Raw genomic sequence first — 124,940 nt, 5'->3', positions numbered from 1 at the left:
AGCACCACATATATGGAAAACGGCCAGAAGGGGCGCTATGGCTCAAGTGGCAGAGTGCTAGCCTTGAGCGGGAAGAAGCCAGGGACAGTGCTCAGGCCCTGAGTCCAAGGCCCAGGACTGGCCAAAAAAAAAAAAAAAAAAAAAAAAAAAAAATGCAAGTCAAAATGACAAGGAGAACCAGGCCAAAAGTGGTTCTTGTTCATAACCCTAGCTCCTGAGGAGGCTGAGATCTGGGGGATCGTAATTCAAAGAAAGCCCAGACAGAAAAGTTTGTGACACTCTTATCTCCAATTAACCAGCAAAATGCCAGACAGGAGGTGTTACTCAAGGTATAGAACACAAGGCCCTGAGTTTAAGCTTCAGTACACACACACACACACACACACACACACACACACACACACACACACACACACACGGCTTGTTTCATTTAGCATAATGATATCCTTCAGGTTTGCCCTCATAGTGGTATATTTTACTCCTTTATCTTTTTGTACTGTGGTACACTCTTTTATCCAGTGGGAACTTTTATTAATTCATTCATCTCTAGATGGACACTTGGGTTGTCTTTTCCCTTTTGGCTATGGTGAATAATGCTGCTTTTGATAGAGGTATATAAATATCTGAGTCCCTGCTTTCAAATTTGAGGATATTCCATCAGAATATCTGGAGTCATGTGTGGCCACTAGTCTCTAAAAACTTCCCGAGAGGGCTTGTCACCCCAGGATTGAGCATATAAGGTAGATTACTGAACACAATAGGCCCGGGGAATAATCTAGAGGGTGAGAGACATTTGCTTTCCCTCTTTGACTTGTAACATTTGCTTCTGTTGATTTGCTTGAGTTCAGGACCCCCGGAAAGACCACCAGAGACCAAGATTGATGTAAGCAGCAAGGAGGTGTTTATTGTGAGCTACCTCAGTCCTCTGCGTACACAGCAGCAAGTGGGTGACGTGAGAGGCCCCGAGTCAAAGTCTAGCAGTCTTTTTATATCATGAAACAAACAACTCTTAAGCAATTTGGGGGAACTTCCATACAAGCAGGCATATGATTGATTAACGGTTATTTCATACTAAGCAAGCAAAGAGGAATTGGCTAATTTTATCTATAGTTAACATTGTTAGCTGAGGGCTAAACCACAGTCCTTCCTCATGTCCCTTGACTTTTTCAACCACTGTCCACATCTAGCACAAACACCCTCTGTTTTGGAACATTCAGCAGTTTTTCTAAAAAAAAAAAAAAAAAAAGTTTATGCAGGCTTTCTGTGTGACTTCCCGGTGTAGGGTAGAGCAAGTTTAAGGTTAGGTTTAAAGATGGAGTCACTTGGGGCTTTTGTGTCTCTTCATTCCCCTATTTATTTTATGAACCTTGGAAACCAATCATGGGTTCCTCTGAGTTAGTTTATAAGATTTACCTCGCCATAGCATACAGGTTGGTACTGGGCTCGTAACACCATTAATTGAACAGCATTAACTCTATCCGGTGAGTATGGCTGTGTGGGCACAAGGGGTGAGGCCAGTATTATATGCCCACCAACTGACAGAGATCAAATTTAAATTCAAGGAACCATATCTGAGGTCCTATCTGGCTTGTTATGTTTATGCTATGGCCAGTTTCAGAGTTCTGAATTACCCAAGTCCATTGGTATGGGAGGTGAGGGTTACTGCAGGAAACAATATTGGAATGGGCAAGAGCACTTAATAGATAAAGCAATAACATCTTATAAGCATCTAACTTTAAGTTTAAAAAGATTGTCCTTATGGCGAGTAACTTGCCACTTGGGGTTAGGGTCTGAAATGAAGTTGCTCCCCTCGGTGAATGGGGGTCCGCTGGCTTTGCATGGGAGTAGTGGATCCAGGTGGCAATCCCGTTGACTTGAAGAGTGGTGGGCATCGTGAGGATCACCACGTATGGTCCCTTCCAGCAAGGTTGCAGTGACTCTTGTTGATGTCTCGTTACATAGACCCAGTCACCAGGACAGAGGTTGCGTGGCTGAGGTGGAGGTCTAGTCTCCTACAGAGAGCTTTGAGGCGGGGCCACACAGTCCTGGTGGGCTTGCTGTAGGGCTTTCAGGGAACACAAGAGGTCAAATTCATTAAATTCGACAAGCAGGTGCTCAGGCAAGCAGGGAATTATGGGAAGGGGTGTACCAAACATAATTTCAAAGGGGGTGGCTCCTAGTTTATAAGGGGTGTTGCACACTCTTTTCCTAAGGCTACACATGATGAGCAAATCCAGGCTTTACCTAATTTGCAAAACCATCTCTCTTTTTTTTGGCCAGTCCTAGGCCGTGAACTCAGGGCCTGAGCACTGTCCCTGGCTTCTTTTTTGCTCAAGGCTAGCACTCTGCCACTTGAGCCACAGCGCCCCTTCTGGCCATTTTCTGTATATGTGGTGCTGAGGAATCGAACCCAGGGCCTCGTGTATACGAGGCAAGCACTCTTGCCACTAGGCCATATTCCCAGCCCCTCTTTTTTTTTTTGGCCAGTCCTGGGGCTTGGACTCAGAGCCTGAGCACTGTCCCTGGCTTTTTTTTTTTTTTTTTTTATTCAAGCCCAGCACTCTGCCACTTGAGCCACAGCGCCACTTCTGGCCATTTTCTGTATATGTGGTACTGGGGAATTGAACCCAGGGCTTCATGTATACGAGGCAAGCACTCTTGCCACTAGGCTATATCCCCAGCCCTGCAAAACCATCTCAGTGAATCACGCAGTTAAAGATATTTACATGAGATCTTTATGGTTTACATTTAGATGACATCATACAAGTCCCTTAACCCTGCAGATGCAGGTACAGATAGACATAATTTCAGACCCAAGTCCCAATTCTTATCCTATTTATATTATAGCTAAGTTAATTACATATCAACTTTACTCATAAGCTCTAATTTTAAGACATATTCATACCATTTGCTACATACTCAAACTTAGGAATTATCTTCCTTTTCTAAAGGGAATCATTTGTTTTCCCCAATTCTCTTTTTAAAGTCTTTATCATCAGACTTGAACATTCTGTGACAATTGGCAGTCCTTATTTTTCAAATCCCTCTCTTATCTAATGGAAACTATTTTGTTTCCTCTATCCCTTTCTTTTTTTTTTTTTTTTTTGGCCAGTCCTGGGGTTTGGACTCTGGGCCTGAGCACTGTCCCTGGCTTCTTTTTGCTCAAGGCTAGCACTCTGCCACTTGAGCCACAGCGCCACTTCTGGCCATTTTCTGTATATGTGGTGCTGGGGAATTGAACCCAGGGCCTCATGGCAGGCACTCTTGCCACTAGGCCATATCCCCAGCCCCTCCTCTATCCCTTTCTTAAGGCTTTCTTTACTGACTTCCCTCTTTCCTGGCACCTCTTTGCTGCTAGAGTTAAAACTGTTTACATTATAACTACATCTAGGTAATTTACTGTGACTCCACCCACAGGCTGTGGGGCTGCTGCTCTTAAGCTAGCACCCAGAAAGGAACAGGTTATCTGTGAAGTCTACCCCCAGGAGGGCTGCAGGTGTTTTCACCTGTTTAAATTTCCTTTTAGTTACCTAGGTAACTTGCACACCTGGAGGCAGTTCCTTCTCTCCTTTTTCTGAGGTCACACCCTAATTTATCTAGACACATTTTTTTAATACACTTGGACACACCTCCCACCCCAGGCATTGCCTGGGAGTCTAGCCTGTCTTGCCTGCTGTACAATTTTAGCCAGTAATCTCCAATAAGCTTGGGGAAGTGGGAAGGTTACCTCAGACAGAATGTCCCTCTAAATTCTTCCAGCAGGAATCAGCTGTGTGTGATGGAGTCCCATCTGTTTTTACCAAGATAGGGCTGCACAGGGTGAAGATGTAGATTCTTTTAGATGGCTGTCAGGCAGGGGGTGTGGCAGCAGCCGGCAGCAGTGTTTCCCAGCCGCTCCAACAGAATGTCACACCTCCTGCTGGGCTGCCTGCAATTCTGCATAGACTGTATGAGTAATCAGATATTTTTAATAAGGCTAGACATTTTTTTTTAGGCCAACATAGAAGATTTGGCCTGCAATCATCTCTCACAAGTACAGTTTTTACACTGTTTATCATACACCTACTCTATCCTGCCTCATCTCCTAGACTGACTCTGATCCCTTGATCTCAAAGGGGAGCTGATGGGCGAAGATCATCCATTTTCTGTAATTTCTTTTTAAAAAATTTTTATTGTCAAACTGATATACAGAGCGGTTACAGTTTCAAATGTTAGGCATTGGATACATTTCTTGTACTGTTTGTTACCTCCTCCCTCATTCCCCTCTCCCCTCTCCCCCTTTCCCTTTCCCCCAGTATATTTACCCTAAACAGTTTTGCAAGTATTGCTCTTGTAATTGTTTGTCCTTTTTACCTTGTGTCTCTTGATTTTGGTATTCCCTTTCAGTTTCCTAGTTGTAATATCTGTATATACAGTTTCCAATGAACTCAGATAAGATACAGGGATAGTGCAGGTACAACCACAGGAAGGGGATACAAGAGGATCATCAATAATAGAAGCTACTGTTTCATATTGCTTCAAGCTGACTCATGGGCATTGCTTCCCTAGTTAGGATCCTATTACCTTAAACTACTTTACCAAGGGGCAGCAGGATCAGAAGTCCTTTAGGAGCTTTACTCCATACTGGAAATTATTAATCATGTAACTTTTAACACTTACACAAACCCTCTTTTGGGCTACAGCACTGTAGCCTCTTACCATTCTAATTTGTTTTTTTTTTTAATTTTTATTATCAAACTGATGTACAGAAAGGTTACAGTTTCATATGTTAGGCATTGGATACATTTCTTGTACTGTTTGTTACCTCGTATCATTCTAATTTGTATAAGCATTTTTCTTTTGACTGGCTGAGGAAACCTAACAATGCCTAAATTACCTTTGTAGGCCTAGATGTCAATAAAGACAATTTTAGGTCCACAAGCTTTCTTTCCTGAACAAATATGCCAGCTCAAAATTCTCACTGCCAGTTAGAGCTTTGAGCAGATGCAGGGGTTTGGGATTTTAAACTATCCCCCCATGTGACGATCTTATCATTATTACTCACTATTACAGATGGCTGGCAAGTGCCAGTCCAGTAGACAGACATTGGCATTAGAAAGGCATGCTTACAAACTATTCTTCTAGGACCTCCCGGCTCTGATTAACTTTTGAAGGGCCAAGCACACATGACTCTAGGATCTGACACCACCTCTGCCATTTAAGCAGTGGCTTACTGCATCCAGATGCTTCATCCTTTTTGTCCCAGGAGTGACCTTCCCATTCTGAGGTAAACGCACCTTTGGCATTTTGCTTGGTCTGTCGCTGGACTTGAGCTCGAGGCCTGAGTGCGGGCCCTCAGCTCTCCAGCTCAAGGCTAACACTCTGCCACTTTTAAGCTCTAACATAACTCATAACTCTGTTCCCAGCACTCTGCTGGCTGATTAGAGATGAGACTCTCACAGCGACCTTTCTCTGCCCGGGCTGGCTTCGAACCACAGGTCATGAGTCTGTAAGGCCACTTTGTACTCCAGTTAAAGCAACAAGGTGATCCACACAGAAATAGTTTCTAAGCATGATCTTACCTGGACCTTATTAAGGACCAAAATTACATTTGACAATCTGACAAACTTGTAGGAATCGTCTGTCCTCCGTGAACCTGTCTGCATTTTTTACAGAAAACTTGCAAAGTAAACTGGAGTAGCAATTAAATAATCATTTGATAGCCCTAACTTTCCTTTATCCAACTTAAAACAAACATTTAGGACAAGTTTTATTTCCAAATCTCATATCTAGAAATCCATTCTTTTTTTTTTAAATTAGAGACTTTAACATTTACTCTTTAGTGCTCTGGCTGCTCAAATTCTTTATCTAGAAATGCATTTTAAAGCCTTTAAAAGTAGAGGCTTTTACACATTTGCCTCAGCCTTATTTGCATCCAAAAAACTCTGAAACCCAGGGGGCATTTAGCCTCTTGGCTGCCTGTTTTAAAAGAGTCATTCTTTTTTTTTTTTTCAGTCCCAACTACTGCACGAAGACCTTTGAACTCAAAAGACAATTTTTCTTAATGCAGGAATTACAAAATTAGAAATCCCCATTAGTTTAATATATACTTTAAAATACTTACCTGATTATATGTAACTTAAGATAGTCTCACTATTATATCACAGTATACACATAAAATTCAGTACTTAACTCATTAAACTGATACCCAAAACAATTGTAACAAATGTACATTTATCAGTGTGCACCAGAATTACCAACAGGAGAATCCGGACTTAGCATCTTTGCTTTTCCAATACATCCAAATTGCCATATACAAGTAAATGTTTTAATCCTCCTTTAAGGTTTTCTGATATTAATAATTTATTCTAAGGGGCAGTTTTAGGAATACCAGTCAAATCATTTATTTTTACCACAAGGTTTCCAATGTTCACCTGAAAACAAAGAGACAAAAGAAAGCCCTCTATTGGCTCTATCCTGACTCCTTAGGGCTTGATGAATTCACACCAGTTGTCCTCTTCCACCATAAATGGCCGCCCCCTGGCTGTCCCACCACGTGGAGTGACTACACAAGAAGTTTTTATTAACAGTGACAAACAAACCGCTATATCCAAATTTCTGATATTTAACAGTGAAGGAAAATAAATTTCAAGTTCCCAATGCCCTTTGCTAAATTGGGTAACTTGATGACAGTGCAAACATCTATTTTTTAAAAATTTATTTACTTATTAAACAAAATTTTTTTGACAAGGTGTTGTGCAAAAGGGGTACAGTTACATAGTAGGGCAGTATGTACATTTCTTGTGTTATCTTATGCCGTGTTTTTCTTTCCCTTCCCTAGGTCAGGTAGACATATATACAATACACAATGTACCAAGAACATATACAGTAGCCACATGGCATACGCCAAAGAAAATTCGCCTAGGTCTTTAAATGTAATGTCTACAATTGACAGTATGTCGACAATAGTCTTATATGAACGTACATACATAGCTTTTGAGCTATTGTGATCCATTGAGAGGTCAATTTTTGACCTTTATATGTTGAGTAGTTGTTTGGTTTTAGTTACATAATGTAGGGTCGCTGACCCAAACCTGTGGGAAATACCATTTGACAAACAGTTTTTGGTTTCACAGACCTGGTCTCTACTGTCTCCCTGTCACCCATCTTAATAGTCATATATCAGGGAGATCATGCCCCTTTGTTTTCTGTGTTCTAGGCTTTTCTCGCTCAACATTATTTGTTCAAGTTCTGACCATTTCCCTGTGAATAACAATATTTCACCATTCCTAATCATTATGTAGTATTCCATTGTGTATTGGTACCATATTTTTTTGGATCCATTCATCTGTGGAGGGGCATCTGGGTTGTTTCCATATTTTGGCTATTGTGAATTGTGCAGTGATAAACATGGAAGTACAAATGTCTTTTTGATATCTTGGGACCTGCTGTTCAGGATAGATGCCTAGGAGTGGTATGGCTGGGTCATAGGGTAGGTCTATATTGAGCTTTTTGAGAAACCTCCATACTGTTCTCCAAAGTGGTTGTACTAATTTGCACTCCCACCAACAATGGAGAAGGGTTCCTCTTTCCCCACACCCCCTCCAGCATTTGTTTGCCTGTCATTGTTGCCTGAGTTCAGAGTATAGGCCATTCTAACTGGAGTGAGGTGGTATTTTATTTGCATTCTATTTGCATTTCCTTTACTACCAGGGATGTTGAGCATTTCCTCATATGTTTCTTTGCCATTATTATCTCATCTCTTGTGAAGTCTCTCTTTAGCTCCTTTGCCCATTTCTTTTTTGGTTTACTGGGCTTGGAGGAGCTTAGTTTTTTGAGTTCTCGGTAGATGACAGATATTAGGCCTTTGTCTGTTGCTGTGATGGTAAAGATACTTTCCCATATGGTTGGCTGTCTTTCTATTTTGGTGGCTATGTCCTTAGCTGTGCAGAAACTTTTTATGCAAACATCTTAATTCATTAAGATACCCACTTTTTTTTTTTAGTGCAAATTAAAGAATCCTTACAAATTCTTTTTTTTAAACTCTAGTTCCTGATTTTTTTTTGTTTTTAACAATGCACTAATTTTTAAAAACATTTGGTAATGCCCGAACTTGATGGCTTCCTGAAGATTAAGCTTAAGCTCACCCATTTTTGCATCACTCAATCTCAGTCTTAAACACATTCATACACATTCATACACGTGTGTGCACACACACATACATACATAGTCATACACAAATATTTGTTTAAAAACTTAAAAGCACGCAAAATAAATACCGCTGTACACTTTTTCAGGGGCAAGAGGTATTTTTGCCAATCTTACTCTTGCAAAGACCAAAATTTAAGATAAAACCTTTAATAAATGATTTTAGCATTTTTTTCTAGTCTCATTTACAAGGGCTTGCTAGTTTTAACAAGATATTTGAGGACACCAAATACTTTTCTTGCTGGAGATAGCTGGAAGGGGGGTGCTCTGAGTGTGTCTCATTATGCTTATTTTCTCAGTAATACAAACTGACAGCATTTATCTTCTTTGCTTAACAACCAAAATCAGTTTTTACAGTATCCACTCAATCCTTTTCCACTTTCTGCTTCCAACCCTAACTCCTCACCTTTCTCTTCACTTCCCCCTCACATTCAAGCAAACATTCAATAATCCTTTTTATCACTCTAGAGAATGTTTACCAGGTCAGATTGGTTTAGAATATGCAACACACAGTACTTGTGCTAAAATAAAAGCAATACAATAAAATAAACAACAAACACCTAGGTCTTTCACTGCCAGGCTCCCCTGGTGGCTGGCAACCTGCTTGAGTTTTGAGGGGATCAGTTCCCCTTCAGTCAGAGATGGGCAGAACAACAGAACAACAGAAACAGACACAGATATTACAGAAAATACGCTGCGTGGTGTGGATTGCTAAACAGAAACCAAAAGCAGTTGCAGACAGAAAATCTGTCAATCATAAATTACAGGTGCCTTCAGTAAGGGGTAATCAACTCAGAAAGAGAAGGGACTGGGGATGTCTCCCACAGAACCTGTTGGTAGCCCTATGGTGTGTCCACAAGGACCCTCTGCCGACCAGAACACAAAACCAGAACCTGCAGGCAACCAGAGTACAGAAATTTATGGATTGGCAATGCCTTAACTTACCGGCGGGATTTTCACCGCCTCTTGATCAGGTATCTGAGTGGGCTTGGTGGGGCATCCCAGACGAGCCCCCAGTGATTTGCTCAAGTTCAGGACTCCCGGAAAGACCACCAGAGACCAAGATTGATGTACGCAGCAAGGAGGTGTTTATTGCGAGCTACCTCAGTCCTCTGCATACACAGCAGCAACTGGTGACGTGAGAGGCCCCGAGTCAAAGTCTAGCAGTCTTTTTATATCATGAAACAAACAACTCTTAAGCAATTTGGGGGAACTTCCATACAAGCAGGCATATGATTGATTAACGGTTACTTCATATACTAAGCAAGCAAAGAAGAATTGGCTAATTTTATCTAAAGTTAACATTGTTAGCTGAGGGCTAAACCACAATCTTTCCTCATGTCCCTTGTCTGTCTCAACCACTGTCCACAGCTAGCACAAACACCCTCTGTTTTGGAACATTCAGCAGTTTTTCTAAAAAAAAAATGTTTATGCAGGCTTTCTGTGTGACTTCCCGGTGTAGGGTAGAGCAAGTTTAAGGTTAGGTTTAAAGATGGATTCACTTGGGTCTTTTGTGTTTCTTCACTGTACCCCACCCCCCCCCCCCCCCCCCCGCCAACTCTAGTGCTTAAGCCAATGGACCATAGTGTTGACAGATGACTGCCACAGCCCTTTCTCTCCATGTCACATAGGTTATGCTCATGAGAAACCAAATGGGAAAGAATGGACAATGTGGAAATTAGCTTAAATAAAATTTTAATCACTAAGAGGGCAAAGAGCGAGCTGTGTGGATGGACTAACCTATTTGTGGAGCGAAGGGTAGAGATCATATTTACAAATGCTTTGGATTTTTAAAAATTTCATTGTCAAGGTGATATAATAGAGAGGTTACAGTTACATATGTAAGGTAATGAGTACATTTCTTGTTGAACATTGTTACTTCCTCCCTTGTTTCTCTCCCACTTTTCTTCCTTCCAAATCGTCCCCACCCCCAGTTGTAAAGTTTATTTATAACATATTGTGTTGTGACTACTGCTGCTGCATTGGTTTGTCCTTTGTCCTTTGACTCAGCATTTTGTTGTTCTACTTCCCTTTCCTAATTCAGATAAACAAATGCTTTAGAGAAAATTTTTCCCCCATTAGTAGCAGCATCCAATGTTCTCCAGGGACTTTGTAGTCCTGTCTCATTCAATCAGTGTGTCTAGACACATACCCCAAGCTAGCCCTGTTCTGGGAATTTGCTAGGAAAATAAAATGTCTCAGGCTTTTTACCACCCCCTCCCCCAATTATCACTCTTTTTCTTCGTGTGTGTGTGTGTGTGTGTGTGCTGGTACTAGGTCTTGAACTCTGGGCATTTCATTCTTCCTTGGCTTTTTTACTCAGGGCTGGAGCTCTACAATTTCAGCCATACCTCTACTTCTGGTATTTTGGTCATTAGTGGAAATAAGAGTCTCATGGATTTTCCTGCCTGGTCTGGCTTCCAATCGTGGTCCTTGGACCTCAGCCTCCTGAGTAGCTAGTATGACAGACATGAGCCACTGGCACCTGACTGGGTCCAGTTCTCTAGCTGTTGACTGGTTACTAAACCAAGACATGAACATTTGCAGAAAGCGGAAAACTAGAAGGATATTTATTTTAGTGATTGAACTCTGGATAACCTAGACACTAAAAAAATAAATTAAAAAAAAATCACTCCTTACTTCATTATGCACTTGCCTTTTTGTGCTCATCCTATAAACCAGAGGCGTGGATAGTATAAAATCTGAGAGGGCACTAAAAGTTTACAGAGTGAAGAGAAAGAAGACAATCATTTAAAAACAAAAATGAGTGTTAAAACTAATGCACAAAATACTAAAATTTTAGGTCAGAGTAGGGTCAGAACCTGGGGCTTCCTTCACTTGCTATTAACTCATCTCAGCCCTGAGGCCAATAAAACTTTATTTTTATAAGTGGTCCATGGGCTGTAGTTTATGGATTTGAATTTCAAATATTTCATTTCAGAATGACTAACTTTAGTCAGTGAGCTTTTCAGAAATGATTGATTCATTGTCCTGGTCCTGCTGCAATGGACCCTGAAAAAGAGAATTGCCAGGTAAAAGACAGAATGCTTAACTGAAATTCAAACTCCAGGTATATCCTTATTCAAAAAGACTCCCTATTTTTCTGAAATTCATATGTAATCGAGGACCATGTATTTATATTTGCTAAATCTGGCAACCCTACTTAAGAATGGTAACATAATTCCAAGGTAAGAGTTCCACAGCCTCATACCCCCTCCCCCATACATATATGCTTGACACACTACAAAAGCAACACTGCTATCCTGAGTGCAGTGTTTCCCTGGGCTGTTACTCCCTCCACCTTCTTGCAGACTCCTCTGTAGTATCAGTCACAGAGCTTGTTCCCATGCACAGTTCAGAATTTCCTATGGACATGGCTGATGGGGATGCCTAGGTCTCTTGGGGCCACCCTCAGCATGTCCAGCTTCAACCTACTGCTTTTCTGTGCCCATCAAAGATTATAGGGAGCAGAATTATTATCATTGAGGATTGGGGATATGAGGGTTGTATATGCTTTCCAGAGCGGGAGACTTAGCCCTCAAAGGGTTAATAGAAAAGTGAGCATGTAGGGTTATTACCAGTAAGAGAGACGTAGAGAAAATCAGGTTAGTAGAAACCAAGCTCAGAAAGGTAAGTAGATCCAGAAAGAGGAAGAAGGAAACAGTAAGTGTCGGTGTCTGGCTATACCTAAGAGACAGGCCTCTTCTCCCACCCTGGGGCTGCTTGGCTACTAGTCCTTCCTACCCCCTTCCGGGTTCTACCGGAAGAGATGCCAAACCAGCCCCACCTCTCCTCTGTGAGCGTGTGTGCCACCATGGCGCCGGCTGAACCAAGAGGTTGTGCCTCTGCGGGAAGTTCCGTGACATCACCATGATGGACAGTTCATTAGCCAATTGTTAATACCCAGTTAGTCCCTCCTCTTTCTGCCGCCATTACTGTTATATAAACCCCTCCCTTGAATAAAACCTTTGGAAGCCCGTAGATCAACGGATGGCTCCCCCAAAATCTCTGTGTCCAGTGTCTGCTTGGATGTGGGGGGTTTCGGCAGCTCTATCCCAGCTCAGCTTAGCCTGACTGGGACACGCTCTGCCCTCCTGCCAGTGGGAGTAGTGCACAGAGCTGAGTGTCCCCAACAATTTAAGGCTTGGTGTCTCCCAGGGGAGACGTGGAAATTTAGCCCAACAAGTAAGGAGAAGGAGGAGAAGATCCCTGGAAGCTGGAGCCAACTTTCTAAGAAAGATGGCATTATTACAGTTCAAACTTCTGCTGACCATATAGAAAGAACTGAGATGGAGAAAGTGAGGGGAGACTTACCAGAGGAGGGGGGAAGGGGCAGGAAAGTGGGTCTTCTGGGTGACATGGGGATCATACTCTGTCTAGGAAGGGCAGATAGGTCACAGATCTTCCTTAATCCTGCTGGGTGCCACACCAGGGGACTGGTGGCTCTTTGATTCCCTGCCCAGTGTTCTCCAAGGGAGGGCTTGGCATCAGACTTCCTTGCTTGATAACATTTTCAATCCCTGGCCATCAACCCAGAGGCAGGGTCTTAGAATCCCAGAACTGACCTTACGATTGGGCAGTTTTTAAGCTTCTTAAGGGATTCTTACCTTAAACTGAACCTGTGTACCATGATGGGAGAAGGAGGAGATATGGATGGACTGTACTTAATAACAGGCCTTTTTTCCTGATGGGACTCCATCCACTTGAATTTTGGGCCCCAGATGACTAACTGGTGATTATCTGGGAAAGGTATCAATGGGGGTAGGGGTGGAGGGCGGATAGCCAGGGCAGGTCGAAGCTGTGGGCATCACACCTAGCCTCACTTTTCCAGAGCTAGAAGAGTTCTGGTGACGGATTTCATGTAGAAATGGGCCTGGTGAATGGAAGGAGCCCATCCTCCCTTAGCAACAACACATTGTTGTTTCTCAGGCATTCCCTGGCTGCAGAGCCAGTGATGGGTCGCCTGCTCTAGATCTCACTCTCTTCCAGAATCTCTTCCATCGTGTTGGCCAGGGTGAAGTCCCCCTCGCTGCTTTCAGAAAGGCTGCTGCCACGGGGCCAGGCTGCATGGCCCCTGTGAGAACCGGAGCGCAGCTCCCCCAGGCCCTGTGCAGCCAGACAGGAGCTATCTGGTGAGGACTGCAGCTTCCTGAGGGTTTCCATGCCATCTTCCTCTGACAGCTTTTTGGGATATTTCCCTAGAAACTGGAAGTTCTTCCCCAGGATCCAGACTCTGCAGCCTGAGTGGCGGGCTAACCAGAAGCGGCCCCAGGACTTCTTCAGCTCAGCCTTCACCTGCCAAGTGAGACAACGACAGGGTTAACATCTTTATAGATGTGTCTATACCATGAGCATTTAATGAGAAGCTACTCCATGCTGCCCTACGTGATGGGATCAAAGAATGAGATATATTTGGCCTTCCAGGGAGAGAGAATGGTTAAATTTCCCAACAAGCCAGTTTCATTGGCACAATAATGACATTTTTTTGCTGTCTTAACCCTCACATAGTAAGGTCACCTAAAGGTAACCTGATGTTAATACATCAGTTTTCTATCTATCTATTTTCTTGTCATTTTTTTAAGGAAAGTAACAATGTTTTTAGTCATTTATTTCTATTTTTTAGGTCTCTTTCTATAAAATCAAACCCTTTGGAACAAAAATCTCTTAAGCCCATTGGAACAAAATGTCTGATTCTAGAATTGTAAATGAAACCAATATATTTAAGCTTGTTATTGCATTTTTATTTGTGGTGCTGGAAATTGACCTCAGGACTTTGTACTTGCTAGGCAGGTGCTCTACCATTTGAGCCATACCCTCAGCCATTTTTAATTGAAGTAAGGTCTTACTTTTTGTCAGAACTTGGCTGTGATGGGCTACAATCTTCCCACTTGTACTTTCCTACATTTCTGAGAACCCCAGAAAATGCCTCTACACCTAGCCATTTGTTTTGACAGAGTCTTTATGCTTGGGGCTGGCCTTGAATAATGATCCCATGATCTCTACTTCTTAAGTAGCTAGGAATATAGGCTTAAGTCATCGTGTCTGGCATAACTTTTGTCTTTGATAGGAAATTAAAAACTTGAGATAGAGCATTCAGGAAAGGATTGCATGGTGGCGTTTGAGCTAAAAATCTGCCTTTGGGATGGGGAGCCAGTGTGCAAAGGCAGAAGCAGCAGTGAACAAAATGAAGGGATCTTTGTTGACAAGAAGCTTACATGTCCATGAGAGGAGGTAATAATAAACATTAAAACCTACAGTGGCCGGGCACTGGCGGCTCACTCCTGTAATGCTAGCTACTCAGTAGGCTGAGATCTGAGGATCAAGGTTCAAAGCCAGCCCAGTCTGGAAAGTCTGTGAGACTCTTATCTCCAATTAACCACCAGAAAATAGGAAGTGGTACTGTGTCTCAAAGTTGTAGAGCACTAGCCTTGAGCCAAAGCAGCATAGGGATAGCACCCAGGCCCCATGACTAAAATAAAATAAAAAATTCTAGAGTGGAGGAAGGGGAGGATGAAAGAGAGCTAGATACTGACTTCTAAAATACAAGAAAACAGTTTTTGTGATCTTTGCCCCTCTACTCCAATTCTTTTCCCAGGTACTAGAGTTTGGATATTGAAGGCTGTCTCCAGCCTACTGCACTATTGGGAAGTGGTGGAACCTTGTGGGGGTGGAGCCTATGGGAAGGAAGTTAGATCATTCTTAGAGGATATATTAGAACCCTGACACAACCCCTCCTCTCTGCTTCCTGCTCATGATGTGAACAGCTCTTTGATCCAGTCAAATACCAGCCATCATGTACTGACTCACCGCAGATCCAAAGGCAACTGGATCAATCAGCTATGAAAAAAAACCCATGATCCAAGATAAAGCTTTCCTTCTTTTTAAGTTGATAATCTCAGGTATTTGTTGTGACATCAGAAAGCTGATGAATACATAGGAAAGCAGAGAACTGGTTGGAGCCAGTTCTATTGTTGGGTACCAGTGGCTCAGGAGACTGAGCTCCTTATCGTAGTTCTAAACCAGCCCAAGCGGGAAACTCCACTGAGACTCTTATCTCCAATTAACCACCAAAAACGCCATAGTAGAGTTGTGGCTCAAATAGTAGAACCTTAGACTTGAGTCAAAAAACTCAAGGACAGCAACAAGGATCTGAGTTCTAACTCCAGGAACGGTTTGGATGCAACTTTGCAAACTTCAAAAATCCCACTTGTTTCTTCCATCGAACTTTAATCCAGCATGTGTCCAGCAGTTCTAGAGCTGAGTTTAAGCTTCCTCACAGCTATCCTGACTCATTTTCTCATTTCCCTGGTTATATCCTAACCTCTCTTCCCCTGGATGCTCACTGTCCAATTTTTCCAATATATGCTAGCTACTGTTGTACCATTACATAAGCAGAAACCTCCAGAGACAGACAGATTCCAGCCCTGACCGCACCAGAAGCTGGGGGAGCAGCATGAAAAACATACCTCTCCATTGGCAAAGCCATACTGCAAGGCCACAAGGAATCCCTGAAAGGAAAGGAAGATGTACATGAACTTTGACTCAGAAGGTGTTTGAGAGTCATCAGCAGCCAAGCTCAAGGAGCACCCCAGAAGACACATGAAAAGCATTGCTTAAACTGCCTAGAGTTAGTGAAACTGGTTGTGTGATCATGGATTTCCATGGGATCTCTTCTTCTTTGGATATCTACCACCATGTCAGCCTAGGTGTTTTCTTAGTGGGCATGGGTCAATGATGATTAAATATATCGATCATTCAATGAGGCACCTACTGGGTAAGGTCATTTTCACATTTCTACTGTGCATAGTAGCCATTAGCTGATTTATTTTACCCAACTTGCATTCATTCCTTTTAGAAATTGACCCTCCCCTGCTTCTGAGCTTATGGACTAGAACTTTTTAATGTGATCTCATGGTTTTGGATGGTGATGATCACAATTGACCCAAATGGGCCCATGCTCCCCCTAAATAAGGCCAGAGTTCTCATCCCTGGGGAAGGAGAAAGAATATAGTTATAACTATATACAATGTAGAGAATATATATATATAGAATATATAGAGAATATGTAGTATATAATGTATATATAATAATATATAATGTATAGTTACAACTACATATAGAATATATATTCTCAATATATTTCTCTACATATTTTCTCTATATATTCTACACATATGTATTCTCTATATATTCTATATATCATTTTAGCAATATATATATACATTCCATCTATTCTATATAGAAAATAGAGAGAGAATATGTAGTATATAGAGAGAATATATAATATATAGAATAGAGAGAATATAAGCACATAGAATATATAATAATATGCATAATATAGAAAGAATACAGAGAATATAAAGAATTATATGTATAGTTACAACCACATATATTATGTAGTATATATATATATATATACATATATATATATATTAAAAGCCCCTTAAGCCTTCCATCTTCCTAGCCATATAGAGACAGCTCACTTGAGCATGAAGCCCATACAGAGAAAAGCAGAGACTGGAGGTGACAAGAGATAGATTTCTCATGATTTTTGAGGACTTGGCTCCAGCTATACTGTTCCTGAAGTTTTCATTCATTCAATGTAATAAATACTTTCTTCACTTTGAAGATATTTTTTTGAAAAGATAATTTCCCACTAGTGGTTTCACATTACACATAGCATAAACTCTCCTAAGCATGGAAGGACTCCAGTGACTGGATTGCTCTCTTTCTGACTTTGTCTTATGATGTATTTCTGTTCAACCAATCATCATGCCTCTCTCTCCCCTCCAGGATGGTCTTGCTCTTCTCCAAGTGAGGCTTCATTGGCATATCCCTTTTGGAACCAGGGTAGAGAGATCCAGGATGACCATTACAACATTGACCCAATGCTAAGTATCTTCCCACAAGTGTGAAATTCTACTTTTCTCTCTCACTTAAATATTCTATGCGCAGAGTGTACAATCAGTGGTGTGATATAACAGCTAATCATTTCTATTTGAGCAAGCTCATCAGAGGTGCACAGCTGTCCTATATGGCTGGGTGAAAGAAGAGCTGGCTGCTGAGCACCGGTGGCTTACAAATGTAATCCTAGCTACTCAGCAGGCTGAGATCTGGAGGATCAAGGTTGAACAGAAAAGTCTGTAAGACTCTGATCTCAAAAATAACCAGCAAAAATGTCCAGCTGGAGATATGGTTCAAGTGGTAGAGCATCAGCAGAGCAAGCAAGTTGAGTGAGTGTTAGGCCTAGAGTTTAAACCATTGTAGTAGCAAAAAAAATTTAAAATAAACAAATAAATAACCTGTGCACCAAAGACTCACACCTGTAATCCTAGCTACTCAGTAGCTGAGATCTGAGAATTATGATTGGAAGCCAGTCAGGGCAAGAAAGTCAATGAAACTCTTATCTCTAATTAACTACTCAAAAAGGCCAGATTGTGGCTCAGGTGGGAGAGTATTAGCTGTGAGGGAGAAAGAAAAAGCTCATGGACAGTGCCCAGGCCCCCCCCTGAGTTCAAGCCTTAGGATAGGCACCAAAAATTGATAGAGATAGACAGACAGACAGCTAGCTAGATAGATAGATGATAGAAAGAAAGATAAGCATACAGCTGGAGAGACAGATACTAGAAGAGCTGGCTTTCAACTTGCCAGAATTCTTCCAAACAGGTTAAGTACTCCACATGACATATATGTTTTTTCTCTTCCTTGAGTGTCTGCCACAGTGTTTGTCTGGCTCTCATTGGTTAAGCAAGTATGGAGGGTATGGGTCCCAGAGAACACACTGCTCTCTCTTCACACAGCACCATCTCATGACAGGCTCTCCAAAGGCTAGCGAAGCTTACCTGGAAATAGAATAAGGGGCCTTCCAAAGCAGCAAGAAAAGGCAACTGTTAGGGCTGATGTCTGCACTTACTGGTTCCTGTGGGGGCATCACTAAGGTATGATTCACACCCATGTAGCCCACCCCATCTGCTCAACCACACACTCACCTCTGCCTGGGGGTGGAGTGGGGGTGGGGGGGAAGTAGAGCATGCAGTTGAGGGGGGTACTGAGAAGGTAGAGGTCTTTGTTCACACAAGTTTTCTGGCTGTGTTCTGGTCATTTCCCTTCGTCCCATTCCTTAACAATTCTAGGTGCTAAGAAGATCTCCAGCTGAGTGCAGGATTGTGATCCATTGTGACTGCTGATCACCATAGAGTGCCAGGTCAACAGCTAGAATAAATGTCTAGCTCTCTGAATGAATGTGGTCGACTGAGCCTTCAGATATTTGAAGCTCCAGCAAAAACTTACACATACCAGAAAAACTAGACTTTTCCAGGCACTAGTAGCTCACATCTCTAATCCTAGCTATTCAGGAAGCTGAGATTTGAAGATGAAGGTTGGAAGGCAACCCAGGCAGGAAAGTCTGAGAGACTCTTACCTCCAATAAACTACCAAAAAGTCAGAAGTGGAGATGTGGCTCCAGTGATAGAGTGCTAGCTTTGAGCAAAAAATAGTTCAGGGACAGTGCCCAGGTCCTGAGTTCAAGAAACAGGACACACACACACACACACACACACACACACACACACACACACACACACACACGATATGGTGGAAGGTATCTATAAATCCAGTCCTCAAAAGACAAAAGCTTGAAGCTAGCCCAGTTTATGTAATGAAATTGTATCTCAAAAGGAAAAGTTAAAACAGTCAACTACATTGGAATCCAGACATTCCAGCCCAAAGAATCATTTAAAAAATAAAAAAAATTATTGCATTAAGCCATGGAACTTTAAGATGGTTTGTTATGCAGCAATGGACAACCAAAACATACTCTCATGTCCAATGACTCTGAGAGATGAGGTTTCTTTCTTAGAAATCCATAGGAATGGCTCCATAGGTATGTCTAGCCCTCAGCTGGTCCTGGATGTGTGAGAACAGGTAGTCAAGGATTCACACTACTTGATCATGCCGTGTGTGTGTGTATGTGTGTGTGTGTGTGTGTTGTGGTGAGAGAGGTCACTAAATAGTACTGATATAACAGCTGTAGGATTTTGCTTTTGTTTTTGTATTTTAGGGTTAGCTTTAAAGGGTTAGCTTCAAAGAAGAATAAGGCTAAGCAACATAGGAAACTCAAATTACTAACTCTTGGCACTTGAAATCATCCCAGATAAAAACAAATTCAGCCATGCTTTCATATTGGAAAATAAAAGTTATCAATAGACCTTTTGTGCCGGTTCAAAGCTACAAAGAATTCAGCTCCAACAGAAGAGAAAAAAATTGTCTGACTGCCAGACCATGTGTAATGTCAAAGGCTCAAAGACATAACTAGATGTCTACTAGTTATGATATTTTTCAGAGCATCCAACAGTCCCTACTGAGAGCAGAAAAAGAGCCCAGCTAGGCAACCAGGGCAAAGGCCCTCTCCCATAGAAGTTCTGCATCTGACACCGTGAGCAGTCTGTGTGCAGACCCCTAGCTACCAAATCAACATGGCCTGATACGTCTCACATGCAGGCCCCTGGACTTCACATCATCATGACCTTGATTTGTTGCACACGCGTCCTGGACTTTAAGTCACATTCCACTGTCCCTGGAAGACTTGCATATAAACAGCAGATTGATTAAATCCCAGAGGTATGCACCTGAATGAGCACCCAATGACAGGGTCTAAAGGATGCATGGTGAGCTTCTACAGGCTGCTTAGAGCCTCTGATTGGGTCTGGAGTTGAAAATGGCCCACAGACTGTCCAATGATCTTAAGAGTTATGAGCTCTCTCCTAGAGACACCCTATACAATGTACCCCAAGTAGTACCCTCTCTTGAAACCCCTCCTGTGTATCAGGAGCTCTGCTTAACTTTTTCTTCAGTAAATCTTTGCCATTTTACTTTTTCCTTTGTGTGTATAGACACATTCTTTAAGACAAAGGACCTGATCCAGGTGCTGCAGCTTTTTTATTATTACTATGTAGTGTCACGGTCACAAGCTCAACTTCTGCACCAAAGGCACCATCTCAGCTCATCTTTGCCCTGTCACATGTGTGAGTTTCTGAGCCTCGCTTCTTGATAGTAGTTGTGATTGTCGACCCTCCACAGGATGTTGGAAAGATCCAAGAGACTGAAGGAATTCCCTATTAACCCAACTTCACTGTGCTATTTTAATTCATTTGATGGTACTCTGATTTCATTGCCTAGTAATTTTCTTACACATTCCAGAGATGAAATATAAATCTTGGCATAACTGATTTCAAAGTAATACTAACTTAATTCTAGTAAGAAGGTTTCCATTTATTCATTCTTCTCTTGTACAGAGGGGTTACCATTTTTTTTTTTTTTGGCCAGTCCTGGGCCTTGGACTCAGGGCCTGAGCACCATCCCTGGCTTCTTCCCGCTCAAGGCTAGCACTCTGCCACCTGAGCCACAGCGCCCCTTCTGGCCGTTTTCCATATATGTGGTGCTGGGGAATCGAACTGAGAGCTTCATGTGTAGGAGGCAAGTACTCTTGCCACTAGGCCATATTCCCAGCCCCCATACATAGCTTTTGAGCTATTATATTCAACTGAGAGGTCAATTTTTGACCTTTATATGTTGAGTAGTTGTTTGGTTTTAGTTACATAATGTTGGGTCGCTGACCCAATCCTGTGGGAAATACCATTTGACAAGCAGTTTTTGGTTTCACAGACCTGGTCTCTACTGTCTCCCCGTCACCCCATCTTAATAGTCATATATCAGGGAGATCATGCCCCTTTGTTTTCTGTGTTCTAGGCTTGTCTCGCTCAACATTATTTGTTCAAGTTCTGACCATTTCCCTGCGAATAACAATATTTCACCCTTCCTAATCATTATGTAGTATTCCATTGTGTATTGGTACCATATTTTTTGGATCCATTCATCTATGGAGGGGCATCTGGGTTGTTTCCATATTTTGGCTATTGTGAATTGTGCAGCGATAAACATGGAAGTACAAATGTCTTTTTGATATCTTGGGACCTGCTGTTCAGGATAGATGCCTAGGAGTGGTATGGCTGGGTCATAGGGTAGGCCTATATTGAGCTTTTTGAGAAACCTCCATACTGTTCTCCAAAGTGGTTGTACTAATTTGCACTCCCACCAACAATGGAGAAGGGTTCCTCTTTCCCTGCACCCCCTCCAGCATTTGTTGTTGCCTGAGTTTCGAGTATAGGCCATTTGAAACTTCATTTTTTTAAGGATACAATTACAAATTACATGCATTCCCTTTATTTTCTATGGTGGAACATAAAGAAACAAATATAATGATAATTGCATCTTAAGTAACAATATTTTCTGTCTTTTTGCTCTAGATACTACATTAAGCCATCAAATTCATTTTTTATCTCCTCACTGTGATGGATTTCTTATCACTGAAGTGTGTAGCCAGGGTTTGGTGGTGGAAGACAGAATAATGACTGCAGAGACAAACAAAGCACTCCAGGACCCCATCTATAGTTAACCTGCTGGTCTCAGGATGTACCTCATGTCTGTGTTGCTGAGTCCTGTAGTGACGCCTAACATAGTAGTGGCCTTTGGTCCTGGATCCAATGGAGTTATTGATTTCAACTCTTGACCTAACGAGTGACATGTGACCCTTGTCTCCATCCACAGGAGGCCCCTAGGCTTCCTGAATCACTTCTGGATATTGATTTTATACTTTTTTTTTTTGCATTCCCAAATATCTTTAGTGAAGATTGATTCTGGCCAATCCCCCTTTATCTTCCATTTTGCTTCTCAAACTTTCAGTTATTAGTCTGAGCTATCTGAGGCAACCATTCTGCCTCCCAACACCCCCCCCCCCCAATAAAATTCCTTGTTGAGCAGTGAGCACTATATTTCAGAAGACAGCCTTTGCAACTTCTTGCGGGAGAAAATTCTCCCTGTCCATTTTTATTTCAGAATGCATTTTACTTTCTCTTTAAATTTTCATTCGTTCTTTTAAAATTTTTTCTTGCCAGTATTGGAGCCTGAATTTAGGGGTTCCCAGTTGATCAGATTGTTCACAGCTGGTGCTCTACCACCTGACTCACATTCCCAGCTCTGCCTTTTGCTGTTTAAATGGAAATGAAGTTTTTCTTTTTTTTTTTTTTCGTCCAGCTGGCTAGTGGTAACCTGTTGTATTAGTGGTCTTTGCTAAATGAGCCATACATCTCTGTATTCCCCTCCCCTTCATTCTAGGCTGGGCCTCTGACCTGCTTGAGCACAGACCACAACAGAAAGCATTAAGACAAGTTCTAACATCTGCTTTGATGATCATGGGAGCCCTGCACTGCCACATGAGAAGTTTAGTGACCATGTGAAGAAAGCACAGGAGAGGACACATGGCAAGTGAGAGACCCTAAGCAACATAACTGACAGTAAGAAATGAGGCCCTAGAAATTGGACCCAAATGAAAACAGCCCCAGCTCAGTCCCTACATGTAAGGAAAGAAGCCCTGGAGCCCTCAAACCAAGGCCTAGAATCTCAAGAAATAGTAAAAATTGATGGTTGCCTTAAGCTTGTAAGTCACAGTTTAAGCAATGGACAATCAGAATAACCAAATAATCTAACCTCAGCTGGCCTCTTGTTCCTAGTTTCAGCCCCCACACCTGTCAAATTCAAGGGACTCCTGCTCTGGACTCCCCAGTCCCTAACCAAGTTGTGTTGTGTCTTGTAGCCATATCCCTCGAAATACAAAGTTCTTGTTTTACAATGCTTTGCAGAGAACCCAGCAAGAATAGGCCCTTAATAAATGGCTTCATGCTAACACTCATGTTTGATGGAATCATGAGTTACCACCACCTATTACAGCCCAGGAACGAGAGCATTTTCCTTTCTGACTCATCAAATCACACTGACAAGGTCAAAGCAGCACTTCCCCCTCTCCATGCCCTTCTAATGTCAAGGGTCCTTGCCAAGAAAGCCTGCTGATGCTAGAAATCTATTTTCAGCCATGGACCCTCTTAATTCCAAGCCTGTTTTCACCACATGCATTTCATTTCCTCCACAGCCACAAGGCATTTCGGTCAGTCTCTTACTTACATGGGAGGAGCTCAATGTCAACTGAATGAAGAGTCGTATGTGTTTTGAATGTCCTTCAACTTGGTCATCAGTAATGAAAGAGAAGAGGATCTCATGGACACCCAATAAAGGAATGAGGACCAGGGTTGATTTTGCCAATCTGTAAATGATAAGAGACAACCATGAGGGCAATAGTGGGACTAAGCAATATTTTCTGCTCTTTTGGACACCACCAAAGCACTTGTCATACTGATAAACAGTTTGTTTTCCAGTTGGTCCCTTTGAGTTCATATTTGATGCTTACGGAACATTGGGGTCTTTTTCTTGTGTGTGCGTATGTATGCTGGTATTAGGGCTTGAACTTAGGACCTGGGCACTGCCCCTGAGCTTTGTAGCTCACAGCTATCACTCTACCACTTGAGCCACGGCTCCACTTCAGGATTTTTTGCTGGTTAAATAGAGATAAGAGTCTCATAGATTCAGCCTGTCTGGGCTGGCTTTGAAACATGATATCAGATCTCAGTCTCCTGAGTAGCTAGGATCACAGGTATGAGACCCCTGTATCCAGCAACATTTGAGTCTTATCACTAATGAATCACTCTACACAGTAGATGGTCAAGAGACAGGAAGTAGATTGAATGAATGAATGAATTCTCTCATGTAGGTTACCATAAGCCTACAGATATTAACGTCTTGCCAGGTGGATAGATTTCCATGCAATGCCTACCATGCTGAAATGCTCCACCCCACCCAGGTCTGACAAGCTCTGCATCCTCTGCTAGCAGGTGTCTCTATTGCTTTCCTATTCAACAATTCCAACCTCATAGAAGGGAGAGAAAATGTGTTTCCCCAGGCCACACAGACACTAATTGGCAAGTCTCATCCTGGCCTGGAAGTGGAGTCTGTGGCTGGGCTTTGTCCTCAGTCCTCAGACTATGGTTTGGCCCTGTGACAGCCAGGGCTGCAGGAAATGCAAAGTGGACTCTCCTCATAAAAGTCCTGTGGGGAGATTGATTTTGTACACAATCTACATAAGAAGACAAACATTCCTTTTTTTTTTTTTTTCCTGAGCTGGGAACCAAACCCGGGGCCTCGCGCTCGCCAGGCAGGTGCTCTTCTGCTGAGCCAGATCCCCAGCCCCTAGACAAACATTCCTTTAGCTGGATCTCAAATCCTCCAAAACAGTTGATAGCAAATGTAGCAATTAAAAGACATAATAGAGGAAATGATGCTTTGGATTAAGTGGTAAAATGCTAGCTTTAAGAAAAAGAAGCTCAGGGACAGTGTACAGGTCCTGAATTCAAGCCCCAAGAATGGGGAAAAAAAGTCCTAATAGAACTTTTAGATCATGCAGTGGGCTCTGCAAATGGCTTCTGCCTCAGTGGAACTGTTGATCAAAATATATGTCTGGCCAGGCAACAGTAGCTCACATCTATAATCCTAGCTTCTCAGGCACCTGAGATCTGAAGATTGTGGTTTGAAGCTATCCTGGGAAGAAAAGTCCGTGAGACTGTTATCTTCAATTAATCAGCAAAAGCCAGAGTGGAGGTGTGATTCAAGAAATAGAGCACCAATCTTGAGGAACAAAGCTAAGGAAGAGCACCATGGCTGCCTTTAAGCCAGTACAAACACACACACACAGACACACACACACACACACACACACACACATCTTTATTGACCACACACAAACCATTCTTTTGTCATCAGTCTCTAGGTGATATGATATTGCAACTGTTGCCATGGCATTTGCATTGCTTTAGGTATCATATGTTATTGGGAGGGCATTGAAAGTATGTGGAAAAGATGCATAGGCTATATGCAAACAGCATTTCTGGTGGTTACTGGAACCAAGGAACAACTCTATATAGCTTTCTGGACCCCAGACTGGACTCTTAAATCCAAATCTCTGGAATTTAAATCCTGATAAAATGGAATTTTAGCCTTTTCTTTTTCAGAGCTTAGGGCCAAATTCAGGGCCTTGCACTTGTTAGGCAAGTGCTCTTCCACTGAGATAAATCCCCAACCCATAATGTGGATGTTTAAAGATGTACTGATAAATAGCCAAGTGTGGGGAATGACAGCTTTTCCCTACTGAGCCATTTTTTAAATTTGAAAGTAGCAACATTAACAAAGGTCGCAAGCAAAGCTACTGTCTTATACTTTGGGAAGAAAGGAGTTTAACTGTAATACATTTGTAGCCCAAGTCTCTTCTTACAGGGCAAGACTGAGAGGAAGCTCCTCCAAACCTCTTGATATAGATTCAGAAATGCAGTCCATGTTGTCCTCAAGGATTCAAGTGCATAATTACTCTATCCAAGGCAGATTACTGGATTTCTGTGCCTGTGCGACCCCTTCAAACACAAACATCATTGATGAAACAAACCCTCTTACCTTTGCATCCTGGAAGGATATAAAGCTGGGGAAAGAAGAACAGGAGCCACCATACAGAAAGAACTCCACCTGGCCATATGGGCTGCATATCCCAGAGCTTTGATTGGCAGAGGAGCACATGAGTGGAGAGGTGGGTTGCAGGCCATGGATATATAGATGTTCTGAATTGGGCTGCATCTGCTCCCAACCCACACTCATCCTCCACCCATCCACCATGTGGAGTCACTCGGCTAGGTGCTGACTAGATCCAGAGAAATAAAATTTCAGAAAGAGACCTTTATTTTCTTCCTTTCATTCTTTTCTTTTCGTTTCCTTCCTTCCTTCCTTCCTTGCCTTCCTTTCTTCTAAAGTTTGTTCATTTTGTTTTTTAATTTTACAGAGTGCTTGTGTTTGTTTGTTTCTTTTTTGTCAGTCCTAGGGTCCTTTTCAACTTGTTTGTTTGGCTGGTTCTCCACCCCTTGAGCCATATCCCCAGTCCAGCATTTTACTGTTTACTTGGAGATGGAGTCTCAAGGACTTTTCTGCCTGAGCTAGCATCAAACCATGATCCTCAGATATTACCCTCCTCAATAGGTAGGATTACAGTCATGAACTACCAGCAACCAATTTTCCAAAAGTACTTTTAAATCTGTTTGGCTTGAAAATTGCAAAATGATGATAATGGGTAAGCAAAGCTGCCCAATTTTTAGCTTATTTTGAGATCTGGGAAAATATGACCACATGGGGCTCAAGTCCTGTTTGGTGAGCATTGGTGCAGCCAGGTGATGGCTGTGCTGTAGAGAAAATCTACCCACTTTGGAGAATCTCAAAACACCACCTGGCCTATTCTCCTTTCTTTCCCACTAGGATACTTGCTTAGTCCTTGCAAGTGTTCAAATCTGTGACCTTTGCTCAAGGTTATCTTTCTTATTCTTTATTTTTGGCCACACTGGGATTTGAACTCAGTGTTTTCTAGGCAAGTCCTTTACCATTGAGCTACCCTCCCAGACCTTCTTGGTTTGAGTTGTTCAGATAGGGTCTCAAATTTTTGCCTAAGGCCAACCTCAAACTATTATCCTACCTATAACATTCTACATTAGCTCGAATGCCAGGCACATGCTACCACATCCAGGTTATTGGTTGAAATGAGGGTCTCAATAGATTTTTGCCCCAGTTGGCCTCAATCCAAATCCAGGATCCTGATTTCTACCTTCTGCATAGCTAAGATTATAGGTGGGAGATACCTCACTCAGACCCTAATCTGGGTTTTATGAGACATATTGGTATGGTTACTTGGAAGTCTGTGTCTGACCACCAATTTGGGGGGGGGGCCCATGTTAGGGCATTTGGGCTTTCAAAAATTAATATTTCATTTTGGAATAAGTATGATTTTCTAAAAAGTAACAATGGGAGCACAGAGACTTCCCATGCAGTTTCTTCTAATGTTCAGATACTACATGGCCATGACAAGAAGCCAACCTGGGAATCATACTAGTAATAAAACGAGTAAAGAGGCTTGGTTTAGATAGTCCCTATTTTCCACTAATGTTCTTTACCCTTTCAGGGTCCACATTGCAATTGTTCTGAGATGACTTCTAAGACCACCTTTTTAAGGAAGTGTTTGGGCCATTTTAGTCCCTTGAGCTCCTCTGGATGGAAGCAGGGAGAGATTCCCCATGATTCATATTATCCTATCTTCTTAGACAGAAGTACTATTGTGTCAGAGCTCAGATAGAAATCTATAAAAAGCAAGGCAGTTTACTCTTATGAGCTGTATGTACACATATTTTCATCCATAAAGCATTTATTTATTTAAATGGTACAGTGTTGTAGTCATTTAAGTATTCAAAAAATATTTATTGTGCATCTGCTCTGTGTGTGAAAGAGAATGCAATGGGAGTGAAAGAGCTGGGGACAAACTCAGTTGTATTGCAAGTTAGTAGTGGGTCTGGGTTCAAATCTTCTTTGTGTGTGCTGGTCCTGAGGCCTGAACTCAGGGCCTTGGCACTATCCCTGACTGAGCTTTTGTGTTCAAGGCTAGTGCTCTACTACTTGAACTACAGTGCCACTTCCAGCTTTTTGGTGATAACAGTATCACAGACTTTCCTGCTCAAGCTGGCTTGGAAGTGCAATCCTCAGATCTCAGCTTCCTCAGTAGCTAGGATTATAGGTGTGAGCCACACAGTGTTTGGGTTCAAAACTACTATCAATATGACCTTGGGCAAATTATTTCAACTGTTAATTTCCTCATCTGTAAAAAAAGATTATACTAATAGTAGTATCTTCCTGATGTGACAGAGCCATCATAAGGATTAAACAATGTAGGCTACACTCTCAGAACAGTTTATGACAAATGATTAATAAACCTTACTTTCTTATAAAGCAGTACTGGGATTTGATTTCAGGGCCTTGTATTTGCTCAACAGGTACTCTACCCCTTGACCCGTGTCCACAGTCTTTCTGATTTTGTCACTTTTCAAATAGGGTCTTACTTTCTGTTAGGGCTGGTGTGGATCACAGTCCTCCTATTTATGCTTCCCACCATAGCTGGGGTGACAGGCATGTGCATTTTATTGGTTGAAAATGGGTTGGCATGGGGAGTGTCTTATCAACTTTTTATGCAGGCTGACCTCAAACTACAATCCTCTCAATCTTAGATTCCCAAGTAATCCCTGTGTCTAGATTAGTTTTCATTTTTTTAAAAAAAATGTTCCCTGCCTTTAACCCACTGTTTCCGTAAGCTTTCCATCGCTGTGACAAATATGTGAGAGAAACAACTAAAAAGGAGGAAATGTTTCCTTGCTTCATGGTTTCATAGGTTTCCACCCATGGGTGCCTGTCTGCATTGCCTTGGGCCTCTGGCAAGGCAGACACCATAGTGTGGAGTGCATGGAAGAGCAAAGCTGCTCACCTCCTGGCTGTCAGGAAGCAGAAAGAGAAAAAGATAATGGCCCCAGAATCCCTCTCAAGGACATACTCACAATGACCTAACTTCCTCTCAGTAAGCTCCACCTCCTAATGGGTTGACCATCTGCCAAAAGCACCACAGGCTAGGGACCAAGTCTTCAACACAGGAGCCTTGGGGGGAGCACTTCATATTCAAACCCTCACAGTCATTATAAGTCCAATCATTATTTATTTATTTATTTATTTATTTATTTATTTATTTATTTATTTATTTATTTTTGGCCAGTCCTGGGCCTTGGACTCAGGGCCTGAGCACTGTCCCTGGCTTCTTCCCGCTCAAGGCTAGCACTCTGCCACGTGAGCCACAGCGCCGCTTCTGGCCGTTTTTTCTGTATATGTGGTGCTGGGGAATCGAACCTAGGGCCTTGTGTATCCGAGGCAGGCACTCTTGCCACTAGGCTATATCCCCAGCCCCCAATCATTATTTTTAATCAATTTTGTTTCTATTTATAGAGTTATTTTCTTATTGCTGGTGGGAATTCAGAATATAGTACTCTAAAGCAAGGTACCTTATTGCTTAAGATTCCATCCTACACTTCCTAAGTAAAAACTGCAATAGGCTCACAAGGCTGTATTTTGGGGCCAGCTATCAGAAGGTGCTTATAAGCTGTCAGGGTAGGAAAGTACTGAAGGCATTTCTGAGGGTCTGAACATGGAGGAGGTCCTAGAGATGATCAATATTGGGCACAAGGCACAAAGCCAGAGAGGTTAGGCTGTGAGGTCCTCAGGATTTGTCCACTCCCTGTATAGGTCTCTTCTTGGATGTAATTGTTTCTGTTCAGTTTCTGGGCACCTTGGTTGTTCATCCTTTGGTTGTGAAGAGGACTGCCTTCCTTACACAGACCATATAGCTATGGTTGGCCTTGGAGCTCCATCCTTAGACAATGGTAAGAGAGGCTGAGTCTTGGGAAAAGGACTAAACAGACTGCTTGGCTACTTAGAGGCCTGAACAGGTACCAGGAAAGACAGCAAGAACCCCTTGGAACTGGGAGAGGCCAGTTCCCTGGGGCTATGGATATCTGCAAAATGTTTGTGCCAAAACTCCAACTTGCAACTGTAGTATTTATTTGCTCATTCCTGAACAGGGTATGTTTACCCTTGTAGGAGGAAGTCTCAACGAGATGGGACTTGGGGCCTGGATACTGAGCAAACGCCACTTACCACATCTGATTAATGTGGGCCACCCATATATCGTGCAGCCCTGAATTGTCCTAATAAGCCAGAGATGATCTTCCATAACACAACAGAAAAAAGGCCAGAGGACCAAACTACCTGCCCAAGATTAGTGAGGGAGTCTGGACTGTAGCCAGCCCCCCTCTCTCCTGTCTGTGTTCCATGTCAATGTCCAATATTTACAAATATAGCAAGTAGACTCCACTAAGCATTGTATGGGGTCCACATTGTAGCTACCTGTTGTTCTCCAGCATTCATTACATGTTTGTCAGGTTAAAAGGAAAACTACCTTCCTAGCACCTGGGAACCCTTAGCAAGAGTGAGAAATAGGCCTAGAGCTGCCTTCACTCATACATCCTCCTCTGTCCTCTGGAATGGGTTAAAATTTCCACCTCAGAGATACTCTTTGAGTTAAAACACTCCCTCCCCAGCAGTCTTGTTGGAATGCACCTGCCATGTGGAAAATACAGAGCAAGTAGGAGTTGAGTGCAGGGACTCACACTTGTAATTCCAGGTATGTGAGTAGTTTAAATAGGAGGTTCACAGTCCAGGATAGCCAGGGCAAAAAATAAAGCAAGACTCTATTCACAAAAACAACAAATCTGGAAGGGGTTGTAGCTCAAGTGTTAGCAAAATGTTCTGAGTTCAAGCCTCAGTACCAACTAATAAAGAGTAAATTCCAACAGAGGGAGGAATGTATATGTTATTGGGTTGCCTCAAATCCTTTCCCAAGGAAGGAAGCTTTCTTTTCCCCTAAACCAGTCATTCTTCAGAACATTCTAAAGGTCTCCTTCTGGAAGAATGATTCTTTGTCATTTATGTCACTGTCATGGGGACAGCAGAACATCATTGGGCAAGTCCCACGTGCTTCATAATTGTCCCCCCAATTGCTTGACATAGAAGACAAGCTGCTAACTTAACCTGTTCCCCCTCCTATTGACATTAGGCAACACCACCAGGGGTCTAAATAACCTTGGAGTAAATAACCACAAAGTTGTGGTTTCAGGCCACTCACCTGTATTTATAGTCTCTGAAGCACATCTGATGAGCTTTAAGTTTGGAAATGAGAAGTCTGAGGATTTTCAGGAAGATGAAGAAATTGACCTTGAAAGCAAAAAGTAGATGTGACTTAGGTAAAATGCCATATGGCTATGAATACCAAAGTCAACGCTGGGCTTGGCCATTTGTGAACCAGGGGCAATACAGCAGTTAGTTGGTCACACAGTAAATGCTGGCAGCAATTCCACTGTCCCACAGCCCTCAGAACTTCCTGAGAGTCTGAAAAGAAACCTAGAGCATCATTCAATTTATGCTTCTGCCTCAGGGAGGCCTTCCATGAAAGCCATATGAGAAAGACAGGTAGATATCATTATTGCTGATTGTTATTATTATTATTACTATTATTGTCATCATCATCATCATCATCATCATCATCATCATCCAACATTTGTTCAGTACTTATCATGTTAGGCTTTGTACTAAGAACTTCCATACATTACTTTCTTTATGTAATCTTCATAACTACCCACTTTTCAATCTTCATGACAATCACACACACATGTGCATGCACACACACACGTGCACAACTAGTTTTAGCTCATAACATAAGGAGGAATTATGGGCACAGGAATGAATATAAAGCTTAGACTTAATAACTGCCTCTTTCTTGAACCAGAATACCAATCTCCCTCTCTTCTGTACGGAATTCCAGTTCTCTTGGAGTCTTAGCTTGAGGGCCCTCAATAATCAGAGAAGCATGTGTTCTCCATCCCCTACATTAGTTCCCACAAGTGTCATGGAATGGGCAAATCCAGCCATTCATTGTCAACCTTGGTAGAAGTTATAAAATATGTGTGCAAATTCCTTGACATTCCTTTCAGAAAGCAAAGTCTAATCTTAACCCTCTGTCCTGAATGAGAACTACATTTCATTACTTGAATCTAATAAAAGGACTAATGTGGAAATGATATTGTGTGAAGGCCTATATTATATAGGCCTTCTATCTAGCATCCTCTTCCTAATCCCCTTTCTCTCAGATTGCTCAGTCTTGGAGAAGCCAGCCACCATGTTGCAAGGATGCTCATGTAGTTTGTGGAGCTCTGAATGGACCCCATGTTGGAGAATCAAGTCCTTGTGCTGACAACTAACATCACTTTCCAGCTCTGTGTATGAGAGAACTTGGGTGCTGATCCTCTCTAGCTCCAGCCAAGCATCCAGGTGGTAGCAGCTCTGAATGACATCTTGACATCTAAGAGATTATGGACCTCCTGGAAATGTCTGAAGGCCAAGAAGCTGAGTATGGACCTAATCCACATGAGCTTAGAGAATAAGAACAGGATTTGTGAGGAGACTGAAAGCAGGATGGAAGGCCATGTGACACAAGGCCTTTCACCATCAATGGCAATGGAGAGTCAATGAATTTTAAGCAGGAAAGTGATTGAGTCAGCTTTGCACTCTTGTATTTCAGAAAGATCCTTTTAGTAGCAGTGTGGTGAGACTATCTGAGAGCCTGTTTCTGAGTTCCGGGTGAGGAAGATGGAGACGTGAACTCAAGAAGCTAGCCTCGACTTTCAGTGATGGAGAACAGTGCCTGACTCAAAATTATTGAAAAGTTTGAGTCAGATAAGCTTTGTGACAAGTTGAATGTGATGTCAAAGATGACCTCACATCTCATTAATAGATCTCAGATGTAAAGTAGTACCAGCCACCAAGATGATGGCACAAAGAAGAGGAAGAGTTTGGTGATGGGAGGGAGAAGGCAAGTCTAGTGGTTTTGAACACAAAAAATATCTAAGGCAGTTGGCACTTGAATACTTATATCTGGATCTCATCAGGGCACAAAACCAATGGAATGATGAAGTTATCCAGTGATACCATAAATTGGAGAGAGGGGGTTAAGCAAATTAACCTTGTAAAAGAGATTAGTAAAGTGGCCACAGCAAAGGAAATTCCAAAATAGTACCTGGGAGATGGGCATGATGATACACACCTATAACCCAAGCATTTGGAAGGCTGAGACAGGAGATTTTTGAGTTCAAAGTCAACTCAGATAGAATAGTGAGATCCTGTCTCAAAAATCCAAAACTAATTGAAAATATGGCTCAAGCACAAGGCCTGAGCCCAATCCCCAGTGCCAACAGAAACTAAATAAATATAGCATAAAGAGTAGCTAGGGCACTTGGAGTGACTCACATTGTGAGAACCCTCTAGGGCCTCATGAAGAGAAGAATGGTTAGAAAGTTTAAAAGCTACCTTGAATTAAAATAATATAAGGTAGTGCTTAGCAATAAAGAGCACCACACAAGAAACTACAGTGCAGAGAAGGAAGCCCAAGTCCGACTTCAATGCTTCAGATGTTTTGATTTTTTAAATTTGTTTTCCTCCTTGTTGATTATTAATTTTTGCAGTACTGGGGGCAAAAGCACAGCCTTGTATTTATTTGCTAGACAATGGCTCTAATACTTGAACCTTCTTTGCTTTAGATATTTTTTCAAAAGGGTCTCATTTTTTAGAGTAAAGCAGCTTGCACTATGGTCCCCCTATTTATGCTTCCTGAGTAGCTAGGTTGACAGATATGAACCACTGACTGCACTTAGTTATTTTATGATGGGAAAAAGTTGTTGTAGACTTTCTCCTTCCAATATCAGCCTTCCAAGTAGCTAAGGTTACCAGGTGTGTGAGCCACTCTATCTGGCTTGCTTTGTTTTTCAATGAAACGTGAGGGGAGATGGTGTAGACAGTTCAGGAGGCTTGTCTATAAAGGAGATGAGAGCTAAAACAGTGGTGGACCAGGATACAGAATAGAGATAATGCCACTCTGCTTTTATTTTCTGGGCTGGAAGAGGTTTTGGTTGCAGTTGCTTTTTATGATTGAAAAGATTTAATAATGCCTCCATACAGTGGAAAAAAGAGCTGGCAGAAAGGGCAATCAGGTGATAATGAATGGAATAAAGTCTTTACAGGTGTTGATAAAGTCTCTCCAGCACAGTAATAGTGTCCTTGTGTAGAAATAAAATCCCATAGATACATGTTGAAACACAGCCCATAGGATCCTAGTATGTGATTCATTAGCCTGGATGCGGGAGAAAAATCAGTGTTCTGTACTGAAAAGCTAGAGTTTCAGCAAGTGGCTATTTATCTAAACTGTAAGCCAAGAGGAATGATGGAGTTTCCCAGCCAAAGAATATTTAGTAACAGAAAACTTAAATACAAGCCAAATGTAACCAATTAATTTATCCCCTTTGAATGGGATCTGTTTTATATCATAAAGAAAAAAGGCTGTGAGCTGGCTTAGTGATTTTTTTCTTACAAAGTAAGCAGGGGAAAGGCTCATACTTCACTAAATGCTCTTAGGTGGGAACTGTCTCTTAGAAAGAAAGGAGGTGTGAATTCACTGTGTCTTCATGAGACCATACAAGAGAAAATGAGCATCCACCATTTACCCATGGACCACAGGAGGGAGGGAGGGAAGAAGGGGGTGCTTCCTAGGGCCTATTGCTTTGGGCTGAAATATTAGCCCCTGTTGTCATGGTGCCTGGGATACTCCAGATTTTCAGCAAGACAAAAGTCAGCAATTCCATTTGGATGGTGCTGTTTATTTGTGTAGCGGCCTGCTCAGGTTTTATGCTTATTTGTGTACTCCAGCATTTGTGTACAGATCTAGGGCTACAGGTGGCCAAGGTGATGGCTAGCATGGCAAGAATTAGGGTAGGAGCTGGCTAGGCTCAGGTATCACCACTCTATTCCACCTCTTTGCAAGCATGGATCCTCTGGCTTTCTATGTGGATAAAGGGGACTGCATACCTTCTCCAAGAGCCGCGGTGAACTATGATGCACCTTGGGACTTAAGAAGTGACTAGGAAAGTTGGAAGGAAGCCTTTGGCTCTTGGCATTCACATTAATACACTCTTTTAAAAGAATCAAGGCTTCCATAAATATCTGTGATCTGATTTGCTTTCACTGTGGAGAACAGATGATAGGATGCAGCAAATGTATATAATTCCTACTGTACCACTTCAAGAGAATATGGGAGTGAGGAGATGTCTAGGGAGCCCTGGACCAGCCTGAGTTTCTGGTGGGACACAGGAACTGAAGAGGGATAAGGTCAATGAAAGCAAAAAGCTTTTACCAACTTCTCAGCTTTGCTAAGATATTAGAAGGTCAGAGGAGACTCTGTGAGAATAAAGGATGGCTCTGATGCTAGGCCTTCATAAGGTCAACAGAGGGGTCATTCAATCCATTGACTCAAAACAGCCATTTGAGCCAGGGGCTGGGGGCTCATGTCTAGCTAGTAGTCCTACCTACTCAGGTGGCTTAGATATGAGGATCAAGATTTAAAAACACCCAAGCTGAGAAAAGTTGGTGGGACTCATACCTCCATTTAGCCAGCAAAATGTCAGAAGTAGAGATGTAGTCATGTGGTTAGAACACTAACCTGGAGCAAAAAAGCCGAAGGAGAGCTCAAGGCCTTGAGTTCAAGCTCCAGTATTGGCACTAAAACAAAAAGTCATTCAACCAGAAGTTCAACTTGTTAAATGTGGGGAATGACATATGTATCAAAGGACCTTGTATTGCTAAATCATTTGGTGAGGCCATCTTTGAAGAATAGAACTAATCAAGGCTTTATCAATTTTCTACAGAGATAAATGAGACTAAGACATAAAAATATATCCTGTCCAATATGACTTAATTGACATGTCCATTCAGAGGTGACAGTTAAGTAGTGAAGACTTATACAAAGAGAGAGAGGTAGGAATTCTCTGATTTCTTTGTCTAGCCAAAGACCCAAAGAACATGGAGAGTCTCCAGACTGACACACTACAGGAGGAGTGTCTGAAACACGGGAAACATTGTACCAACACAGCAGCACACCAGGTCTACTAATAACATGGTGTCTGTCAACTCAGATATTGATCAGATATTGATTATCATGCAAGCGCTAAGATTCTAGTGTTCTGGGAACTGGTTTCAGGGATCCCAGCTCAGTGTGTCCTACCCCCAGATGAAGAGAATAGAAGGTATGAACATAGGAGTTAGGAGTCTACACTCCTTGAGTGGCTTGTGATATGCCCTTTAGCAGAGTAAGTTGGCTTCTCTGGTCTTCTATTTCTTCACCTTTCAAGTCAAAGTTAGACTAGACCAGTGTTTCTCTACTGGGGAATGATGGTTCTGCCCATTGGAGCTATTTGGCCCTGTCTGGCAACATATAATTGTCACAAACCAAGGAGAAGAGAAGACATGACAGAGGTGGAGAGATAATCCAAAGCTTTTCTCTCTGGTCTACAAGAAAATTCTACCAGTTCATGGTTAAATTTTTTTTTTGTGGTCATGGGGGCTTGAACTCAGGTACTAGGCACTGTCCCGGGTTGAGTTCCTTTTGCTCTGCCACTTTGAGCCACAGCTCCAGTACTTCCAGTTTTCTGGTGGTTAACTGAAGATAAGAATCTTACCAAATTTCTTGCTTGGGCTGGCTTTGAACTGTAATCCTCAGATCTCAGTCTCTCGAGTAGCTAGGATTACAGGCATGGGCCATCAGCATCTAGCTGATGATTAAATATACTCCCTTTGACCAAAGAGAACTTTGCCCAATTAGGATCCCAAAATCCCAAGTCTGATCGTGAAGTCACTGAAACACAAATATCTGGTAATGGGATTCAAACCAAAATAATTTTAAAGGCATCCAGATGAGAAACTGGGAGCAACTAAGTCTAAGACGTATTGATGTCTGTAGCTTCTACAAGATTGTGGAGTAAACACTGGAGATAAAGTAGGACCTGAACTCATCACAGAGAGGTCTGTTCACTTCTGTTCTTTATTCTACCTGGTTAGAAATAATTTACCAGTGATCACAGATATTCATCAAATTCAACCACATGTTTAGGTTGGCTGCCAGAATGAATAAAACATACATCATACAGCTTATCATGACACTAAGCAGAGTGGTTTAGGTTTGAGTTTTTTCTTATTTTATTTTTTTCTGTTTTTGTTCTTTCTGGTGGTTCTAAGGTTTGAAATTGAGGACTGGGCACCACCACTTATCTTTTACATTCAAAGCTGGTACTCCATTACTTGAGCTGCAGAGCAACTTTTGACTGTTTGCTGATTAATTAGACATAAGAATCTTACAGAATTTCCTGCCCAGGCTGGCTTTGAACCTTGATCCTCAAATCTCAGCTGAGTAGCTACGATCGCAAGTATGAGCCACCAGTGCCAGGCTTCAAACACGTTCGAAACAATTACTTGGAGAAAAATAGCAAGGTGATTGAGTACTTGCCTATCCAGGAACAGCAGGTGATGCTTGACCCTGAACGTGGAGGCTGTGCAATGGGTCAACAGTAGGTCAGACTAGGAATTGGGATCCTGTGAAGAACCTAAACCAAGGAACTAATGCAAGAAAGTCTGAAGCCCTTGGCCTTCCAGGTTCAGGCCTGGAAGGATAGTTTTTGAATGGCGATCTAGTGCTATGGTTACAAGTGCCAATGTCACCCAGTTGGGCCCTATAGACTGAGATGTAGCACCCACTTGCTGCTTCTGTGACTTTTCAAAAAGGAACTTCTCATCTCTCCAGTCTTCTTGACAAAAGATAAACACAACAATAGCACCTCAACTTCATAAGGCTTGTTAGGGAGTTTAACTGAGTTCATATATACCAAGTGCTAAGAATTGGTGTTGAGTGTGCAAGAAGTACTCCATAAATGCTACTGGGCAGTGGTAAGGGTGCCTCAGAGCACCTCCTAGCTGGGTGCTGGATCCCAGTGAGAGTTGAGGATTGTGGAGAAGTGAAGCGTGGGGAGCTGAGGCAGGGCTCACAGCATCATTAGTGAGGTGTAGATCACTAGGGAAGGGGGCTGGCTTCATTGGATCATTTGCTCCCATCCATGTGTCTGATCCCTAGCAGGAAGATACCAGCAGCAGGTGCACCACCTCCCAGACTTCAGGTGAAACAGTCCTGGCAACTAGGGCTCTCTGCAGCCTTGGTTTTCCTGCCATTTCTATACACATTTCTCCTACATGGTCACCCAGATTTGAGCAGACAGCCGCCTTGTGTTACTGACAAATACTGAGTCTTCTGTGAAAAATGGCCTTTTATTTTCTATTTACTGGTCCTAGAGCTTAAACTCAGGGCCTGGGAGCTGTCCCTGAGCTGCTTCTGCTCAAGGCTAGCTAGCACTCTACAACTTGAGTCATAGTGTCACTTCTAGCCTTTTCTGAGTAGTTTATAGGTTGAGACGAGAGTCTCACAGACCTTTCTGCCAGGATGGATTCAACCTGCAATCCTCAGATCTCAGCCTTCTGAGTAGCTAGGATTATATAAGCATGAGCCTCCAGCGTCCAGTTTAAAACCTGCTTTTTTTCTTTCATAAACCCACAATATTCACATGGAATCGGTAAAAATGGGTCATCCAGAAACTATTTGGAGGAGTCATCAGAGCACCAAATACAGTACCCAGCACCCAGCAGGCACTCAGAGAATTCCAAGAAGACTTTCTGCCTCTGTCGTAGAGTCTGCCAATCCTTCCCACTGTTGGGCAACTCCATATTCCAGGGTTCCTTCAAGCTTCTTGGATGGATTTATTCTCATGAACTATCCTATAAAAGGCCTAAGACTCTAGAACAGTAATCTCTTCCCATCCCAAAATTTTGAGCCACAATGAATCAAGAGTTTGTCTCCTCAAGGTCTCAGAGTAACATTGTCTCCTGATTCAACCACTCAGGAAAACTCTGTTTTGATATTGATTGTAAGTTTTTCTTCTTTAAATGTAGTTTCATTGGTGTCTTCCTCCTTTCTGCTAATGGTATTAAGTTACAAGCTAATAGATGTGTTGTTGTTGAATCCTTGCCTGACCAAACCCTTCCAAATCCCCAGCACCTTGTTCACATTGCAGCCATTCAGTCAGGGATCCCAGAGCTGGTCATAGGCCAACTGTGAAGACCCAGAGAGATGAGGCTTGCAGTGTTACTCTAAATCTAGTCCCGAACTGACTCCTCATTCAGTAACTGCTCATAGTTCAACTTCTCCTCATGGAAGGAAAGGGGATTGAATTAATTTGTGAGGTTTGGGAAAAGGGAGGGGACTATTCCTCAAGCTGGTGAGCTTAGGGGAAAGAGATGGCAGGATGGAGCTTACTGCAACACAAAGCAGCATGGGTCCACGGATGATCCACCAGATGTTCTTATTCTTGTTTGTGGCCCAGCACCTAAGGGCAAAGAAAAGACAGGAGACAAGTTGACACCAAGTTGAAGATGAAAGTCTCGTGCCCTGTGGAAGACCTATGCTTGCTCTTGCTTGTCCTCCAGCCTTGCTTTCTACTAATCATTCTCCCAAGAGGTGGGATTGAGAGAAAATAGGACTAAATACTTTGTACTGGTACTGTTGACTTTTCTTACCATGCAAGAGCTCTTCACTATTAAAAGCTCAGTGCATGAGTTCTTCTACATTCTTCTCCATGTAACAAGCCTTTAGTTGTGATATTTTATTGCTTCATTAAATATTTTACTTCTTTGTTTGTATACCAGGACTGGGGCTTGAATTCAGGGCCTAGTTGCTGGGTGCTGTCCCTTAGCTTCTTTTTCTTTCCATTCTTTTCTCTTTTTTGTCTCAGGTTGAGACTGAAACTCAGTACCTGACACTTTTACTCATTGGTTGGTGCTCTGCCAACTGAACAATTCATCCAACCCCTGTCCCTTATCTTTTTTCTCAAAGCTGATACTCTACCACCAGAGACACAACTCCACTGACAGCTTCTCAGTGGTTAATTGGAGATAAGATTCTCACATACTTTACTACATGGGCTGGCTTTGAAGTGTGATCCTCAGATCTCACCCTCCTGAGTAGCAAGCATGAACCACTGACACCCAGCTGAACAGTTTAATTTTATTCACACACAGGTACAGGTCTCCACCCCTTTTATCAGGACTTTTAGTCTCTAAAAGTCAAAAGATAAGAAATAATTTGGAGCAAGGATTAGTGATACATGCTTATAATCCTAACTACTCAGGAGGCCAATATAAGAGGATTAAAATTTGAGTCCAGCCCAGGAAAAGTTAGTAAGTGTCTATCTCAAAAACATAATAGAACAAAAAGGCCTGGATGCATCCTTAGGAGTTAAGAGTACCTACATAGTATGTGTGGCCCTGAGTTTAACACTAATAATGCAAAATAAAAGTTGATTTTTAAATAAAATGTTCTCATATTTCACAATATAGATATTCCACAATTTGCATAAAGATTCTCATATTGATAGGCATTCAAGTTTGTTTTTGTTTTCACTTTTTTCTGTCATATGGACAATGCTCTAATAACTATCTCCAGGCTTATGCTGTCCTTATATACGCACAGCTAATACATGCAGCATTTTTGTGGTTGTCTGCATGTGTGAGTGAATTAGTAAGTGACTACAAGATTTTTGATTACATTCCAAATTATATTCTAGATGGAAAAAGTGGAGGGATTTGGATGTTCCCTTTGGAGAAAGTGCTGTCTTTATTTTAAGCTGTCTTTATTTCTGGGAATTACTGGATCATAAAGGTTAAATCCAGGTGAATTACCTACCCTTTGTTCTCCAGGTATGCACGAGCAATTCCCCAAGGGACAACAAATAGTATAGGAAAGGCTGTGAAGGAAACAAGGAAGCTTAGTTAAGAACTGATTGGCCAACAAGAACATCAAGAATGATATCAGGAAAGCAACTCCATTTGTAATAACCTCAAAAAATATTTAGGAATTAACCAAAGATCTGAAGGACCTCTATAGTAAAAACTTTAAAAATCAAAAAAAGGAAATTAAAGAAGACTTAAGAAAATGGAAGGAACTTCTATACTTCTGGATTGAAAGAATTAGCATCATGAAAATGGCAATAGTGCCCAAAGAAATCTACAAATTCAATGCAATACCCATCAAAATCCCAACATTTGATGAGTTAGAGAAAGCAATAAAAAAATTCATATGGAGTAACAAAAGAAACTGAATAGCAAAAAAAAAAATCCTTAGCAGGAAGAATATTGTTGGAGGAAAAACCCAAACCTCAAACTCTCTTACAGAGCCAAAGTAATGAAAACAACTTGGTACTGGTATAAAAATAGGCCCAAAGACCAATGGAACCAGAAATAAACCAACAGACCTTCAACCATTTAATAATCAATAAGGGAGCCCAGAACATAGGGTAGAAGAAATACCTCTTCAACAAATGGAGCTGGCCAAACAGGAAATCCACATGTAGAAAATTGAAACTAGATCATTATATATCACTTTGCTCCAGCATCAATTCAGAATAGATCACACCTCAATGTAAGACCCGAAACCATGAAATGATCACAAGAAGGAGTAAGTAAAACATTAGGGCTTCTAGGCACAGATAAAAAACTTTTGGAATAAAGATCCAGAAGCATAGCAAATCAAAGAAATACTTGATAAATGGATCTGGATCAAACTAAAATGTTCCTGCACAGCAAAGAACATAGCCAATAAGCTAAAATGACAGCCTACACAATGGGAGATTTTTGCCAGCTTTACATCAGACAAGAGCCTAATATCCAGCATATACAGAGATCTTAAAAATTAAATCCCTAAAAAACCAACAAACCGATTAAAAATGGGCTAATAAGCTAGACAGTCTTCTCAGAAGAAGTAAAAATGATCAGTAGACACATGAGGAAGTGCTCAACGTCTATGGCCATAAAGGAAATGCAAATCAAAACAATACTCACCCCAGTTAGATTGGCCATTATCAAAAAGACAACAGATAGGTAACAGATACTGATGAGGATGTGGCCAAAACAAACCCCTAATACACTGTTGGTGGGAATATATACTTGTTCAACCACACTTGAAAGCAATGTGGAGGTTTCTCAAAAAATTAAACATAGATCTACCCTATGATCAAACCAGTGGTAGCTCTCCTGGGCTTTTATCCAAAAAATTACAAACCAGGATACAGTAAAGCCACCAGCACAACAATGTCTATTGAAGCACTATTCACTATAGTGAATATAGATATGGAAAATTACTAACCCATTAGAAAAAATGATATTGTATCATTTGTAAAGAAATGGGAAAACCTGGAAAATTTTATGTTAAGTGAAGAAAATCAGGCCCAGAGAGACAAAAGATACATTTTTTCCCTTATATGTGGAAGCTAGATTCAGCATACAAACTTATAAGTAAATAGGTTGCATGCTATGCAAGTGTATACAAATGTATTAACTGAAATACAACAGATGCAAGGGAGAACACAAGTAGTGTAATTCCTTAGAAGGGCCAAGACAAAACATCAGGAACCAGGTACTCCAAAGGGGTGGGTGAGTTCACTGGGCAAGAGGTGGACAAATGAAAGTAGAAGAGGAGGAAAACACATGAAACGTATTTCCCACAAAACTAAGAAAAATGAGGTAAGGGGTTGGTAGGGAAGGAATGGGTGAGAATACTGCAAGATATAACATTGCATTCACAAACGATTTGCTACATAGCATCCCCTTTGTATAACTACTTAAAGATAGTAAAAATAAATAAAAAATTAAATTAAAAATCAAGCAAACAAAACAAACAAAAAAGAACTGGTTGGCCAATTCTGCTTACCTCCCATTGTATCAACTGGTTAAAATTTATAAAAATGCAAATATAAATGTGTGGCCTGTAAAGGCTGGAGAAAGAGATAGGGCAATGCATTGCTGAATCATCAGAGACCAGGACTCAGTAAAAAACAAGGTCCTTATTACCTGTCACAACACAGTTTAGAGAAAATCAATGGGCATTAGACAAGAGCTCCTGAATCAGAGGCTGCTTTCTTGGGATCCTGCAGCATCCAATTCTCCAAGGGTTTGAAGAGGTGGGGATTCCAGGTATAGAGACTGCTTAGTCAGATTTAACAACAACCAACCAAACATCTCATCTTCAACACCTAATGTTACATACTGAATGTCTGGGCCCTCCTAAGATTTATATGTTGAACGCCTTCCAGTGTGATGAAGATGAAAGATTTACATGAAACCATGTTTAGATGAGGTTATGAGGGTAAGGCCCCATAGTGTCATTAGTGTCCCCAGAAGGAGACCAGAGTGTGAGCACTCTCTCTCTCTCTCACTCCCTAGCTCTCTCTGTGCCTCCATTATGTAAAGATATAGTCACCAATACAGAAAATGTCTGTATAATCTCACCAGGAAGATAGCCTTCACCAGAACCCAACCAGCCTGTACCTTTCATTCTTCAGAAGCATGAGGTTCCAATGTCTGTAGTTTAAGCCACGCAGGTATTTTGTGATAGCATTGTGAGGAGACCAGTACCATTGGAAACAGGAGAATTGTCATCTGATTCTACCAAAGATCTTTCCACTTCTCAATGTGTACACTGGGTGTCCATCGCTTCTATTATACATGTGCATGACTTTTCTTCTCTTGCCTTCTCCCTCTTCTTTCTTCTGTCCTCTGTTCTACTCTGCCTTTCCATGCCACCTTCCAGTTAGATGTCTAAGTCTAACTGAAGATTCTATTGGACTCCCATACTCTAATAGCTTCCCAGGAGAGAAAGCTGGAAGTCCTGTAACTCACCCCAACCCACCACCAGGTATCCGGGCCACATCCACCTTTCCAGAAGCACCGTGGGCTCCAGTAGTGCATGGAGGTAAAGGCCTTCAACCAGCAGCCACAGGTGATTGGCACCCACAAAGTAGTGAAGAAGGACCTGGACAGAGCGGCAGGATATAGATATCTACAGAAAGAAGAACATATGATGATGAATTATGGTTGCATCAGCCCTTGGACCCCAAGTAGGTAAAGCAGGGTCTCCCTAAGTGCACCCCCTACTCCCCTCTAATGGAAACACTAAACAGTATATCTCCAATCTCAATTCACTAGGCTAGAAACCAACAGCTAAAATCTCTTCATACGATTGGAAATTATGATTTTTTTCTTTCCTATTTGTTTCTTTATCTTTGGCAGGATTTCTTGTCATGTCTGAGCCTGAGCCATGTCTTCTGGCCTGTGGAAGCTGTGAAGTAAATGTCAAAGTAACCCCATTGGTCAAAGAAGCAATTGTAACAGAAATTAGAAGATTTTCTTGAACTGAATATAAAGAAAATAATGCATACAAAAACTTGTTGTCTGTAACTAGTATTAGAATGAAACTTATAGTCCTAAATGCATTTATTCAAAAAGAAAAACAACTGAGAATCAATTATCTTAAAATCACATCAAAGAAGTTAGAAAAAATGGAATAGCAAATTAAATCCAAAGGAAATACATGGAAGGAAATGATAAAGCCAAATCAATAAAAAAATCAGTGAAAAGGGAAGCATAAACTAAAAATTTCTCAATTATTGAGAATCATTTAGGAAGGATAATCCAAGAAATAAAAGAAAAAGTACAATCAATATCAGAAATGAAAATGGGCATAATCAATAGATTGTAAATCATCTAGAGAACAGGAATGGGAATCAGTAGGAGGCAGGATGACTAAGGAGATGGGATAAATACAATGAAAACACTTCAGATTCACCTATGAAAATATAATAACAAAAACCATTAAAATTATTTTTAAGATGGAGGATAAAAAGCCAAAGTACATATATTCACATATGGAAATATCATAACAAAACCCTTTTCTATAATTAATAAATGCTAATAAGAAGAAAAAGAGATCTGAAGAGAGTATTTTGAGCAATATTATGTGTAGGAATTTGAAAAGCTATATGAAATAGACAATTCCATAGAAAACCTCACTATCATGGAGGTAAGATTAATTATTAAGTCATAACTTAAAACTTTCCAAGATAAAGAATCTTGAGTCCCAAAGATTTATTGGTATAACATTCCATATTTTTGTTTGTTTGTTTGTTCTTTGGTAGTCATGGGGCTTGAACCATGGAACTGGGCACTGTCCCTGAGCTTTTCAGCTCAAGGCTATTGCTCTACCAGTTGAGCCACAGCACTACTTCCAGTTTTCTGAGTGGTTTATTGAAGATAAGAGTCTCACAGACTTTACTACCTGCACTGGCTTTGAACCACCATCCCTTTTAAAGAAGAAATAATATACATCTTAAATAAATTCTACCATTGGGGGTGGGGAGGGCAGGAAGAAAGACTACATTCCATTAAGTGGTCAACACAAACTTGATTCAAACACCTGACAAAGGTTTTTTTATAAAACTGTAGGCCAATCTTTCTCATAAATGCCAACAAACTAATGCTACACATAAGTTGCTATTGGCAGATGGAATGCAACAATATAGGAGATAAATAATCTGTCAAAGTTTAGTTTGAACTATTCCAGGAACGCAAGGTTGGTTTAACAGGTTAGCACATTATTAGCAGGATGGGAAAAACTACTTCATAGTTGCAAATTTCAGTGTAAAAGAGCTTTGATGTTTAAAAACTTGTAATTGAAAAAAAAAGATGGACCTGGTCTAATTATTTTGCTTATAGATGAAAAAAAATCCTCTCCTGAGAACACACAACAGAGGCAGTGAGCTCATTTGCCTCTGGATTCTTTACCTGGCCCCTTCTTGGGATATTCTAAGTCAAGGGCTTATTCTCTAACTGGAAAGCCTTGGACATCCCTTTTACTTTCTATTTCCTTCCCTAGTCCCACTCACCTACCCTCTTCTTCTCAGCTCTAACCCATCAGGTCAGAGCCTCTTTGGGCAGTGGGGAAGAGGATTACCTCCGACAGGTAGGACATCCACCCATCCTCATTGACAGGCCTCTTGGAGTAAGAATTGTAGAAGACCACATCCTTCACCAGCACAACCACAGCTCTCAGGATGAATGAAGCAAACAGGTTCATGTGGATGTAATTGCGTGTGCAGTGGAGTTTTCTGCACAAAGAGAAAAGCAAATGGCTTGCCTCAGGAAAGTGTGGCTGGGACTCAGGACCCTGCCTAACCTGCCTGTGGATCTATTACTAAATGAAGACATAGATACTGTGGTGGGGGTGGGTGGGGGTTGTGGGGGTTATTCAAATCTGGATGGCTGGATTATGTGCCCTTACTTCTCAGCGCCTTGTTTTCCTGTCTATAAATTGGGGCAATGACAGCTACCATCTATGTAACTGAGCAATACACATGAACACAAACTTGTGGGTATCCTCACACTTTGCCACCACAAGAGGAGTGGGACCTCTTGTTACTCTGATTTTATGCATAGAAGAATTGAAAACAACTTATCCAAAGTATTGAGGAGGTAAGAGGAAGAACTAAGATTCAGATCAGACACTCTGAGACCAGAGTATGGCTCTCTGAGGCTCTGCTATGTCTGAGAATACAAAGCATTCATCTTAAAAGGCTGGAGAGACTTCACCTGTGAATTCTGTATGAAGTCCATGTAGACAGTGTTACGGGGTCCAAAGGAGAGGATTCCCCATCCCTCCAAGAGTCCACCACTCAGAGACAGTCTCAAGCAAAAAGATGGGTTTATTGGGGAAGCATAAAGCAAACTGACCAACCAGGGATGCAGTACAGACTCAGGAGCTGAAACTGCAGTGAAAAGCGGGCTGACCAGCTAGGGACACAGTGCAGACTCGGGAGCTAACACTATGACCCAGAGCAGTCCTCAAATTGGGGTATATAAAGGTAAAAGCATAGCACAGATGTAGGGGCTTGTTGCAGTGGGTAGAGCAAGCAACATTAACAATCAAGTGTGGCACAGATGTAGGAGGTTGACACAGCTGGTAGAGCAAGCAACAAACAAGTTAATCAAGCCATTTACAGAAGCAGAGTTTTGGGGTCAGCTTGACCTAATCTACTCCCTCCAACATTTCCTACCATGTTTCCCTAATCCAAGATAGGGACCCTGGAAACCTGAATGTCAGTTCTAGAGCAATCTCCACATGGGCTTGCTAGTCCCAGGTTTCTCCTCATCTGACTCACCAGTCTCCAGATCTGCTCCAGCACCAAGAACAAAGTCATGACCATATATCACCAGCAATTTTTAGGGGGTGGGACCATTCCACCGCTTGTGCCCACTTCTGTCATGTCTTTCCAAATAATCTTCCCAAGTTTCAGAACCAAGCCCATGAAAAATAATTGCTCAGCTTTGCAGAAAGGAATGTCACTTGAGCATGGGTGGACTGGGTGTGTGTTTTGTCTGGGGTTTGGGGAACATCAAGGCTCAGTCCCTCTCCTCAAATAGCCCTAGCCTATCCACAGAGAAGGGTGAATAGGTAATAATATACAAGCCCTCCCCTCCCCCCCCACCAGTCATTTTTGGAAATTAAAGGTGTAAGACTAGCTATAAAGCAAATTGGTGAGGGTAGGTATTTCACAGTGGTAGAAAGGATCTTTCAGCTGGAGGGACTGAGGATTCAATGTTATGTTACCACGAATAACAAAGTTAGCAGGAGGCTTCAGGGTTAGCTAATGAGACCTGACATATTTCTGGGCACTGACTGTTGAAGGGACCAGCAACAGCCAAAACTTAGGCTCTCCTCTTTTCTCCTTATTTGCAAACTGGGATAATGTATGCACTCCAGATTGCATCAAGTGGCTTTCAGCTCTAATGGTCCATGCCTTCAGCCAGCCCAGATTTACTATGCCTTCCAGAGGTTGCTGTTGAGAAAATTCTATGCTCCAGCCTGACTGCATGTGTGCAAATTTTCTACTTACCGGAGGAACAAGAAGAGAGTGAGAGCCAGGAAGAGGGAGATAAGGGACACGGAGTATCCCACAGTGTACATCAGCTGCAAGGTGAACAGCAAGGCATAGTGATCTACCTGGACACAAACAGAAAGCAGACATGACCACCAAAACATATGCCAGGATGAGAGCCACCAGCAGTCTAGGCATAGAAAGACACATGCCCTCGTCCCGTGACCTGCTTTGAAATTTGGCATCTCTCAGAGGCCAAGGACCCCCAATAAATAAGAAGCCTGAAGTGAGACTCAACCCATGATTGAACCCAAATCCCAGCAATGAGGCACCATTCATAAAGTAATCATATCCAGTACAGAAGGGTACCTTGGGATGGAAGACAGACTCTTTGCTCCCTAACATCACCTGAAAATTGTTCATCAGAATGTCTGTGTTGTTAAGTGTAACAGCAGAGTCCCACCTTCTCACTCAACACATCTTGCATACCAATGTTAGGATTATGAATTTTTTTAGGCACTGGTAGCTAATGCCTATAATCCTAGCTACTCAGGAGACTGAAATGTGAGAAGTGTGGTGCAAAGCCAACCCAGGCAGGAAAGGTTGCAAGATTCTATCTCCAATTAACCAGGAAAAAGCTGGACAGGGGGCGATGCTTAAGTAGTAGAGTGTCAGCTGAGGGTGGGACAGAAAAGATCAAATGTGGGAGATCTTGAGTGCAAGCCTTAGTATTGGCAAAACCAAATAAATAAACATCAGAACTTTGTAATAAAATTGTGCCCTTTACATAGATATGAACTGAAAAATACGTAACAATCAAATTCTGTTTTTAAGAATAGAAAGGATTCTCTATCAGGGCAAAGTAAAAAGCCTGAAGTAAGATAAAGTAACAGATCCACAGTGCTAAGTAGGATTCCATACCAAGGCATCTAAACACACTTGTTCATGCTTATGCATGTGGACACACAACACACAGAGTGTCACCCTGCATGCACTAGGGCCTCAGTGTGCTATTAGCTGAGAAGACATAACACACTTTGCTTGCCAAAACTCTAAAGGGCAAAGACTTACTAACAGTGACCTTTCTTGGGCAAAATTTCAACTCATCAGAAGAAGCATAGGTAAACATGGACAGAAGATTTTTTTAAGTGTTTGAATTCTTGGAAATAAGGTCGTTTGCAGAGATTAGAAAGCAACATTCTTGACTCCACTATGTTTTTTTTTCTCCTTTTGGGTTGTTTTGAGAAATAGTCTTGCTATATATTCTAGGCTGTCCTCAAACTCTTGATCCTCCTTACTGAGTTTACAAGTGCAGAGATTACAGGTGTGAGCCATCACAGTCTTTACACTTCTAGATTGGAATCCTTATTTCTTGCCTCTGAAAAGTCTTATTCTGCTGTCTCTACTCACTGGTTCAGGGATGGTGCTGCAGCAGACCAAAGCAAAGTTCACATTCACTGAACTCAGTTTTCCACACTACCTGCGTGGCTTAGTGGGAGAGTGCTTGCCTAGCATGCATGAAGCCCTAAGTTTGATTCCTCAGCACCACATAAACAGAAAAAGCCAGAAGTGGCACTGTGGCTCAAGTGGGAGAGTGCTAGCCTTGAGCAAAAAAATCTCAGGGACAGTGCCCAGGCCCTGAGTTCAAGCCCCACAACTGACAAAAAAAATTGACCAAGGAACTTTAAAGTCAGCATTGACACTCAGACCCCATTATTTACCAATTGACCCCAAATTTATGAAACTACTTATTCAGCATTTATTGACTGCTGTATGTAAGTTTTAATATCATTTTGCTATTATTAAGAAGTCATACAGGGCCTGGGAGTGTGGCTTAATGGTAGAGTGCTTGCTTAGCCTGCATAAAGCCCTGGATTCTATTCCTTAGCACCACATAAACAGAAAAAGCCAGAAGTGGCACTGTGGCTCAAGTGGCAGAGTGCTAGCCTTGAGCAAAAAGAAGCCAGGACAGTGTTCAGGCCCAGAGTTAAGTCCCAGGACTGGAAAAATAAAAAAGATGTCATATAAAGGAGGCTACAAACTCAGGTAGTGGGTGCAACTCTTTTTGACAATGTCACCTCTTTCTTCCCTTTCTCCCCAGTTTTAACAGCTATGTTATTTTTACCCCTGTCCTAAGTCAATGGTTTGGGAGTGGTCTTTACAATGATTACAGCTTTACAATTATAGCTTACAGTAGAGGAAGGAAGATAAGACATAGGCACAGTATGCTTCATTTAAGGCATTCAGGGAGTATAACTTATGTGCTATGAAAAAAGCCAGGCAGGTTCTTGAATTCCATCCCTTTGATCCCTTTAACAGTTTTATTCTGTCACAGAATAAAACTACATAGGGACACATAATTCCATCAATCAAACCAGGGACTAAAATCTAAAATGGGCTTTAGAAACAATGGCCTAAACATGGAGAAGGCCTTTCATCCCTGATAAGAAGAGAGTACATACATATAGACATACTACCTCCTAGTAGGCACTAAAGGAAGTCACAACTGGGGTGGGATGTTGCAGACCCCCAATGAAACATAGCCAAATGGTTAGATAATTAAATGTCTTGGACCTGGGAAAGGTCAAACTACTCCACAAAGGACTGAAAAAAAGACTGAAAAAAAATCACCTTGTGTACCATGCCATGTCCTACTTTCATGTGAGACCCAGCTTGATAACTATGAGTAAGCCAGATGGAAAACACAAGTGCTACTAAAAACTTAACTATGGATAGGTACCTGTGGCTGCACCTGTAATGGTAGCTACTCAGGAGGCTGAGATCTACAGATCACAGTTTGAAGCTAGACAGGGCAAGAAAATCCATGAGATTCTTATTTCCAATTAACCAGCAAAAATCTGGAAATAGAGCTATGGTTCAAGTGGTGGGGTGCCAGCCTTAAGTGAAAAAGTTACGAGACAGCACCCAGGCCCTGAATTCTAGCTCTCCCATCTCGACACACACACACACACACACACACACACACACACACACACACACACATTCAGATTTAATCACTTTCTAGCTACTTTTTTTACACCCGGTACTTGTGGGATGATTCACACTGCTCTACCTGATGGAAGATGTCTACTAAGGGCTTCTGCACATCTGTCTCTGGATCTGCATCCTGTGACATCATACTGGAATCTTGGAATTGGCTTCAGTAGGAGTGTTTACACCCCAAGAATATTTTTATATATAACATATAAATAATATTTAATATATAAGATAAATATAATATATAAATAATATATTTTATATTTTTAATATATAAATAGTACAATGTTAAAATAAATGTTACAGATCAGAGAATTTCTTTTTCTTCTTCCTTTTTATTTTGTTGGTAATGAGGCTTGAATTCAGGGCCTAGGTGCTGCCCCTGAGCTCTTTTGCTCAAGGTTAATGCTCTACCATTTTGAGCCATAGCTTCACTTCTGGTTTTCTGATGGCTAATTGGAGATGAGAGCTTCCAGCACTTTCCTGTCTGAGCTGGCCTTGAACAATGATCCTCAGATCTCAGCCTTCTGAGTAGCTAGATTATAGGTGTGAGCCATCAGCACCCAGCCAGAGAACTTTTTTCTCCTTGGATGGAAGGAAATGTCCACTAACACACCCATACTACTGGTGTTGGATAACCTGACACAAGATCCTTTGGTCTGATGGTAACCACATCCCCTGAGATAGAAACCCTTACTTTCTTGTGCCAACTTGCTGTTGTTATATAAAAGTTTCCATTTCTGTCCCAACCAGGGCAAGGTTTACCCAAATCATTATATTTCTTCAGATATAGGATTATGCCTTACTTCTCTTAATACTTATGAAATTTTCAAACATTAGCAAGTTTAAAGGAAGTTTATAAAGAACATTTGTAAACTGCTCAGATTTTACCATTAAACCTGGCATCTTGACATAACCTTCTCTCCATACCTCAAATAGAGAGTAATAAATTACTTGCACTGTATGTCATTAATTAGAATATGTTATATTTGATGTTGTAATAGATTACTATAGTAGTTCCAATATGAATTGTATAAGCAGGCACTTGATTTTAGACTTTAAGGTGAAAATAGTATTAACATATTTAAAATATATTCAGTTCACTAGAATTGTTTAAGACTTAAGAAAGATTTGCTTGTTTAAGGTACATGAAATACTTCAAGCATCTGATATCTTACATCTACTCATGTTACTTAAAATGTTAAGTAAGGTATTTACGTAACTAGTATATAAATGGCAAGAAAATTAATCAAACACCTCCTTGAAAGAAAAAATGAAGGAAAGAAGGAGAAAGTACATAGAGTAAAGTCTGAAGGGTGGATTTGTTTGTTCATTGGGCAGCTGAGCAGCCACCGTGATTTGCTGAACATTTACTTTGCTGGATCCTGGATCCTGGCAGTAGGGCAATAATTCTACTGACTATGTGCTAAGAGCTTGCTGACTATATGCCAGAATTTCTCCTAAGAAATTTATGTCTCCTGACTCCCTGAATCCTCACAATGATTGCACACAGTAAATAAGATTCCTGTGGGATGGATGAAAAAGCAAAGATCTAGAGAGGCCAAGTGACACAGCCAGAAAGTGAATAGTCTGGATATATGGTCTGGCAACCAGGCCCCAGACCCTGTGCTGTGCCAAGGTCCAGTCCCTATCTTGCAAAAGATGTATACTCTCAGAGATGATAGATAGATAGATAGATAGAGGATGGATGGATGGATGGACAAACAGATGGACAGACAGATAGATGGAACAGAAAGACAGGCAGACAGACAGATAATTGATAGGTAGAAAAGAGATATGAGAGAGAAAGAGATGGATGGATGGATGGATGGACAGACAGACAGACAGGTGAATGAACAGATGGATAGACAGACAGATAAATAATTGATAGGTAGACAAGATATATGAGAGATAGATGGATGAATGGATGGATGGATGGGTGGGCAGACAGACACACAGGTATCTAGATGGTAGGTAGATAGGCATGTAGCAGGCAAATACCTGAGAATTTCTGGGAATAACATGTATAATAAAGGCCCTCCATCAAGGGTATGACTAAAAGTAAGCCCAATACCTTGAATTAAACGGCCATGGAAGGGCTCTCTTTGAAGGAAACAGTTAAATTGAAACCTGAGTGGTGGAGGATCTGGAGGAGGGTCTTCAGGCACAAACACCATGCAAAGGCCAGGACAACTCTGAAGGCATTCCCTTGAGATGTTGTGTTTCACCCTCATAGTGGAAGAAATTCTGTGACTGTCATAGAGGTTTATCTGATCGTAGAGCTTCCCTGGCTGAGTTTGGGATGGACAAGCTGGGAGAAGGCTCTTTGTGTGGCCCACCCCACAAAGCTGGCCTGTCCAACTTGGATACCCTGGAGTAGGGTGGTTTGGGGCCTGAAATGCCTTATTATCAAACCAAGTAGACTCACGTTTTTTTTGAAGTGGTGGTTCTCGGAGCATTCGGAGTCGTCCTGCCAAATGTTTGTGGAGTTCTCTAGTGTCTGCCAAGTTCCCTGAGACAAGCAGTGTCTGTAGGCCCTTCCTGATCTTTCTGAAAGTAAACAAAGCTCTAGAGGAAAGGTCAGAACACACAGCCCATTCCCTAAGCATGCTAGAAGGTCCTCACCCTGGTGGAAAAGCTGTGGAAAATCCCAGGGGAAGAGGGATTCTTATTTCCCCCTTTGGGGGCTCATTAACATCCCTATTGTTTATTTAGAATGGAAAGAAAAAGACGAAAGCCTCCAGATTTTGTAACCATGATCTGCTAATGTCTGTTGGGTTTATCTGCTATCTCTGGAGTTAGAACAGCACCAGGTTGACTCAAGGATGTTCTACCACCCCCCTCCAGGTACAGCCCAGCTGGGAGATGCTGACCTGGGCTCCTGTGCCTGCTCATTGGAGATTCTCCTCTTGATACCCAAGAAGTGATGCCATGAAGAAGAGGAAGCAATGGGCATAGGTCAGATAGAACCAGGATGAAGCCTAATGTGTCACCTATTAATAAGCTGGTGTTCTGAGACCAACTCTTCCACTTTATAATCCTGCTGGTTTTTTAGTACCCACCTCTATAATTTCAAGGAGGGTTTAATAAAATAATTCATGTGCCTATCATGGGCAAGTCACTATGCCCACAAAGGATAATGTTGTAACTTAGTCACACTTACTATAGGAAACCCTCTGATCAGTTCCTCCACCTGGAGGACCAATAAGAACTGAAAATTTGCTGTAATGTTCTAGTCCTACCATGCACTTCATAGACAATGCACTAGTACACATATAGTACATCTACCAGCCTAGCCAACAGCTTTGCCATGGTAATGATTTCATATCTCAAGCAATGTGCTCTTCATTTTCTTCAGATCTGTATCACCCACATTTTGCTACCTACAGGCAAGTCTAACTTGCCAGTCATCTGGCCCCAAACTATTTTTTTTCAAATTTTTATTATCAAACTGATATACAGAGAGGTTACAGTTTCATACGTTAGGCATTGGATACATTTCTTGTACTGTTTGTTACCTCGTCCCTCATATCCCCCTCCCTCCTCCCCCTTTCCCTTTCCCCCCATGAGGTGTTCAGTTCACTTACACCAAACAGTTTTGCAAGTATTGCTTTTGTAGTTGTTTGTCTTTTTTTACCCTGTGTCTCTCAATTTTGGTATTCCCTTTCAATTTCCTAGTTCCAATACCAGTATACACGGCTTCCAATATACTAAGATAAGATTACAGAGATAGTGTAGGTACAACCACAGGAAGGTGATACAAGAACATCATCAATAATAGAAGCTATAGATACACATGGGACGTTGATACAACTGTGATATAACAATTGTCTCCATAACATGGAGTTCATTTCACTTAGCATCATCTTATGTGTTCATAAGGGTATAGCTATTGGGCCTTGTGATGCTCTGCTATGACTTGCCTAAACCTGTACTAATTATTCCCAATAAGGGAGACCATAGAGTCCATGTTTCTTTGGGTCTGTCTCACTTCACTTAGTATAATATTTTCCAAGTCCTTCCATTTCCTTACAAATGGGACAATGCCATTCTTTCTGATAGAGGCATAAAATTCCACTGTGTATATGTACCACATTTTCCTGATCCATTCGTCTACTGAGGGGTATCTGGGTTGGTTCCAGATTCTCGCTATGACAAATTGTGCTGTGATGAACATTGTTGTGCTGGTGGCATTACTGTGATTTTGTTTGTGGTCTTTTGGATAGATACCCAAAAGTGGGGCTGCTGGATCATAGGGGAGTTCTATATTTAGCCCTCGGAGGAATCTCCATACTGCTTGCCAGAGTGGCTGAACCAGTTTACATTCCCACCAACAATGAAGTAGGGTTCCCTTTTGGCCACATCCCCTCCAACAATTGTTATTGTTAGTTTTCTTGATATAGGACATTCTTACTGGGGTAAGATGGAATCTCAATGTTGTTTTGATTTGCATTTCTTTTATGGTCAGTGATGTAGGGCATTTTTTCATATGTCTCTTGGCCATTCTCATTTCCTCATCAGAGAAGTCTCTTTGTAAGTCTTTAGCCCACTTGATGAGGGGGCTATTGGTTCTTTGCGGTTTTGTTTTGGAAGAAGATAATTTTTTTAGTTCTGCATATATTTTCAATATGAGGCCTTTGTCCATTGAATGTCTGGTAAAGATCTTCTCCCAGTCTGTGAGCTTTCTGTTTATCTTGCTATCTATGTCCTTTGGCGTGCAGAAGCTCTGCAGTTCTATGCAGTCCCATTTGTCCAACCTTTCTTTGATTTGTAGCCTTTCTGGGTCATTGTTAAGGAAGTTCCGTCCTGAGCCAAGGAGCCCAAGTGTTTCCCCTACTCCTTCCTTTAGTGTTTTCAGAGTGTCTGTTTTGATTTCGAGGTCTTTAATCCATTTGGAATTGATTTTGGTGCAGGGTGATATATAAGGATCTAGTTTTAGTTTGTTGCATGTGTTGACTGGCCCCAAACTATTGAGCCATTCTTGCCTTCTCTCTGTCTCACATGGCTCTCCCTGGCTGCACTAGCTAATCATCTCCACTTTCCAATATATCCAGATAGGACCTCTGGTTTCTACCTTCTGCTTTCCTCCCAATATTAGCCATCATCTCATACACTCCTCAGGAAGTCTTGACTCACTTCTCTGTTGCCCAGCTGTCAGTGAGCTGAACAGAATATCAGTTGTGTATCATACTTCTGCTCAAAATCTCCCAAGGCTTTTGTAAGGACAAGTCCATCTTCTTCATGGTCTTCCACAAAAACTTGTTAGATTGGGTTCTCAAATCTCTCTATCTTACCCTCTTACTTTTTGTCAGTCCTTTTTGCTTCAGCCATATCTCCCAACCTTTCTATTCTTGAAACAGCTCAGGAAGCTTCCCAAATAGTCCTAGGCACTGAAGTATAGTCTCTCCTCAACACAGCTCCTTTTTGGCTAAGCCCTTCAGCATCCTTATGTGATCGCTAAACATTACCTTATTACTGAAGCTACTAACTATATCAACTCACTCTTTCCACAACAATTCTCCTAACCATTCCCCGGATCCTATCAATCTAGAATACATCACATCAATAGTTACAAATGATGCTATTGATTATCATTTGTCTTTCCATCTAGAATATAGTACATCAATAGTTACAAGGGGGACTTATTGATTATTGTTTGTCTTTCTTGCTGGAAGAGAAGAATTTTATTCTGTGTGGTTCACTCGTATATCCAAACACTGAAATGTCATGTTTGGCACACATGTGATGCTTAATGAATGCTGATTGGATGAATAAATGACAACAATGCCCCTCGACACTTGTGTTCTCCATGTGAGCCACAATACTGTAGGCTGAGTATGGTGCCATGAACAGAACACAACTCCAAGTCTAGCTGGGAGAATGTGAACAAAAAGTGGCATAAGCTGTTACCAATGCTACGTGGGGACTTCACAGGTAAAAGGGAGGCCTCAGGAAGGCAGAGGTCCATTGGGAGAAGCTAAAGAATTTTACTGAAAGAATGAAAGATTTACGAGTTGAAATTGTGTTTTTAGGCAGAAATGTGCAGGCAGAACCTTGGGGAGACAGTCAGGAGAGTGAGCAAAGGCACAAGGGAGTAGTAATTGGGCAGGTGAAGGGGCGTGGCAGTTCTTCATTTAGCTGGAGTGAAAGGGAAGTGGGGAGGTGGGAGAGGATGCTGGCCAGGGCACAGAATCCCATGCATGCCATTTGACTAGCATTTTAGAAGCCCTTGTGGAGGGAGCCTGGAAGGAGCCATATCTGGGGCTGGGCACAAACAAGTCAGAGGGCACTGGTGAAGTCTCATCAAGGCAGGAGGAAAAGGAGATAGAAGGAAGGACCAGTCAGAGGATCCAATTGCCAACCAGAGGAGGCATGGGTTTGAGTGGAGCCAGCTGGAATATGAAGCCATCCCTGAGTGGGAGTTTATTTCTTCTTCCTCATTTCCCCTATTTCTACTCCATCTGATATCAAGTCTTGACCATTATACCTCCAAGATTATTCTTTATTTTCCCCTTCCTTCCAATCTCTCAGCTCTACCAAAATCCAAACTCCTAGCAGCTATTTTTCTCAACCATTGCAGTACTCTCTAGACACACTTTCCTGATTCCCCTCCATTCCTCAGTCGAACTGACACATTCTGTCAATCATGTCTTCCTAACTACAGATCTCTACATCCTTCTTATGCATTAGCTTCTTCTGTCATTCCATGCACATTCCTATACAGAATAACAGTATTGCACAGCTTCCTTTACAGTCAGCTTCCAGTCTCACTGATCAACCATAGACCTCCATAGGGCCTATATTTGCTACTCACTGCCTTTTTGTATCATAATGTTTATCCCTTTAATTGTATGCCAGAGAATTCTGTTTCATCTCTTTACATTTGAAGAGGCTCTCTCCAAACCCTCCCACTGTCCTCATTGCCACTTTTTACTTTTATGAAGCTACTAGGATTCTAAAGATTGAATGCAAAAAAAGTTCAAAGGAGGAAATTCATTTTCCCAGTTTTGCAAATCATATTTTATTAGTGTATGCCAGAAACCCTAAAGAAGAATGGAAATGTGCCTTTAGATCCTGGGAAGGATGATGTAGCCAGGTGCTTGTGGCTTACACCTATAATCCTAGCAACTCAGGAGGCTGAGATCTGAGGATCAGGGTCCAAAGCCAGCGCAGGACGGAAAGTCTGTAAGAGTCTTATCTACAATTAACTACTCAGAAAAAGCCCCGGGACTGGCAGAAGTAGAAAGAAGAAGAAGAAAGATAAAGAGGAGGAGGAGAAGGAGGAGGAGGAAAAGGAAAAGGAAAAGGAGAAGAAGCTGCTTCAAAGGACACAGTGTATGAATCCTGTATTGACTCAGAAATAAAAAGATTCCTTGGTCTTCCTCATGAGTCTTCCAATGTGGTTGGCCTGTTTTCAGTCATACTTTTGTAATATCCAAGTATGGACTCTATCATCTACCAACTCAAGATATCTATGGTATAAATGGAACCACCATGAGTAAAACTGCAGGAAGATGAGAGGAAAAGAAAGTTGCTACACTGAGAGCTGAGAATATTTACAAAGAGGTTTTGATGTTCTTTCTCTAATTGCCTCCTCACTGGCCTCCCCAGGAGGAACTGGTCTTTTAAGAAATTTGAAAAAAACAAAAACAACGACCAATTTCTTGTCAGAAATTTCTTGTCAGAAATTGGTAGTAGTAGTAGTAGTAGTAGTAGTGTGTGTGTGTGTGTGTGTGTGTGTGTGTGTTTGTGTGTGTATGTTACCTTTATTCCACCAAGGCAAGTAGGAAGGGCAGGGAACTGAGACATTTCCAGGAGAAGAATGAGGCCAGCACACAAATTGATCGAACGTTCCATTACAAAATATGCCTAAGGAGAGAAGAGAAGAGCAGATAGAATGAGCACCAGTGTCTGAGCGCAGGGTTGTCTGATAGAAGCCGAACCCACCTTCCTGCACTTGGGAGCTAGGCTAGCCTTCATAAGGACTATTATAGACCTCCCTCTTTATATAAGGTTCAAGGATGAGAAATTATTGGGGGAATTGCAGGAATGTTGTGTGCAGCCCCAAATATTGTGTCTTCTCTGATTTCCTGACCCACATGAATTGTAAGGGTTAATAAATGATGATCACTGTGGTAAGCTACTAAGTTTGGGGTCAGCTTCTAACCAATGCGTGTGCTTACCAGAAGTCTCCTGGTGTAAGTCTTTCAGACACTTCTCCTTGTACTGAGCCCACTTCCGAGTTGTCTCCTCTAGAAGAGATCCTGGAACCTGAGCAGACAAGAGCAGTCACCCCTCAAGTAGCTGAAAACACAGATTTGACCCCAGGGCTGCCCATCAGGCCTCTCAGACCTTCCCAATGAAGTGCCATGTGGCCTGCACCAAGACACAGAATTTCTCTAATAGCTTAAATCCTTCTTTCAAAAGTGCATAAGAAAGTCATAGTCATGTAATCTAATCAGAGTGGTTCAAAATAGCATTTTTCTTTCAAGATCTTTAACATTTCAAGACATTTCAATAATTCCAAGTACCATTCATTTCATTCAATACATTTATTCTAAACTTTCACAACTACTCACAACTGGCTACCTATACCTTAAGACTATTTGGATCCCCAAAAGAATCATCACAAAGGACTCAATAATGTGCATGAGAAAGACCTGCACCATGCAGGAGCTGTGTGTACAGAGCCAAACCCACGGAGCAGACATATGCTGAGCTGCTTATAGAGAGGCTTTGAGACATTTTCCTTTCTGATCTTTGTCTATCTCATTCCATGGATCCTGGGTATACAACCCTCACATTCAGGCTGTGCCGGCTATGGAGCTGATACCTTCTCCCTGTGAACCTGTGCCATTTCTTTTGACTTGAAGATGGGCCTTTCTCTTATCCTGTCCAGTTGACTGGTAAGGAGGAGGTGAGTGGACACAAAGATGAGCATGTTTCTTGCCCTAAAGAGAATTTAGGGAAGGGAAAGAAAAATGAGGGTGCAAGATATCACAAGAAATGTACTCACTGCTTTATTATGTAATTGTACCCTTTTTGCACAACACCTTGTCAACAAAATTTAATTAATAAAAAATTAAAAAAGGAATTCAGAATCTAGCAGGGCCCTGGTGGCTCACACCTATAGTCATAGCTACTCAGAAGGCTGAGATCTGAAGACCACAGTTCAAAGCCAGCCTGGGTAGGAAAGTCCATGAGACCTATCTCCAATGAGTTAATCAGAAAAAGCCTGAAGTGATGCTGTCTGTGGCTCAAGTGGTAGAGCACTAGCCTTGGGTACAAAGAAGCTCAGGGATAGTGCCCAGGCTCAGAGTTCAAGCCCCAGGACTGGTTAAAAAAAAGAATTTAGGATCCACTAATGATAAGGTAATATATAATCAACTGGTATATAAAGTACAGTCACATTCTATCTTCATGTCCTGATGATTTCTTCTCTGTGTGGTCCTGCCCTTGACTTTGAAGTTTTGTCTTTTTTCACAAGACATTATGTTGTTTGGGTCCTACAAGGTAGATAACCCCAAAGAAAGAAGTTAGATGGGTGTCACAATAGGGAAAGGAGAAGCAGACACACACACACACACACACACACACACACACACACACACACACACACACCCTACCCTTAAACAGCCCCTATCTATGAGCCATGGAGTAGCCTGCTTTTGCTCCATGGGTAGTGAGTCCAATTTCCCCTCCGCAAATACTCCATGAAGGGGATTCTGTGGGTACCTCCTTTGTATCTCACACAACCAGCTTTTTCAAGAAGAGCTTGTATGGTTGATCATCATTAACACAGAAGTTTCCAGATTTTTCTCTGCACATGCAACCCTACTAGCTCAGTAATTTTCCAAGGTACTCCTAAAAAGCCTTTACTAAGTAAATATGTCCAAATAGTTCATAAATATTTATATCTTAACAACTTAGCTCCTGTTGGGTATTGCACAATTTCAGAATCTTTAGAACAGACCAGTATCACCACCTTCATTTCTTGTTCCACACTGAGTTAGGTTCTGTTTCAGTACTTGCTTTTTATCACAACCAGTTTTTCAAAAATGTCATATTATCAAGAATGATCTCACTTTACAGCCACCAATGCCTTGAACATAAGGTCCAGTGAATACCAGGTATCACCATGTGGCTCATTAAAAATTAAAATATCTCAGAATCCTCTGTGAATTCATAGTGAAGCTATGGGGAACCTTGGCACAGGGCTAGGGAACCATGGGACTGGTCCACAAAGGAGAAACAATAATAATACAGTAAGTGGCATTTGTCCCTTTTCATTTGCAATGAGCACTAAAAGCTCTACTAATACCCTTCTTATATCTATGGCCCAAGAGGTAACAAGTAAATTTATTAACATATTATTTTAAAAAATATTCTAATGAGACCATAACTGACTCATGCTATTTTAAAAAAAAATTTAGCAGTTAATAACTAAATAGTAAGTTTCCAGAGTCCTCAAAGTCAGCCCTTTCCTTGCATAAAATGTTATTTATGCCCTCAGCGGTCTCATGAAGAGATAACAAAATCAGTCCTAATCAGTTCTATTCTCCTAGCTCCCTTGCTCTTTGCTATAATAAATGACCACAACCCAAATCCCAGGTACATGGGAAGAGGATATAGAAGGATTATGGTTTGAAATAGCCCAGGCAACAAGTTAACAAGACCTTTATCTCAAAGAATGAGCTGTAATCCTAGCTACTCAGGGAGTTGAGTTTAATAGGATGATCTTAGTCTGAGGCTAGCCCTAGGGAAAAGTGAGACCCTATCATAAAAAAAAAAACACACAACTAAAAGCAAAAAGGGTTGGGGGCATAGATCTTGTGATAGATTACTTACCTAGCAAGTGCAAGATCTAGAGTTCAAACTTTAGTAACATTAAATTTTACAAAACACAGAAAAACAAGCTAAAGCTAAAAACTACTGAATTTTGTCATCCTGGAAGAACTAGACATTCAAGCTGTCTTCTAGTACTTGTCTTAGAGGCATCAAAAACACAGGAAGGACACCCAAGTGCATCCACAGTTAAACTCCCAGAGAAACAAGGAAAGAAAATCTATGGGTGGATTTTCTCCTAACTGAAAAGGTCCCAGTTGACCTGGATTCCTCCACAGCTTGCCCAGCCACCCAGTACCCATCTGTGATGAACATGACTGAGAATAGGATGACAAGAAGGTAAAACTAAAAATTACTGCGGAAACTGTTTTAATCTCTTTTTCTTTGTTAAAGAATGAATACATTTCACTACAAATAAAATATAAATTACAGATTATCCTAAATGGAAGACCAGGGGAATTTCATCTCATCACTCAGTAATTCCTATCTACATCCAGACTCTTTTCACTGCACACATATTTTACTGTCTTCCTTTTCATTTCTTTTGGAGTCCTACATTTATAGCCTTTCAGTTTTTTACTTAGAAGATATATCGTAAGTATTTACATTTCAAAAACACCAAGTAAATAACATATTCTCTGCGGGCTATGTATTATTCAATGAATGAATGTGATGTTGTTTTGCTTTAAAAGCTTCCAGCACCAAATATCAAAACTGTGTTCTGACAGTTGCTAACACAAACCATGTTTGATGAAGCTTCTCAGTTTACCATTTTGTTTTCTTTGCAGAAATTCGGAGTTGGAATCTCTAGATGACCATTTTTAAAGGTTTTTGATCATGTTTATCCTCCTCTCCCTCTTCCTACAATTATTTTTATTTGAAACTCTATTCTACACTTCTGCTACAATGTGTAAAATCACTTCTCTAAGAGCCTTCAGGAGTTTATGATTTTGAGTTGGATGCTGTTGGCTCACATTTGTAGTACTAGCTACACAGGAGTTTGAGATCTGAGGACTGAGGTTCAAAGCCAGCCCAAGCAGCCCAATTAACGAACAAAAAGCCAGAGTACAGGTGTGGCTCAACTGGTGAGAGCACAAGGCCCTGAATTTAAGCCCCAATACCAGCATGCATGCATGTACGCACACACACAAACACACACAGAGTTTATAATTTTTTTTAATGCTGGAACATTACAAATTAACATAAATAATTGTGTGGGTGTATACACTATCACTATTCCTCTGCTTGTCCTCATAAACTAAACTATCTCTGGAAATTCCTCATTAAGTGAATTTTTTGAAGACTTCCTGCCAGCAAACATGCCACAGTCATTTGTATTCTGGGAAGGGAAAACATCTCTGAGCAAACTTCTTCATGGATATCCACACAAAGCTTTGGAATATAAACACGTGGAGAAAGAAGATGGGGTTGGAGGTGAGGACCAAGGAGAAGGTCATTGGGATCCCAGCCACATGCTGGAACAGCATCACAGACTGGGTGGTGAGGTGGTGAGGGGACACACACACACACACACACACACACACACACGAGACAGAGACAGAGACAGAGACACAGAGACACAGAGAAAGAGTACATTATTCAGTGCCAAGGAACCAAGGTGTAGCCTTTTGAGCATCATAATCCAGCCTGAAACATTGCAGATGCTGTTTTTATTACATATAAATAGTCATATGTCAGCAGTTCCCAACAGCGCTGGACATGACAGAACACAAGGCTTCCACCCACTGGGTAGACATGATGGCTCCCCACTTGCTCACAAGCTGCAGCTCACTTTCCCATCTCTAAAATGGGTTCCACTAATAATGTTCTTCTCAGAGTCTGGCCATGAGTTCTAAGCAAGAGGATATGTCAAGAAGCATTTTGTTTGTTTGTTTTTGATTTTACCAGTCCTGGGGCTTGGACTCAGAACCTGAGCACTGTCCCTGGCTTCCTTTTGCTCAAGGCTAGCAAATTGACCACTTGAGCCACAGCGCCATCTCTGGCTGTTTTCTATATATGTGGTACTGAGGAATCGAACCTAGGGCTTCATGTATACTACACAAGCACTTTGCCACTAGGCCATATTCCCAGCCTCAAGAAGCATTTTGTGACAACGTGAATATCCAGCACCACAGCAGCACCTGGTGTGCGGTAGGCAGTGGACATGTTTGCAGTTACAAGAGGATGACAATGAGGTAATTAGTTAAACACGTTTGCTGTGTTTGCAGTGAGATATTCAGAAAATAGAAACACTGGTGAAAGCCCTCAACAATAATCTAGCATAAGACCCTATCTGAGAAAGAACAAAGCCAAAAGGGCTGGGGTGTGGCTCAAGTGGTCCTGTATGCCTGATACGCCCAGCCCTTAGAAGGGCACAAAGAAAGAATTCCTCCAGACCTCTGAGTGGGCTCACCCTTAATATCCATGAGGGCTCGAAGGTAGTGGGGAGAATTGTGATTCAGACAGTGGATAGACTTTCCTCCTTCCTGGTCCGTGGTAAAGTGTGGTGAAGACTACAGCTAAGAGCTCTGGTACCTCAGACCTCCACCTCTGAGCCAATCAGGAACTGACCCTGGCCAAGGAGCAAAGGAGGAAGAGAGCTGTTCCCTGGGGTACTTTCTTTACTCAACTGAGTAGTGAAGTTCCTTCACAGCATAGCCCCATTTAAAAATGGGACATTGGGAAAAAAGGAGACCAAGACTTGACTACCCTGAATTGAAATAAAGCAAGATGCCAGGCACGAGTAGCTCACATTAGTAATCCTAGCTACTCAAGAAACTGAGATCTGAGAATACCAGTTCAAAGCCAGCTCCAGCAAACAAATTGTGAGATGCTTATCTCCAACTAACCACCAAAAATCCAGAACTTAAGACATGGCTCAAGTGGTAAAGTATCAGCTTTGAGTAAAAAAGCTGAGCGTGTGCCCTAAGTTCAAGACCCAGTACTGGCACACTGGGGAAAAAAGCAAGCTACCAGAAAGCCCAACTATAGAAGACACAATATATTATAACATAGCCTGGAAGCTGTCAGCCTTCTGCCATTGATCTACACTTATTGATGTATGAAAAAAAATCACTTAACCTCCATGAAATCAGGTTCCCACTCATAAATGGGTTTAACAAGAGACCCTCTCTAATGGGGCTTCTGAAAGCATAAAATCAGAAAGTATTTGTTTTATTAGAAAACAACAATTATGGTCTGAGCCTATGCTTATGTTTTTAATTGTATGTAAATGACTGGTAGAAAAATGTCTAAAACAATAATCCCCCAGATAAGGAATGATGGTGATCTTTAGCTGGTGGATTGAGGTGACTTGTGGTTCATACTTAAATTTCCTTAGATTTTATACATTTTAACATCGATCATTCTATATTAATACACTAAATTAAAAGGAGGAAATAAAAGGGAAGGAAGGAAGGAAGGAAAGAAGGGAAGGAGGGAAGGAAGGAAGGAAATGAACGGAATGGAAAGGAAAGGAAAGAAGGAGGGATAGAGGAAGGGAAAGGAAAAGAAAGAAGAATAATGAATAGGAAATTGTCCATTAAACATAAACAAACTTGAGAAATGCTAAAGATACCCAGGTACAGGCAGAAATTTTAAATGGTATCAAGAGTTGCCATAGATGTGGGAAAATGCCTATAACATGATGTCAGGACCAGCATAGAAAATATTTCCTGCTTTATCATTTCAGCTGTATAAACAAACAAATGCATAGAAAACATCTAAAAATCTAAGGAAAACATGCCAAAATATGATTATCTCTAGATGCTTAAATTTGTAGCCAATCATTGTTTTCTAAATACTCGTTTCTATTTCTCAAATTGCCTTACAAGGGACTTAAATAAGATGTGCACAAGTAATCATATTAAAAATAGAAGAAAGAAAAGCTTCTCTTACTTGTTTGATGGAAACCAGCAGCAGTAGCGTGAGGAAGAGCCTCCCAGGACCCCAGCACAATTGTTTTCTTTGGGAGAAGCGACAGCCAGTTCTCTGGGCACCCCTGATGGCCATGGTCAGAGCTTGCATTCCAGGCTGGGTCCCCTCGCTGCGTCTCCCAGGTACTTCTCAGCTTGTCTGATCCTCCAGGAGTCTGATCACAAGTGTGGCCACATGTCTCTAGCAGTCCACGAGGTATCACAGGCGGCCTCCTCATCCAGAGCACTGGAGAGAAAGTATTTGCACAAAACTTCTGCACTGCTTGAACCCCTCTAGAGTGACCTACCCAATCTCCAAGTTTCTCTTCCCCCGCTGTCCCCTCCCAAAAGCAAGAAGATTTTCCCCAGACCTTCTCCATGACAGCTATGCTTCCTGGGATTTCCTCATAAGAAAAAGGCAAGCTTTCAAAGGCTTCCACTCAAAATGTTGTGCTTTGTGCACAGGGTTCAGGCAAGCCTTACTGGAGTTCAAACAGCTGGCAGAAGAGCTGGCTGGAACTCATTCCCAGACAGTGTCTCTGTAAGGGTTGCTTTTTCTTTCCTAAGGCATTAAGCTCATCCAGGATGGGCTAGAAGCAGCCACAGAGGTCAGGCCACCTCTGGACCCCGATAGTGCTGGCAGAACAGGAGGCTGAGTCACTCCTGGCCCAGATCATGAAGCAAAATCCTAAATCAATGACTCAGTTCACTCTACACAATCGCAAAACATGGTGTGGGGGAAAAATATCCAGCCTCCACTCCTCTTGAATATGTACTTGTTCTGAACACAGCCTCATGTTCGAAAACAATGTCCCTCACTCACCTGGAAGATAGTGCTTTTCATGGGATTTGTGACCTTCTCACCCCAGTTCACATTTGTGGGAACTTTTCACCCATTGTCCTATCTCATTTCCTCACATGAACCTCTGCCACTCACTCTCCATTTGACAGCTGAGAAACATCAAGGTTCAGAGACGAAGGGTGCTCATCCAAAGCCACACAGCAAGTAAAGGGCAGAGCCAGAACAGCAATGATTTCTGACCAGTCACCTGACTATAGATACTTGAGAAGGTGTCTCTTCTCAGAGTAAGCTTCTGTCATTAACAGGATCCCCTCTGTTGGGCCCTCTGTAACCCATCTCTCCCAGCACCCTCTTACAACTTTTCCCACCTTCGCAAATTGGAGGCCCCAAATGAAAATATTTCAGTAGAACAACAGATAAGCAAGAATAACAGGTAAGCAGGAGACAAGATCATGTTTGCACTTAGTTGGGAATTTTTTTTTCTTCCTCCGTCCTTCTTTCTTTTCCCTTTATTACTTTGTTCCTCTCTTCTTTCTTCTCCCTTTTCCTTCCATTTCCTTCCTTTTCTTTCCATTTCATTCTCTTCTCCCATCTTCCCTCTTGCCTCTTCCTTCCCTCCCTCCTTTCCTTTCTACCTCCCTTCCTCTTTTCTTCTTTTATTTCCTTCATTTTTTTCCATTTAAGTCAAATCAAAGCTCATCTTGGTTAAGTTATCTGATGAGGTAAATTCTGAACAGCCTTGGTGGGTGAAGGGGGAAGGGAAGTATCATTTAACAGAATGCAACAAGATTTTAAAGCTTAGTAGCAAAATGCTCTTTCTGAACTAAGAGCCACAGAACAGACTTGCACAATGATGTGATCTCTGAAGTCATGGTGATCTCTCTTTGGGACAGCAGATAGTAGCATAAAATGACAGAAAGGGAGGAAAGTCCCCAAGTGATGGGCTCTGTTCAGGCATATGGCTCTAAAGACAAGCCTCCAAGCTGGCTGCTGAGAAAGAAAATACCTGCTTGGCAAGAACATTCTATCTCATCTGTATGGATGTTTTCTCAAAAACATTGTTTATTTCCAAAAGAGCAGGGCTTGATTCTGCCAATGACTTTCCTCTCCATTGGAAGAATGCCATCTAGTGACAAAATACGGTAAAGTCTCTTGTTGAGCAGGCAGCTGGTAGCACACATGCATATAGTATGTAAGGCTACTGGGAACACAAAACACAGACCTTTTCCTCTGGTCTCATCAGCAGGAAAGCACAGACAGAGTGAGATTAATCCTGTGTCCTTGCTCAAGCAGGTAGCTCTCTGATTACATCTGGGTTCCTCTGGAACTGTTCAGCATGTAATCAGAGCCTGAATGTTTAAAAGGAAAGGACAGGAATAGCCAATAAGAAAGAGTAAAAGTGGGGATCAAAGCCCAACATACACATGTATGGAAATGCCACAAAGAAATGCTATTGTTTAATTAATGTTTCTGTAAAATATAATTAAAAACCTTTATGTGTCAAATATCATATCATGCACAGTCTTCCATCCTCATTCCATTCTTTCCTAACTTCAAACTTATTAATTTCTTGTGATACCTTGTAGATAATAAAGAGAACAGAGTAAATTGGTCCCTCTTGCCCTTTTCAAAGATGGCCGATTTGTCCTCGCTTTCCCCAGGCCCACTTTAGTTCCTGTCTTGTCTGGCCCTATGCCAGTGTCAGAGCTGGCTCTTTGCTCTAGCATTGGGGGAAGGGCTACCTTCAAGGAGCTGTTCTGTGGGCATGAGTGAGAATGTCTTTCGTTGGGTACTCATGCTTTCTCTGTGAATTCGGTCCATCCGTGCTCAGCCTGCAATCCGCATGTGTCTGCTGCCGTCTGGAGGATTTCCTCATTCTTATTTTACTTCTAGCTTAGGTCTCCCCCACTGATCATTAGCTGTTACAATGGTAGCTCATTACCACTGCATCTTTCCATTAACCTAATCTGGTGCTTGACGTAGTAATGGCTGTTAGTGCATTTGTTCCCCACTGTGCTGAATTCCTTCTTTCCCATGGAATTTTGGTACCCTGGAATATGTTTCTGTCATTTTCATTTGCATCATAATTATTAGGGGAGCATATTAGAAATACTGATATCACAGGATAGAATAGAGTTGGCCAGAATTAAAAGGATAGGGAAAGGAAAGGCAATGAGAAACTCCAAGAAAAACAAACAGCTGTTCAACACTATAAATATATTCATAGCTCCTCTTTTGGTGCTATAATGAAAAATAGTTATATAGTCAAGATAGCCTGTTTATTGTCTTCAATAAAACAGATATCACTTTAAATGAAACAGTGATGTCACTTTAGTAGGAAAAGGGCAGAGTTACATGGAAGGTTGTGGTGTGACCCTTAGATCCCATTATTATATCAGAAAGCCTAAACAAGAGACTTTACCGTATTTTGTCACTAGATGGCATTCTTCCAATGGAGGGGAAAGTCATTGGCAGAATCAAGCCCTGCTCTTTTGGAAATAAACAATGTTTTTGAGAAAACATCCATACAGATGAGATAGAATGTTCTTGCCAAGCAGGTATTTTCTTTCTCAGCAGCCAGCTTGGAGGCTTGTCTTTAGAGCCATATGCCTGAACAGAGCCCATCACTTGGGGACTTTCCTCCCTTTCTGTCATTTTATGCTACTATCTGCTGTCCCAAAGAGAGATCACCATGACTTCAGAGATCACATCATTGTGCAAGTCTGTTCTGTGGCTCTTAGTTCAGAAAGAGCATTTTGCTACTAAGCTTTAAAATCTTGTTGCAGTGCTCGGTTCGGCAGCACATGTACTAAAATTGGAACGATACAGAGAAGATTAGCATGGCCCCTGCGCAAGGATGACATGCAAATTCGTGAAGCGTTCCATATTTTTATGAAGCAAGAAAATAAATTGGTTTGAAATGACATTTTCACCCATTAAAAAAAAATCTTGTTGCATTTTGTTAAATGATACTTCCCTTCCCCCTTCACCCACCAAGGCTGTTCAGAATTTACCTCATCAGATAACTTAACCAAGATGAGCTTTGATTTGACTTAAATGGAAAAAAAATGAAGGAAATAAAAGAAGAAAAGAGGAAGAGAGGTAGAAAGGAAAGGAGGAAGGGAAGGAAGAGGCAAGAGGGAAGATGGGAGAAGAGAATGAAATGGAAAGAAAAGGAAGGAAATGGAAGGAAAAGGGAGAAGAAAGAAGAGAGGAACAAAGTAATAAAGGGAAAAGAAAGAAGGACGGAGGAAGAAAAAAAAATTCCCAACTAAGTGCAAACATGATCTTGTCTCCTGCTTACCTGTTATTCTTGCTTATCTGTTGTTCTACTGAAATATTTTCATTTGGGGCCTCCAATTTGCGAAGGTGGGAAAAGTTGTAAGAGGGTGCTGGGAGAGATGGGTTACAGAGGGCCCAACAGAGGGGATCCTGTTAATGACAGAAGCTTACTCTGAGAAGAGACACCTTCTCAAGTATCTATAGTCAGGTGACTGGTCAGAAATCATTGCTGTTCTGGCTCTGCCCTTTACTTGCTGTGTGGCTTTGGATGAGCACCCTTCGTCTCTGAACCTTGATGTTTCTCAGCTGTCAAATGGAGAGTGAGTGGCAGAGGTTCATGTGAGGAAATGAGATAGGACAATGGGTGAAAAGTTCCCACAAATGTGAACTGGGGTGAGAAGGTCACAAATCCCATGAAAAGCACTATCTTCCAGGTGAGTGAGGGACATTGTTTTCGAACATGAGGCTGTGTTCAGAACAAGTACATATTCAAGAGGAGTGGAGGCTGGATATTTTTCCCCCACACCATGTTTTGCGATTGTGTAGAGTGAACTGAGTCATTGATTTAGGATTTTGCTTCATGATCTGGGCCAGGAGTGACTCAGCCTCCTTTCTGCCAGCACCATCGGGGTCCAGAGGTGGCCTGACCTCTGTGGCTGCTTCTAGCCCATCCTGGATGAGCTTAATGCCTTAGGAAAGAAAAAGCAACCCTTACAGAGACACTGTCTGGGAATGAGTTCCAGCCAGCTCTTCTGCCAGCTGTTTGAACTCCAGTAAGGCTCGCCTGAACCCTGTGCACAAAGCACAACATTTTGAGTGGAAGCCTTTGAAAGCTTGCCTTTTTCTTATGAGGAAATCCCAGGAAGCATAGCTGTCATGGAGAAGGTCTGGGAAAAAACTTCTTGCTTTTGGGAGGGGACAGCGGGGGAAGAGAAACTTGGAGATTGGGTAGGTCACTCTGGAGGGGTTCAAGCAGCAGAAGTTTTGTGCACATACTTTCTTTCCAGTGCTCTGGATGAGGAGGCTGCCTGTGATACCTTTATTATCTCTAACTTACCTTTATTATCGCTAACTTACCCTCCTGACTTACTTCCAGGATGTCCAGACTCCATTGACCCCTGGTTATTTGATAGAGGGTATCTCCACTCAAACAGAGTGAATCAAAGGAGTTCAAAGACAAAGCCATACAGTCCATAAAGAACTTAATAAAAGAACAAAAATTGCTCATAAGGGTGTAACAGTAAATAAGTAACTACTGAATACAGGGCTCAGGAGTGGTTGTAATATCAAAATTGAATTCTTAGGAACACCAACTCTAACTTTATATGCAGGTATATAAGGTATACGTATACAATGATGAACTTCTATAATTTACACAACAGTGCTTGGTAAGGTCTGCTTTGGGTCTTAAACGGTGCTCACAAGTGCTTGTAGATTGGTATTCCCAATTAAAATGGGCAGAAGAAACACAAGAAAGATGGAAAACAATGGAGCCTCATCTCCCAGACAAAACAAGCAGGAAGCAGAGCAGTCAATCATAGACATAGAATAGAACCCTCAAAATACCCTACAAAGTCTACTGATAAGAATGATAAATGAAAAGTTTGAATCTCTTCCGTCAACTATTCTAGAGCATGAGGAGGCAAAGCAAAAATTAATGGAGAATTTCATGGCCTCCACAAATGGAAAGATAATTGAACTTCAAGAGTCAAACAAAAAAATAGTTACCCAGGTAAAAGATTTGAGAGACAGCACTCAATACCAAGTCAATGAAGTAAATGAAGTAAAGAAGTCCATGCAGGACCTAACAGGTAAGTATAGCAAGGACGTAGAGATTGTCAGGAAAGTCCAGTCAGAAGGAAAAGAGATTCGGAATCAATTAGCTAGCCTATAGTCCGGACTAACTGAAGCAGAGGATCAAAGCTCAGGAGCTGAAGATCCCCTAGAATCTATGGGGAAAGATAAAAGATCAATACAAAACCAATCCAATCGACAAAACAAATTGCTCCAGGAGATTTAAGACACAATCAGGAAGCCCAATTTAAGGATAATAGGTATTGAGGAAAACCTGGAGAAAGAAGTTAATGGAATAGGCAACCTATTTTACAGAATATTAGCTGAGAACTTCCCAAATATCCAGAAGGATAGGCCTATACAGATACAAGAAGCATTTAGAACCCCAAACCGACCAGACCAGTACAGGACATCCCACCGACACATTGGGATCAAAACAGGATCAGTAGAGTCCGAGGAAAGAATCCTTAAAGCTGTTAGGGAGAAGAAAACCATCATATATAAAGCAAAATCCATCAGAATTACCCCAGACTTCTCAGCAGAGACCATGAAAGCAAGGAGAGCCTGGAATGAGGTATGCCAAACCCTAAATAAAAATAACTACCAACCAAGAATAGTGTACCCAGCTAAGCTCTCATTCATAGCCAAAGGTCAAATAAAAGTCTTCCACAATAAGGAATAACTGGAACAATATATCTCCACCAAACCAGCTTTACAGAAAATCCTCAAAGATGTACTATACAGGGAAAATAATGAAGATCTCAATGCAGACACAGAAATGAACACTAAATAGTAAACCAGAATATCAGATCAAGAAATGGGAAGACACAGCCTTGAACAAGATAGGGATGATGAAAGGAACAAATGATCAGCTCTCAATCCTAACTCTCAACATTAATGGACTTAATTCATCAATCAAACGACATAGGCTCATAAGTTGGATCAAAAATCAAGATCCATCTTTCTGCTGCCTCCAAGAGACACATCTATGCAGTAAAAGTAAATATCTTCTTAAAGTGAAAGGATGGAATCAAATCTATCAAGCAAATGGCCCCCATAATCAGGCCTGACTTGCAATCCTAGTATCAGACAAAATTAACTTCAAATTAAAAAAGGTAAGAAGAGACAAAGAAGGGTACTACATACTAGTAAGGGATCTCTCCTACAGGAAGATATAACCATCCTAAATATCTACATACCAAATACAGGAGCACCCAAGTTCATAAAACAAACACTGCTGACTCTAAAAACACTCATAGACCCAAACACATTGATTGTTGGGGACTTTAACACTCCACTATCACCTCTGGACAGATCACCACGCCAAAAACTGAACAAAGAAACCAAAGAACTAAACAATTGCATAGACCAACTAGACTTAACCGAAATCTACAGAATATTCCACCCAGCAACAACAGAATACACATTCTTCTCAGCAGCACATGGAACATTCTCCAAAATAGATCACATCTTAGGGCACAAAGAAAATCTGTACAAATTCAGAAGTATCAAAACCATTCCCTGCATTTTCTCAGACCACAGTGGAATAAAATTAGAGCTCAACTCAAAGAGCCACCACAGAAAATTCTACAATTCATGGAGACTAAACAACACACTGTTGAACCTTCAGTGGGTCATTGAAGAAATTAAAACGGAAATTCAAATGTTCATGGAATTCAAACAAGATGAAGGCACAACGTACCAGCTCCTTTGGTACACAGCAAAGGCAGTACTTAGAGGAAAATTTATATCTCTGAGTGCATACACCAACAAACGGGAGAAATAGCAACTCAACTCAATAATTTAAGGAAGCACCTTATTTTCCTTGAAAGAGAACAACAAGCCAAACCCCAAGTCAATAGATGGAAGCAAATAATTAAAATCAAATCAGAATTAAATCAATTAGAGACGAAAAAAAAACCCATCGAAAGAATCAACAAAACAAAGAGTTGGTTCTTTGAAAAAATCAACAAGATAGACATACCCCTAGCAGACCTGACCAAAAAACTAAGGCAGCACACTCAAATAAACAAGATAAGAGATGATATAGGTAACATCACCACAGATACAACCAAAATTCAGAACATAATAAGGGATTATTTTGCAAACCTTTATCCCAACAAATTCGAGAACTTGGAAGAAATGGATGATTTCCTAAAAAAAAAATTCATATCCCCAAATTCAACCATGAAGATTTAAACCTTCTTAACAGATCCATAAAAAGTATTGAAATAGAAACTGCAATAAGTGATCTCCCATCTAAGAGAAGCCCAGGTCCAGACGGATTCACAGCAGAATTATACAAGGCCTTCAAAACAGAACGCACACCAATATTTCTCAAACTCTTCAATGAAATTGAAAGAGAACTTTCACTACCAGACATCTTCTATGAAGTCAGTATAATGCTCATCCCAAAACCAGGCAGGGCCTCATCTTGGAAAGAGGACTATACACTTCTTTCCCTGATGAACATAGACGCAAAAATTCTCAACAAAATTCTGGCCAATCGACTTCAACAGGTCATCAAAAAAATCATACACCACGATCAAACTGGATTCATCCCAGGGATGCAAAGTTGGTTCAATATATGCATCAATTAATGTAATCCACCACATCAACGGAAGCAAGGTAAAGAACCATATGGTTATATCACTTGATGCGGAAAAAGCGTTCAATAAAATCCAGCACCCAATAAAAAAAAATACAGCACCCATTTATGAAAAAAGCCCTGGAAAAACTGGGACTCCAGGGAACATTCCTGAATATAATCAAGGCAAAACCAATAGCAAGCATAACTCTAAATGGTGAAAAACTAAAGCCATTACCTTTAAAATCAGGAGCAAGACAGGGATGTCTGTTCTCTCCCCTCCTCTTCAACATAGTACTAGAATTCCTAGCCAGAGAAACTAGGCAAGAAGAAAATATAAAGGGGATCCAAATAGGAAAAGATGAAGTTAAACTTTCTCTTTTTGCAGATGACTTGATCCTATACCTAAAGAACCCCATAGACTCTACCCCCAAGCTACTACAGCTGATCCAAAACTTTGGCAAAGTTGCAGGATATAAAATAAACCCTTAATAATTAACAGCCTTTCTCTGTGCCTATGACCCAAAGACTGAAGCTGAAATCAGGAAAGTAAGTCCTTTTGCAATAACCTCAACAAACATAAAATACCTAGGAATAACCTTAACCAAAGAAGTGAAAGACCTCTATGATAAGAACTTTAAAAACTTGAAAAATGAAATTAAGGCAGAATTAAGGAAATGGAAATCCATGCTACTGGACTGGGAGGATTAATATAATCAAAATGGCAATATTGCCAAAGACTATCTACAAATTCAATGCAATATCCATTAATATCCTAACAACATTCTTTAAGGAAATAGAAGAAGCAATCCAGAAATTCATATGGAACAATAAAAGACCTAGAATAGCAAAAACAATCCTAAGCAGAAAGAAAAGTGCTGGAGGAATTACAATACCCAACTTCAAGTTGTATTATAATTCTATAGTAATAAAAACAGCTTGGTATTGGCACCAGAACAGGCCTGAAGACCAATGGAACAGAATTGAAGACCCAGAAATGAACCCACAGAACTATGCCTACTTAATCTTTGATAAAGGAGCTAAAACAATAGTTTGGAAGAAAGATAGCCTCTTTAACAAATGGTGCTGGCAAAACTGGTTCAACACATGCAACAAACTAAAACTAGATCCTTATATATCACCCTGCACTGAAATCAATTCCAAATGGAACAAAGACCTCGAAATCAAAACAAACACCCTGAAAAAACTAAAGGAAGGAGTAGGAGAAACACTTGTGCTCCATGGCACAGGACGGAACTTCCTTAACGAAGACCTAGAAATGCGACAAATCAAAGAAAGGTTGGACAAATGGGACTGCATCAAACTGCAGAGCTTCTGCAGGGCGAAAGGCATAGCTCGCAAGATAAACAGAAAGCCCATAGACTGGGAAAATATCTTTACTGGCCATACAATGGACAAAGGCCTCATATCTAAAATATATGCAGAACTAAAAAAATTACCTTCTTCCAAAACAAAACTGCAGAGAACCAATAGACCCTTAAAAAGTGGGATAAAGACTTAAAAAGAGACTTCTCTGATGAGGAAATGAGAATGGCCAAGAGACATGTGAAAAAGTGCTCTACATCACTGGCCATAAAAGTAATGCAAATCAAAACAACATTGAGATTCCATCTCACCCCAGTATGAATGTTCTATATCAAGAAAACTAACAATGACAAATGTTGGAGGGGATGTGGCCAAAAGGGAACCCTACTTCAATGTTGGTGGGAATGTAAACTGGTTCAGTCACTCTGGAAAGCTGTATGGAGATTCATCAGAAGGCTAAGCATAGAGATCCCCTATGACCCAGCAACCCCACTTTTGGGCATCTACCCAAAAGATCACAAACAATAACACAGTAAAGCCACCAGCAAAACAATTTTCAATGCAGCACAATTTGTCACAGCTAAAATATGGAACCAACCCAGATGCCCCTCAGTCGACGAATGGATCAGGAAAATGTGGTACATATACACAATGGAATTTTATGCCTCTATCAGAAAGAATGACAATGCCCCATTTGTAAGGAAATGGAAGGACTTGGAAATAGTTAAAGTGATCCAGGCCCAAAGGAACATGGACTCTATGGTCTCCCTTATTGGGAATAATTAGCATAGGTTTAGGCAAGTCACAGCAGAGGATCACAAGAGTCCAATAGCTATACCCTCATGAACACATAAGATGATGCTAAGTGAAATGAACTCCATGTTATGGAAACGATTGTTATATCACAGTTGTAATTACTTTCAACGTGCCATGTGTAACTGTAGCTTCGATTATTGATGATGTTCTTGAATCACCTTGCTGTGGTTGTACCTACACTATCTCTGTATCTTATCTGACTATATTGGAAACCGTGTATACTGGTATTAGAACTAGGAAATTGAAAGGGAATACCAAAATAGAGAGACACAGGATAAAAAAAGACAAACAGCTACAAAAGCAGTACTTGCAAAACTGTTTGGTGTAAATGAACTGAACAACTCGGGGGGGGGGGCACGGGAAAAGGGGAGGGGGAGGGGGAATGAGGGACGAGGTAACTAACAGTACAAGAAATGTATCGAATGCCTAATGGATGAAACTGTAACCTCTCTGTAATTCAGTTTGACTGTAAATACTTAAAATAAAAAAAAGAATGAAGGCTCTTCTATGATACTGTAATCGGAAAAAGAGAGAATTCTTTACATCTCTAAGCATGAGAAAGGCTTCATAAAGAGGTAGCCACTGGGACAGGATTTTAATTGATGGATATCAAGTGAGACATGCCAGGCAGACAAAGCTGACCTAGTCCACATCTGGACAGCACAGCTTAAGGCACCTGTACTGGAACATAAGCAGGTGAGGGAAGAGGAATTGTATACATCAACAAAATGTACAGGCTACTTTTCCTCCCCTGCAGTGTAGGGTCAAAGCCACTCCAGCATGAGGAACTGGACAAGGCAGTGCTTCCTGGAGGGAAGAATCTAGCTAGAAAATAATCCTATGACATTGACATTGCTCTAAGTAATGTCATGGGGAGTGGATCTCAGTAGAAGCTGAACCCAAGGACAGATTTAGAAAATTAGCCTGGTGGCCAGGGAATGGGGAGAAAGTACATGGCTGGACATGATGAAAGGGTGGGACAGAATCCAAAGGGAGGACTGGGAGAAGGTGACCGGCCAACTGCATATCCCTCAGCCCAGATCTTCCCTAGTCACAAAAACACCAGTCAAATAGAAGAGATAAACTAGCCCTAAGACTTCTGATAAAATTGTAGCCCAGTTTGTGTGTATTGGGGGAGGAGGGTCCTTCTGAGTAAAAAATACAAAATGGAGCTGGGAGTATAGTGAAGAGAGTGTGTAAAGCTCTGTCAGGTGGTTCACTCTAGAGGAAGGCCTGTTGGCACTCTGTCAGCTCACATAGTACACACACACACACACACACACACACACATCACCACTTCAATTACAGCACTGACGGCAGCCAGGACACATGCTGAATCATAAGCAGGGCTGATAGGGGCATGCTCTCCATGGATTTTTCTCCCCAAGGTCAATTAAAGGTGATTTCTGCCCCTTCTCCATTTGAATGCAACTGTGTTCTTTATTTCAGGTTGGAAAGAGCCCTCAACAAGTGTCTCACTTGTTAAGATTACTCCTCAGAGAAGTTCTTTCCAGAGGGTCCTTGTAGAAAGTAAATGGAATTTTGCTATTTAGGGAATCCACAACATTCATATTAAACATTTCAAAATCACATAGTAGACTTGTTTAATATGACATATCCCAGTGTATCACTGACCATAGAAGAAATGCATTCATGTATACATACATATTTTATTCATATGTCCATATATGGATTTCATATATGTGTGCATATGTATATGTATCCATCAATATCCATTTATATATAGATGCATCTATATAGATACCGTGTGTGTGTGTGTGTGTGTGTGTGTGTGTGTGCAGAGAGAGAGAGAGAGAGAAATTGACTATAAGAAACTAGTGTTTAGTGATGTACCCTGAAAAAGACTGGCCTAGAACACAGTCATTTTATATATGTGAACACCCAGTTCTAGTACCAGTGTCCCATTAAAGACTGAACAGCTAGATACTAACAGAGCTGGACACCAGACTCAAACTTCTGAACTCATAGCTTTTTTTTTCCAGAGCTGAGGACCAAACTTGCCCCGGCCCGCGGGGTTTCATCAACAGGAGCCCAAGGGGGAATTGACCTGAATGAGAGACAAACCAGACACAAGGAGGGAGACCAAGACAGGATTCTGATCAAGGTCTCAAACTTTATTTTCGCAGGGCAGCTTATATAGTAATCAGCAAAGGGTAACTCACACAGACAGGGTCATTAGGTTGCTAGGTTACAGAACCATGGGATGGTCCTTCTCAGGACAGGGACTGAGTAAAGTTTACAAGGTTGTTAATTAAAACTAGACAAGATGTTAGGCTTAACAGGCAAGGTTGTAAAAGCATCAAACATTCTTATCAGCTAAGACTTATAGTGTCTTCTTGTTAGAGCATGACAAACAGTGCCAGATTTTCTTATCAGTTAAGTTTTATAGTTTCTTTATGTTACATCCTTACAGCCAGCACCAGACATCCTTATCAGTTAAGTTTTGTAGTTTCTTTATGTTACAGCCTGACAGCCATTTTGGCTCCCGGCATCTCCTCCCTTTTTATTATAATTAAAAAGCCAATTATTACTTTGGTGGGGGTGGAAGGCCCAGAACATAGCCAGTGCTTTAGAAGACAGTTTTTGTACAGTTATATCGGGAATGGGGGCATTAACCCATGGAAGGAAGTAGGGACCCATCCCCCTAAAGTGTTTTAATGATCCTTTTTTGAGGGGAGAGGATTTTAAACGGATCCAACCTCTATGCAGATGGGTATGCTTCCACGAGCCCGAACGGCAATTGTTTATAGCCCTCGCCGGCAGATACCGCTAGGTTCTACCCTCCCATAGGTGCCCATGGCATATGTGTCTAGCCGGTCCGGGTTCCGGCTGCCTTGGAGCGCAAGGCTCTCTGTCCTGGCCACACAGATAGCAGGACACAGTGACCGAACCGCTGTTGTCCTGCCTTTGGCTGGCCAAATCCAGCCTATGATAGTGAATTTGAAGGGGTTTAGATGCAAGGGAGTCAATTTGCTGTTTTACAAAGCTCATAATTCTATTAAAAATACAGGGGCCGACAGCCACAAAAATTAACATTCCAAGCAGAGGGCCTAGTAAAGGGAGAAGATAGGGAAGGAGTCCGTTCAGTCCGGTCCACAATGGGCTGTCAAACAGTTCTCGCCTCCGTTTGATCAGGTCCTCCTGGAGCCTTTTGACCTTGTCTCTAACGATCCCAGATTTGTTGGCATAAAAGCAGCAGCGTTCCTGTAAAGCTAAGCAAATCCCTCCCTGTTCTGCAGTAAGTAAATCCAGTCCCCTCCTGTTTTGTAGGACTACTTCAGCCAGGGAGTCAATTTGATCTTGAAGATCGTTTATGGTGCTGGATAGTGCCTGAACATCCTCTATTAATTGATTAGACAGTTTTGCATAAGAATGTACAGCTACTCCCAGGCCTGCAGTTCCCGAGCCCAGGGCAGCAGTTACACCTAGTCCTGCCAAAAGGGGTATAAGTTGAACTGCTCTTTTCTTTCTTCCTCCTATCATATCAAAACTAGGAATGGGTAATGGTTCACTACCTGGAACAATGTCTATGTCTGGAAGTAACAAAGCAACCACACACAATCCGGTCCAGTTAGCAGGAAGCATAGAGAAAGCCAAGTTTCCTCCACATACAAATATCCTTCCTTTTGGGGGGCAAAGGGGGCTTGTGGGAGAAGAATAATTAGTTACTTGTAAGCATTTGCCAAATGAGATCAGGCCCACATCTATATCTAGGCTATTATTTTGGAAATCACCATATATGCAAATAGAAAAATTACCAACAGGTTGTATTTTAAAAGGCAGACTCGGACTGCAAGTAAGATTGTTATCTGTAAAATTAATTAAGTTATCAGAGGGAATAGCAAGGGGCATGGGCGTTCCTAAAGATATGCATAACCAGCAATCATTAGCCAATTCGGGGTTGGAAGTATTTAGGATGTTAAGTGTGGCCTTTAAGATATCCGAGGTATGGACATCTAGATTTGTTTCCTTGGGCCTTGGGAGGGCCAAGGGGTGGTAATCAATTTTGGGGTAAATTTGTCTTTCTAGTTCCTCAAGCCTTTTTTGTACTTCAGCTTCTCTAATTATATCTGTAGGTCCTCCTCCATCAGAGATATGAATAGGGGCTTTAGTGGGCCAACAGGCATCAGCACCTGGGGTGCCCATGCAGGAGGCTTGAGTGTATTTATTGTTGCCCACTACTTGAGGAAAATTGGACCAATCGCCTCCCTGAACTGCCAGTTTATTTTTTTGTAATATGGCAATAAAATATCTTTTGCCATCCGTACCAGTGCATTCCTGTACAGTGGAATAACAAGAGGAGTGCATTTGGGTAACATAGCTACAACTCTGGGGACATTTTCCAGGAATACCATTATTGGATGGTATAATTTTTGGTTTATTGATGCATATCCATTCTTGTTTTCTAAAACCTCCTGCATTACTAGGCTCCATCTGAAGGTATGCAGTGCTAGTGCCACAGTCAACAACATTAGTATATCGTTTAGGAATGGTCTTAAATCGTCCTCCCTGACACTCACATGGGGGACCAAAAAGGGCTTTAAGCAATTCTTGTTTGTTTATCGGGGCCCCCAATCCAGCATGAGTTGTGAAGGGCAGGGCCAACAGGATTGTTGTTATAAAGGTCCAGGTCATTCCTGAAAAAGAAAAAGGTGTTCTCAGGGGATCATGTTTCCCTGGAAGATAGGTTATGATCAACAGGTTTAATCAAACGTTCAGGAAGCCAGCGTGCTGCACCTTCTTTGTTGTCAAATATACAAGCAGACCGTCGACCCCAGATTAATACAGGGTCTGGGATTTTCCATTGAAAGGTCAGTGGATCTTTCCACATAACAGTAGCATAATTATGAATTGTTTGTGGATGCCAGAGACGATCGGCTGCAGATTTTCCATTAGCATCCAAAGTTAAAAAATTAATGACAAACAAGGCATGATGAAGAATATTTTGGGGGGATCCTTTTGTGGGATAAAATTCCCCTGTTTTTAATTCCTGAAGAGTATTTTTAAGAGTTTGGTGAGCTCGTTCAACAATTCCTTGGCCTTGAGGGTTGTAGGGAATGACAGTAATATGTTTTATTTGCAATTGGCAACAAAACTGTTGAAAGTTTTTCCCTGTATACCCAGGGCCATTATCAGTCTTAATGAGTTTGGGCTTTCCCATGACTGTTAGACAATTAAGTACATGGGCAATAACGTTTTTAGAGGCCTCTCCAGTGTGGAGGCTGGCAAAAATAAAGCCACTAAAAGTGTCAATAGTGACGTGAAGATATTTAAGATTACCAAAAGAAGGGACGTGGGTAACGTCCATTTGCCAAATTTCATTAGGGACCAATCCTCTGGGGTTGACACCTAAGTGAGGGATTGGTAAAAAGGTGACACAATTGTGACATTGTTTGACAATTTGTCGTGCCTGCTCCCTGGTAATGTTATAGAGGAGGCGCAGGGTTTGGGCATTAAGGTGATGCAGAGAGTGAGCTTCTTTTGCTCGAGCTATAGGGTCACATTCGATCAAAAGGGCAAGTTGAGTTGCTTGATCAGTTACTTTATTGCCTGCTGTCAAGGGCCCTGGGAGACCAGAGTGAGCACGAATATGTCCTATATAAAAGGGACAATGTCTAATTAAAATATGTTGTTGGATTAAGGAAAACAATGGAGTGGCATTTGTAGTTGGTTTAATATAGGATACTGTTTCAAGTAAGGGAATGGAGTGGGCAATATAAGCGCTATCTGTATACAAATTAAAAGGAGTATTAGGTAACTGAATAAACACTTGTAAAACAGCAAAAAGCTCAACCATTTGTGCAGAGCGATAAGGGGATTGTAGGGAAGTGGTTTGGTTGTCAATAGTAAAGGCTGCCATTCCATTTGAGGACCCATCAGTAAACACCAGGGAAGCGTGGGAAAGAGGTTGACGAGAAGTTTGAGTGGGGAAAACAAGGGATTGGTATTTTAAAAATTGGAGGAGTTTATCCGCAGGATAATGATTATCAAAGATTCCTTGAAAAGAAATGCAAGACACCGTCCAAGCGTCATCATTTTGCATTAGCCACTGAATCTGAGTGGGAGAATATGGCAATATTATTTTATCAGGGTCTCTGCCAAACATTTTTCTGCTATATTCTCTTCCAACTTTAATTAGTTCTGCCACCCAGGTGGCATAAGGGGTGAGAACTTTAAGCGGGGAGGCAGGTAAATGAACCCAAAAGAGGGGTCCCTCTTGCCAGAAAACTCCAGTAGGTGTAAAGCTGGTGGCACAAATAATAAATTGGAGGGGTTTATTGTAAGAAATAAAAGTTACTTGTTGATTTGTGATGGCAGTTTCCACTATCTTTAAGGCCTCTTGGGCGGGGGCAGTTAGTGACCGACTAGAGGTTGGATTTGGGTCCCCTTTAAGGATGTCAAATAAAGGCTTAAGTTCACCAGTGGTTAGTTTAAAGTATGGCCAAAGCCAATTAATGTCTCCTAAAAGTTTTTTTAAAATCATGCAAGGTACACAAATGAGAAGTCTTAATCCGTAATTTTTGACTAGTAAAATAACAATGACCTAAAATAAGACCAACAAATACTTGCCAGAGTTCTGCTGTAACACTTAGAAAACAGCAGACTGAATGAGATCCATGTGCCATCAAATCAAATCATATTATTTAACCTTACCTTACCAGCAGGTGGAAGAGAACACAAATGACTAACAATCAAGAGGGCAAAGGATCAAGACAATGTAAAAGTCTCAGCTTCAGTGGATCCCAAGTGGCTTATGTCTTACATCCCGAATCAGTAGGCCAGCAGGAGGGATGGGTTGGATCTGGGCAAGGCTGTAGTGGCATCTCTGAGTCCCCTGGATAGATTGTCACACCTTCTTCTGGGTTTCCTGCAAATTTCTACACAGACTGGTTAAAGACATTTGAAACCTTCCAGTATTCCTTGGTTGTTTACCCTGAGTACTCTGGCTTTTGTTGGCTGGTGCCCTACTGGTTTAAGCAGGGTGACAACTTTAAAAGATTTTAGAAGGCTTGGGCCTTTAACCATCTTCTTAGTCACAAAATCCACAAAGACCAAACGCCAACAAAGTCTTCTCTCTGCAGCAGCCACGGCAGTTTCTGAGACATGGGGGGGGGGGCGGGGGGAAGATACCAATGCTTCCCCAATGCAACCCTGTGGCCACCAAACACAACTCTGATGCTTTTAACCTTGGAGTAAATCTTGGTGGCAACTCTGTCATGATAGGCCTGCTATAAATCCAACTCTAATCTTGGGAAGGGGTAGGGCAGAGCTGGGCCTGTCAAAATCTTTACAGGACTCCTAGATTTCCTGAGCAGTTTTCCATGAAAGAGAGAGAGAGTAAGGAATCAGTGAAACCAGGCAGTTTGGGAGCAGACTGTGGAGGCAGCTTCCTGTAGCCACGGACTGCCACAGTCCACACAGCTAGCACATGTGCATCTAGCACATATGTCGACCTGAATCCTATAAAGCAAAATATTAATCCTGGGTCAGGAAAATATAGGTTAGCAGCCACATTTGTATACTTGTTTTAAAATGACCCTTGTCCCTTGATCTTAAAGAGTTTATGAGAGCACAGAAAAGAATGGAGAAGCAAAATCTTAATCTATACCAAAGAATTGTCAGGATTAGATGTACACTTGACTTTTAACATAGATAGAAATAAAGAATAAAACACTGGTTTTACATCAAGGTACTTATATCACGTGCTGTATATTAGAACTTTTTGGAGTTTTTCTTAGATACACTTGCTTGCACCCAAACATGGGTTTAAAACCTGTTTTTTTTTTGTTGTTGTTGTTGTTGTTGTTTTACTTTTACCAACAGACATACAGACAGACAGACAAACAGACATACAGACAGTTGTGCACAAGCTTTGGGGCGCGCTTAGAATTGTTTTTTAATTGGCCATGTAAATTTTCTGGAATTCCAGTAGCAAAATGATATTATTTTGCCCATATTTTAGAACCACGTGGTTAGAAAACAAAAAACTTTTTCAGCAAACAAAAATTTTCACAGATTATCTGAGAAGCCACATTTTGAGAAAGCAGTTTAGCTCCAATGAGGAGCTGAAATGGGACACTATGACCAGAGAAGGTCCAGGAGATGGGAGACAGGGCATGAACAGAAAGAACACAGACATGTGGCAAGGCATAATGGCAAAGGAGCTGGTCAGAGCCTTAGCAGGCTCACAGCAAGACAGCTTCACCTCCCAGCATTTGAATTGCAAGGCACCTTTGAATTGCAAGACCACAGTTCCAGAGTTCAGGGTGGGCTTCCACCTCCAACCAATTCTATTGTCCACCATGTGCTGAATGCTAGAGAAAACTTAGGATTTAGCCAAACAAGCAGAATTTAATGCAATCTCCAAACTTAACAAACATCAATAACAAGAATAAAAAACCTTTCTTTGTGTCTTTCAAAACAGATGCTAAACAAACATTGGTACCTTTGGAAGCTAGCACCAGCCCATCACATATCACAAGCAGGCAGGCAGGCAGAGTTTAGAGAGAGGCAGAAAAAGAGAGAGACAGAGAGAACTTCGTCTGCCCAAGCACTCATAGAAGTTAAATAAAATATTCCAAATTTGTAAGGCTGGGCTCAAACTTGAGCAGCTTTTAGATTGTGCTCCTCCCATTGTAGAGCACTCGGTCAGGAGAAGTTACCTCAGTGGTGTTAGCACTTCCCTAGCCTCAGTAAGACGTCCGATAAAATCACTATACGGCTCATGGGGCCCTTGTCGAATCTTGGCGAGGGAGGTGATAGCAGATCCCTGAGAGGGAAGGCTTTTCCAGGCTTTAAGGGCTGCATGCTGAATTTGAACAAGCAGACCCGGAGGAAATTTAGCCTGCTTTTCATTAGTATTAAATGGTTTATCGCCTAACAATTTTTCTATGGTCCAGGATTTAGAATGGCCACCAGCAGACATATTGCGTCGGGCTATGTCCTGACATCTATCAGCATAATCAGCCTTCCATAGGAGGAAATCGCCCCGTGTTAGGGTGGCTTTGGTCAGCATGGCCCAGTCATTAACTGTAAGCCATTCATCACTTAGCGATTCTAGAAGGGAGATGGTAAAAGGAGCAGTAGGGCCATATAAAGAAACCGCATTTTTTAGTTCCTTAACATGTCTGAATTTGAGGCGGCGGTATTTTTGAGCTCTGATGATCAAAGCCTCGCTGTCCTGTTCCTCCTCTGAACTTTCTGGCTCTCCTGTCTCTGATACCTCTTTTTCACCCTCCTCTTCACCCTCTGCCTCAGCCTCCTCTTCCTCCCCCTCTTCAGGTTCCTGAGTTGGAGTCTCACTGGGGGTATTCTTTGTTGATTTAGTCACAGGGAAGGCATGAAGAGTTTGTTTAGATTTCGGCTTAGCTTTGCTTAAAGAGGTGGGAGGAGATGTTAACTCTAAGTCAAGATCTCACAACTGTTTAAGTAGCTGAGACCTTTCCTTTTTGGCTTGAAGAAGGGCTTTTAAGGACTGAGCCTCCCGGGAAAGTTTAGCTGTTGCTTGTCTGGTTATTTCCTCAAGATCGGGGGAATCGGCAAGAGTGGGAGCACAAAAGGAAGGTGCTGTATTATAAGGAGGTGGCCGTGCGCTGGAAGCGGCCAAGGGGGGCCAGTCAGGATTATGGTATTTGGCTATCTCCTCCCCTAAAGTGGCCCTATCTCCCGGTGGAGGCATATCATCATTAGAGCCACCAGATTCTAAACCAGAGAGGGCCGGGTAAATGGACTTTGGGCCCCTAGGCTGGGAATCACTGCTGACTTCAGGCATGGGAATGGAAACAGAAGGACAAGGAGACATAACAGAGGGAGGGCGGGGCGTTTTAGCAGGCTCCTCGTGGAGAGAAGCCTGGCTCCCTTTGAATTTTTCTTTGAGGAAAGTTTCACTATCCTCAACTACCTTGGAAACATCCGCCTGATAATGGCGGACTTGTAGAACCTCATGTATAAGATTCCAATAGGAGAAGGCCTGCACAGGTACCTTCTTGGGACCAAAAGTCTGATAATAATCTTTAAGGCAATCTCCAACACGACATCATCTTTTTTCATCTATCGTCCCTTCTTGTGGGAACCATGTACAAATATCTTCCAAAAATATAAAAATCTCTACTAAGTCTTTTTTCTTAACCCGTACTCCTCATGCCTTGACAGAGGCCTTTAGCCCCCGGAGAAACAGCTCATGCTTGCTGAGTGTTTGTCCCATAATTGCGTCGCCTCTCTTACCTCACGGATCTGTATCGCAGATGGGCGTTTCTGCGGTGATCTCAGTGCGGATCTTCACTCACCGGCTGGGTGGCGATCCAATGAAGTGTGCAGCGCTGCCCTATGAGGTCGACGTTCAGACCAAACTCCGTTCCTCGAGCCCCACGTTGGGCGCCACTCTGCCCCGGCCCGCGGGGTTTCATCAACAGGAGCCCAAGGGGGAATTGACCTGAATGAGAGACAAACCAGACACAAGGAGGGAGACCAAGACAGGATTCTGATCAAGGTCTCAAACTTTATTTTCGCAGGGCAGCTTATATAGTAATCAGCAAAGGGTAACTCACACAGACAGGGTCATTAGGTTGCTAGGTTACAGAACCATGGGATGGTCCTTCTCAGGACAGGGACTGAGTAAAGTTTACAAGGTTGTTAATTAAAACTAGACAAGATGTTAGGCTTAACAGGCAAGGTTGTAAAAGCATCAAACATTCTTATCAGCTAAGACTTATAGTGTCTTCTTGTTAGAGCATGACAAACAGTGCCAGATTTTCTTATCAGTTAAGTTTTATAGTTTCTTTATGTTACATCCTTACAGCCAGCACCAGACATCCTTATCAGTTAAGTTTTGTAGTTTCTTTATGTTACAGCCTGACAGCCATTTTGGCTCCCGGCACAAACTCAGGGCCTTGCACTTTCCAGGCAAGTGCTCTTCCACTGAGCTAAATCCCTAGCTCCCAAACTTCTGAACTCTTTGCTCTGATTATTCCTGTTACCCTACAAGGCACAAAAACTTCATACCACTCTAAAATATGTCTATGAATAATTCTGTGTCCATCAGTCTAAAAATCATCTGCTCACATTTTACATATTTTTATATAATGTCAATAGAGTCTCTAAATAATATCATCACTTTATTAAGAAGATAACTTCCCCAGGACATTTTTTTGTCCTTCTAAAGAAATGTATGTTTCAGATTGTCACTAAAGCAAAAAGTTTAAAATTAAATTCTTTTTTTTTTTTGGCCAGTCCTGGGCCTTGGACTCAGGGCCTGAGCACTGTCCCTGGCTTCCTTTTGCTCAAGGCTAGCACTTTGCCACTTGAGCCACATCGCCACTTCTGGCCGTTTTCTGTATATGTGGTGCTGGGGAATCAAACCCAGGGCCTCATGTATATGAGGCAAGTTCCCTTGCCACTAGGCCATATCCTCAGCCCTAAAATTAAATTCTTAAGCCAGGTACCAGTGGAACATGCCTGTAATCTTAGCTACTCAGGAAGAGGAGATCTGAGGATCACAGTTCAAAGCCAGCCTGGGTAGGAAAGTCCATAAGACTCTTTTCTCTAATAAGTTATCAAAAAAAAAAAAAAAAGCCAGGAGTAGAACTGTAGCTTAAGTAGTAAAGCACTGGCCTTGAGAGAAAGAAGCTCAGAGACAGTACCAAGGCCCCAAGTTCAAACCCAAGGACTAGCTAATAAAAATAATAACTAATAGTAATAATAATAAATTAAATTCTTAATAAGAAATAAATTAACATCTTACAGGATATATTAGAAGTTACAAATTCTGGTGTCTTAGAAGAGGTGATAATAAAAGTAAATGAAGCAATAGACTTAGCCAATGACCTTGAACTTCCTGTTTAGGTTAAAGGGGCCAGCTACTCACTCTGCTTAGTTATGTGGTCTTTTTAGTGCTGTGGGAGCCTGATATCGTCAGGTTAAATGAGTTTTCAATAGAAGTAAGATATTTGCATTCTATTTTCTAACTTAACATTTTCAGTGGCCCATGCTTGTAATCCTAGCTACTCAAGATCTGAAGATCACAAATCTGCAAGGTTCTTATGTTCAATCAAACAAAAAAAAGCCAGAAGTGGAACTGTGGCTCAAACAGTACCCAGGTCCTGGAACTCAGGACTGGTGCGCGTGTGCGCGCGCACACACACACACACACAAACAGAGAGAGAGACAGAGAGAGAGAGAGAGAGACAGACAGACAGACAGAGAGAGAAACAATATTTTATGAAGAGTATGCTTATAGCAGAGTGTAGCCTGGGGTCCCAGCTGGAAAGTGGGTCACACCGGTGCCCACTGTTTAGAACTGTAAGGATCGTAAGTCTGGGAAGGGTGAGCCTTTGCCCAAGCCAAGTCCAAGCCCATGGCTTTTTGGTGTCCAGGTGCCCCAGCTTTGCTGCCCCAGAGGCCTCACTGGGAGGTTCCCTTCTGGGTCAGGGCCATCTTCCCACCAGGAAGACCTCCTGAGAAGCCCTTATCTAGAGGGCTATTTTGGGACACCTTCTGCACACAACACCTCCCACAGCTCTGCTCTGTCCATGCCTTCCCTTTCACCCCCACATTCTGAAAAGAATATTTGAAATAAAAACTCCTGGCTTAAATGTTCTCTCCCTTGGTCATATCCAGTAATCAAGAGGTTGTGTTCATGTTATTTTTCCCCTTTCTTTTCAAAGTAAAGTACAGAGGGATTAAAGTTTCATATGTAAGACAGTGAGTACATTTCTTGTTCAACTTGTTACCTCCTCCCTCATTTCCTTCCTCCCTCTCCCATTTCCCTCTCCCCCAATGAGTTGTACAGTTGGTTTGTACCAATGGATTTGTAAGTATTGCTTTTGGTATCATTTGTCTTTTTATCCTTTGTCTCTCAATTTTGATATTCCCTTTCCCTTTCCTCCTTCTAATACACGTATATACAGTATCCAGGGTACTCAGATGAGATACAGTGATAGCATGGGTACAACCAGAGTAAGGGAGTATGATAGAAACAAACAAACAAAACAGGATACAGTATCCCATGGCATGTTGAAAACAATTACAACAATGATATAATACTTGTTTCTATAATGTGGATTTCATTTCAGTTAGCATCATCTTATGTGTTCACAAGTGCATACCTACTGGGCTATTTTGGTCTTCTGCTATGACTAGCCTAAACATGTGCTAATTATTCCCTAGGAGGGAAATCGAATCTATGTTTCTTTGGGTCTGGCTCACTTCACTTAGTATAATTTTTTCTGAGTCCTTCATTTCCTTACAAATGGGGCAATGTCATTCTTTCTGATAGAGGCACAGAATTCCATTGTGTATATGTACCACATTTTCTTGATTCACTCATCTACTGAGGAGCATCTGGGTTGGTTCCATATTTGATCGATGACAAATTGTGCTGCATTGAACATTGTTGTGCTGGTGGCTTTAGTACTTTAGTAGTCTTTTGGGTAGATGCCCAAAGGTGGGGCTGCTGGGTCATAGGGGAGCTCTATATTTAGCCTTCTGAGGAACCTCCATATTGCTTTCCAGAGTGGTTGAACAAGTTCACATTCCCACCAACAAAATAATTAAAATTAAATCATATTTAAATGACTTAGAGTAAAAAAAATACCATTGAAAGAATCAACAAAACCAAGAGTTGGTTCTTTGAAAAAAATTAACAAGTTAGACAGACCTCTAGCAAATCTGACCAAAAAATGAAGGCAGCACACCCAAATAAACAAGATCAGAGATGAAAGAGGTAACATCACCACACAAACAACCAAGATTCAGAACACAATAAGGGAATATTTTGGAAAACTTGATGCCAACAATTTTGAGAACCTGGAAGAAATGGACGAATTTCTAGCAAAAATTGATATGCCCAAATGTAACCATGAAGATTTAAACCTTCTAAATAGACCCATATCCATTATTGAAATAGAAACTGGTATAAGAGATCTCCCATCCAAGAAAATCCCAGGTCCAGATGGATTCACAGCAGAATTCTACAAGGCCTCCAAAACAGAACTCAGCCCAATATTTCTGAAACTCTTCAATGAAATTGAAATTGAATGTTTGCTACATTCTATGATGCCAGTATAACTCTTATCTCAAAACCAGACAGGGACTCATCAAGGAAAGAGTACTATAGACCCATTTCCCTGATGAACACCAATGCAAAAATTCTCAACAAATTTCTGGCCAATTGATTTCAACAAGTCACCAAAAAAATCATACATTCTGACCAAACTGGATTCATTCTGGGTATGCACTGCTGGTTCAATATATTCAAGTCAACCAACATAATCCACCACATCAACCGGAGCAAGGTCAAGAATCACAAGATTATTTTTCTAGATGGGGAAAAAAGCATTTGATAAAATCCAGCACCAATTTATGATAAAAGCTTTGGAGAAACTAGGATTCCAGGGAAAAATTCCTGAATATAATTAAGGCTGTCTACCACAAACCCACAGTGAACATTACTCTTAATGGGGAAAAGTTACAGCCATTTCCTCTAAAATCAGGAGCACGACAATGTTGTCCACTCTCTCCTCTTCACCACAGTACTAGAATTCCTAACCAGAGCAATAAGGCAAGAGGAAAACACAAAGTGGATCAAATAGGAAAAGATGAAGTCAAACTTTCTCTTTGCAGACGACATGATCCTGTATCTAAAGAACCCCATATACTCTACTTCCAAATTATTGAGCTGATACAAAACTTTGGCAAAATAGCATGATATAAAATAAATCCTCAAAAATCAATGGCTTTTCTATATGCCAACGACCTGAGGAGTGAGGATGAAATCAGGAAAACAACTCCTTTTGCAATAGCCTCAAAAAACATAAATTACCTAGGAATAATCTTAATCAAAGTAGTGAAATACTTCTCTGATGAGAACTTTAAAAACATGAAAAATGAAATTAAGGCAGAGCTAAGGAAATGGAAAAAATTCCCATGCTTCTGGTTTGAGAGGATTAATATTGTAAAAATGGCAATATTGACAAGGGCTATCTACAAATTCAATGCAATACCCATTAATATCCCAACACAATTTTTTAATGAAATAGAGGAAGCAATTCAGAAATTTCTATGGAATAATAAAGGACCCCAAATAGCAAAAACAATCCTAAGCAGAAAGAATAGTGCTGGAGGAATTACAATATCAAACTTCAAATTGTATCACAATGCTATAGTAGTAAAAACAGCTCGGTATTGGGACAAAAACAGGCCTGAGGACCAATGGAACAGAACTGAAGACCCAGAAATGAACTCGCAGAACTATGCCTACTTAATTTTTGATAAAGGAGCTAAAAAAATAGGATGGAAGAAAGATAGCCTCTTTAACATATGGTGCTGGCAAAACTGGTTCAACACCTGCAATAAATGAAAACTAGAACCTTACATATCACCTTGAACCTAAATCAATTCCAAATGGATCAAATTAAAACATATACCCTGAAAATACTACAAGGAGTAGGGGAACCACTTTGGCTTCTTGACACAGGATGAAACTTCCTCAACAAAGGCCCAGAAATGCAACAAATCAAAGAAAGATTGGACAAATGTGACTGCATCAAACTGCAGAGCTTCTGCAGGGCAAAGGACCTAGCTTTGAAGATAAACAGAAAGCCCACAGATTGGGAGAAGATCTTTACCGGCCATACAACGCACAAAGGCCTCATATCTGTAGAGAAAGCCACAGATCCTACCCACCCCTAACTGTGGTGAGGGTAACCACCTCGGCAACAACCGAGACTGTCACGCTCACCCAGAGGGCAGTAAGGTTCAACAACTGAACTCAAACCTGGAGCCAGGCTACAAGCATGTCCCCGCTGATGGACCAGCAGAAACCAGCAGAAATCCAAGCCAAGGCTGCCACCTACAGGCCCCTGAAAGTGCAAAAACTCCAGATGTGTAAATCACAAAGAAATATTACACATTTTATTAAAGGTAAAACTAACTTTCCAGCTCCAAAAAGTAGTATTACCGAGGACATGGAGAATAAAAAAACAACTGAGGCTAAGGTAGCAGAAACTATTGAAAGCCTCAGGAACAAATTCAGAAAACAATTCCAGGAGTTTAGAATGGAAGTCTTGAAGGACCTTCAGGAAGTCAAGAAAGAAATGGCAGCAAAAATAGATACATTCTACTCCTCCATTAAAGAAGACCTTAACATCCCGAGAAACAAAATGCATGAAAAAAATAGATTCAAAACAGAACTCATTAAAAGAAGAAATTACCACAATGAGAGCTGATCTGGCAACCATAAACAGCTCACTCACCTTGATTCAAACCACAATCAAAGCCACATCACAAATAATTGATCATCTTGAATCTCAAGTCTCTCTTTTGACGATTCAGTTGATAAGGACCGGAAGATTACCACACTCCAAGAAACTGTCAAACTCCAGGGCAGACTAATCCAGGAGATAGTGGACAGGGAGAAGAGATATAATCTGCATATAATCAGAATAGATGAAGGAGAGGAGTACCAGAGCAGAGTGATATACAACACAAATTCAATAGAATTATCACAGAGAACTTTCCCAATCTCACAAGGGAAAACGACACCCAAATAACAGAAGCATATAGGAATCAGAACAGGTAAATAACCTCATGATGCAGCTAAAATGTCTGGAGAAACAAGAAGAAATTGAATCTAAACGACTAGGAGGAGAGAGATCCAGGATTAAAGAATAGATAAATATGATTGAAAATAGAAAGACCATTCAACAAATAAATAAAACTAAAAGCTGGTTCTTTGAGAAAATAAATAAAATTGATGGACCACTTGCAAGACTTACAAAAAAAAAAAGAAGAGAAGAGACTCATATCCGTAAGATCAGGGACTCCACCGGAAAAATTACAACAAATACACACGAAATTCAAACAATCATAAGGAACTATTTGCAGAAATTCTACTCACTAAAGAACAATAAGTTTACAGAAACAGATCAATTCTTAGAGAAGTATAAACTGCCCAAACAGAATCAAGAAGAAATAAATCAACTAATAAATCAATGACTTACAGTGAGATACAGGAGGTAATCAAGAGCCTCCCAAGAAAGTAAAGCCCAGGGCAGGATGGATTCACCAATGAATTCTATAAAACCTTTAGTGAGGAGCTAATACCAATATTCCTCAAACTCTTCCATGAAATTGAAACAGAGGGAGAAATCCCAAACTCATTCTTTGAAGCTAATATTATACTCATCCACAAACCAGGCAAAGACGCAACAAAAAAAGAATTACAGATCAATATCACTAATGAACACAGATACAAAGCTCCTCAACAAAATATTAGCTAACAGCATCCAGAAACTGATCAAGAAAATTATACATCATGTTTAAGTAGGCTTCATCCCACAGACACAAGGATGGTTCAACATCCATAAATCAATAAGCATAATTTATCACATCAACAGAGCTAAGACCAAGAAACACATCATCATCTCAGCTGATGCCCAAAAAGCCTTTGACAAAATACAACACCCATACATGCTAAAAGCCATGGAGAGAACAGGATTACAGTGAACATTCATTAAAACAATAAAAGCCATATACAACAGACCAACTAGTAATATAAAATTAAAAGTGGAGAAACTAAAACCATTGCCCCTAAACTCAGGAACAAGACAATGATGCCCACTCTCCCCACTTCTATTCAACATAGTGCTGGAATCCCTAGCCATAGCAATAAGGCAAGAGGAGGGCATCAAAGGGATCCATATTGGCAAAGAAGAAATCAAACTATCCCTATTTGCAGATGACATAATCCTATATCTGAAGGACCCAAAAAACTCAGTCCCCAAACTCCTACACCTAATAAACCATTTTGGCAAAGTAGCAGGATACAAAATCAACCCACAAAAATCAGCAGCTTTTCTGTACACCAGCAATGTACAAGCAGAAAAGGAAAATATGGAAATAATACCATTTACAATAGCTAAAAAAAGAATAAATTACCTAGGGATTAACCTAACTAAAGACATGAATGACCTATTTAATGAGAACTATAAAACTCTAAAAAGGGAAATCAAAGGGGACACAAGTAGATGGAAAGACCTCTTATGCTCATGAGTAGGCAGAATAAATATAGTAAAAGTGGCCATATTGCCTAAAATGTTATACAAATTCAATGCAATCCCTATCAAGGTCTCAGCTACATTCTTCACTGAAATAGAGAAAGCAACCCATAACTTCATATGGAAGAGCAAAAGACCTCGAATAGCCAAAGCAATTCTAGGCAAAAGAAGCAGTGCAGGAGGTATCAAAATACCAGATTTCAAGTTCTATTATAGAGCCATCATAACAAAAACAGCCTGGTATTGGTATAAAAACAGACCTGAAGACCAATGGAATAGAATAGAAGACCCAGAAATAAAGTCACAGCTAATATTCGACAAAGGAGATAAAGATATACAATGGAAAAAACATAGCCTCTTCAACTACTGATGCTGGCAAAACTGGGCAGCCATATGTAGAAAACTCAAATTAGACCCTAGCCTATCACCATGCACCAAGATCAACTCAAAATGGATCAAGGACCTCAACATCAGACCTGAATCCTTGAAACTACTGAAGGACTGAGTAGGAAAGACGCTAGAACTTATAGGCACAGGAAGGAACTTCCCAAATAGTGTCACAGGGGCACAACAGATAGGGGAGAGTCTCAACAAATGGGACTAGTACAAAATAAAAAGTTTCTGCACAGCTAAAGACATAGCCACCAAAGTAGAAAGACAGCCAACCATATGGGAAAGGATCTTTACCAGCACAGCAACAGACAAAGGCCTAATATCCGTCATCTACAGAGAACTTAAAAAACTAACCCCCTCCAAGCCCAGTAAACCAATTATTAAGTGGGCAAAGGAGCTAAAGGAGATTTCACAGGAGAAGAGATAAAAATGGCAAAGAAACAGAGGAGGAAATGTTCAACATCCCTGGCAGTAAAGGAAATGCAAATAAAAACAACCCTGAGATACCACCTCACTCCAGTTAGAATGGCCTATATTCTGAACTCAGGCAACAACAAATGCTGGAGGGGATGCAGGGAAAGAGAAACTCTTCTCCACTGTTGTTTGGAGTGCAAATTAGTACAATCACTTTGGAGAACATTATGGGGGTTTCTCAAAAAGCTCAGGATAGAGATACCCTATGACCCAGCCATACCACTCCTAGGCATCTTTCCTGAACAACAGTTCTCAGGATATCAAAAAGACATCTGCACATCCATGTTTATCGCTGCACAATTCACAATAGCCAAAATATGGAAACAACCTAGATGCCCCTCTGCAGATGAATGGATCCAAAAAATGTGGTACCTATACACAATGGAATACTACATAGTGATTGGAAATGATAAAATATTGGTATTCGCAGGGAAATGGTCAGAAGTTGAATAAATAATGTTGAGTGATACAAGTCTAGAACACAGAGAACAAAGGGGCATGGTCTCCTTGATATATGACTGTTAGGGGGTGGGGGACAGTAGAGACCAGGTCTGTGAAACACAAAACTTCTTATCAAATTGTATTTCCACAGGTTTGGGTCAGTGACCTTACATTATGTATCTAAAACCAAACAACTACTAAACATAAAAAGGTCTAAAATAGACCTCTCAATGGATCACAATAGCTCAACAGCTATGTATATATGGTCATATAAGACAAGGATAAGCAAACTCTATTGTTGATGTTATGTTTAAAGTTCTAGGTGAATTTCCTTTGGTGTATGCCACGTGGCTACTGTATATGATTTTGGTACACTGGGTATTGTATATATGCCTACCTGATCTAGGGAAGGGAAAGAAAAACGAAGTTGTAAGATAACACAAGAAATGTACTCACTGACCTACTATGTAACTGTACTCCTTTTGCACAACTTGTCAACAAAATTTAACTAATAAAAAACAACAGTGAGATTCCACCTCACCCCAGTAAGAATGTTTATTATCAGGAAATCCAATAATAACAAAATAGAGGGATTGTGACCAAAAGGAAACCCTCTTATATTGTTGGTGGGAAAGTAAACTTGTTCAGCCACTCTGGAAAGTGGTATGGAGATTCATCAGAAGGCTAAACAAAGAACTCTCCTACTACCCAGCAGGCCCACTCTTGGGCATCTATCCAAAAGGTTACAAAAAGAGCACACTAAAGCCACCAGCACAACAATGTTCATTGCAGCACAATTTGTCATTGCCAAAATATGGAACCAACCCAGATACCCCTCAGTAGAAGAACGGATCAGGAAAATGTGGTACATATACCCAATGGAATTTTACAGCTCTATCAGAAAGAATGGCATTGCCCTATTCATAAGGAAATGGAAGGATTTCGAAAAAAATTATACTAGGTGAAGTAAGCCAGTCCCAAAGAAACGTGGACTGTCTCCATAGGGACTAATTAGTGCAGGTTTAAGCTAGTCACAGCAGAGGATCATAAAAGCCCAATAGCTATGCCCTTATGAACACATAAGATGATGCTAAGGGAAATGAACCCTATGTTATGGAAATGAATGTTATATCACTGCTGTAATTATTTTCAACATGCCATGTGAAACCCTAGCTTTTTTTGTTGATGATTCTCTTGTATCCCCTTCCTGTGGTTGTCCCCACGCTTTCACTGTATCTCATCTGAGTACACTGGATACTGTATAGACTGGTATTAGAACTAGGGAAGTGAAAGGGAATATCAAAATTAAGAGACAAATGATAAAAAGACAAACGACTCCTAAAGTAATACTTAAAAAACGATTTGGTGTAAACCAACTGTACAATTCATGGGAGGAGAGGGATGGGGTGGGGGGTGGAAATGAGAGAGGAGGAAACAAATTGTACAAGAAATGTACCCACTGCCTTACATATGAAACTTTAACCCCTCTGCACATCACTTTGACAATAAATAAGTAATTATTCAGAAAAAAGAAAACTCCAAGGCAGTCTCTAGCTGGTGACGTAGCTGTGAGCAGTAAGTTCAAAGCAGGCAGCACTTGGCAGATCACCTGACAGTACCCGCCCCCCACTAAGCATTAGCAATAATGATGATGATAAGTGTGTCTGCTTCAGTGGGCCACACACCCCACTATGCCCTATCGTGGCACAGGTGGCCTGATTCTTCATCTACCTCTTAGTTTTATAGGTATTTATATTAGCATGTTCTCAGTTAGATAGTTTCAGGTTTCTAGTGGCTTCTGGGATGTGGGGCCATATATGTCCTTTGGTTTTGCAAAATTCTGGCTCTACCATTCCAAACAATGGTAGTGAAACCCTATCTGCTATTGAACTGAGTTGCAATTTTCACTATTGTTTTTGTTATTTTTTCAAATCCAGCCAAACATCTATTAGTCCATCACTCAAGAAATGACTATCAACCTACTGTGTCCTGAGCATTGTTCTTTCCAAAGAGTAATTATGAAAGACTGGAAGCATTCTACCATGAGAACCACCTTCTCTGAGATTCCTCTCAGGCCTGCTACTTCTTCTCTCTAGAATCCCAGTGGGAGTCAGTCTGCATGCTTGAGGCTGTCTTATAGTTTAGTGAATGACCATCTTGGGTCAGTCATATGTTTATTTTCAAAAAAGCATAAATAACATAGACATGTCTCTGTGTCCCCTCAGTGGGTCTGAGAAGCAATTCTTGAAGAAGGTACCCTATCTCATTAGAATGAAATAAGAGACACACATTCAAGCATCAGGGCCAAACAAGGGTACCTATATTTACTAATCAGAACTGATAGCAGACAACAGCATTGCCCAGGACAACTGAGAAGACATGTCCACATATCTCAGCTGAAATCTTAAGGAAAGCAAACTCTACAAATAGAATGTATGATCTAGAAATGGAACAGGCTGTTGTCAGGTGGATGCTAATATGCATTTTCCAGGGAGCTTTCCCTGACACCTTAACTGCTATCTTATATTCCATGGCTCTTTGAACACATGCATCCACACTAACACACTTCTCACACTACTTCCTCATTGTGCTCCCTAGTTGTCTCCATGGTGATTGGTTCTGTGCAGCATCCAAATGCTCAGTCAACAATGCTCAAATCGTGTTGAGCTAGCCAGGCACTAGTAGCTCATACCTGTAATCCTAGCTTCCCTGGTAGGCTGAGATCTGAGGAGCACAAGCCAAAGCCAACCTCTGATAAGAAAGTCCATGAGATGCTTCTTTCCAATTGAAGTGCAGCTCTGGCTCAAGTGGTAGAGTATTAGCCTTGAGCAAAGACAGCTAAATGATAGTGTCCAGGCCCTGTGTTCAAGCCCCAGTAACAGCAATAAAAGAAAAAAATGTTGATCTAGTAAACAGTCTAATGGTTTGATTAGTCCAAACATTTGACTGGGGAAGGCATTCATTTAGATAAATATGTTCTTGTAATGTTTTTCAATTTCCAGTTTGGTTGGCCATAGGATTCACTGTATGATTTCAATTCTGAAATCTATGCCACTTTCCAGCTTGGGAGGAATTGCCTGGAGATGCTGTTGGGACATGAAGGATCTATAATGTCCTCTTTATCCTGTTGTTTGAAGATATAGCTAAGCTCTCCTGTGTCCTCATTGGTTGTATCTTACCACACAGTCATCCTGTTCTCTCTACTACTATAAGATGTGTATGTGGCTTGATAGTCTCCTTTGCATTTTAAATTTCATTCAGTTATGGTTACTGGCTGTATAAATCAGGACCCCAGGAATCACACCTCCAGAGTAAAACTCACATTGTCAGAGAAACATGACTGAGTCTGTCATGGCCACTGTTATAGTTCCTTCTTACTAAATCTCATTAGCCTGCCCTGGAAAGAGATACAAGGCAGAAAGAAATATATCCAAGCATTTATAAGCAACTTGAGAAGCTTTGTGTGTGGGTGACTTTAAATAAATTCTTGCCCCCTGGTTGTGGCTAAAAACAGTGACTCCAGGTTCAACTGCTCCTATGTCAAGCCAAAGCCCAAGGCAAGCAAAAAGTAAGGGGACACACACACACACACACACACACACACACACACACACACACTCGGAGAGAGAGAGAGAGAGAGAGAGAGAGAGAAAGAGAGAGAGAGTCCAGAGCACCCCTGAATACTACTGAACCAGAATGACCCCATAGGTAGTGCTGGGGAGGTTAACTATAGAAACAAACTAGGTTGCTCACTATGAAAATCAAACATATGGATCACATCCACTTCTGACGTTCCCCAAACTACAATTCAGCCAAGCGGGTTATTATGTCACCGTGTACTCAGAGTGTCTACAGCAGGAGTGACAATCACCTGCCAACACTCAGATCTTCACCTTTAAATGTTGCTGAAGTCAACTCTCAGCCTCTTTCAGTCCCTGCAGGCTCCCCTCTATCATTGTTACCTATAATTTTGTTACCCTCTTCCAGATGGACATGCTATAAAATGGTCCTCTTGGTTGGCACAGTGGGGTTCACTAGGGTTCAGACTGCACAGTTGTCCTCCGGTCAAGCCAAGGCTTGACTTTGCCTGGTGTCACTTCCTTGCCTGGCACTGGCACATCCTCACTCTCTGGTAATTTTTTTTTCTGAAGGGAAATCCCTCAAGAACCCTGGCCCCTTGTACCTCTGGCTCTGATTCTGCCTCTATGGGACCTAAGCTAACATACTCTGTCTCTTAAAGTTATGGAGAGGATGGTAATTCATCTCTCAACAATTGACAATATACAGAGATCTGTTTCAATAATAGTTTGTGGAACAAAAAAGCTTTCCACATATCTCATTGATATTTTTAAGCATCAAGATGATTTCTCCAACCATGCTCCAGAAGAGACTCTGACTTCTCTTTGGGGCCTCCCTCTGGATGGATAGTCTCCCAATCCTTTCTTTCACTGCTTTCAAATAAACTTACTCTGTTTACCTTTAAAAATTATACTTAGTGAAGTGAGCTAGACCCAAAGAAACATGGACTCTATGGTCTCCCTCATAGGGAATAATTAGCACAGGTTTAGGCTAGTCACAGCAGAAGATCACAAGAGCCCAATAGCTATTCCCTTATAAGCACAGAAGATGATGCTAAGTGAAATGAACTCCATGTTATGGAAATGACTGTTATATCACTGTTGTAATTACTTTCAACATGTGGTGTGAAACCGTAGCTTCTATTACTGACTACCCTCTTGTATCCCCTTCCTGTGGTTGTGCCTGCAGTATCTCTGTATCTTATCTGAGTACATTGGAAACCGTGTATACTGGTATTAGAACTAGGAAACTGAAAGGGAATACTAAAATCGAGAGACACAGGGTAAAAAGACAAACGACTACAAAAGCAATACTTGCAAAACTGTTTGGTTTAAATCAACTGAACAACTCATTGGGGGAAAGGAAAAAGGGGAAGGGGGAGGAGGGAATGAGGGAGGAGGTAACAAACAGTACAATAAATGTATCTAATTCCTAACGTATGAAACTGTAACCTCTCTGTACATCAGTTTAACAATAAAAATTTTAAAAAAAGATTATTGCTCTACAAGCATACTACATGTCTGCCAACCATTTGAGAAGGTCCTGTATTGGGTAGATCATGAATTAGCCCAGAGTTAAATTAGGTATACAAGAAATAGGTTCACATTTTTAATAAGAAGAGCCCTGCCTGGGGAACATCTCCACAGAGAAAGTGCAGAGGGAAGAATGGCATTTAGACAGCACAAACTTGGAGGCTCCCTCTATCTTTAGATGGACAAATCTTAGGGCAGTGGTCCTAAAGGCTCTAGATGAGTGGTGGTGACTCAGTGCTTGTTCAGCTTGTGAAAGGCCTTGGGTTCAGTCTTAGGCACCCCCTCACCAAAAAATATTTCTAGCCTTGGAAGATGGTTAAATGAAGTTAGATGTGAAGGATATAATGATGAATTATTTTGACCTTTTGAGTTCCTAAGCAAAGGGGTTCAACCACCACTGGCTTCATCACCAAGTACAACCTTACCCTTGTTCCTTCTTTTCCACAGAATGTGCTCAGGTGTTCCATACAGGTGGACCGAGATTGGTGCTGTGTAGGAAGAACTGGGAGAGGATTATGATGGTTTGATCAATGTGGCTGACCCCAGCAAGGTAAGACTTTCCCAGCAGGCCTTGGAAACTCATAGGTATCCTTGGTTGTTCAGGAACAGTCCTTGGGCTGAATGGAGGAAGTGTGGTAACTACATGGGGGAAAGATGGGGTGATTAGTCCAGTGACCTTGATCTAGGTCTGTCTGTCAGTCATCAGGGATTTGTTCATTTTGACCATTTACTACACCAATAATTTAGCACTGATCCTAACACTGATTTTGTGTAAGAATCCCGAAGATCGAGGATATCTCAGATGTGGGATTTTAACCACACAATGGGAACCTGCTCAGCCAGGCACCAGTGGCCATGTCTGTAATCCTAACTACTAAGGAGTCTGAGATCTCTGGAAGTGGCGCTGTGGCCCAAAGCAATAGAGCTCTAGCCTTGAGCAAAAGAGCTCACGAGCAGCATCCAGGCCCTGTGTTCAAGCCCCATGACCAACAGAAACGGGGGTGGGGGACACCTACCATTCAAGGGCATAGCCTAGAACTACTGTTTGTCAAACACTAGGAAAGAACTACCACATGGTGTCACCAATTTTTCCAACTGTTTCTAACCATAGACCCAATAATCTTTTTTTTTTTTTCTTCTTTTTGCCAGTCCTGAGGCTTGGACTCATGGCCTGAGCACTGTCCCTGGCTTCTTTTTGCTCAAGGCTAGCACTCTGCCACTTGAACTACAGCGCCACTTCTGGCCATTTTCTGTATATGTGGTGGTGGGGAATCAAACCCAGGGCCTGATGTATATGAGGCAGGCACTCTTGCCACTAGGCCATATCCCCAGCCCCCAATAATCTTAATGGCAGCAAATGTCTAGACCTAAACACAGTTCCCATCTCATAGGTACTGGTCCAATGTGAATCTAACATGGTGAGGATTTTCTTATGGCTTGTCATCCAGTTTGGAAATAAATTTCCAAAAAAGAGCTGAGAAATGTTCAAGGCAATGATGTCACCCCTGGGATCAGAGCCTCCAAAGTGGACCACTATCAAGAACAATATTCATTTGGAGTTATTGGTTCTGAAACCCTGGCCAGAACAGCAAATTTGTGTCTTGATTTCTTATCATCCTGCTCACCAAGAATGGTTTCTCAATCTATCTCCATTCTGGATTCATTTCTACATCTTCCTCTTAGTTTGGTCCCTTGGTAGGAATCCCGTGAGCTTTGAATTTCCAGAACAGTAGAAGACTGTTGGATTGAAAGCCAGTCAGGCCTAAGGGGGAAGGTGGTCTCACACAAGCCCTGACTCATTGGTTCAGCAGACATTCACCCCAAAGTTTGTCCTCCTGCATCTTTCAGGCATCAGCTATGTCAAAGATGTAGCAAAAGAAGTCCTGGATTGCTGTGGCTGTGTGGACATCCTCATCAACAACTCAAGTGTGAAGATGAAGGGGCCTGCCTACAAGATTTCTTATTAAGATTTCATACTAAGGAAGGACCTGTGTCATAGCCAGATAACAAATTCATTTGATCCATCAGATTAACAGGAACCTTAAACACTATTGCTGAGAATGTTGACAGAAAAGGGCTGTAGGAAATATGTTACCATTACATTCCAATCTGTCCATGACACTCTTGCCCCAGTTCTGCTTCTTTGTGCTTTCACATCCACAGCCCTCGTCTCACTCAACCTGTCTAGAAGTGTCTTTTTTTCTTTGACCAATGTTTTCCTACATCAACTTCACAGTTAGATAATGATCCTTTCCTCAGAAATAAAGAGGAAAATGGATTTTTCTCTAAGCCACAAGAGACCCAGTGTTCTTTATTTGTGATACTGGGGCTTGAACTCAGGGCCTCATGCTCTTGCTTGGCTGGCTCTCTCTTGCTTGAGCCACAGCTCCACTTCTTGCTTTTTGTTGGTTAATTAAAGATAACAGTCTCACAAACTTTTCTGCCAGGCTGGTTTCCAACTGTGATCCTCAGATCTCAGCTTCCTGAGGAGCAAAGGTTACAGGCGTGAAACACCACTGCCTGGCCAAGTATTCTTTTCTCTAATACTTATTTGTTATTATTGAGTAATTGTACAAAGGGGTTTCAATTCCATAAATCAGGTATGTGTACAATGCATTTTAATCACTGTCATTCCATCATTCTCCCTTGTCTTTCCCTCTCCCATCCCTACTCTCAACCAGTATTCTTTAAACATATGTTTGTATGTTATTCTGCATTATTTATGTCTCTGTTACACAAATGCTATTTTCTTTTGACCGTTTCTGTCTATTTGCTTGTGGCACTGGGGTTTGAACTCAGAGCCTCATGCTTGCTTACATTCTGTCAATCCCTTCATTGAAACAGGGAAAGAAGAAAATGTCTCCCTCAGACGGGAAGTGGTGGCTCCTTCATGGGCCCACTTGAGGGGGTTAGAAGACTTGTGGGTTCAGATTTCTCACCTCAGAGCTCAATACTCCAGTCTGCAGCCTGTGGTGTTAGGGCTGGAGATGCCACAGAACAGAATCCGATTAAGTCCCTTCCTGTCCACAAACTAAATGTTTACTATAGCAGAAGCCCTTGGGGAAACATAAGCATGCCATTGGGTGCCTGGCAGAGACTGAGAAGGCCTGGTCTCCAGTCATAGTCTCACTAGTCATCTCCATTTCTGGAGCCTGCAGGGATGGAGGACCAATGAGGGAAAAGAAGCCTTTGGGACAGAAAGATGATTTTCTAGACATTCTAGAATGATGTACTAGGGAAAACAATTTTCTCCAGGTCAGGCGTTGAGCGGATACCAAGTGGGTTAGCAAACGGTGTATTGGCCCAACAGCAACTGCTCAGTGGCAACAGCTCACAGAAGGAAGGAAGCAGAGTGGAAAGGGTCAGGCCAGGCTTGATGATCTTGCTCGTTGAGCCTCTCCCTGCTCAGGCACCTGAGTCTCGTCACAGTTCGGAGGGTTCATTTGCTCCTCTCTAACAAGAAGGTGCTAAGCTTCATTGACCACTCTGGAAATTGAATCTCTAAACAACATTTTTTCTTTTTTCATTTTTGCCTCTGTCTATGTTCTTAATTCGATTTATGTTCTTATGTACTTTATGTTCTTTATGTACTTATGTATTTATGTTCTTATTTATGTTCTTATTTATGTACTTATGTACTTATGTATTTATGTTCTTTATGTACTCGATTTATGTTCTTAATTCATTTCATTTCTTCCTCCCACATTGCTTCATTTTAAATGAAATCCAAAGCAGGACATGATGGCACCTGATGGTAATCCTTGTTCCTTAGGAGGCAGGGACAGGAAGATCACTGTTTAAGGGCAGCCCAGAAAAAATAAATAGTGAGACCCTGTCTACCTAAAAGAAAAAAGAATATGAAAAGATTCACATTAGGGAATGAATTGTGGAACTGTAGAGGTGTGTGTGTGTGTGTGTGTGTGTGTGTGTGTGTGTGTGTCTGTGTGTCTGTGTGTGTCTGTGTGTAAAAGGGGTTGTAGAGAATGCTCTGTCATCTCCCTCCTCTCCAAGATTCATTACTGTCACTCCTTGTTTTTTCCAGTCCTACTTCCCAATATGATCTCCCGGAGGACCGGCCAGATTGTATTAGTGAACAACATCCAAGGGAAGTTTGGAGTCGCCTTCCATACAGCTTGTAAGTTGCAAAGGAGAAGAATCGATATGACCAGACATGTGACTAAACAGGGGGAGGGATGTCTCACCCAGAGATGACCTGAGATGGCCCCCTGCTGAGTCTTATTTAATTCCTCCAGTTCCTTTTCTATTTTTGCTTTCTTTCTTTTTGGTGCTGGTAAGGGTGGTACTAGAATTTGAACTCAGGGCCCCTCACTTGCTAGGCAGGCACTCTACCACTGAGCCACATCTCCAACTCTACTTTTCACTGCTTACTTTTAGGATAGGGTCTCACTGCCCACCTGAGTATGCCCCTGAGCTGCCATGTGCCAGCTGTAAACCTCTGGTCATTGCTGGAGCAGGCTCATACACCACATCCAGCCTCCTTTTTGTAGAGGTGGACTTTTTTGTAGAGGTGGACTTTTCTGCCCTCACAGGCCTGGTACCTCGGTCCTCTCAGTCAGCCTCCCCTCTATCTTTGGATGATAGGTATGCACCACAACTCCAATCCACAGGTTCAGAAAGGGTTCTCATGAACTTTCCTGCCTGGAACATAGATTCTCCCATTCTCACTTTTCTAAATAGCTGCAATTACAGGTGTGAACCACTAGCAGCCAATAAAGTTCTTATGTTTACAGCACCCAAAGCATGCAGGTCCTCTCAGAAGATGCTGAGAAGTAAGACATGAAAATTTTCTCCTCCCAAGGCTTGGTCTTACAGGAGGGTAGCGAAGTTCATGACAATTTGAGATGTAGCTTCCCCCCCCCCCCCAATATGGATGCCAGCCACATGAGTATGCACCTCAAATGCCCCTTATCCTTGAAGATGGACAGGTGAGAATACAAGTTAGAAAGAAAAGTATGGATCTGCACCACAAAATGCAAGGAGAGAGGGGGAAACTTTCTGAGGAAGGAAGGAGAAGGAAAGGGCAGAATCACTGTGGTACCTAAGGTCAGAAGTGAGAGAGAGAACAATTCAGGAAACATTCTCAATCCCTATGAATTAGGTTTTGGAAGGCTGGTGATGTGCTTTTTCTATTTATCTATGTCCCACAGTATCAAGTGCAGGAGTTTATTCAATGTCTGTGGGTATACAGGCCAGAGAGATAGAAGAAAGGAGGGAAGAAAAATGGGTAGATCCCTTGTTTGGGTTTGCTTAGGTTTCTGTAACAAGATAACTATTGACTGAGAGGCTTTACCAGCAGAAAATGATGTTTTGACAGCTGCATTGTTGCAGTCTACCACAGTCATGGTGACTGCAGGACTGATCTCCACTGAGGTCTCTGCCATTACCATGTATTTGGTGCCATGTTGCTGTGTCCTTGTGTGACTTTCCCTCTGTCTTTGGTGTGTGTTTGTGTGTGTGTGTGTGCGTGTGTGTGTGTGTTTGTGTGTGGTGTCTTTGTGTCCAACTTTCCTCTTCTCATAAGGACACAAATCATACTACAACTGAACCTCTTTGTGGAGCATTTTACTTAGCAAGATATCTCCAAGCTTTTTCCATTGTTGTAGTACGTGATTTGAGTCTTTTCCTTGTACATCAAAATAATATTCCACAGAAAGGACACGCCACATTTTATTTCTTCATCCCTTGATGAACATTTGAGTTCTTTACACTTTGCTACTATGAATCGCTGTATTGTGAACATTCACGGTGTGATCTCCATGGGGACAACCGTCTTCATTTCTCTTGGTTATGTGCCTCAGAGAGGCACTGTGGGTTCACAAAGGAACTCTGGGATTAAACATTGGAGGAACCTCCAGGTCATTTCCAACGCAGCCACGCACCAGGCTGGCAGTCTCCCGACTCACTGTCAGCATGGGGGAACCTCCTGGGAGGTACAGGAAGAGGCAGGTGCCCAGATGAATTGAATGCAGCCAGCATGAGAACCATTTCTCTTTATTTTGATATTTGGTTATTTAGATATTGTGACATTTCAATGAAGATCAGGATTTTCATCTTTTCCTAAACAATCTAGAGCCCCAGGGCCTAACTTCCCACATAAATGGCTGGCTGGACATGTGATGAGGCCACCCAAGGGCAAGGATTGTGCTTTCTCATTCACCATGGTGTCCCACCCTCTTCTTGCTCATGGCACACATGTTTTATTCTTTTTCAGACCTGTTGAAGCTACAGTGTTGGTGCATGTTCTTATCACATCTGGCTGGATTGGAAGAACCTCTCTCAAAATAACCAGTGCAAGGGGCTGGGGATATAGCCTAGTGGCAAGAGTGCCTGCCTCGGATACACGAGGCCCTAGGTTCGATTCCCCAGCACCACATATACAGAAAAAACGGCCAGAAGCGGCGCTGTGGCTCACGTGGCAGAGTGCTAGCCTTGAGCGGGAAGAAGCCAGGGACAGTGCTCAGGCCCTGAGTCCAAGGCCCAGGACTGGCCAAAAAAAAAAAAAAAAAAAAAAAAAATAACCAGTGCAAGCCATGCACTGGTAGCAGAAAAAATTCATGAGACTCTTATCTCTAACTAACTACCAAAAAGCTGGAAGAGGAGCTGGCGCTCAAATTGCTCAAGATCTTACCTTGGGCACAAATACTCAAGGATAGCACCCATGTCCTGAGGGTAAAACCCCAGGAAAAGCACAAAAGGAAGGAAGGAAGGAAAGAAGGAAGGAAGAAAAGAAGGAAGGAAGGAAAAAAGGGAGGGAGTGAGTGAGTGAGGGAGGGAGGGCCGAAGGGAGGAAGTAAGGGAGGAAGTGAGGAAAGAAGGAAGAAGGGGAAGGGAGGGGAAAGGAAAAGAAGGAAGAAAGGTGTGGCTCAGCTACAAAATGGCTGCCGAGAAAGCAGCAGACCCTGAATTCAAATCCCAGTGCCACCACCACCAACAACAACAACAACAACAAACAACAATAAACAAAACCAAAAGCAGGTAACCATAGTCACATAGCAGCCATGTGGCTATTCTGAATTCAATTTTAACTCTGCCTTGTGCTCCCGTGTTTTTCTCTAAGATGGCTCTCAGTCCTCATCTATAAAGAAAAGGTTATGTTGTTGTTGTTTGGTGTGTGTGTGTAGTAGGGCTTGAGCTCAGGGCCTAGGCACTGTCCCTTAGCTTTTGGTTCAAGGCTGGCACTCTACTGTTTGACTCATACCTCCTCCAATTGTAGTTTTTTTTGCTAGTTAGTTGAAGATAAGAATCTCACTGACTTTCCAGACCCAGCAACTTCAAACTGTGGTCCTCAGATCTCAGCATCATGAGTAGCTAATATTACAGGTGTGAGCCATCAGTGTCAGCCCCCGAGGTGGACTTGGGAGGCCCCTTTCGGCCCGAGCTTGGAGGAATGTGTATGTCAGCTGTTGTGCCTCTAATGCAACTCCAGGGAAGCAGGGATGGGCCTTTCCCACACCAACACCCCCCTCTGGCTGATGTTTCTTCCAGAAACAGGCTCCAAGCATGCTGCCCTGGGTTTCTATGACTGCCCTCGAGCAGAAGTGGATGAATATGATGTGGTGGTTAGCACTGTGACCCCAACTTTCATCCAGTCCTACCATGCAAGGATGCTAGGAGCCCTCCATCTGGAAATGTGAGTGTTCACAGGGAAGCGTTGGGGGTGGGGTGAGGCGGTGGCTGTGTGGCTGGGCCCAATGTGGGGGTTCCTGAAGCATGAGACTGGGGGTCTGTTGATAGAGAAGCTCAACCTCTAGCCAACACACCCACAGGCCAGGCTGAGCTCAGACACTAAAGTTGCCTCTGAGGATGTATTAGGTAAACATCTGCCCTGATGCAGCTGATCCAGATAGAGAGACATCTGGAAGCTTGCCTCCGCCGCAGGTAAAATGGATGCACACAGGTTCTAGCCTTAAAATGAGGCTCTTAAACTGGGTGTCAGTGGCTCATCCTTGTAATCCTAGCTACTCAGCAGGCAGAGATCTGAAGATTATGGTTCAAAACCATCCTAGGCAGAAAGTTCTATGAAACTCTTCTTATCTAAAATAAAAAAGAAACCTACCAAAAATAAAAATAAAAGCCAGATAGTGGAGCACACCAAGTAGTAGAGAACATAGCCTTGAGCAAAAGAAGCTCAGGGGACAATAGCCAGGCCCTGAGTTCAAGCCCCAGGAGTGGCTCCCAAAATAAAGCCGCTTAATGACTCTATACCTTAGTTTCCCTTTTGGAAATTGAGGACTAATAGAAAAACCTATCCTGATAGAGTTGTGAAAAGGATGATGGCTCCAGCTCACTGTCCTATAGGGAAAATTCTAAATACATTATGTCATATTCTAGAACATTCTACCAATAGAGACACATCTTTGCCCAAGGCTCCAGGTCTACCTCCATGAAGGCTCTAAGTGGGGAGGTGGGGACAATGATGTGCTTCCAGGAGGCCCTGAACAAGCTCAATTCCATCATACTGATGCTTGATAGGCCCATAACTCATGTGGCACCCCAATATTCCCTAAGCTCTGCCACAGCCCTACTACTTCCTTCTCAGGCACCTGCAGAGGCACTGAGGCAGGCGCGGGAACCACTTCACAACTGAAGGGAAGCTCACAGGGGTGAAGTGTCACCCAGAGGTGGTGGCAAGCAGAGAGCAGTGGGGCCTGGTATCCCTATGGGTGCAGGAGCCCACCTTTCCAGTCCCTTTGGCGGGGCAGAGGCTTCTCCCTAGGCCACTCCCCGCCCAGGCCTCTGATGCCCTCCCCATCTCAGGGCTCTCAGTCTTTTCCAGGAAGCTGGGCTACGGTGTGCACCTGGTGGTGGTGGTGGAGGAGGTGATGCACATGGTGCGGAGGGAGAAGCAAGAGGTGTTTATGGCCAACCCCATCTCCAAGGTGGCCATCTACATCATCACCTTCTTCCCTGAGATATTTTGCACCATGGTGGCCTGTGAGGTAAAGGAGAAGCACATTGTCCCCGAGGAGGGTTGACTGTGGGAGGCCAGATGTGGTGACCCATTGGAATAAAAGCCTTTCCTTGCAAGGGCTGGCCCTCCTGTCCACTGCCTGGCTCAGGGCCACACCTAACCTTTGGGGAGATCCATGTGGGAGGCAGCCAGCATTCCCAGGAGAGAGCTGCGGGGCCCCTGAGAATCTCCCACTCCTTAATCCAGGATACAGTTCCATGTGCTTCTCTCTGCTATGTGAAGTGACAACTGAGCAAAGACATGGGAGCCATAACGTGTAATACCCGGCATTATACACATACTCTGTGACCGCTAGTCACACAATGGATCACATGAGGGTGGCTGCCCCAAACCATCTGATCTTATGGCACCAAAGTGACTGCTGGATAGCTCACAGCTGTAGTCCAAGCCATCCCAGGCAGGAAAGTCTGTGAGACTCTTACAACTCCAATTAACCACCAAAAAGACAGAGGTGGAGCTGTAGTTCCAATGATAGAGCACAGCCTTGACATAAAAAGCTAAGGGACAGTTACCAAGTCCTGAGTTCAAGTCCCAGTAAGGGGGTTGGGTACCTGCATGCCAAGGGGTGTTGGGGTCCTTCGCCCCCAGCGCTTTCCTAGCCAGTGGGAGAGGCGGGGAAATGCGCCTGGACTGAGGCGGGCCAAAAAAAGGTGAAGAGTTGATGGACTGCCTGAACCCAGCCCCTCTTTCACCGGAGGACAATCAGACAGCCCTGGAGAGTGTCACATACAGTCTCACTTTATTGGGACAAGCTTCGGCCTTAAAATGGCAGGAGGGGGAGGGGTGTACGCGCACCTAGCTAAGGGCTATGAGGGGAGGCCTGAGCTGTGTGTATAGGGTGGAGGGCCAAGGGACCAATCCTAACAGATGGCCTAATTATACATCACAGCCCACAGGACAACCTCCGGGTTCACCTCCAGGCGCCATCTTGGCCACACGTGGTCCCAAGGCTGGGAGGTGGGACCAGCTAGAACCACCTTTCTGCTTCCGTGTATTGCCCCATGGGACCCCAGGGCCAGAAGGCAGGCGGGGCTAGCCAGGATCCCCTTTCTGGGTTCTGGTGTAACAGTGACACGTGACCCCGGGGCAGGGACACACAGGTGGGGCCAGCCAGGCTTACCCCACATCTTGCCCTTTTGTTTTTTATTATCAGGTGGCTGCCCTACTTGAGAGTGTGCCTGTCTTAGGTTGTCCCCCTCTGAGGATCTTACCCGTCATTGGCTACCACTCTAGCTCTTCAGGCAAACCTACCTGCAGGGCTTACCAGCCCAGTGGAAAACCTTGGGGCGGGGGGAAGGAATTGACAGTCAAGAGGAGGCCCTGTTATTATTTTGCTTCATGCCTGCACATTCTGGTAAGGGCTATGGCCAACCTCATAGGGTTCCCAATTGGCTAAAAGCAGCATAATGCTGCCAGACCACAATTAACTGGACAGCTCTGGCTCATTGCTTAAGAAATAGGGGAAGCCTATTTACCCTAGAAAGGGTCAAGTGTAAACACAGAGGTAAATGCAAACACAAGGCAAATGTAAACACGAGGATCATGGGGGGGTCTCTCCCACAAGGAGGGGAAGGTAAGGGAGCCACCCATTTGGCTCTGTCTATTGAAAATTGGAGTTCAGTCCATTTCAGCGATGCTCAGGATAAAGCAGGCAGCGTTCCCCTTCTCTGGCAGTGAGCAGGTCCAGGCCCTGGTGGTTCTGGAGGTCCACGGCAGCCAAGGTGCTAGCAACTTAACACAACATTAGTGGATAGTTTATCATAAATATTGAAGCAAAGTGCCAAGGCCCCCAATGCCTATTCTCCCCCCAACAGGAGCCCCTAAGCTTAGCAATGGGGGAAAGACAAAAGGGAAATAACAGTGCAACTCCATTCCAGTTCTTTGGCGATGGCTGTAGGCATTATCCCCACAGAGAAACATTGCGCCATAAAAGATGTTGAGGTAGAGTCCAAGAAGCAAGCAGGGCCGGGCACTGGAACGAAGGGAGGCTGGCTGTCTCCGTTGTTGTCCACCGCTGATACACACAGGCAAGTTTCCCATATTTCCAGGGAGGAGCAGGAAGAAATCCACCACAGTCTTTTTTATTCCTAGAGAGAATAAGGAAGCATACCTTAAGAGAAAGTGCTCTTGGTTAGTTATCTTGGTGAACAGTATTTTAGGTCTCTAGCAGGTACCCAAATTGGGCTTGATTTCCTGATTGGGAAAACACATCCGAATCCTCTTCCCACGCTAATAAGTGGGTCAGGACCTCACCATGATCCAGTAAGGGGGTCCTTCCATTGGACTTCCACCTTTAAATAAGGTGTCTGATCTGACCAATGCCTCAGAAAAGCCGTCAGAGGTTGGTCTTTGGAGAAATTTAAAATATTTAGTGTAAACATGGCTGTCCTTAACTGGTCATGGGGGCTGCCTCCCTCTTTTGTTTTTTATTAATTGGTCCTTTAGGGTCTTGTTATGCCTCTCAATTATGGCTTGGCCCCTTGGATTGTACGGTATTCCAGTGGTGTGTTTAATATTCCACATTTGAAAAGGTCTTCTCAATGATTTGCTTATAAAGCAAGGCCCATTGTCTGTCTTTACCTGTAGGGGTAGCCCCAGGATGGCAAAACATTATAGGAAGTGGCTTTCAGCATCCCAGGGCCTTTCACTTGAATGGGCAGTTGCCCAACAAGCGTGTGAGTGGGTGTCTATGGACATAAATATATATTTTAATTTTCCAAAGAGAGCATAGTGGGTTACATCAGTTTGTCAGATAACATTAGGCTAAAGGCCTCTGGGGTTAACTTCAGGAGACTGCAGAGGTGGAACCTGCAAAAATGGCATACATGATTTGCATGTCCTTATGATCTTTTTAAAGTCCTTTATAGGAACCAGGGGGAATTTTTTATGTAACCAGTTTAAATGCATATGCTCATGGAGTCCTTGAGCCATTTGAAAATTTTGAGGCTGTGTAGTGGCTGTGTCTACAGTAGTCCCATTACTGGCCAGGTGATCAGCCATTTGGTTACCTCATGCCAGATTCCCAGGCAGTTCTTGGTGTCCTTGGAGATGCTGCAAAAAGATAGGCTCAGCCGTTCCTTTAGTAAAGACTGGACTTGGATCATTAAGGGAGTAATTGAATTTTTATCTAGTTTAATGTATGAGGACACTAGGGTTGGTAACAAATTAACTATATACAAACTGTCAGAAAACAGGTTCATTGGCTGCTGAACATGGGTTAGTGCCAGGGCAACTGCATACAGCTCCTTAAACTGTGAAGACCCTGTAACTGGCTCAAAGTAGTAGGTGCTCTCTTCTCTATTGGCAGGGGAGGAAGTGGAGTATACCACCGCGGCAGACCCTGCTTTTCCTCCATCAGTAAAAACATTTACAGCTTTAATAAGAGGTTTGGTAGAGAAAAGCATGGGGGGAGTCCACTGTAACCTTGAAAATGAGGCTACCCATCTTGAAGTGCCATAATGGCAGTCCAACTTCCCCATGAAACCCTTTAAGGCACTAGAGACCCGGTTATGGTTTCTTTTAACCCACTCAAAATCTGACAGCCAGTAGGGAATAACTATCACATCAGGATCCCACCCATAATGTCTCAGGGAAGTATCCCTGCCCTTAATTACCAGGTCAGCTAGCTGATGTAGCTGGGAGTAAACCCTGGGAGCCCCTCCTACTGATGCATGCATCCATTAGAGAGGCTTGCCCGCTTGAGTAATGGCAGCTGAGGAAAGCTCTGAGCTGGGAAGGATCCAGAGACAATGGGGGCATTTGGGCTTATAATGAGCCAATTGTGCCATATTTAAGGCCGTCTGAATTGATTGAAATATTACTTGATGTGATGGAGTTATTGTAATAACATCAGTGGGCACTTTATCCTTTAGAGAGTCAAAAAGTGGAATCATATCTTCTGTAGGCAGGTGGAATCAAGGCCATAACCAGTTAATCTCACCTAACAGTTTTTGTAACTCCACCAAAGTATAGGTACCATCAAATCAAATCATATCATATTATTTAACCTTACTGGCAGGTGTTAGAGAGCACAAATGAATAACAATCAAGAGGGCAAAGGGTCAGGACAATGTAAAAGTCAACTTCTTCTATTCTGAATCAGCAGGCCTCATTAGTCATGTGTGATGGAGGCAGGCAGGAGAGTTGGGTTGGACACCTCCTGCTGGGTTGCCTGCAAATTTCTATACAGACTCGTTAAAGATATTAGTTTGGGGGCAGACTGTGGAGGCAGCTTCCTGTGGCCACGGAATGCCATAGTTCACACAGCTAACACACATGTCGACCTGGATCCTATAGAGTAAAATATTAATCCTGGGTCAGGGAAATCGAGGTTAGTAGCCACATTTGTGCATTCATTCCAAAAGGACTCTGGTCCCTTGATCCTATAGAGTTTATGAGAGCACAGGAAAAGAAAAATGGAGAAGTAAAATCTTAGTCTATACCAAAGAATTGTCAGGATCAGATGTACACTTGACTTTTAACATAGATAGACATAAAAAATAACACACTGATTTTATATCATTATATTTATACCACATGCTCCATATTTGAAGCTTTTGGAGTTTTTCTTAGACACATTTGCTTGCACCCAAACATGATCAGTTTGGGTTTAAAACCTGTTTTTTGTTGTTGTTGTTTTGTTTTGTTTTTCTTTTGGCTTGGAATCTGGTGATAAGAGGATTGCCTCCCGGTTGTTTACTGTGACCCCACCCACAGACTGTAAAGATCAATTAAAACTTAAAGTAAGTTAAATAGTAGTTAAAAAGGCAAGTAATTTTTAAACCATGATGTCGGGAGCTACTAGCAGCTAACCTCATCCTGACCTCTGGTTGTGCTGTTATCACAAGGAATGCGGTAAGATTTGGCTTAATTGACAGCCAGCACTTACCAAGATGTTTTACTGTGTCCATAGGCGCCTGGCTTATGTTTACCATTCAGCCTTATCTTGTTTCATTGCCTCCTGTTATTTACGGTCTTAAAACCTTTCTTATTTTCTTAAACTTTGGTAACCCTATTCCATTCCCTGGTTCCCAAACTGCATATAAGCTGGATGTTAAGAATAAACAAGGCTGTAGTCTTGAAGTTCAACCTTACGGCTGCAGACCTCCCGTACCCCATCTTTGTCTCTTGTCTTTTTTCTCTTGCCTTATTTTTCATTTTCCTTATCCCCGCCGCCCCTCAGTCAGGATTCCTGTTTCCCTGCCGGCTGGCCCGGCAGGCATGATGCTTGTTTTTACATGTTTTACTAACAGAGAGACAGACAGACATGACAGACAAACATACAGACAGTTCTGCACAGCCCTTCTCCTCCTGGGCAGCCAGGGGGCTGTCTCCCCTCCATCCAAGACATTCCTCAGCAAATGTTTCCCAGGCTCTTTAAGGCCACCTCAGAAGCAGGAGGAGTGAGTGTCTTAAAAGGGCCCTCACTGTCCCCATGGCGATCCTCTCCTGGGTCCGCACAAGATGGTGGGAAGCCTCTGGTGGAGGAGGGGTGACAAGGCGGCAGAGGCTGTCCCCCGCAACTTGCTCATTTTCCATGCATCCTGGGGCCAAGGGGCTTGGCCTGGGATCCGGGGGATCAGGCCAAGGCTTGTCTGTGGGCTCATCAAAGTGAGGCGTTGAGCCCCTCTCCTCCTGGGCAGCGGGAGGGCTGTTTCCCTCCCATCCAAGATGTTCCCCTGCAGATCCTTCCAGGCCCAGATGCTCTCCCTTAGGGAGCCTGGGGAAAAGCAGGCCTTAAGGGGCAGTGTGTGTCAAGGCCTCCCGGATCCTTTCAGCCTGGGAGTCTGAGATGTCTAGTCCTATGGTTTGCATGAAACTCAGCACCTGAAGTGCTGGATCACCACGTTGACTTTCAGATTGCCCCATCTTTTCTGGGGATACCCTTACCTCTCAGAACTCGCTTGACTTGGCTCGCCAGTAGTTTCTAAACCCACGCTTCCTTGAGCCCTGCATTGGGCGCCAGCTGGCGGGGTCCTTTGCCCCCAGTGCTCTCCTGGCCAGTGAGAGAGGTGGGGAAGTGTGCCCCAACCCAGGCAGGCCAAGGAAAGGTGAAGGGTCTACTCTCCGCCCGCACCCAGACCCCCTTTCGCCGGACAATCAGACAGCCTGGGAGAGTGTCACGCACAGTCTCATTTTATTGGGAGGAGCTTCGGCCTTAAAATGGCAGGAGGGGGAGGAGTGTGTGCACACCTAGCTAGGGGCTATGAGGGGCAGCCTGAGCTGTCCGTCAAGGGTGGAGCGCCAAGGGACCAATCCTAAGAGATGGCCTAATTATACGTCACAGCCCACAGGATCACCTCCAGGTTCACCTCCAGGAGCCATCTTGGCCACACGTGGTCCCAAGACTGTGAAGCAGGATCAGCTAGAACCACCTTTCTGGTTCCATGTAATCACCCCACGGGACTCTGGAGCCGGAAGGCAGGCAGGGTAGCCGGGATCCCCTTTCTGGGTTTTGGTGTAACAGCGACAAGTGACTCAGGGGTGGGGTCACACAGGCGGGGCCAGCCGGGTGTGCACCACAAAGGGGAGCAAGAGAAGGCCAAGGAATCTGTCCACATCAACCTCCAACAACCAGATGGGCCTGGGGAACCCTTTAGGACAGCACTGTCCAATGTGACCTGTAAGAATGGAAATATCCCATCATCTGTGCTATCTAATATAGTAGTCATCAGACACATGTAGCTAGCTAGTACTTGAGAAACTCCCAACTTCTGGGCAGTCTAATGTCCTGTCTGTGGACCTTGGTCTCCCTCTAACTGCCCCTTGTTACCTTAAGATGTCACTGGGTCCCTCTCTCCACTCAGAATTAGCTGTCACATACACCTAATAATGAAAAACAGCAATGCGAGCAATGCGAGTAATGGTCACAAGATGTCGGTCTTGCTCAAACATCACCATTGAAATCCCCCCAAAGCACTGCAGTGATGGTCCCCATGTTCTTAGTTTCTTAACAAAACTTTCTTTCAAGGTCTCCTTGGAAGTGCTGACAACTCATTTCACAGATGAGAAACTGAGGGTGTCATGGAGATAGTAGCAGTTGTTACTCTGGACAAAACAAGGGGAGGCCCAGATAAACAAAAGGACAGCATTCTAGAAGAACCAGGTAGTTGATTCCCCCCAACCAGAGTAGCCACCCAAACACAGCGCAGAGCTTGAAGCAGCCTTCCTATTCCACACTGGGGGGTGGGGGCAGAGCCAAGAGCTGATTTTCCGGAGGGCTTCTCCCCCCCCCCCCCAAAATCTACAAAATTGTTTTAATTGGATTAAGTATAAAACCTACTAAAACAGAAGGGGGATCACATTCCCCAACAATCACATTTCCCATCTTGGTCTTCAAAGAAATACCAGAGTCCTTACAGACAGCACATTGCTTTAGCGTCAAAAGGAATAAGAGAGTTTATTTTGACCAACATTTGAGTCACTGTGGCCTGGGAGCATTGATTTGTCTTAGTGGAAAACAGGTTCCATTGTAAAAGAGGTGACATAAACCAAATAAAGCAAAGTAATAAACCAATGCAGTTACTGAATCCATTGTTGCAACATCAAGAAGGTAGGTTACAACAGAACAAGGGGCAACTTTCTCCTGCAAGTTACAAAAATTATAATAGTCATAGTTTTAGAGTTGATGGAAGCTGGTAGCCTACTAAGTTGAACAATATATCAAAACACAATTTTACCTAATAGTCGCAAAAATGATAACATACAACATGGATATTGGTGATAAATGAGTAATATGAGAACTAGAGCTAGCCTGAGATAATTCTGGCTCTCAATTGGCAATATTCCATCACTCCATAATCAGGAAGTTGTGGTTAGTCAGACTGCAGGATTTTCAACACAGATGTGGCTTCTTCAGATAAACTCTCTTGTTTGTGTGCCAGTTTTGGGGCTTGACGTCAGGGCCTGGGCAATATCCCTGAGCATTTTTCTCTCACAGCTAGCATTCACACTTGAGCCATAGCTCCACTTCCAGCCTTTTGCTGGAATCTCCTGCCTGGGCTGGCTTTGAACTATGATCCTCCAGTCTCAGCCTCCTGAGTATCTAGGATTACAGGTGTGAGCTACCAGTGCTCAGCTTCTCTTTCAGACAAATTAGTTCTCATACCCAGTAACTGAGGATAAAACCTGACCTGGGATAGTCTTTGCACAGGGAGTAGTTGACATGAATAAAATAGGGAAAGCGACTTGTGCAATATAACCAATGTCCTCACAAGAAGGCAACTATGTGGAGACAGACATACAGAGAGATGCATAGGCTATGTGGAGCTGAAGGAAGAAGCCACTATGGTACAGGTACAAGCCAAGACATACCCCTTGCCAGCCACAGTTAACTTGCTTCTGGTTAAGGAAGTTATTATTTTTTCCTGCTTGCTTTCTGGGGGGGGGGGGGGCAGGATCCACTGACAGCTTGAATTCCAACTTTCTGTTTCAAATCATACAAGATTTGACCATTTCTTATAGCAGCTCACAAAAACTAATACATTCCATCTGTTTCCAGCCTGAATATTTTTTTTTCTTATTTATTGTCAAGGTGATGTATACAGACATTACAATTTCATACGTTAGGCATTGGATACATTTCTTGTACTGTTTGTTACACCTCCTCCCTCATTTCCCCCTCTCCCTCCCCCTTTTCCTCTCCCCCCAGGAGTTGTTCAGTTGGTTTACACCAACCAGTTTTTCAAGTATTGCTTTTGTAGTAGTTTGTCTTTTTATCCTGTGTCTCTTGATTTTGGTATTCCCGTTCACTTTCCTAGTTCTAATACCAGTGTATACAGTTTCAAATGTACTCAGATAAGATACAGTGATAGTGCAGGTACAACTACAAGAAGGGGATATAAGAGGATCATCAACAATAGAAGCTACGGTTTCACATGGCATGTTCAAAGTAATTACAAAAATGATATATCACTTCTTTCCAAAACATGGAGTTCATTTCACTTAGCATTACCTTATGCATTCAAATGGGCATAGCTATTAGGCTCTTGTGATCCTCTGCTGTGACTAGCCTAAACCTGTGCTAATTATTCCCTATGAAGGAGACCATAGAGTCCATGTTTCTGTGGGTCTGGCTCACTTCACTTAGTATAAGTTTTTCCAAGTTTTCCATTTCCTTATTAATGGGGCAATGTCATTCTTTCTGATAGAGACATAAAATTCCATTGTGTATATGTACCACATTTTCCTGATCCATTCGTCAACTGAGGGGCATCTAGGTTGGTTCCATATTTTAGCGATGACAAATTGTGCTGCAATGAACATTGTTGTTGTGGTGGCTTTAATGTGTTCTTGTTTATGGTCTTTTGGGTAGATGCCCAAAAGTGAGGATGCTGGGTTATAGGGTAGCTCTATGTTTAGCCTTCTGAGGAATCTCCATACTGCTTGCCAGAGTGGCTGAACCAGTTTAAATTCTCACCAACAATGAAGTAGGGTTCCCTTTTGGCCACATCCCCTCAAATATTTACTATTGTTAGTTTTCTTGATATGGGACATTCTTACTGGGGTGAGATGTAGTCTCAATGTTGCTTTGATTTGAATTTCTTTTATGGCCAGTGATGTAGAGCACTTTTTCATATGTCTCTTGGCCATTCTCATTTCCTCATCAGAGAAGTCTTTTTAAGTCTTTAGCCCACTTGTTGAGGATGCTATTTTGTTTTGGAGGAATTTAATTGTTTTAGTTCTGCATATATTTTAGTTATGAGGCCTTGGTCTATTGTGTGGCTGATAAAGTTCTTTTCTCAATCTGTGGGCTTTCTGTTTATCTTGCTATCTATGTCCTTTGCCCTGCAGAAGCTCTGCAGTTTGATGCAGTCCCATTTGTCCATCCTTTCTTTCTTTCTTTTTTTTTTTTTTGGCCAGTCCTGGGCCTTGGACTCAGGGCCTGAGCACTGTCCCTGGATTCTTCCCGCTCAAGGCTAGCACTCTGCCACTTGAGCCACAGCGCCGCTTCTGGCCGTTTTCTGTATATGTGGTGCTGGGGAATCGAACCTAGGGCCTCGTGTATCCGAGGCAGGCACTCTTGCCACTAGGCTATATCCCCAGCCCGCATCCTTTCTTTGATTTGCAGTATTTCTGGGTCTTTGTTAAGGAAGTTCTGTCCTGTGCCAAGGAGCCCAAGCGTTTCTCCTACTCCTTCTTTTAGTGTTTTCAGGATATCTGTTTTAATTTTGTGGTCTTTGATCCATGTGGAATTGATTTTGGGGCAGGGTGATATATAAGGATCTAGTTTTAGTTTGTTGCAGGTGTTGAGCCAGTTTTTCCAGCACCATTTGTTAAAGAGGCTATCTTTCTTCCATACTATTGGTTTAGCTCCTTTATCAAAGATTAAGTAGGTATAGTTCTGTGGGTTCATTTCTGGGTCTTCAATTCTGTTCCATTGGTCTTCAGGCCTGTTCCGGTGCCAATACCAAGCTGTTCTTATTACTATAGCTTTATAATACAGCTTGAAGTTTGGTATTGTAATTCCTCCTGCACTGTTCTTTTTGCTTAGGATTGTTTTTGCTATTCTGAGTCTTGTATTGTTCCATATGAGTTTTTGGATTGCTTCGTCTATTTCATTAAAAAATGGTGTTGGGATATTAATGGGTATTGTAGATAGCCTTTGGCAATATTACCATTTTGATTATATTAATCCTCTCAATCCAGGAGCATGGAAGGTTTTTCTATTTCCTTAGTTCTGCCTTAGTTTCGTTTTCATATTTTTAAAGTTCTCATCATTGAGTTCTTTCACTTCTTTGGTTAAGGTTCTTCCTAGGTATTTTATGTATTTTGAGGCTATTGCAAAAGGAGTTGCTTTCCAGATTTCAGCCTCAGTCATCGGGTCATTAGCATATAGAAAGGCAACTGATTTTTGAGGGTTTATTTTACATCCTGAAACTTTGCCCAAGTTTTTGATCAGCTCTAGTAGCTTGGTAGTACAGTCTATGAGGTTCTTTAGGTATAGGATCATATCATCTGTGAAGAGAGAAAGTTTAACTTCATCTTTTACAAATTGGATCCGCTTTATGTTTTCTTCTTGCCTAATTGCCCTGGCTAGGAATTCTAGTACTATGTTGAAGAGGAGGGGAGAGATTGGACATCCCTGTCTTGCTCCTGATTTTAAAGGGAATGGCTTCAGCTTTTTATCGTTTAGGATTATGCTTGCTGTTGGTTTTTCATAAACTGCCTTTATTATATTCAGGAGTGTTCCCTGGAATCCCAGTTTTTCCAGGGCTTTTATCATAAATAGGTGCTGGATTTTATTGAATGCCTTTTCCACATCCGGAAATATAACCATGTGGTTCTTTACCTTGCTCCGGTTGATGTGGTGGATTACATTAATTGACTTGCTTATATTGAACCAACTTGTCATCCCTGGGATGAATCCAGTTTGATCATGGTGTACAATTTTTTTTTTTTTGATGACCTGTTGAAGTCGATTGGCCAGAATTTGTTGAAAATTTTTGCATCTATGTTCATCAGGGAAATCGGTCTATAGTTCTCTTTCGTGATGAGACCCTGCCTGGTTTTGTGATGAGGGTTAAACTGGCTTCATAGAATGTGTTTGGTAGTGAACTTTCTCTTTCAATTTCATTGAAGAGTTTGGGAAATATTGGTGTGAGTTCTGTTTGGAAGGCCTTGTATAATTCTGCTGTGAATCCATCCGGACCTGGGCTTTTATTGGATGGGAGATCACTTATTGCCGTTTCTATTTCAATGCTGGATATGGGTCTATTTAGAAGGTTTAAATCTTCATGTTTGAGTTTGGGTATATCAGTTTTTTCTAGGAAATCGTCCATTTCTTCCAGGTTCTCGCATTTGTTGGCATAAAGGTTTGCATAATAGTCCCTTATTGTGTGAAGAATTTGGTTGTTTCTGTGGTGCTGCTACCTGTTTCATCTCTTATCTTGTTTTTTTATTTGTTTATTAATTGAACACAATTTTTTTTACAAGGTGTTGTGCAAAAAGGGTACAGTTACATAGTAGGGCAGTGTGTACATTTCTTGTGATATCTTACTACCTGTTTTTCTATGCCTTCTCTAGGACAGGTAGACATATATACAATATACAATGTATGAAGAACATATACAGTATGAACAGACTTGGTCTCTACTGTCTCTCCGTCTCCCTTTGTTAACAGTCATATATCAGGGAGAACATGCCCCTTTGTTTTCTGTGTTCTAGGCTTGTCTCGCTCAACATTTTTTGTTCGAGTTCTGAACATTTCCCTGCGAATAACAATATTTCACCATTCCTAATTGCTATGTAGTATTCCATTGTGTATAAGTACCATATTTTTTGGATCCATTCGTCTGTGGAGGGGCATCTGGGTTGTTTCCATATTTTGGCTATTGTGAATTGTGCCGCGATAAATATGGAAGTACAAATGTCTTTTTGATATCTTGGGTTTTGCTGTTTAGGATAGATGCCTAGGAGTGGTATGGCTGGGTCATAGGGTAGGTCTATATTGAGCTTTTTGAGAAACCTCCATACTGTTCTCCAAAGTGTTTGTAATAATTTGCACTCCCACCAACAATGGAGAAGGGTTCCTCTTTCCCTGCACCCCTCCAGCATTTGTTGTTTCCTGAGTTCAGAGTATAGGCCATTCTAACTGGGGTGAGGTGGTATCTCAGGGTTGTTTTTATTTGCATTTCCTTTACTACCAGGGATGTTGAGCATTTCCTCATGTGTTTCTTTGCCATTTTTATATCTTCTTTTGTGAAGTCTCTCTTTAGCTCTTTTGCCCATTTCCTAATAGGTTTATTGGGCTTGGAAGGGCTTAGTTTTTTGAGTTCTCTGTAGATGACAGATATCAGGCCTTTGTCTGTTGCTGTGCTGGTAAAGATCCTTTCCCATATCGTTGGCTGTCTTTCTATTTTGGTGGCTATGACCTTAGCTGTGTAGAAACTTTTTTAATTTGTAGTAGTCCCATTTGTCGAGTCTTTCCCCTATTTGTTGTGCCCCTGGGACTCTATTCAGGAAGTTCCTTCCTGTGCCTATAAGTTCTAGCGTCTTTCCTACTCTGTCCTCTAGTAGTTGCAAGGATTCAGGTCTGATATTGAGGTCCTTTTTTTTTTTTATCCATTTTGAGTTGATCTTGGTGCATGGTGATAGGCTTGGGTCTACTTTGAGTTTTCTGCATATGGCTGCCCAGTTCTCCCAGCACCAGTAGTTGAAGAGGCTATGTTTATTCCATTGTATGTCTTTAGCTCCTTTGTCGCATATCAGTTGGCTGTAAGAGAGCGGTTTTATTTCTGGGTCTTCAATTCTAATCCATTGGTCTTCCGATCTGTTTTTATACCAATACCATGCTGTTTTTGTTATGATGGCCTTGTAGTACAGCTTGAAGTCTGGTATTGTGATACCTCCTGCACTGCTTTTTTTGCCTAGAATTGCTTTGGCTATTCTAGGTTTTTTGCTGTTCCATATGAATTTATGGATTGTTTTCTCTATTTCAGTGAAGAATGTGGCTGGGATTTTGATGGGGATTGCATTGAATTTGTATAACAATTTGGGTAATATGGCCATTTTCACTATATTGATTCTGCCTACCCATGAGCATGGGAGGTCTTTCCATCTCCTTGTGCCTTCTTTGATTTCCCTTATTAGATTTTTGTAGTTTTCATTAAATAGGTCCGTCACGTTCTTGGTTAAGTTGATCCCAAGGTACTTTATTCTTTTTTTGGCTACTGTAAATGGAATTGTTTCCATAATTTCCTTTTCTGTTTATCTATTGCTGGTATACAGAAAAGGTGCTGACTTTTGTGGATTGATTTTGTATCCTGCTACTTTGCCAAATTGGTTTATTAGGTGTAGGAGTTTGGGTACTGAGTTTTTTGGGTCCTTGAGATAAAAGATCATGTCGTCTGCGAATAGGGATAACTTGATTTCTTCCTTGCCGATGTGGATCCCTTTGATGTCCTCCTCTTGCCTTATTGCTATGGCTAAGGATTCCAGCAGAATCCAACAGAATCCAACAGAAGTGGGGAGAGTGGGCATCCTTGTCTTGTTCCTGAGTTTATGGGGAATGATTTAAGTCTCTCTCCATTTAATATGATATTAGCAGTTGGTCTGTTGTATATGGCTTTTATTGTTTTGAGGAATGTTCCATCTATTCCTATTCTCTCCAAAGCTTTTAATAAGTATGGATGTTGTATTTTGTCAAAGGCTTTTTGGGCATCAACTGAGATAACAATGTAATTCTTAATTTTAGATCTGTTTATGTGGTGAATTACGTTGATTGGTTTACGGATGTTGAACCATCCTTGTGACTGTGGGATGAAGCCTACTTGGTCATGATGTATGATTTTCTTGATCAGTTTCTGGATCCTGTTAGCTAATATTTTATTGAGGAGCTTTGCGTCTGTTTTCATTAGTGATAGTGGTCTGTAGTTCTCTTTTTTTGTTGGGTCTTTGCCTGATTTGGGAATGAGTATGATATTAGCTTCGTAGAATGAGTTTGGGATTTCTCCCTCTGTTTCTATTTCGTGGAAGAGTTTGAGGAGTATTGGTATTAGCTCCTCACTAAAGGTTTTGTAGAATTCGTTGGTGAATCCATCTGGGCCTGGGCTTTTCTTAGTAGGGGGGTTCTTGTTTACCTCCTGTATCTCACTGTAAGTTATTGTGATTTATTTCTTCTTGGTTGAGTTTGGGCAGTTTATACTTCTCTAAGAATTGATCCATTTCTGTAAAATTATTGTTTTTTGCTGAGTAGAGGTTTTGGAAATAGCTCCTTATGATTGTTTGAATATCGTGTGTACTTGTTGTAATTTTTCCAGTGTAGTCCTTGATTTTACGTATATGAGTCTCTTCTCTTCTTTTTTTATTTTTTTGTAAGTCTTGCAAGGGGTCTGTCAATTTTGTTTATTTTCTCAAAGAACCAGCTTTTAGTCTTATTTATTTGTTGAATTTGTTTTCTATTTTCAATCAGATTTATCTCTTCTTTAATCTTTGTGATCTCTCCCCTCCTAGTCGTTTTAGATTCTGTCATTTCTTGTTTCTCCAGTTGTTTTAGTTTCATCGTGAGGTTATTCACCTGCTCTGCTTCCATTCTTTTAATGTGAGTGCTGAGGGCAATGATCTTGCCCCTCAGTACTGCCTTAGCTGTGTCCCATAGATTTCTTTGTGATGTGTTTTCATTGTCATTGTGGCTTATGAATTCGTTGATTTCATCTTTAATTTGGTCTGTGGCCCAAGTGTTGGATAGCAGCGTGGGGTTTAGCCTCCAAGAGTGTGTATAGCCTCTGTGGTATCCTTTGTTGTTGAGGGTTACCTTTAATCCACTGTGATCAGATATAATACATGGGATGAATTCAATACTTTTGTATTTGCTGAGGTTCTTTGTGTGGGCTATGACGTGGTCTATTTTGGAATATGATCCATGGTCTGCTGAAAAGAAGGTGTATTGGGTCTCTGTAAGGTGGAAGGTTCTATATAGGTCTGTTAGATCCATTTGGGAAATGGTGTTATTTAGGTCCTCAGCTCCCTTACTAATCCTCTGGGTGTTGGATCTGTCTCTTGGAGAGAGAGGGGTATTAAAGTCACCCACTATGATTGTGTTTGCGTCTATCTTGTTCTGTAATTCTGTGAGAATTTGCTTGACATATGTAGGGCCTCTTTTGCTTGGTGAGTATACGTTTATCACCATGATGTCTTGATTCTGGATTTTTCCTTGTATTAATATGTAGTGTCCTTCTTTGTCTTTTTGAGTTGACTTTAATGAGAAGTCCAGCTTGTCTGAGATCAGAATGGCTACACCTGCCATTTTGGTGGGTGCATTTTCTTGGTAGATCTTGCTCCATCCTTTCATTTGAAGCCTGTTTTTGTCCCTTGCTGTAAGGTGGG

General features: G+C 41.9%; 1 protein-coding gene, 1 non-coding gene and 1 pseudogene across 2 annotated transcripts; 2 read left to right on the top strand and 1 right to left on the bottom strand.

The window, feature by feature from the left end:
* Positions 1–13,155: 13,155 nt before the first annotated feature.
* Glp2r (glucagon like peptide 2 receptor) lies at positions 13,156–65,120 on the bottom strand. Its single transcript, XM_048365976.1, has 13 exons — positions 65,007–65,120; positions 58,448–58,535; positions 58,029–58,133; positions 52,693–52,814; positions 47,286–47,392; positions 45,347–45,500; positions 43,237–43,396; positions 40,247–40,307; positions 38,822–38,891; positions 30,710–30,798; positions 23,203–23,341; positions 15,654–15,695; positions 13,156–13,482 (listed from the first exon to the last, which is right to left on the bottom strand). The coding sequence occupies exons 1-13, from the start codon at positions 65,118–65,120 to the stop codon at positions 13,156–13,158; spliced, it is 1,578 nt and encodes a 525-aa protein (XP_048221933.1).
* A 3,490-nt stretch (positions 65,121–68,610) lies between these two features.
* On the top strand, positions 68,611–68,717 carry LOC125366644. Its single transcript, XR_007213931.1, has one exon. It is a non-coding gene; the product is annotated as a U6 spliceosomal RNA (small nuclear RNA).
* A 17,178-nt stretch (positions 68,718–85,895) lies between these two features.
* LOC125365745 lies at positions 85,896–109,119 on the top strand (annotated as a pseudogene).
* The last annotated feature ends 15,821 nt before the right edge of the window (positions 109,120–124,940 follow it).

The sequence above is a fragment of the Perognathus longimembris genome, chromosome 17 (genome assembly GCF_023159225.1).
Source record: "Perognathus longimembris pacificus isolate PPM17 chromosome 17, ASM2315922v1, whole genome shotgun sequence".
NCBI lineage: Eukaryota > Metazoa > Chordata > Mammalia > Rodentia > Heteromyidae > Perognathus > Perognathus longimembris.
The sequence above is the reverse complement of the archived record's forward strand: the minus strand, read 5'-3'. Positions and strand labels throughout refer to the sequence as shown.

Coding starts and splice junctions, on each gene's coding strand:
- Glp2r (XM_048365976.1), bottom strand. CDS start 65,120: ATGGCCATCAGGGGTGCCCAGAGAACTGGCTGTCGCTTCTCCCAAAGA. Junction 58,536..65,006: donor TGCTGGTTTCCATCAAACAA/GTAAGAGAAGCT, acceptor TTGTCTGCTCAG/GTTCCAGGATCTCTTCTAGA. Junction 58,134..58,447: donor CTTACACCAGGAGACTTCTG/GTAAGCACACGC, acceptor TTCTCTCCTTAG/GCATATTTTGTAATGGAACG.